This window comes from Spea bombifrons, chromosome 1, assembly GCF_027358695.1.
Source record: "Spea bombifrons isolate aSpeBom1 chromosome 1, aSpeBom1.2.pri, whole genome shotgun sequence".
Classification (NCBI taxonomy): domain Eukaryota; kingdom Metazoa; phylum Chordata; class Amphibia; order Anura; family Pelobatidae; genus Spea; species Spea bombifrons.
The window spans coordinates 153,573,591-153,713,399 of record NC_071087.1 but is presented as its reverse complement, the minus strand read 5'-3'; the positions used below and the strand labels follow the sequence as shown (position 1 = coordinate 153,713,399).

Genomic DNA, 139,809 nt, shown 5'->3' with positions numbered 1-139,809 from the left:
ATAAGAAATGCATTGCCAAATAACTTAAACCCCTTTACAGATAAGCTCTAAATAAATAGTCCGGCATCCTTCAGACAAGAGTGGAAATTAAGGCAGAGGTGTGTGTGGGGGGGGGGTCACATAAATGTCATAAATGTACATTGTATTAAGGTAGAACACAAATGCAGATTCCATAAAACAGTATTTGGAATTTTCTAGAATTCCCATAGGAAAAAAAAATGTAACCAAACATTATATACGTTTACGCCAACCCCCCCCCCAGACTACGGTAAACAGACTACCCTAAGCAATGCTCTCAAAGCTAAAGTACGGCTGTGCTTCTTTGATTTTCCCCACAATGATCTGAGAATGTATCCGTTGCAAGAAACGATTTACGGGAATCGCTCACAAATACTATTTACAGTTATCATATTCCGTGTGCTCATCAGAAACGTCAAACCACTCCAAAAAAGGCCACAAAAACCAGCTGACGCTTTCCACTAGAATACAGAGCCTGTGCAAAATATCAATTTAAAGGGAAAATATATTAAAAAAAAGGGACTGCGAATTCCAAACCGTGGCCAAAAAGTTACTTAAAGGGAAAAGCACAAGAAAAATTTGGGATCCAGACTTTTCAGAATTCAGTTTAATATTCTGGCTTTAACCCCTTGACTACCAGAGGGCCGTGCAGCTCACAGCGCTGAAATAAGAACATAACCTGAAGAATGACAAAGTCACACGTTGTTTAACGAGGGCGTCTTTACCTCCTGGAGGGTTCCATATGCTAGCGGTCTATACATATAACCCGCTATAGTTACATTTGAGGTTAGAGATAAAGCAAGGATTTGAGGCTGTGCTCTGGGGACGATCCCGATCAATGAAAACCGCCATCTACAGTGTATCAAAGCTACACTAAAACCTTTTCACTTGGCAAGGTCAAATGGATTCAATGAAATTAAATTTATTCCCCCGGTATATAAAACTTCATAAAAGACCGAATAATTGCAACATTATTAGGTTCCTTCCAGGTGAATAGGCCTGCCGGGTACTGCTGATCTGTAGTGTAAAAGACTGTGCAAACTGGACTAATTGGCATTATTCATTCATCAAACCGTACAAATACTGACATGTTAATACATTACATAATACCACATTTACCATGAAATCAATGGATTCAAAGGGAGATTGCAGAGTCCCATGTAGAAATCATTTTACAGCAACAAGGCTTTAACAGAAACTATTTATGCTGTATATATACATATATATATATATATATAACCATCAAGAAGGCATGTTCCCATCAATAACCAGTATAGAGTTAATTAACTACAGCCTGCCACCACTTTGCCGTTTTTACACAGTAACACCATTGTATAAATGACCACCCTGTATAAAAAGAAAACTGTAAAGCAAACATCTGCTGAAATAAAAAAAACAACGAAACACCACTTTTGGGTCGTTTAAAAAGTGGTTCTGAGAATTTGTCTCATCACCATAGCAACCAATGGAGTGTTTGTGCTGATCGGACCTTTGCACCTGAATTACTTGTTAATATAACTCACTATATATCCACAGACTTGCGTCTACAATGACTTCACGTGCCAGTCCATTAGTACTCATCAATATCCCGATATGACATTGGATCGGTAGGATGAACACTGAAGAAGCAAGACGGCTTTTAATTGGACACTCCGGCCAACGTGTGCCCCTTAATGTATACAATAGCTGTGGGGCCCCTAGAAACAAAGTGTTGCTTTTAAAAATGCAAAAAAAAAAAAAAAAAAAAAAAAAAGGTAAAAATAAATAAAAATGCACATATTCCACAAAGTATTAAAACAACATTGAAGTTTTCTACTTATACCGGTCTTGTAGCTTATTTTAGTACAAAGCCATTCACTGTGTACTACAATGCAGCCAGATAACATCTTGGGTCCTTTAGTGGAAGATTAAAAACAAAAAAGGCACAAACTTAATAAACTTCTGGAGACAGGCGCCAATGTAAAACAGAAACCTATTTAAAACATGCTACAGCAGAATATAGTAGGTAAAGGAAAGGCTTTATCACAGGGAATATGTTTATTACACCTGCTATAAACAATCTATCGGAAGATCATAGAACTGGTATTTGTTGCCATCATTATGGGCAAAATACAGCCAGCCATATTCACCTATTAAACGACAAGCCAATACACGGAGAAGCTGGAGCAAAGCAGTGGAAGAAACATATCTGTGCTGTCATATCCTTTACCCGATGAGAATTCTGGAGAAGAAATTCCGTTCTGAAGACACAAGAAAAATCTTCAGCCGCTGCACACCGTATCGGAGGACTTCTGGTTAGCTGCAGTACAGAAGATCAAATCCGTATGGCCGCTGATGGCTTTTCTTTACTGTGATTCTAGTGAAATGGAGAATACAGATGACTTCTGTCCATCTAACACACGTTTTTTTTTACACTGTGATAGAGATCGCCCGTAACTCGCTCTCCAGTTCAGAACCATAAAATAGTCAACGGACTCCTACATCGCTGGATGTGGCCACACAGAGTTTGCAAAGACGACACGCTTTCCTCTTCCACATCTTCAGCCAACGTTCAGCGTTGGTGACGCACGGAAGTTGGAAATTCTAGCATGTGTTGCTCCGAACGATGTCTGTTCCAGACATGCGGATTACCAATGGGATCAGGTTTTTGGGACTTTGTACAGCTGGGCACCCGGAAATCTTTGATGACCAGGGGCTCGTCTGCTCTTGTTGATACTCAACCAGGAGAAATGAAGGCACATTGCTGTCCTGAACTTGTGACAAATGTTCTTCGTAACATTAAAGACTGGGAGCCCAAGATGTCAGAGTTGTGCTTGACCCTCAGCCAGATTACTGCACACCAGCACAAAGAGAGAACTTGGTCTGATTTTTATCGCAAAACTTGCTGAAAACTTTGTACCCAAGGACTATGGATTCACAGACTATGCCAGTGTTTCCTTCACATGACGCCAACATCTCCGATAAAAAAAAAAGGAAAGGTATCCAGAAAATAACTTATCCTGAACTGGCATTCAAGGCATACCACCTACTATCCACCGAGATAAATAATGCTACCTGTTATGCTGAAAACCAATCCATATGAAATCTCTTCAATAGCTCCGCATTGTACTAGAAAGGCAAGACAAACGTCATATCCGCAAGGATCCAAGGGGTTTCTACAGAACACAGGTGAAATTGCCAGAATGCCCCACAATGAGCAAAAACTAACCCATTACTACTGATCTAATCAGGTAAAGCATCATCGCTGATGGAAGCCGGTCCATAACCTCATCCCCCAGGCGCATCACAGGAATGAGAGCAGAACTAGGCTTTCAGACCGTTCCATGTGCAGTAAATGTACAGCAAGTGTCACAAAGTATTGCTTTTCTTTGTTAGTTCAGGTCACACAAGTATCGCTTATGTGTGGTTTGCGGAACATTTAAAATTACAAATCAATTTGTTTGTAATAGCTTAATTGGTAATTTGATGGTTTTGGGTGTGGGGGGGGGTCCTTTAATAAAGTATTTTTGTGGATGTTTTGGGAAATATTAAAATGTCTCTTTACAGAAAACTGCAGAAGCAACGACCCTTTAAACACAAGCACGCAGTATCCTTCCCGTTTGGTGGGCAGATGCTTGGTTTCTACAGATTATAAGAGCTTCACTTTTTCTCAGCATCTAAAAAACGTGTCCTTTGTCAGCAGGTGCAAAGTTATGCACAACATACACTAAGCATAATATTAAGCCCCCTGCATGCAATAATGAGCAGCGCTTCCTCCACACAAAAGCACAGCGTATCTATGAGAATCTCTCTCCGTTAGCCTATTTACAGACTCCAGTGTTAACGGGCCAGACTGAGACCCACAGAGTTTGCTGTGGTTCCCAACTACAGTGAAAAACACAATCGAAGGACATTACACACCCCACCTTACTGTATTGTCACCTTACACTGGGAAGCAGGTACGTAAGGTACGGGGGGGTATTAGGCAGGGAGACTCTGTACAAACATAGGGACACCAGCCCCGTCACACACACTACAGGCTTCTGAAATCAATGCAACGCTGCATTTTCTTTCCCGCAGTTGTCAGACTTTAAAGGCGACATACGGTAATTGTATGTAAATCAGCTTCTGTTTAGCCCCTCCCATCCATTAGCATACAAGGCCCACAGAAGATTTCAGGTCTACATTCCCGTTTTATGTTGATCAGCTGTGCTGTAAAAGATATCGGCCCCGTTAGGTTGATAAAAGCCTAGAATAAGAGAGCGTAGTTTAACCTCCCACAAATAATTTAGAAAAAGGCGACAAACGCGTATGAAAATAAATAAAAATCAGCAAATGACAGCATTGTGCAACTAAAAGCAATCTATGCCGATTTCCATACTGTCCAGCTACAGCGACGTATTTCCAGTCATTAACAGGTAACACAAACACATGACATCTGTTGTAACAGTAGACGGAGTAGTGTTTGCACGCCACTTTATGTAGGCGTAGGTCCAACCCGGAAGATAAAGCACGTTTATGGCGGCTCTTTCAGCCTCAAAAAGTGCAAAGGCTGTTGAATGATTTTTGGTTTTGTTTCCTTCAGATGAAAACCATGTGGGTTTTTTGTTTGTTTTGTTTATCACGAGCTGGGATATATACAGCTGGGACATCTGTAGTTTTAGATGATCTGCGTTCCTGGCCAGACTTATACATCATCAAATATTCTGCTGTTTGACGTAGACATGGATAAATATCTTCCGCCCGGCTGGTACCTAAATAGATGAAAAATTAGCGAATGCGTTACACAGACAAAAGTGACTTTATCACAAAGAATCATGGCGTTTGAGTAAAGGAGCACACAGAAGAGAAATGAAAGAATGACTCGATGAAGGTGTATGGACATGAAATGAATCAACCAAAGCAAGAATTTACAGGCGAGACAATTTCACTAACTTTATAATAAATTAGGGATATTTCTTGTAAGTCCCAATAGTTGAACTATGTGTAAATGTTCAACTTGCAGGAGAAAGTTAAAAGTTGACCCTTCAGCGCACATAATGAACTCGATAAGTTGAGTCTTGTTTTAGTGCATAAACGCCACGTCAAGCATTGGTTTTATAGCCAGGGAGAGCTCGGTGGGCAGAGAGATCGGGCAACTTGGTTCTCTCTCCTAAGCGGTAGTAGTGTTGGTGAAAGATACCCTCATGACTCGAGTGTACAGCAAAGGAGGCAATGGAAAGCAAGAGTATCTGCAGAGTCCTACGATTACCCCCTCTCTAATAATATGCTCTTAACGCACCCTCTGCTGTTCATTATGTACGCTGGAGCAAACCATGTGCACATCAAGCAAAGACACTCTTCCTCTTTCACCAGCATCCCCTGTCCCATTTACTAAGGTTGACTTATTGCCAACCAATTCCTGACCCAATACCGTTGCCTGGTAGGGTCTTGCAGAGGTTTGAAGGCCAATACAAGGTTATCAATGAGAACCGTTCAGATATTAGTTACTGAATGCTAAACGCTGCAACTGTATTCATCAGCCAACATGCAAACCCATCCTCACCGACGCGACACTCACCGTCCTGATTCAGAGTCAAGCGGATCATCGGTAAACGTGTCTGCATTAAAATCCAACGGCTCTGCGTCTTGCAGCAGTTCTATCCGATCTTTTTCAGATCTGTTGTTTGCTCTTGTGTACTTTGATGCTGGAAGATATAAGATAAGCAGACGTTGGCCATCTGTTACATGACAAAGGTCTAATACATTGGTAAAAAAACACAACACGTCACACAGGTCCAAGAGAGCTCTAGAGAAAAATACAAGTGGACACGAAACTAAAGACATAAAGCACCAGATAGCCGTCTATTACAACACACATAAAAGCCTTTACGCCAACATTAACTGCCCTGTACTAATAGCTCATCAACTTTATTTCTCAAAACCTCCAAAGCATCTAATATCCTGTGGTCTGCAGTCCGTTATATCGGTATAAAGCACAAACGGACGCACCATACCCCTTGTGGTATCATTTAAACAACGTTTAGTGATTCAGTTCCACTTTTTTCAGTGTACGATCTCCTCTCCAGTACCAGTATGTCTTGTATGTCCATGTAATTATTAATTTGTATATATTGTCAATATACAACATATAGTCGTATATATTTTAATTTCGTATTCTCCCTTAGTGTAACAGTGCTATGCAATCTCCTGAAATTCTAAACAAAACGCAATAATAATATCGCTTAAGATTATATGAGCACTAGCCCATCATCTTGTAGAACATTCATATCAATTTCATGCATTTTCTGGCCCACTAACGCTCTACAAACAGAAGTCATAGTGTTGGACTTCATTGTAATCAGTTGCATCACGGACCCACATGAAACGCTTCAAATTATATAATATTAATTACATCTAGAAGTAGTCATTTCGGTGTAACTTGGCTCCTTTTGTTCGGCGTGCACATTCCGGTTCCGGCTCGTGTCTTCTCTGTTGTTCGAGTATCTCTCTTTCCATTCCTGCAAGCAGAAAAGAGATCAGACGGCTGCGATGACAAACGGGTGGGTAAAAGATCTAAGAGGCTTGCCGTCACAATAGCAAGGTCATACCATACATACAAACTTAATAAAGAGCGGTTTTAATATGTGACTGAAACAATATTTTGTCTAAATAATCAGAAGCTCTCATTGGTTTGTGGAATGTGCTGTGAGTTTGTTCCCTTTTGTGTATTTTGAGTCGTACATGTGAACAAGTATTGACAAGCTAAAAAGCCACAACAGTCCATGAGATACTTTACCCTTCGACGTGTTTCACCGTCTTCTAGTCTCTGACGTTTTCTTTTCTCTAAAATTCAAATAAACACCCCAAAAACTTGATTACTTAATATTACACAAACAGAACACAACATCTGCACATCGAAATAAGCTTTATTTCATTGGAGCCGCGTATTACTTTATCAAAACAAGTATTGCAGATCTGCATATAATATCTGTTTTTGTAAGGCACCTGTTGAATATCTTGGTACTCGATAAATAGCTATTTTTTAAAATATGTGACCACAAAAGCAGTTATTAAGACTGTGGAAATTGTTTAGCCCTAAGACTTCAGTCTGGGGCAAGAAAACCCAAATCATACCTCTTCTGATTAACTCCCTGCCTTCATCGGTGAGGTCTGAGGTCATGTCATTATCTCCTATAAACTGCTGAAAGCCGAGCAAGTTCAAGCAACGAGTCCCCAAGCTAAAAAATAAAAAAAAATAAGACAGGAGGTCAATGCAAAATCCCTCAACGGCCAGCAAATCTGGGAAGGTGCTCAGCAACATTCACTGAAATCCATGTAAGCGGCTAAAAACACGGCAGAAGTCAATGCGAATTTACAATGAAATCAGCCAACTTAAAAGCCAAAACTCTTGCGTTTTGTGTACAGACCAGACTATTCTCACATCAGGTAAACCATTTAATATTCTTTATGATCAGTAAGTGTTACTGTCTCTTATATGTCTGCCTGTAAGGATATTTACTGTTATAATGTTATTGCAGGGAGGTTTCTTGTCGGAGGTAATATCTTTTATTGGGCCAAAAGACAGTGACATAAGCAAATGGGACTTCTCGGGATGGAAAGAACCTTACCTGAAGTACGTAGCGATACAAAGGATAACAACCAGCATGGGATAGTAGATGTAAAACACATCAGCAATAAGAGGCAGGACTCTTAAAGAACCCATAATCTGGAAAACAGAGACAGGATTATAATACCATAGACAAAGGCATTTATAATAAAGCATTGCATATTTTAATAAAAGGAAGACCGCTTACAGAGGTATACGCAGTTGGCTCGGTGTTCTGGTGAGCAATCGACACATCCATGTGCGTCAGCCCCAAAAAATTCAAACACAAAGGAGGAGTCAGACGGCAGAACAGCCTGGTAGAAAGGAAAGGAAAAATGGAGCCAAAAAATAAATAAATAAGAAGATAAAACTGACCACAATCACAAAATTCTTCTCATTATTCCTAAGAGAATCGCTCGTTGCTCCCTGTATGTCAGATACAATAAACGAGTTTTAAACAAGCTGACAAAGACCACCAAAAGGGCTGAAAGTATAAATCTGTATGCAGACAGTGATTTGTGGAGCCTTCCAATAACGGATGTAGTTATCAGGACTGACTGAACAGCAGTACTCACAGCTTATGATTTATAAAAATACCAATTTTTTTTTTAACAGCATGTAGTTATTTTATTATTTTATTATATTTTAGTTATTTTATATTTACTTTCATAGAAACAGTAGCATTTAAAAACCCTTGGGGATTTCAGAAACAAAACCTGTGAATTTCACGTAACATGTAAAGGCACATTACCACCGCTGGTTCACTAAAACTACAGTATATACAGAGATATACTCAGAACGGCGTCACACAATGCATTCTACTTACATGCCGCTAAACAAAAGGCTGTATGCGTCCGTTTGATGGTGAGAAGCTAAATAGTAATAGTTGAATACCCGGATCCTGAAGACAGTCGAATAAACACAGATACTCAGAAAGAATATGGTGAGGAAGCAGGCCACCTGAAAACAAGTACATGGAGCATTAGTGTGACCATACAGTTGGTGTACCCCACTAAAGAGATGCGCAGACACAGCTTCAATACTACATCGCCAGAAGTGGATAACCTACGAGAAATGGTAACAAACCCATGTACCAAAACTAAACTCAATCCCTAAACACACAGACAGGACACAGCTTCCCTCAAATCCCACAGCATCATTCCCATTCTCTTTGCTCTACATGACCGTGACCCCTCCTAATGTGTACATACATACATACGCTGCCTCGTGTTACAATCACAATTACCTTTCACGTGTTAAGATCAAAATTAAAGGGTTAGGCATCTATCTACTTACTCTAATAACATACCAAATAATTTCAAGTGCGCTATTTAAATCTGTTAGCTACTATTATAGTAATAGTCATCATTCACCACTCCTTACCTCAATATAAATATAGTTGTACGTTCTCTCCGCCTGCTGTATAAAAACAGCAAAGAGAGACAGCACTGGTTTTGTGCTAAAGAAAGTGCACTCCGACCAGACAACCACAGCCGAGACGATGCCCAAGACGACGGCCAGGATCCGAGAACACCAGGGGTGGAGAAGGCACTCCCAATACCACTCTGTCGACAGATATGAAAAGTTATATTAATTACACCCTAACTGGCTTATCGTCCATTTATCAGCCAATGAAGAGGTCGTTTAGCACATCTATTTAAACAAAGTGCTTTGAATATGAAATACAATCAAATCTCAATGCAGGCCCCGGTATGTAGAAATATATATTATATACACACATACACTACATTAAAATATATATATACTATACTCACCCCCCCCCCCCATATCTATGGCATTACTCTGATGAGTATAATATCAACCTACTTCTAAAGTGTGTTGAAGTATTAGAAGAAAAAAAGATTTCTGCAAACAAAATTAATATTCAGAAAATATAATTAATAATTTTGTTATAGTACATTTCTCAAAAGTAAAACTGAACTTGTAGATTGTTTGCTACTGATCTTAGGAGAGGGATATGAACCATTTCCCCAGCTTCCTACATATTACATGTACCCAGAAAATATTTTTTGCGCCTGAGAAAGATTCTAAATGTGGCGCAGACACCACGGAAAGAAGTAGAACGTTCCAGCTGACTGCTCCATACGTAGCAAAGTGCATCCGAACTATTGAGTGAACACCGTGGCAGTCCGGGGGGTGCAGCTCGTACCGATAGTGGGGGTGTAGAAATGCCGGCTGAACCAGCTTTCTGACTCCTGAGGAGGGAACGTATGAACGAACTGTCTGGTGGCACTTGTCTCGTTCTTCGCAATGTCTTCCAGATAAAAGGCCTGTTCCAGAAGTATCCTCCACTGGACCTGTGTCCGACGATGCCTCTGAACGGCATAGATAACCTGTCAGCAGAAGAAAGACTTCCATAAACAAAACATTCTATATTAACAGGAAAAGCTTCCCAGTTCAAATATCACCCCGCATGCGTTATAATTTCCAGTGTGAGTTAGCGGCACGGACACATACCTGTTTGTGAAGTTTCACAAGCATCTTCTCACTTGGATAACTGACATCCCTTTCTTCAAAGTCTTCATAGTCATCCATATTCCTTCCCATTTTCTCTTGGTACTCGGTTGGGCACTAAAATACATATTATAATGAAGCTTTTCAATACCGACCACGCTGCAAGTAAAAGACAACGCATTGGGCCGTATTTATTAGACGTGCATTCGTATTCCCTTCGAACATGAAAACCAAGGCGGCAGCAAAACATACACGGAGACACACAATGCATCTTTGCGTTTGTCTTCGTCAATATCTCCAACTACAGTATCTCACAAAAGTGAATACACTGCTCACATTTTTGTAAATATTTAATTATATCTTTTCATGTGACAAGTTGTGAGTGTACAGCCTGTATAACAGTGTAAATTTGCTGTCCCCTCAAAAACCAATTGGTTGATGCTAGAGGAGGCCTCTGCAGGCGACCAATAGAGTCGCTCTTATGGACCTTTAACTCCTGGAGTAGGGAGAGGCGGAGTTTCACCATCAGGAGTTAAAGGTCCATATGAGCGACTCCACTGGTTGCCAGCAGGGGGCTCGTCTGCCATCAACCGATGTAGAGCAGCTGCACTTCATTGGTTAATGGCAGAGGAAGCCCCTGCTGGTGACCAATAGAGTTACTCGTACAGACCTTTAAAATCCTGGCGCCAAAAAAAAAATCAACACGAAGAACGTACAGGAATATTCGCCCGACCCCGGAACAGGTGAATAATCACAGAATACGAATAATATTTTTTTTCCCCATGAAGACAAACACAAAAGTCTAGTATTTATTATCAGCAGTTCTAGGGCAACGTTCCAAATGTGGAAGAATCGCTATGGCAACTTACAGAATATCCCACACGGTTACTTGACATTGGGCTATAGAATTCCGTTTTACAATTAACGACCATAGACTATCTGAAATGTATAACTGCCACAGGTGACCCCATCTATTCTGCCCATTTCTCTACCTGTATCAGACGTACCATCAGGCACTGGCAAGTAAAAAGAACCCCCAACACTGCATTTTCCTACCTTTTTCAAAATCGTGTCCACACACTTCCGTAACGGGTGATTATATTTAATGCTTTCATTTACTTTTCGAACTTCCTGCATAGTAAAAGAAACATATAGTACACTAAATTCAATAAACATTTTATGAGCAATGTTGACATTTCTTTAATAAATACATCTATCATGCTACTCCTTGTTTAATCATGAATTTATTTAAAATGTTTAAAATTGATACATATATTTAAAAAAACAAACAAAAAAGTGATCTTTTTGAAGTAAAACAATATTTATCAATGTATTATAGGTGCGTTATAAATGACAGCTGTTGAGCCGATTTGTCTATGTTATTAGGAACTGATCTCAGATCACAGAGGTCACTTAATCTTCAGGCACTCCTTATACCCGATTTCCTCATGTAAATACCCCCAATGTACAACATTGATTTCAGGGAAAATACCATTCTAACTGATGCATAACAAACACCGTATTTATCGGCGTATAAAACGCACCCTCATTGTAACAAGGAAATTTGAGTAAAAAAGTTTAAATAATAAAAAACCCAGACACACACACACTAATTTTATATATTGCCAATATTGCCAGTATTTGAAAGGCCCATCCAGACTCCCTACCTTTTGGGACCTAGCTTCCAGCGTTTTACTTTTTGTGCTGATGCCAGGGCTGGAGGGACATCATCACCCGGCTCCCGGCATCAGAGAGGGTGCGCGAGAGAGCCGTGCAGGGGAAGATTGTGCAGCTCTAGGATTTATCGCCGTATAACACGCAGGTAGGGTTTCAGCTTCAAATTTTCGTTAAAAAAGGGCGTGTTATACGCCGATAAATACGGTATCAACTTTAAACAAGTTTCGACACCCCCTTAAACCATCATAAAAACCCAAAGGGCTACAAGGTGCAAAATCACTGTTTTTACAAAACCATTTCTTAAAAACTTTACATTAACCTAAAGTTCCATCCTATAAAATTATAATAGGATAATACTACAGATGATTCTACAGCTTCCATAATCCGGAGTCAAAATTAGGGTTGAAGAAAAAAAAAAAAAAAAATTAATAAAAAACACATGGAATTTAGTTTTGACGGAGCTGGAAAAGTAGTCATCAGCTGTCCATGGGTATATGAAAAACATATTCCTCGATCGTATAGCTTTGCCCTATAAAAAGGTAAAACGGCCACAGGTGGCATCAGGTGCCAGTTTAACAACTATGACGGATAGAGATGCTTTAAATTTTTGGACTAAACCTCCCATCATACTCCCACCGTCAGGATTCTGGATGTTTACTGGTATAACTTGATTGGCAATAACCATGAAATGAAGCCCAATATTTCTTAAATGTTTCCAGTAAAACAAAGCCCGGGTGATTTGCTCATTTAGAAACCAAAGACCCGCCAGAAAAAAATGGTCAAGCTGGTCATGTGAGGATGACATGGAAGACACTAACACCTTTGTATTTTGATAACTTTTACCTCCATGACATCCTCCAAGTTTTCTTCTGCATCTGCTTTCTCGGTGGTTAATTTGGCCGCTTTGAAATACGTTTTCATCAGGAGGTAGCCTTTTTTTGCTCCATTCCAGTGAGAGCGAGGAATTTCCACTAAGCCATAACCCATCAACAGGACAAGGAGGAACAGACCCCAAGTGTTGGCTGCAGCAATCCCAATGGTTTGGAGTTGGTACCTAAAAAAGGAAACGCAACCGAATTAAGCGGAAGAAGAGACTCTCGAGATGCTACAGAATCTAGACAGGGAATAACTGATCAAACCAGAGAGCAAAGAGTGATTTAACCCCTTAATGACAAAGCCTGTACATGTACGGGCTCAAAATGCAGTTTTCAATGGGTTTAGGGACCGCCCATTGTCCTTAAGGGGTTAAGCGCACTGGCCTTTCAACCACAGATACTACCCCACTAAAGAAGACACCCAAGAAGAACAGCATTACAGCTCACATGAACAAAGAAAGTCAAAAGCGTAAATAAAAACTTAAAAATAGAGGATTACCACTCCAGGTGCAGCTTGGGGTTCACAGCGACGTAGATTAAAAGTGCTCCAAAAATCAGCAGGTATGTTCCGTAGTAAATAGCATTCTCAATAAGGGCCGTCTTAATTTTCCCTGTAATGGAGAAGCCACCAGATCGTGCATAGGACTGCATGAAGGGCAGGAGAATCCTGTGACAGGAGCAAACGGGTTAATTTCAGTAATCCGCATTCTGTATCAAGTGCTATTCAAAGAGAGAGAACGTTTACGATATTCCGACACTACAGTTGTAGCCGCTAAGGCAGAAATGCCTGTCGATTACTTTACACGTTCACAAGACTTTGCAGCTGCGCATGGTTTGCTTAATGGTCTTCATGTTGATGTGAAACTTCAAGTGTCAAGTGTGTTGTAAAAAAGGAAAATCAAACATGCAATAACGGAAATGAATACCGTGCGGGGAAAATAGTTAAGTATACATTACTAGCTGCAGCACCACTTACCAAGTGAGGAATTGGGACGTCCAATAGACCACACGCCAGAATATCGGCATGATGCCTTTGGGAATGTAGCTCCATGGTTTGTAACACTCCTGGGGTGGTGCGTTATCAGCACTCCTGTCAAAACAGGGACGGCACTTTAATTAACCCATTATACAGTGCTAAAGAATACGAGGACGCTTATAATAAATCATAAGGAGTGGTGTTCATTCTTTGGGAAGACTGCATATGCACTTACAATATATTATATCCATTTATATATCCATAACCTTCTGATTGTGTATTTATATTGGATGCAAAATATAGATAGACTAAGATGATCCATGCGGCAAATCAATAAGAGAATTTTTGGAGGAATGTAAATGTTGAGAAGACCAGAGGACCCAATAGCTCCTGTGTGCAAATTCTAGGCTTGCATGCAGTAGATCAAACACAGCTCTTTAAAGTGCAGCCATGGCAGATGTATTTCGAGTTTCACCGATCGGTGTGCATTAGAGCGAAATACCTCAGTGCGTTCTTATCGACCTGAGGCCGGGAAACATTGTCAACCGCGGCTACTGTGGTTGTGGCCGCAAACTGGCTTGTGTTGATGGTGACCGGTGAGAATGAATTTCTGGCGAGGCATCGATTGTAAATAGTCTAGAAAAGATAGGAGAACTTTCCATTACTTATGGGCTTCTGCAAAGAATGAAAAGAGCATTCAAATCATTAAGTATTATAAATTGTTAGTAGGAGGAGGAAAGAAACAAAAAACACAGTAGAGGGACTACTTTGGTGTGTATATACACACATTGCCAAAGGAGCCCAGGCCCGCAGGCGATAGTTGCCAATTTACAGCCAAAAAATGACTGTGGAGCCGAGTGGATTATTAATCACTTAAGAAAGTTGTAACCAGTGGGGATTGTGATCTGCAGACTATGATTTATCTGCTATATGAATTCAAAGCGGTTTTGAATTGCGATCGAACTTGGCTCTTAGATTTATTAAACGTCAGAATAGCTGCCATGTCTTATATCATGTTACACCGATTCAACATTTTAATAGGAGCTTAAAACGCTTCCTCTAAACTATGCAGATCTCACAATACACGATCTGATGTATAGAATTTAAATCCTTAAGATCCGGTATCTGCGGACAAATCAGTGTTATGGTACAGGTGTATTTACGCAGCCCTGGCTCACCTGCACTCCAAGAACAATACCTGTGAAGCGACAGCCGGATCCCCAGGTCAGGCTCCCCTGGGTCAATTCTATGCTAATTAAAGCTTTCAGGTTCTATATTCTCAGTCTTGGTGTTAAACTGGTTTTGGCTTAGTAGTGCCATGGTAACCATTAAAGGTTTTCAGACACTCCCTAGAGTGAGCTGTATAAACACTATATGTATGCCAATTTGCAGCATTAGCGGCCACGATGACAGGTGTTTTATTGTTCACTGCCTGGGACAGAAGAATATCTATTTTTGTTTGCTCATTTTTCCCATTTACTCCACAGCATACGTCTTATTACCGCTCCATGCTCTGTGCTCTACCCGATGCCAGGGAGGAGACATTACATCCCAAAACTGCTTAATTGGGAGATGGACAAAAAGCGAAGGAGCAATTGCGGGCTCCTGTCCAAATATAAAACCAGATCAAAGTAGGTTTTGCTATCAGTACCCTGCCCCTCAAATTGTCGCAGCAAATACTGTAGCTCACAGAGCCACATTCATGTTTTCCCTTATTCGCAAAAGAACTAATAATACGTAGTTACTCGGGCTGAGAGGCCATCAAGTTCAACCCTTCCATGGTTTGAACCCTGATCCCCTCCGGCTTCCTAGGAGCCATAACGCTGCTCCATTTTACCTAAAAGAACCTTATCTTATCTCACCTTTTTCTTTCTTCTCTTGTAGCCCTTCTGTTATATCCCAAGCTGTATGCTAGCCACCTTCTGAACCCGTGCAATAATGTGATGAAGTGTAAAGTTCAACCAACAGAGATACTTTATTTGAAGTTTGACATACATATTTACTCACTCCTAGAAAAAGTAGATTGACTCCTAAACTCTAGAAACGTGATCTCCCGAATCTACGATCTACTTCAATTCCTAATATAATGTTTGTGTACACGCAAGCTTCCGTGTTCCTTACCGTACTAACATCCAGCGGCAAGATAAAGACTATCAAGAAACAGAGGTACCAGGCTAGGAGAGTTGCGACTATCACGAGCCTGTGCTGTTTCTTAAAGTCTCCGTATCGGTGTAAAAGGAAGAGAGCCAGGAAAAAGACAAAGACGATCTCGATTCCGAGGGCGGCTCCACTCATTGTAACAGCGTCTTCACGGTCAGCGCCGAGGCTCACAGACCGCGATCAAAGCTGTGAAGACATAATGAGAGTACATCGATTAACTAAACTGTGTGCAACGTAAACCTTGTGAACGGTATCCAATGGGATTCCAACCCCCATCACCATAATACGGCGGAACCAGTTCTACTTTGGCCATCAGTGAAACGGGAGCGAGATATTATATCCTCAGACTCCGCATATTAGAAGGGAGCTTCCAGCGTACCTACTGGAACCATGCGCACTCACATATAGATTCAGAGACAAATGGACACCAAGTCATTGAGTCCCAGACGGTCAATAGGAAATGAACATTATCAAGACCGCGCTTTATAACATAACGGAGAATATTAATACAGGAGCCGGGGGGGGTCACAGTGATATATACCTGCAACGTGTAAGACTTTAAATAGTTATTCTTACTTATTATTCTGTACAGGGGAAAGCCACGTTAAATGAAGAAGTAGAACACTCTGCGCTCGCCTTGCCTCACTTAATAGAGTGAAATTGTGAGTACAGGAGCAAACGGACCAGGAGGGTGAATAAAGGTAAACACGTTTCACATCCCTGCTGGGAAAACTAACCTTGGACAAGCAAAGGTATTACATTCCCTTAAACAATAACTGGCGGGGATCAGTTGAACCACACGGAGAACTACAAAAGCTGACACGGAGTCAGAGTCATTTTGGCCAAGTACAGGGCACCGGCGAGAGATCAGACAGCAATCAACGCAATAAAGGATAAAACATTCGGCCGGTCGAGTCAGACGACATTTACAAACAAAGCTTTGGGTAGAGAGAAAGCTCAGGGAAAAGTCCCAAGTGACTGCTTTCATCGTATCAGCTGGCTGGCTGAGTGTTATTGGAGTTACCAGTAGCGCACTGATCATTTGCCTCTCCAGCTGCTCTGGACTGCGACGCTCTTTAGCCTTGTTGGACGACGTAAAATGCATTTGTTGCCATGGTAACCCCACTGTCTCAATATACACAAGAGATCGGATACGTTCTCTTCTCCGACGGCCTGCATAATGCAGACGTTTCACCAAAACGAATAGACCCGATGCAAATTTTTTTTTAAAAAAAGGGGTTTTTTTTTAAATAGCCAAGTCCCTGCAGGGGACCCAACCTCCCCTCTAACCTATTTTAGGATGATGCCCTGAACTGCAAAATAGTGACATAATTAAAGGGGCAGCAGTTAAAGTTCTCCCGAAGCCCCGGCTGCAGCGTTATGGACCGATCCCCCGTCCCTCACAAGTTATAGATCTGCGATCTCGCTGGAATTAAAAAGTCGTAAGAACTGAACCGTAAGCGCTCCCGTGCAATGGCTACATGCATGTAATCGGCATGTCTGCGCAGCAGCCTCACACAGTTTTATTGGAGGCTTTGGTGAAACTGGATTGTACTGGGCAATCACATAAAACAATTTAAATCTTTCATGGCCTCAGAGGTCTCTTCTTCAAACGGAACGTGCATACTACTGCACCTCTGCTACACGGACTGTTAATGTTCTCATTATCCTTGCAAAAAGGACACAAAGGGCCCCCAACACACCGAGCATCAAAGCTGCGCCTGCCCTACCGCCCCATGACACACAAAACAGGGAGGCAGCCACCGCACCGGCCGGGAAGGCAGCACCCGGAAGGCTCTGTGACCTCCCAGAGCCGTCACACGGACTTGTTTCTCACCCGCAAGCAAGAGTCCGGTCACCGAATGCGTCCCAGTAACATCCCGGGTTAAACCCCTCTTCTTACGCCCTCCTGCAGCCCCTTCTTCGCAGGAACCAGCGGCGCTAACTCATAACACTGACAAGACAAGAAACGAACCGTATACCGCGTCACATCCGCTTTACTTCCGCTTCATCAATGAGTTCCAAACACAAGAGACACATCACTGCACTGCAGCGCTGTCTCCATCTGCAACTTTAGTTGGAACATCAAAGACATTTCCTGAGCTTGCCTCGGAGCTGCACGGGAGCATGCACTCTCTTGTGGCTTAGAACTCTTCGAATCTGTATAACGATTCCCAATAAAAACTTCTTGTTAGCAGCTCGTGACCCGGATATGACCCTGACCAGCTGACAGGATGACGTCCCCACCGCCGCTTCCCGGTCATGAAGCTTCCCTTCATTATTGGCATTCTGCCCGAATAAAATAAATACATACACATGTTATTTTGCTTTACGCAGAAACATATGCTTTGAAGGCATATATGACCCCTTCTATAAGAATAACGTAATTTACCGGTTTATGTTTATATAATTGTTATTATGACTTTTAGGGCTGTAGAGCGCACTCAAACCCAGGAAGTATTTTGAGCTCCTAAAAAATTATTTTGAGATGTACGCGGAATTCTCGTTAAGTGAATCTTGAGGGCCCGGTATGTGTCTCCGGTATAAAACGGACCCGACGGAGCACATTTAACTAAGCCTGCGTTACAGGCGGGGAGCGCAGCTGTATAGTTCTAGAATGCAGACACTGCGCTGTACTTATAATAACGCGCGGTATACGCGTTTATCAGGCACACGGATCGTTGTGTGGGGGAGGGGGCGGGCAGATCCCTTAAAACCTCAAGCAAAGTGACGAGGAATTTAAAGTACACGCCGCACCGCGTTATCTAGAATTGGCGCATTCGCGCATGCGCCCGGCGCGCCCCTGTGACGTCACGAGCCTGGTACGTGCAGTTCCGGGCGCGGGAAGGTTCGTATCGAGATCGGATCCGGCGCTCTCGTCATGGAGAGGTAATGGGGACGGTTTAAAATAATGGAGTTGATTGGGGTGTCGCCGTTGTAACGGGCAAGAGACACCGAATAGGCGTTTCGTGCATTTTTTAGTGCTGTGACCGGGCACCTGCTCTGTATCGCATACTACTTAAAGTACTTATTATCGTTACTAAAATGCTTCCGTGATCGCGGGTTTCGTGTATTATTGGCTCGGTGCATGTGTGCAAATCTGTGTTTAAAGGTACGGGGGTAATATCACCAAACGTTACCGTCCAGCAGCGGAAAGTTACCTGTCCAGCAGCGTTTGGAGGGTGATTTCCAGCTGTAACTCTTATAAATATCCGATCACCGACCCTACGTGGGATTATTATATGTGGTATTTGGGTGCCACATCCTTTCCTTTGAAGCCCAAATTACTTATTTTTCTTTGCTTTATTCGGTTTAAGCGGTAACACGTTAGCGGAGGCCGTTACCCGTTAAAACGAGCTGCTTTGCAGATCGGAGTAAGCGTTTTGGAAATGCTCGGTTTACGGGCCGGTATGCATCTGGGTTTGCGGCAAAACCAGCGTATCCGTTAACGTGTTATCCCTTTACCGACGGTCTGTAATGAAAGGGCAAACTACGGTGGCCCGCTGGCTCTTTACAAATGGCAATAATGTTTTAGAAACCCAAATGGACATCAGATAAGAATCCGTCGGCCCGTCTAGTCTGCCTGTTTTTCCTCAGACTTTAATCGTTAGCTGGCCTTATGTCTGGTCCCAGCATGTTTACATTTCCTCTGCCACTGGTGCCACATCTGCTGGAAGTCTGTTCCACTTATCTACCATAAAACTTCCTTGTGTTGCTCCTAAGCGTCTGACTCTCTAGCTTTAGACTGTGGTGCGTGGGTTCTTGTTACCGTAAGAACTCTATTTATTCTGTGTCTATTTATATAAAAGCATTGCTCATCTTTTACTTTGTATTTCCATGCTCCGTAGGCGACATCTTCAGGAAATCCCTGCTTCTGCTAGGAACGTGCAGCAGCTTAAATGGTCTTGGGATTCAAAGAATAGTTCGGACCTGCTGTGTGGCATGGGAGTGAGTCCAATGGAGAAGGATCCCCAGGACACAGAAAACACCCCCCAGGATCTTATTGTAAAAGCAACTCCCCCACAGAAGAAGAGGAGACTAAAGGAGAGAGACGATGGATTCTTTATCGCGAGGCGTCCCAGAATCGCCCGGGCGTCTAACCCAGGTACGTCATACCGAATATACAATATCTGAAAGCGAGGTGTGACTGCTGCTCGTTCTAGCGGATCACGTCTGTATCTAGATACCATCGGCACCAAAGGGACCCTGCACACCCCTCATTGTAAGGATGACCATATGGAGTCATCACTGTAACCTTTCTCAGTATGATAGACTTAATATGAACTGGCTTTTAAGTCATACATACATTTGAGAACACCTCTGCTGATGCCGGTGACTACTTCTCTTGGTGACAGTCACGGTGCGCTTGAAGCAAAGACCCGGATCGGCCAACCCGGGGGTTTGCATGTGAAGTAGCCGTCTTACTAACAATAGCATTATGAAGGGCCGACTCGACTTTCAAAAATATTGTTGTAGGGCGACCATGCGTTCTCACCATGTCTCTGTGCTTTGTGCAGGCCAGCCCGGCTCTTCTTGTTAAAGTAGTTACCGCTTCATAATACAGACTGAAGTCTGAAATGTTCAGATCGCCAGCAAACTTCTGCTTCAGTAAATTACTCTAGACCTTGAAGCTTGCGTTTTCCCCATACTACCTGATGGCATCTACCTAAACTCCGAGCCCAACCGTATAATTGTACACCTCAAGCTGGGTTTCACAACAGTTACTCTTCCTCCCAATATATCTGAAAACACTCCTAATGAGGAAGAAATCACAACTGCTGATTACTCCCACCTAGTTTATCCCTGTCCTGTTAAGTTGCTGATTGCTGTTCATTGTGATGGAATAGATGATGCCCCCCACACACACAAGGATCCCCGCTTCCATTAGGTTAATTAACTCCAGAGCAATGGAAATGATTGCTTAAGAAAAGGCACAAACTAGGTAGGCTCGTGACTTTGTACTGAAGGCAGTGGTCAGTGACTCTTGGTTATGGTTTCTTTTAAAGGTATATCCTGGGATACGCTTCCAGACGAGCTTCTCTTGGGTATCTTCTCCTATCTGCACCTGACTGATCTGGTCAGAGTGTCTCGGGTTTGCAAGAGATGGAACCGGCTTTCGTAAGTATTCATGTCGCCTTTGGCTTCCATCTGCTGTTTGGTGACCTTCCTTGAACTTGATTTGTGAAACTTAATGCATTCAGCTCTGTGAGAGCTGCTTGGAGTCCCACACCGCTGGATCATGCTGAGTCTCCTTGAATAGAAATCTGTCTGTCCAGCTAAACGCTGCTGCAGACCCTGTGAGTTGCTGTGAATGCCACAATCACTCAGTTGACCTAACTCTGACCTGGGTTAGGTCACAGATCTTGTGTTAAATGAAATGCACCACTCAGTTAAATGCAATTTTTGTTTGGTCTGTAGAATCCCCCATATGTATTCCCCGCCCCCGTTGCTTACCACTGTGCTCACACTCCATATTCCCAGCACCAATGCTGTCTTGTCTTAAGAGTTGCTTTGGATCCAATGAGACCCCCAAGTGGGCGCACAGAAAACGCTCCTGATAAGGTCAATGTTTACTTCATGGAAATTACTTTAATATGCATTCTCTGACTGCAAGTCTGCATGAGACACAGAATTATCCCTTTCAATGGCTCATCCCTTCAGTTTGCATCTGCTCATTACCAAAAGCCTAAACGCTCCACCATAGAGTTCTAGGCTGAGACTGATCTTTCCGCTGATAATTTAAATGTTCCGTACGATTTAATGTTCCCTAAAAATCTAGGATGGCAGATTTTAAAATCTTTTACTTTCAATTAGTCATGTACTAAACACTGTCGCTGATCTCTCCCGCAGGTGTGACGAGTCTCTCTGGTACAGCCTGGATCTGTGTGGCAAGCATTTGGCAGACGGAGTCGTCGGAAAGCTGCTCTCCCTGGGTGTCGTGGTCTTTCGCTGTCCTAGATCCTGTATTGGAGAGCCGATGTTTACAGGCGTTAGGTATGATATTCCGTATGTGTGACTAGACTACACTCACAAAGAATGAGAATTGCTTCACTAGGAAACTTGTGTTATTTTATCAAGCAGTTCTCCCTTTTACACTTCTGGTAAAGGTCGTTACAGTTTAAGCTGAATTACTGTATTTTTGTATCATCGCAGCAGCCACCTTAACCTCCTTTTCTGGGGAGTTATTGCTTCCTTTCTGTTAAGTTACTTTGCTGCTAGTCTTTGCGAGGACCGGCTTAAGGTACTTACGGCATAAATACTGTAAGTTCAAGTTGCCAGACCCTCCGCTGGATAAAATTGAAGTACAAGCCTCACTTTTCTCTAGTTGATGTAGAACAGATGTATGCTCCGTATATTTGGGTCACGTGGTATAATGTTTAATTTATTATAACAATATGTAGGTTATCAGCCAAGTGCCTTTAGCTGATGTTGTTTGCCTGCTTTGTGTTATACAGACCGCTGAGACTGCAGCACGTAGACCTTTCCAACTGTACTGTGAGTAAAGACGCCCTGCTGAGTATCGTCTCGCGCTGCTACAGACTGCAGAACCTGTCCTTGGAAGGAATGGAGCTTTCTGATGACATCATGCGGTAAGCAGCAGCAGCATTGGGAAATAGTTCTGGTTTCTGTAATGGATCATTTCTTATGAAACTGTCACTTTCCAAGCACTTAGAATCCTGTCTCGGTATTATATATACATTATAGTGGATGTTTTCTTGAAGACAGAATGTTTTTGTGCCGTTACCTCCCTTCTTGTTAACGCTCTGCTGCTTCCCTTCCAGCTCCATTGCTCAGAACACAGACTTGATTCGGCTAAACATTGGGGGCTGCTCAGGCTTTTCTCCTGATTCACTCGTAGAAATGCTAAAGAACTGTTCTGGGTGAGACTCAGTCACGTCTTATATCGTTTTAATGCTTGTTACGCAACGTTCTTGGTTTCCGCCAAAGTAATGTTATATTTGTCTAAATTGTGTGTGCTCTGTGCATCCTTTCCATGCCATACCAAAGAATCGCATTATTAGGAAGCTAGTTGCCATCCCATAGATTGCGTGTTATATATTTGTAATTGATCATGTCCCCTGCATCGTCTTTGTCCTTAGGTTGTGTGAATTGAACCTGTCCTGGTGCGACTTCACAGCAGATCATGTAAAATGCGCAGTCAGTCGCTTTCCTAGCAGCATAACAGAACTCAATTTCAGCGGATACCGTCAGAACTTGGAGCTGTCCGGTAAGGATGTATTATATCGATAGCTCGGTAGCTCAGTTCCCTGCAAAAACACTGATTCAGAGCATTTCTCAATAGCCTGTATTGCGTGTAAAAGATCAATCCTCACGTTTAAGTTTTGAATGCATCTATAAAGGTTGAGATTAAGTGATTAAGCAAAACGGAATGAAACCAACAAAAAAAATAATTCTAACCAAAATCATGAATTGCAGATGTAGAAACTTTAGTGACGAGATGCCCTGAGCTTACAAGCTTGGACTTGAGGTAAGGATCGTTCATATTATCCCAATGGCTTTTTCTCCTTGTAGTATTACACGTATAACGCAGCCAACGTACGTTTCCTTCCACAAGAAAAAAACAGATTGTATTCCGTGCTGCTGATTTTGTGAATGTGACTTCTAAGTTTCGTGTCTTCTTCACACAGCGACAGCGTAATGCTGACTGCAGACTGCTTTGCGGTGCTTCGCCAGCTTCTTCACCTCCAGCACCTCGGCCTCAGCCGCTGCTATCAGATCTGCCCTGCGACTTTGCTGTAAGAACATCTTTGTCGTTGCTTTACGTACAATGGTTTGCTGATGTACAATGATTAGGTGGACTGTTCAAATGAATTGCGTGGAAGTGGATTTAAAGGGACATGTCGCACGTTAAATGCATACTGGAGTCCGTTTTGCATGGTTTTCTCTTTACTCCTCGCCGATGGGTGCTGGCGTTGTTTAGAGCCTTAGACTTCTTGCTCACGTAACTTCTCTCCCAACTGCCTCTGGGAAAGCAGGGAGTGTTCGTCGGTAAACATACTCAGTTGAACCCCCTAGTTGCCAGTGGAAGCAGCAGCCATGAGCGTGCATGTTATCGGGATACTGATGGTTTTTCTAGCATACGTGTGATCGGCGTCTACGTAGCTCAGTATGTGCAGGAAGGGTAATCCTTCCTGGGTTTAGGAGAGGAAGCTAATAGAAAATGACTTTTGTCTTTCCCAACTCCAGTAACTAAACAGTGCACCCTGTAACATGTATGCCAGCATGCATAAAAAAAAAACTTTCATTAGCACTTTGGCTTCATGGTGTTTAATTCATGTCCTAAGACTAAAAGGGCATAAAGGAGGAATACGCATTGTTTTGTGTTCTTTATGTATTAATCCTTCTGTTTTCTCTTTCAGAGAGATGGGGAAGGCGATGCCGCTGAAGACACTCAGCGTGTTCGGGATCGTCACAGACAGTTCCTTGCAGCTTCTTAAAGAATCCCTTCCTCACATTAAGATAAACTGCTCTTTCTTCAGCACCGTTGCCCGGCCCACCACAGGCCCCAACAAGAAGAACAAGGACATATGGGGTCTGAAATGCAAATTGACATTAAATTCTATAGACTCTTGAAGGGAAATATTTTATTTTACTCTACAACCAACACATCCAGAAACTTGAATTCTGCTAGCCAATTACCGAACATGTGATCATTGCACGTTCTCGTACCCCTCGAACACCGTGAAATAAGAAAGAAGTCCGTAGGAAAACATACACAAGTACTGTGTTTTATCAAGGATATTTATTGTGTCTTCCGCGTTGCTCCTCAAAAGACCCGAGTTACAAATCATTCACGTAGCGGTTGCCGTTCAGTTAATGCATTTCCGGTGATCCGTTGCCACGATCGCTGGAGTTGTCCGGTGCTCACTTTTTACTTATCTTGTGCTGCTGATCAAATGCAATGCAGCAATTCCCTTTTACAATTTATTGTGGCTCGGCAGCTGGTTTTTTTCTTTCTTTCATCCTTAAAATTAGAATTTTTTTTTCTTTTACATACAGAAATGCCTGCATCTAGGCCTGCTGAAAAGTTTTTCCACATGAGATCTTTGAGCTGAATATGAAGTCCAAGGGGCTGCTCACTGTTCCTCTACCACCCGACTATAGCCGACTATAACCTTTCCTAAAGGTTTAACAGCCTATCAGTGCCTGCTTTTGCATCACATGGCAATCAAGTGTTCCCAGCAAAAATGTCCTATAGTTCTTGTGATAATGTTAAGCGTGTGTGTGATGAATTGATTGTACCATCGTCTATACTATCAAGATTGAAACATTGCTTTCTGAAGACAGTGAAACAGATGAAGTAAAATTTCCTAGACGTAGATTCGATTATAAATAATATCGCTCGGGTGTTTAATGGAACAGATTCTGCACCCTTTATCTCTGCTGTTCTAAGCCTTCATTATGTGGCATTAAGTGACTTGGCCTGATTTTAGGTTAACTTTTTTTGTGTGTGTGGAAGGGTTCATTTGTATCAGTGGTAGAGCGATAACGCGTGTGCTGTGTGTGGGTCAGGGCCGCACTCTGTTCTCTGTTGGACCCTAGTTGGGATTTTGGTGGGGTCTCAGTAGAAAACGTTTCCGCAGGTTGCCCTAAACCACCCAAGGATTGCTCCGGATTGCTCGATAAGTATGACCCAGTGCTCACTTTCATGATTATTGATTAGAGGAAAACTTCTTGGCAGCATTTTCTTCCCTTTCACAGGAGGGAGAACGACGCAATTCAAGGCTAAGCTTTTGTGACTCGTAGACTCAGTTTATTCAATGTTAGAACTGTGAATATTTCTAGTCATTAACCCTTTAGTTTGAATTCCCTTTTCACTTGAACGTCTCCTGTCGCGGTTTTATTCCTATCCCGGTTCCTGGTGCATCTCAAATGCAGACTTGAGTCTTCATCTGAGTGGAGGATGAGGATGAAAACCAAAGTATTATGGAAAGAAAAACTTATGTCAGGAAAGGGAAACAATTAATAGGTCTGCTTTATTTTGTAAATTCTTGCCTTACATTCTTCTGAAACTGAGGACTACATATTGGTGATAAAACAGGTACAGCACGCAAAGGGGCCGGTACTATCCGTCCAGGACGTATTACGTGACGGATGTAGCCCCCTGAAAATCATACTTCTGGTTATTAAGCTGCGGTAATGTATCGCGGTGCTGGTAAAATACACTATTTGTATTTTCTGTAACCAATTTGTACAGCTGAAGAGCCAAGCTGTGGAGAATGGTCCTACCGGCGGCTGCTGCGGCTCGATTAGACGGGAACAGGTGATGCTTTTAGTGTTGGGTAGAGCCGTCATAAATGTAATCATGTAGCTATGATGCGCCATTTAATTTTGGAAGGTAACATTTCCTTTAAACCTTCTGTCTGTTTCAGAAAACTCATTAATTCAGTGTTTTGGCAACTATAAAGACATTCCTGTTGTATTTTAAGGGTTATTTTACATAAAAATGTTTTTCTTATTGTGTACTCATGGGCTTCTGTTGCACGTTTATTCAGAATTTACAAGGAGGGCAGATGCTTTTATGTGCTTATGCTAAATTACATATGATACACAGCACTGTATTTAAAACTCTAGGTCAAATATCTTTAAAACCGTTTTTTTACGGGACCTAACCTTTTCCACAACTGATCAAACGGACAACTTTTTGTTGCAAGGACTGAACATTCGTTCTCTCTCTCTAGTTCCTTAAAAGCAGGTCCGTGGCTAGAGTGTTCCTTCTCTATTCTATATTTTAATAAAAGTTACCATCACCGTTTTTAAAACAATTCATTTTGGAAAAGTGCCTATAGGTTGTGTTGTTCATCTGACAATCAGTGCCGTTATACGAGGGATATTTGGTTTAAATGTTTATATCCGGATCTGTGGAAGAAATCACAGTTTCTGCCGTCTGTCCCTTCTCCAAAGACAGCGAGATCCGAGATCACTCCATCTCAAACACTCAAGGTGAGTCTCAGCTGCATTTACTGGTTTATTTAGGGTAGAGAACCATAAGATGTAGGGTCAGATAAAAGCGACAGATCATACAAATCCTTACGAGGAATGGGTGACAATGCCGATGCAATTTACAGTCAACAGAGAATTAAGACAAGCTGTTCAAGCTCAAAAAACAGTTATGCTATGGCTTTAAAAAACCACACCGCAGCACGTGCTATAAACACATTTCATAGCTTTGGCTCTATTTGTGGTACGGATGAAACGCCAATTTACAGAGAACGCGGGGATTATATTATAGTTCACGTTATTGTGTTAAGTTCCCGTTCTTAAGGTAAGCAGACGCAGCAGGTTTTCAGTACGCCGGCACTTTCTTTATCTGCTGATGTTTCACTTGCTCTAAATAACCTCAATAAAGAAAGCCGTTGTTCCCCTGTAGAGTGGAACGCGCTGCTATTTCTTAACCGGTGGTTTCTACATAAGAGTGCACGTTCCCAGCGATTCACGACGATCCCAGTGGTGATCGATCCGTATCGGCAGTCCAGCAATCGCCGCCGGAGATAAATTAAGGTTGTACGAGGTCCTTGCAACGAGAAATTTCGTGTACAAAAGCTTACTTGTATTCTGTTAGGATTGACCTGTGTATTGAGAAAAACACATTTATCGTATCAGATATAAACTGATACACTGTAGGTCACGAGATTGGAGAAAACGAGAAATTTAGCCATTGACCAAAACCAGTATTTTATTTGACCCTAAATGGAAACTTTTTGTAAAAGAGCAGATGTTTTTTCTTCTTTAAAAAGCTCCAAATTATCAGAGAATTCAAAACATAATATATTTAACTATTCTCATGGCCCCGGGACGGAAACGGTTAAAAACAGGCCGGAAAAAAACATGTACAGCAAAAGTCATTTTTTTTCTGCCATATTTACCATTTAAAAAAAAAAATTTAGAAAAAAACAAATCCTAACCACCCCGCTGTTACAATCACAGTCCCGCTAGATGGAAAAGCAAAATTGAACACGTACAAGTATCTCGATAGAAAAAAGCGCTCGAAATTGGCTTTGAAGCAGAAATAGTCTAGTAATATATAATTTTCTTTTTACAAAATGTACACAGCAGTCCAGCGGTTGCTATTCACAGCAGGTCCTGCAGAAGTCTGCCTTGGGCTACAGGTCTCTGAATGTAACGTTCGATTTATTTTGTTTTAGAAGCAAAACACATCTTTCACAGTATAAAATTGTAGAATTGCGCTAATCGTTTGAGATTATGACATCATGTAACATTAAACCGACACAACCCATAGGAGTTCTTCCAGGTGGAGACAGCCGGCAGCTCGTTTGATTTCCAGACAGTCGCCGTTTTATTAGAAGAAAAAAAAAAACTAAAACCAGTAACAGCTGTGCATTCGCAAAGGATTCGGAGACTGCTTTGTAGGGATGAACGTCGTTTTAGTGATCAACATCCATGTTTTCTAAGTGCTTTTAGTGTCCTGAGATTGTTAATGAAAGCGTTATGTGGCAGCGCAGACGTTATTTCCCACAGCGGTAACACGCCATTCACGTCACGCAGTTCTTTTCTCAGAGCGTTCGCTCCGCACGCACTCTTCACTCGTTGAGTTGCACGGTGCAGAGGGCATCGTCGGGATCCATACTAATGGATACAATGGCACCGTCGTTGAACTCGAAGGAAGTGCCGCCATCCACGACCATGCACGCGTCCCAGCAGCGAGATCGCACGCAGACCCTGTGAACCAAGAGGAAAGCTGGATTACTTCCATCGATGGAGCGCAGTGCTTTAGGACAACAAACTACAATTATACATTGGCTGAGCATCATGGCAAGTGCATTTAACAGTAGATGTTAGCTGTGAATTACAACTACCATGATGCTCAGCCAGTCAGGTGTCAACTATGACTAGGCATCGTGGGAGTTTACATTCACAAATAATGCCCGTCACATCATCTGCTGTTAACTATAGTTCACATGAGGCTCAGTCAGACATACTGCTTACATGATACTGGCTGAGCATCATGGGAAGTGCAGTCAACAGTAAAGCTGCAGATGCTGGCTGTGAATTACAATTCCTATGATCCTCAGCCAGCCAGGTGTCCACCATAATGCTGACTGAGTATCAGGATCTGTGGCAGAAATCACAGTTTCTGCCGTCTGTCCCTTCTCCAAAGACAGCGAGATCCGAGATCACTCCATCTCAAACACTCAAGGTGAGCTTCAGCTGCATTTACTGGTTTATTTAGGGTACACACACACACACTATAAAAATGCATTCATCAACCATATTTACCCTTCGGTCTCATAACATAAGACCACCTTAGCATACCTGGGAATTCTCTGGGTTTGACCCAGAGATCTCCGGGTGAAGCACCACTTCTCCAGTTCAAGAACCGAATCCTCCAGGTCACGGGGTCTTGACACGCCCCACTCCCCCGCCCACTTTCCCTTTAAATAGGGGTGTTTCCCGCTGACATCAGCAGGACCTCCCACCGTCGCAAGGGAAGGCTCTGGTTAACATATACACACAATATATATATATATTATATATATATATATATATATTATATATATGCGAGACATGCATTTTTAACTACATAATATGTACTTATCTCTTTGAAGTAAATGCCGTGATTGAAATAGGATTTGAAAATAACAGCTGAACTGGCAGATTTTTTCATTCTTTAATATCAGCCCCCGCTGGCGATATATATATTACTACTATTAAATCATACCACTGAAAAAAAACATAATATATAAATATATATATATATTCCTTTTTTGGGAATGTGGGTAGGCGGTCCCGCTGATATCAGTGGGCGGTCCCTCCGATGTAACACAATGACCCATCCCATTCTCCCTTTTGTTTCGTCCCCAACGTAATGGGAGATTTTAGAGCTGTCCGAGTCTGGGGTTGAAGAACGCGCCTGGCTATTGTTCTCTATAGCGCTGTCATTCCCCCCCCAGGAGCTGGGCTGGACCAGATCGATAACTGGACGCTCCAATCTGTTCTGGCATCCCTCGGATCACTCAGATTACCAGCCATGGCTAAAGGTTTGAATGCACCTTCTCTGCAAACCTATCCTTTTCACTAGCATACCTCTACCCCTTCGGCTGTTCCACGGATCTACTACCATCCATAGGTTCACCATATGGGTAAATACAAATGTATGTAAATATATATGGGGGGTAAATGTTCCAACCCTCACCAGCCAAAGCATATAATAAAGAAAGCAATTACTTTTACTATCTCCTATATAAAACATCTTTATAAGTTGTTCTGTTTAATACAGGAAATTAATGCAAATATTTACCTTGCAATTATTATTATTATTATTATTTGTTGATTGATTTGCATAGCAGCATCATATTCCACAGCGCTGTACAATGGATAAACAAGCAGCACGCAACAAAACAATTTTGACAAAAGCCTTTCAAAAATGACAGTTATTTATTTCATAAACAACCAAAAAATGTTTTGCTCTTCCAAGTCCAATTAGTCTCATTCTAATATTAAAGTAATCAGAAAATATCCTGCTGGTATCTAATATCTAAGCTCTGCTCACAACACCAAGCTCCTACTATTGTGTCACAGAATCTTTGTGATGTTATAGTTGATACCAATATAAGCGCAAGTCAAACAAAGCTTTCCATCAGTAGAGCAGCAGGTGGTCAGGAGGTTTCTACAGATCTAGCTTTGGTGTCTTGATAGAAATATCAAGCGCGTTCTTCAGGAGGTTAACCATGGAGGAGACATACGATGAGGTATGAATAGTTTTGGCCAGATTTCATTTCTACACAAGGATTATTTCTATCAAGATATCAAAATGTGAAGTAAAAGATGTTTTATGTTCTATTTGCAGGCCAACTATTTCACAACACCTCCACAATTTGGTGTTAATGAGGAAGGCCTTTCTGTCCTTACCATCACTGATGATGGCCTTTCTATCACCACCTACACGGACGATGGCCTTTCCATCACAACCATTTCTTACTACGGTGTTTCCATCCTTGCCGTTAACATCTATGGTATTTCCATCACTACTATTACAAACGATGGAGTATCCGGAATTACCATAACCAACTACGGCGTTTCCATCACAACCATTACCGGCGATGGCTGTTCCATCATTACCATTGCTTGTGATGAAGAGAAAGAGGAAGAGGAGGAGGAAGAGGAGGACGACGATACTGGATATGACCCCACGCCTCCTACCAAGGAGGAGAGAGAGACACCCTGGGCTCATATGGTCAGTTCTTAGGTTCTGTTTAAATCATTTAATTATTTAATTTTATAATTTTAATTTCATATTTAGAATTCATGATTATTTTAAGAAAAAGATGATTTACTTTCTATCCGCAGGACAACAACCTCCCGACTCTGAACCCGTTTGGCTTTAATGAGGAGGACTTTTACATTTCAATGCCAGACGACACAGAGGAGGATGAAGAAGAGTTGGAGGAGGACAACAACCTCCCGACTCTGAACCCGTTTGGCTTTAATGAGGAGGACTTTTACATTCCAATGCCAGACGACACAGAGGAGAATGAAGAAGAGTTGGAGGAGGACAATAACCTCCTGACTCTGAACCCGTTTGGCTTTAATGAGGAGGACTTTTACATTTCAATGCCAGACGACACAGAGGAGGATGACGAGTTGGAAGAGGACAACAACCTCCCGACTCTGAACCCGTTTGGCTTTAATGAGGAGGACTTTTACATTTCAATGCCAGACGACACAGAGGAGGATGAAGAAGAGTTGGAGGAGGACAACAACCTCCCGACTCTGAACCCGTTTGGCTTTAATGAGGAGGACTTTTACATTTCAATGCCAGACGACACAGAGGAGGATGAAGAAGAGTTGGAGGAGGACAACAACCTCCCGACTCTGAACCCGTTTGGCTTTAATGAGGAGGACTTTTACATTCCAATGCCAGACGACACAGAGGAGGATGAAGAAGAGTTGGAGGAGGAGAACAACCTCCCGACTCCAAACCCATTTGGCTTTAATGAGGAGGAGTTTTACATCTTAATGCCAGACGACACAGAGGAGGAGGAGGACAACAACTTCCCGACTCCTAACCCATTTGGCTTTAAGGAGGACGACTTTTACATCTCAGAGCCAGATGACACAGAGGAGGAGAAAGAGTCGGAGGAGGACAACAATCTCCCATCTCCTAACCCAGAATATATTAGCATTATTTCTGATGGTGATGCAGAGGAGGAGGATGAGGAGGAAGAATTGGATGAGGAGGAAGAGTTGGAGAAAGACAAGAAAGAGGGGGAAGTGGAGGTGGAGAAGAAGAGGGAGGATGAGGAAAAAGAGAATGAGGAGGAACAGGAGGAGGATGAGGTGGAGAAGGAGGATGAGGAAGAAGAGGATGCTGGCAAACATGGGTGCTTTCCCTGCAAATGGAGACCCAAGAAAAGGTCAAGCCAAAAAACACCTGGCCGCCTGGGCAGACTCCTGTCATTATGGAAGAGGAGGATTATGAAGAAGGGCGTGCATGTGGATTAAGCGAACACAGTTGTTTGTTTGTAGAATAAGTTTTAGTATTTTAAAAATAAAAATGTTGCGTTGCATTAAACACACGATTCCGTCTTATATTATCTGTAAGAGTCAACAATAAACTCTCACCAGGTCCTTCCATCACCAGGACCAACCCTACAGAACACTCTACCTGCTCTGTCCGACAATTTCCTAAAAAAAACCTATTTTACAGCAAACAGAAACATGGAACCTGCTGGGAGACTGTCTGGGAGCCAGATCTCGCACTCCCTAATGTTAAGCCTACTAGAGGGAGATTGTGATCTCTCAACTAGTCCTGCAGACTGCAGCTGCTGATCGAGTGGCTGTGCGCCCCCTCGCAGCTGCGCCCGAGGCGAGTGCCTCACTCACCTCACCCTTCCTAAGGCCCTGCTAACATACATTCTGTTCGTAGACAGAAAGTAAAATGTTTCCTTCTATAATGTTTGCACCACCGCAAATGAGCCAACGTTTTACTAATCAGACATTTAAAGGTTTAAAGGTTGAAACATCTGGATTAGGACACTTACTTGGAAGTAAAACCACGCTGACGGCTACTTGAAAATACTCGATTTGCAATCGGTTCTCTAATACTGAAAAACATCCTTGGCTCTTCTGGACTATATATTAAGGAATTGTTGTACTCATTAGTTACTGTAACAAAGAAACATAACATAGTTAATGTAAAGCAGCTTTCTACATAGCATCACTAAATTACTAAAAACAGGCTAAAAAATGAATGGTTAAATCAGTCTATTTAAATGGTTTCCACCCATGTCTCCCTGCCAACCCCCCCCCAATCCTCTCTAGTTTAACATTGCGGATACTCAACTCTATGAGAATGAAAAGCCGACTGTGTAGTGTGAGTTTTGACTAAACTCTGACAGAGAGAAATGTAATGTTTTAATATACCGTATAATGCCAGAGTGACATATAGGGGTATAAGGCATTTCTGGAGGCAAAGTGGCACATAGGGGGTCAAAAGGCATATCATGGGGCACAGTGGCATACAGGGGGTATAAGGCATTTCTGGGGCAGATGTGCATAACTGAGGGGGCAGGTTGGAAAATAGAAGGAAATAAAACCAAAATATTTTTCTCAATCATAGCTTTTATAAAAAAAAATTGTTTACATGAATTAACATTTACTGGTAAAACTTTTTTCCTATATGGTCGTCTTATATTCAGGCTCTCTTTTTTCCTAAATTAATATTCAGATTTGGGGGGTCGTCTTATAATCGAGCAAATACGGTACTACAAAAACCGCTGGACACACGTTTGCCATTAATATAAGTAAAGTTCTATGTACCCTGCCGCTGGGGCAATATTTGTACTCTTCTGTGGTCTGGGCAGCTTTACTCAATTAAGAGGGAGCTCAAGAGAAGAACCAATAACCACACATATGTAACAACACTTGCCTGCTGCGAACAGAATGTAAGCGGCTCACATACATAGTATAGATCCGCTGTGCAGGACCCAGATCTGCCGTTCGTTTAGATGAGATCCCATCAACCAGACGCAAAGCGCATTTGGCACTATTTCCAGTACAACAAAAGCTCAATGGTTTGCACAATAATCTAGCATACTCACTCCTTTCAATCACATCACTGTCTAGCTGGAAGTCCAAGTGCTGGTGGTTTTTAACTGAAGGAGAAAAAAAGGCAAAAAGATTGTCATGAGAAAACCAACATGTTGCATTGAACTTGGGAGATCAATAACATACTATGGACAGTAGAACACATAAGACCCCAATGACGTACGTGCCTTTAAAACTCTGCACCATAGCTTTTTATTAAAACAGCTTATCAAGAGGCTCTGTTTGCAAAAAAACAGATAAAAAAAGAGCAATATACTCCATACTAGGGCTGCAACTAACGATTATTTTAATAATCGATTAATCGGCCGATTATTTTTTCGATTAATCGATTAATCGGATAAAAAAAAACAATATGCAAATTTTTCGTTTATTTAAAAGAATTTAATGAACTGGATGTTAAAAAACAACTTAAAATTTACATTAACATTCTTATTTTGTTATGATGTAATAAAAAACAATATTTTCAAAGTACAAGAACCCAAACACAATATTTATGAAACAAAATAACCCCAAACATTCTGAAAAGAGGTGGACTATTACTGTTCAAGAAACTTTGCCCCAGCACTTTGCACTTTGCACCCAGCACTTTGCACCCAGCACTTTGCACCCAGCCCTGGCACTTTGCACCCAGCACTTTGCACCCAGCACTTTGCCCCAGCCCTGGCACTTTGCATCCAGCACTTTGCACCCAGCATTCAGCACTTTGCACCAGCACTTTGCACTTTGCACCCAGCCCTGGCACTTTGCACCCAGCACTTTGCACCCAGCCCTGGCACTTTGCACCCAGCACTGGCACTTTGCACCCAGCACTTTGCACTGTGCCCCTGCACCCAGTCTCTAACTCTGCCCTGCACCCAGCCCTGCCCCCACATTCTGCCCTGCCCCCACACTCACACTCTGCCCTGCACCCACTCTGCCCTGCACCCACACTCACACCCTGCCCTGCATCCCCACCCCCACTCTGCCCTGCACCCAGTCTCCCACTCTGCTCTGCACCCACACTCACACCCTGCATCCCCACCCCCACTCTGCCCTGCACCCAGTCTCCTGCCCTGCACCCCCCACCCCCACTCTGCCCTGCACCCCCACCCCCACTCTGCCCTGCACCCCCACCCCCACTCTGCCCTGCACCCACACTCACGAACCGCTCTGTGCGAATGGAGCCACTCGCACAGAGCGAACCGCTCTGTGCGAATGGAGCCACTCGCACAGAGCGAACCGCTCTGTGCGAATGGAGCCACTCGCACAGAGCGAACCGCTCTGTGCGAATGGAGCCACTCGCACAGAGCGAACCGCTCTGTGCGAGTGGCTCCATTCGCACAGAGCGATTCGCTCTGTGCGAGTGGCTCTGTGCGATCCGTGCACATAGACAGAAGAATACTTACCTCCGGAACGCGTCACATCCGTCACGTAGCTTGAAGAAGGCGGAGACTGCAGAGCGTGTAGCAGAAGCGGGGAACGCTCGCGGAGGTAAGTAAAAGGAGCCGAGTGCTCCAACAACGAATTGATCACTCGATTAATCGATAACGGAAATCGTTATCGATGATTTCCGTTATCGATTATTATCGATTTTATCGATTCGTTGTTTCAGCTCTACTCCATACAGAGCAAAAAACACCCACACGGTGAAAAGCACAGAGGGATCATAAACCTGGTAACCTCATCAGGATTCTAGAACGTGATTTACTAAAGATTCAGGGCCCGGGCACCTAAACACAGTGTGATTTAAAGCAACAGTATACTCAAAGCTTCCCACTTACCGATCTTAAGAACATCTTCAACAGACTGGGGTGCGATTTTATTTATGTTGTAGGACCTACAGAAAACACACAAATGAACTACTATATCAACTCCAACAGAAAAAAAAATCTCCGCTTAATCCTCTGCTTATATTATACACACAAATGAATCATTTTGATTTGATGTGAAGCGGTGGAAAATAAATCAGATTCACAGCACCATATATGCTTTCACTGTGTAACCAAACTGGCCAGACGATGCTGATAAACATACCAAAGCAGATATTTGGATCACACTAAAAGTTTGGAGACTAAAATAGAAGTCAGGGGCCGTGAACTGCAGGAGCTCCTAAGAATAAACAGACAACGGATTTAAACGTGTTTGTTATGCTTATCAAACCCTCTTTGTGCCCATCTTTTGTCCCGGCATTTGACTACCTTTGTGAATAAGCATCTCATATTCCGTTTACTATACTGTAAGCTCTCCGGAGAGGGTACCTCATTCGCTTATCGATCTAATTCATACAAGATACCTACAGATCGCAGTACTTATAAGACTGCACCTAATGTACCCCCCCTTTTATTATACTATAAAGCCAGAAGTAAATCTACTAGTGCTTAATAAAATTACATACATTGAATGGATGTGCCAAGACAATTTATAATAAATATAATAATATAATAATCATAAGGCCATAAAGTATTCTGACAACTTAAATACAAGGGGCTCCATACAATACGAGAACTGGCAGCATACAAACTCTTCATTAACCATGCACAGTGTTTCCTAAAAAGAATGCATTCCTTAGGGTGTTTTCTGTATTTTCTTCAGGTTTTGGCCTAATTTTTGTAAGTTGATTGCGTTAAAGAAAGACGGAAGGGAAGACTCACTGAAATCAAGGCTACGTCGCTTACTGTGATTAACATTGTCCTCGGAAATCAATTCAGAGAGGGTAACAAGGCTGGGAACCGCTATCTCATAAATAATAATAATGCCTCTTATTTCTTGACACCGGCACCAGATTATAGCCAAATATTTAGAAAGAAAAATAAAGATAAAAGCAACAAGTATTGTAATCATTTTTTCCTGGACTTTTTCTCAGATTCCCTCACTGCATTAAGTCTACATGTATTCATCTATAAGTTTCCTGATGTGTCAATATGAAGACAGAAAAATAAATTGCCTCTTTAAATCAAATGTTTAAAGCCCATTGACATGCCTTCACACAAACGCAATACTATCAAGTGACGAGCCACATCAATGAGCATGCGCTACAGGTGCCGGCCTGCGAATTGGACCACGTTGCTTCTGTACAACAAAGAGATGGAAGAGAAAAATTACCATGCTTTTGATCCGGTCCCTGTGCAGACATTCAGCCCTGAACTCTTCTGCTTTTCCCAAGGACCATCATCCACAGAGATCTCGTAGTAGGAGGCCCTATGAAGCGAGAAGGTAAAACGTGGTTTGCAGGATTTATAGTTCACCCTGAATAAGACAGAACATAAGTGTAGATCAGCGGTGCAAGCCTCACAGTGCCCTATACCGACACTGTATTACAATTAGTGTTACAAGCTATGTCCAGACATAGGAAGCCATGCTGGAGAGGTTACAGAGCAGTGCTTTCCGGCTACAGGTAGACCGAGAAAGCACATTATTAATAGTCAGAAATCATCTCGGATCCTGTATTCTCAACTCTAAACACAGGGTCTCAAGAAGGCTGTAAAGCCCAGGACACCCAAAGCACAATCAACAGCTCCAGTTTAATGTCTAAATGGGTTGGATCCTGAGCCATCTGAACTGGAGATCATGTAATGCAGGGGTGTCCAACCTGCGGCCCTCCAGCTGCTGCAGGACTACATCTCCCATACGCCTCAGCCAGGTCCTTGGTTGAAAGAGCTCTATGGGAGATATAGTCCTGCAACAGCTGGAGGGCCGCAGGTTGGACACCCCTGATGTAATGTATACTATAGTGGGGAAAAATGGATCCAGGAAGGTAATATGAAATATATTCAAAGATAATAATAAAAGTTATCTTCTGGTTTCTTTAAGGATTGAACAGCATGTATACAGCCATCAACCAAACATCAGGATAACAGAACTTGCCTTTAAGATTAGAAAGGATTCAGTAACCAACAATATAAAAATTGGTAAAAGTATCACTATAAGTTAGGAAGGAGCCTGAAAAAGGTACGGAGGCATAAAGAATGCAGGAACAGTTTAACTATTTTTCTTGATCCATACATTGCGCTATCAAACAAAGGACTAAAGTAAATGTGTAAGCTCCTGAGGCTGCATGTGCTTTGGTCAATCAGTCCGATGTCCAGGGAAACTCACACCGTACCCTCTCGATGGCAAGAATCAGCCACAATGTTTTGGAAGCTCGGTGATCATTTATCCACCGCATTCACGTGGGCTTTGAACATTGAATACACAACAAATGTACACACTGGATTTTATGCAACCTGGCACACAAAATCAACAGGCCGTATTACACAAGGCGTTGTGCAATACGTTCACACTTTGTTGAACTTGTTCTTTTAAAGTCAAGCTCTTTAGGACAATAACAGGCAAAATGCCAGAAAAATAACAGTTTCCATTAATTGAGAAACAAAGACATGTAAATGTACCTCGAGGATAATGATTCCCCAATAAAAACTTCATTCAGGGCTCTGACTGGCAAAAGCTGCGGCCCAGAAACCGTTGCAGAAGCTATAAATGAATGACATGAAACAGCGGGAGATTAAGTGACGAAAAAGCAGACAAGCAGAACAAACATTTCTATAACGGTCCCTTTCAACACCAGAACGGTCATTAACCCCTTTTTCTTAACCACTTTCATTTGACATACAATTTACAAAAGCTAATCGAAAAACCTATTAAATAGATTCTAATATTTAGTTTTACCGTTAAAGGACAAAAAAAAATGCCCCTTACTTTTGAAGCTATTTTTTTTCTTATATTTGTACTTTGGGGGCAAGAAAGGGTTATCGTTAATGTATACCGTATTTGCTCGATTATAAGACGAGGTTTTTTCCAGAGCAAATGCTCTGAAAAATACCCCTCGTCTTATAATCGGAGTCGTCTTATAGTGAGACCTCAAATAGGTCTGACTATGAGACTAAGATCCAGATTCCCCGCAGCTGTCCGCCTCCCCAACTTATCGGTACTTCTGAGTCCCCGGTGCTTAGTCCGGTCTCTGACAGCCGGGGAAGGTCTGCGCGATGGATGCAGACAACCCCTGGCTGCAGTGGAAGTTGTGTACGCGAATCGCGTAGAGCTCTACACGCTGCCTGGACTAAGCACCGGGGACTCAGAAGCTCCGGTAAGTCTGGAGGAGGGAGGGAGTGTTAAATGGGGGGCATAAGGCATTTATGGAGGCAGAGTGCTCTGTGAAATGCCTTTTAACCCCCTTAATGCCACTCTGCCTCCTGAAATGCCTTATACCAGACAATTCAATGGTCTACTAAACATCAGGCTTGGCGCAGCAGTAAACATATATACATAAATAACTTATTCTAATAGCAAAGCTTTGGTACACATAGAGGCTATTTCCTTATGATGACATAACTCAGGGGATTCCTTTGTTTTTATACTAAGGAGGTGTAAGTATGTGTCAGAACATGAGGCCGCAAAACATGTATCCATAAAATGTGAAAATATATTTGGCAACTCAAAGCAGCTCTCAGTCTCAATCTCAAAGAGTCTATTTCACACTATATCTAATGTATCGGTTTGTCTTAGTCTGTCAATTCTAGTTTTGTCAGACCCCTTGAAGATACTGATTCTAAAAAACCCTGCGTACATTGTTGGCGCTATATAAATAAAAGGTAATAGCATTAGAGGTGAAGTATGCCATACACAGAGCCGTACTTTGTTCTTGCAGGCTGCTGCTGTTGCGCGCCTTGCTGTGCTGCTCCAAACTCAGCTGCTGGTCGTGCAAATCCACCGGCGTCAAGTTGATACCAGTCCCTTCGAGGTAGAGCCTAATCCTCTGCCGCCATTGCCACCTAACAAAAGCAGCGGACATATTTCTGTTCCATTTAACGAGAGCACATTGGCAAACAAGTAAAACAAATCCATCACACAATTGCTTCTACCAAAAGCAATTCAAATGTATGGCCCAACGACAAAGATATTTTGGACAACTACATAACCGTATTAAAAAGTGTAGCTCATCAGTGGAATTGTTTCATAGATGTGCGGTCTGCAGGGCAGGAACTGCGTTGCCAAAGCAGAGTATTACAGGTCCTAATGAGTTCCTGATCAGTTATAGAATATTGTGAACATAAACACACTTTGGCTCCAGATACATGTTACATTATACACAGGCCAGATGCATTTCTTTCATCCAGAGTCAAGGTGTGTTTTGTTAGCACTGCTGACCGGTCTCATTTCCCCCCTTAATCTCCCAATCGATTGTAAGCTTGTAAGGGCAGGGCCCTTTGCTCCTTCTGTAAGTCTTAACATGGGTTTATCTTTTGTTAATTGTCAAATTGTATGTTGTCAGGTTAAATGTTACTCCTACTCTCGTTTAATAGAGCTACAGTATCTGCCGGAGCGCTATAAATAAATGTAAAGTAATGAATCATACCTGAACTCACCACGATATAGTTTCTGCAGAGCTTCTGAGAAAGAGTGTGTGTACCGCACAGGCAGGCAAAGGTGTCCTTCAGACCTATCCAGACACAGAATATAAGCATGTCATTACAACACCGCAGACCAGAGTAATAAAGCAAAAGAAAAAAAAAAACACACGAAGGACAACAGATGTTATGGTTACCCGCTGCACCGGCACGTTACCATCACCCAAAGACTGCGTATTGGAGAAGGGACCATAATTTAGCATAAAGAGGCTCGAGCAGCGTGGTTCAGTAAGTGCGAAACACAAGGCCACATAATGCCCCGGTGATCCGTGATCCAACCTGCGGCCCTCCAGCTGCTGCAGGACTACATCTCCCATAATTCTCTTTGAGCTAAGGGGCTGGCTGAGGAGTATGGGAGATGTAGTCCTGCAGCAGCTGGAGGGCCACAGGTTGGACTGAAGAAAAGTATGCAGAACAAGGGCAGGTGTAGAAGCCACATCAGTAAGAGCTGCACATTTGTAAATAAATGTCGTATTCCTTAAGACAGTCCCATCCATGTTTAGTTATGAGATAAATAAAAACACTGCATGTTCAGCTGACAGATGCTCATACAGCTCACAGCACTGACAGACTATACTCAAATCACAACACCACAGTGCGTGCACACACCTACTGTACAACTCGCATGAATTCACAGGAGTGATACGCACTCAAACAACTCTCAGTACTCTGTGATTTCTCATCCCCCTAGCTTCTTGTGACAGAGGAGAGCCTCGCAGGTACCGTGGCTGCCCGTCAGCATGATGACGTTACAAAGCGCAGGGGCTGCAGAGCGAGCAGCGGTGTCAAAGTCTGCCCCCTCCAGCCCGCCGTGCCGTGTAGTGTAGTATGCATGAAACACAAACACCTCTTCGCTTCACAGGCAAGATTGTAGGGCAGTTTTTTTCGTTGCAAATGAAGCACGTGAACAGTTGGACCGCATGATATCGCTGGGCGAGATACTGAAGGGCTGCCAGGGGACATGAAACTGAAACACGCTTCATCCTCTTCGCTTATGTGTTCCATCTGACACTCACCTCTCTGGATCAGTGTTAACTCCAATCACTGGCTTGAACCTGTCCAGCACTTTACTTGCAGCCAGAAGCATCGTCCCGTCACCTAGAGGGAAAGCATCAGATTGAGGAAGGGGGAGAGAGGAGAGCGCGCCCCTTCTGCCAATCTCCAGCCAATGTAAGAATTTATACCGCTAATCCCAAAACTGGAGTCCGGGGCTTCGCATTATTTCAGGTTGGGTTCACTGTCTGGTCTTTAGGAGTAACAAATCTCCAAAGGGGCAGAAGACACTAGCTTTCAAACATTAGGACATAAGTTTGATGGTAGATGAGAACCATTTGCCCAAGATACTCTGCATGTTTCCCCCCCCCGATATGAAGACTCAGCACTTAATGAGTCCCTTGGTCTTGCCTTAGGTTCATATGTCTATCCGACACATGGTTAAATTCTTGCACTGGCCTCTACCACTTCTGCTGAGAGGCTATTCCACTTACTTACCACTCTAAAATCCTACAACCAGGATAAAAATCAAGTGTGATTTACATCCAAATCTCTCTGACCAGAAATGAGCAGTAAACAGAAGTCAGAGGAATAAAACAGACAAATACTGGGGGTGAAAGAGAAACAAACGACTCAATATACTAGTTTGCAAGCCCAGAAATGTTATTTTTAACATCTACAAAACGTTTCTGGGAAGATTTCCAAGATAAACTTCAATAACCTCTAAATAAATCTCAAATCTGCGTCACTGTCCCGGGGCATTTTCTCCATCTCTGATTTCCTAATTCCAAGTTTAACAATGATTGACATATAGCCCCAGTTTGCTTCTCACTAACACACATTTGTTGAAGCCTGTTGAGCACAGAACTTGTATGCAGAAGAAATATGGATAATAACATCGCCCTAGGTTAAAATTAAAAAGGAAAAATAAAACAAATTAAAAAGTAGGGAAAGTCTAAGGATAAAACGGGAAAGCAGAAAAAGAAAAAAAACAGATGACGGTAAGAAATGACAACTGCATAAATAGTGACAAAATGTTTGTTCAGATGCAAGAGAAGTGGGGACAGGTAGTAAGTATCTTACAATCAGGTCTCTCTGCTCATCTCCGCTGCCCCTATCCTCTGGAGCGCCTTCTCCTGGCCTATCAGTCTTTCCCATTCCCTCCAATCCTTCAAAGAATCCCTCAATCCCAGCGTGTGCCGTACTACATGCCAGCCAGGTGAAGATAATACGTGTAAAACTACCCAGGAGCTTACACTCCTACCTCCTGCCGACACCACGGCATCCGCCCATCGCACCGTCTCCTCGTCATAATCTCTCCTTTTCACAAGTCGCACATCAATCCCTTCATTCCTGTGAGAATAACAATGAGGTTAACAGGGTGCAGCTGCACCCATCCATATCCGTATTCATATTTAAAACAAATTATGGATCCGTAAAAGCTAAGAGCCGATGTGTAGACATATGCATTGGCTGGCACGTCACAAACAAATAACAAACCACCATCTACTCAAAGCAGTGGGATGAATGAGTTCTTTAATAGCACCGTTTTCTGCAAACATACGCCGAACACGGAAGAGAGGATATCCGCTACATTTATTTTGGAGTGGATCTTATGCTTTACGGTTTGGAGCCCCATTAAATATAAGAAGAGTATTACATAGGTGCCTATAGCGTAGCAGCCATCATATGCACATTAAGGGATGGCTGGAGGGTCCCTTTAAATCAGCATCACCAGACACTTACACTGAATGCATTAGAGGTTAAAAGCATAAAGCAAATTAAGTTACCCAAACACAACACACAAAGGGTAAAAGAACAAAGTCTTACTGCAGACCCTTCACAATACGCTCAACATTTTCCGAGTGGATACTGTGTCGATGTAGCAGACCGTTGTAGCTGGAACCCTTTAACGCAAGCTGAAAAAGAAAAGGACAAAGCGGAGCCTTAGAAATAGAGCATGTCAAATTACAGACACAACATTCTGAAGCGGAGTAAGGAGCAGCGCATGCGACTAACCAAGGCCATCGTCTACAGTGCAGGGCCTCGGCACAACGCGAGATAACTCCGACATTAACCCTTCACAGGGTCAGTAAATGCTACAACATGCACCAAAACGTGTAAGAAGCTCAAAAGCAAAGTAACAGCGCGTGGGCAGCTAATAAAACTGCGCAGGACACAAAGGCAGATCAGCTTAAACGCTGACAACACGAATGAGTTTGTTAGAGATCAAATTAGACCCCGATACGGACAATCAAAGTAAAAATGAGTGAAATGCAGTAGCTTTGTTGTCAGTAGGGAATGCAAAGCACTGTGTTCATGACAGGAAGCTAGACGCAGAGCTAGCACTCGTTCACAGGGTACGCGCCACGGTATCACGCACAGAAACAGATAAGAAGCACTCCTCGTGTCGTGCCAGAGCGTCTGGCACTCGGGTGAGCCGACTCCCTTTCGTCAAAACATTTAATCCTTCTAGATGTGTTTTAAAATGCAAAGCCAATTAAACAGCATTGTGCGTTTGTAGAACGGGGTGAAAGCAACGCCATTAATTCATTCAAATATTCCCTTTCAACGTCAGTCTATTTAACCATGATAGCCACTTTACTAATAATCATACGTTATTGGGAAGTGCACTTTTATTGCAGCGGCTGGCTCCAGAGGTACTGAACAGAATATAAGTCAAAGAAGCAACGTCCCCGACGCTTACTCCGTCCCAAAGCCAACAGAAGTAAGTTTCTTCTCCAACTAGGATGTCACTAATCCATCTGTTCGCGTGACGCCGCAGGACTACCTTCGCTTCACAAAGATTAGCGACTCTCACCTTCGCTCCAAAACCCATGATAGGCTTCGTGTTATCGAACGCATCGCATGGCAGCTCTGGGAAAGCCAACCGCATTGCGCAATAAATCAGCACACGGCTGGCAGATTACCCAACGCCCGACAAAAAAGAAGGATTCACCTCCATCCTTAACAAGGTTAACCCCTATGGTGCCTGAGGAACATCATCAAGTTGCCTAAGGATGAATAACATCTTATCTGCGTGAGAAGCACTCCTTTGGGAAGTAGACTTGTTTTCAGGAGGTAATTTTGAAGCAGACAATGAGTTCACTATAACCCTGTCTGTGCCGGCCTGGAGATAAGACACAGGAACTCCTCTGGTCGGATTGGTCATTCACGATGGAATTATTATTATTCAAACCACAGCACAAAGCAGGTACAGCTTCTGTGACGCGTGTAGAAGGATCGGCTCTGCATGTAATTACTTTCCAAGAGGTGGCTCAGTCCTCCGTAACCCGAAGTCCCGCTTCTCCAACCTACTAACCAGCCATAAAAGCTCTACGCGTCCAGAATGTCATCCTCTACATAGGGGGTCCCCGTACAGGTTAACCATTTCCTTTACCCACCAGACAGCACCACACTTAACAGAAGATTTTCACACCGAGACATGCCCGGGGTAAGGGGATCGATCGCTAAAACCGACGGCATTGGCTCTGTTACATGAACATCGAGGTGATGCCGAGTAACTGCATGTTTTTCCAGTACCAGCGGGGCTGACATTAAGATGGCTTAAAAACACAAAGTGCTTAATTTTACTGTACTGAGAGGGTGGTAAATAAGTGGAACGGCCTCCCATCAGAAGCCGTAGAGGCTGTTACAATGAGGGGATTCAAACATTCATAGGAAAGGCAGAAAACTAAGATGGGACCAACGACTAAGGTGCGAGTCTTTACCAGGAGAATTCGCCAAATTGTGTGTTTAATTAGAGCCAATTCTGTGATGCGGATGTCGGTAAGCACTCGACCGTTCAGCTCATCCCTGGTGAATTAACTCGGGGGGAGCACCTAAACTAAACAGGCCGACAGCAACGTTCCCGATCCCTGCTTCTTCCCCAATACACATTCCTGCCTTACCGATCATTTACTACACACAGATCTCTACAATGCCCACAATATTACATTTCCCCCCCCCGGGATATTGGCATACAGAAGGGGCAAATGAATGGCAGATCATTCATGGAGAAGCAAACAGAACCCCTCCAGCTGACCTGCTTCCCATCTTAGGAACACCGATGGGGGTTGTGTTAAAAAAATTAAAAAAAAAAAAAAGCGATCACGGTAAAAACATTGAAAAGTGATGTTATCACCACAGCAGCTGGTGGAAGATTCCTGCACACTGGAACTTTCTACTAGTTGCTATGGTTATAAGATCACTTTGCAAACTTTACACAGGAATTATTTTTTTTTAATACACAATTTAAGAATACGAGACATATTAAAGTTTTCTGGCCCTCGGGCTTGTAGTTTCATTTAGTGAAAATGACGGAGGGGCAGATTTAATAAATAAAAGCTCGCGTCCTACACCCTGGATGTCACCGGCCGCACTATATGGACCGGGGGGGGGGCACCTGTGGCTGCGTGTAATTGACGGACACACATGTTGCAGGCATGTCGTGCCGGTCTGACAGCTGCTCACGCCCCCCGGTACCGTGCAGTCACCCGCCCAGACCAGTTCGTGATCTTCCAGCCGCCACTCACCAGCTCCTTGAGCTCGTCCTCTGACAGCCCCGCGTACCGGTACCGCTGCAGCTCGAACTCGTACCTTGTGGTCTTGGTCACTACCGCCACCCTCTTGGGCCTGAATCCTCCAGAGCTGCCCGGCCCGGACGGTAGGGAGGAGACCAAGCGGAGGGACGCAGAGTGCGTTACCGCCCGAGGTGCCAGCCTCCTGGCACCAGCGGCGCAAGAAGCGCACATAAAGACTCGGCACGAGTTCATAACCAGGCCTGCAATGACCCAGTACCTCCAGCCGGCTTAGTGAGACGTTTCGGCCAGGTCTGGGTCACCGGAAAGGACCGGACACCTGCTCCTCACAGGCTGCAAATGCTTCCGGCCTGCGCGTGACGCCGCTGATGACACGTGGGCGTGGCTTAGCAAGAGGGCTCGCGCTGTAGGTGTGTCATGCAGTTGAAACTTTCAAACGTAAAGCCGCGAGATGGGCGTGGTCTGATTGCCGACGTTCTACTGAGAGGCGTGTCTCTCTGTGATTGTAGTGGTTTGGGGCGTGGCGTGTGATGGGGGCAGGCCTATTGTACACTGGATTAAATGTCTTTGGATGGAGAGCACGGGAGCACACCCGCTTCAAACCTCACAAGTGTCTCTGTTCCAGAGGGACAGTCCCTCTTCGGTTCTGAAATCTTTCCTCCCCCGATGTCCCTCTTCTCTGTGAGCTCATAATATTTCCCTGGTGTGAGTATATCAGTGATCTGTATGGAAAGTGTAGGAAATATGTTTGTAAATAAAGTTAAACAAAATACATGAGTCTCCTAAATGTCTTAGTTACATAAATAGTGTTTATCTGGGGCTCCGGAATGGACGGTGTGAAGCGCACGGTGATGTACAAGGATCCTGGCAAAGGGTGGCAAAGGCATGCATGGGATCTCTAGCGCACAGGGCTGTCAGACACGTGTTGCAAGTCCCCCGTTTTGCTTCCCCGTTTTGCCCCCACAGAGGCAACCGAAGTGGGGAGAGTGTGATAATGCCCGTTCCAATTAGACGAAGCCTTGTTCTTGGATGTGGGTGACGCCGACTGGAAGGAGTTAATCCGGAGTGGGGACTCCCTGTGTGATCCACAACCTCATCAGAGCCGAGAGACAGCATTTCAGGGCTCTTTGCTGCCGCTGCAAGACGGCTGACCAAGGAGGCCATTCCCGGAGGCCTCGCCCCAAGGTCTCTAGTGGGTACCAGGGGGCTGCGCGGATACAGACGCTGCGGAGGAGAGAGCTGTCCCCCAACTTCTGCCCTGTGTTACCCCTCTGTACTTTACAGACGTTTTTAAGACACATACGGAGTGCGCCATTAAGATGCTTGGCGCCTAACGTGCTGTGTGCCAGGATCTGCCGCCCCTTTTCCCCGGGTCTGTGTCAAACTATTTCACGAGCTGGAAGTATCATCGTTCTCCGTGATTACTGTATAACGTTGGAGTTTGTATACTGTGCGTTTATTCACTACTGCACGTCAATATTATGTTTCATGGAAAATGCTTTTCATTTAACGTCAGAATGTTTGATTTAAAGAAAAATAAAATCAATATAAAAACTAACAATAAATAGGTCAAAAGGCCACATAGAAATTCTTGGTAATGCCCCATCCTGTTAGAATAGGGATGACAATCGGTTCTGGCCGTTTGTGGCTAGTGGCCGATAATTGATGCACGCAGCCATTTTTGCGGTGCGCAGCCATGTGTATCTAGCCGTAAATCCACTAAAAGATGGGATCTGCCGCAGAAGCAGGAATTAAGGTACGGGGAGGCCCGCTGTGCATGTTCATGGAGGGCCGGTGCCTTCTATAATGGCAAATATAAAAGAGTGCCGAATAAAAACCTAATAGTGTATTGTGTGAGCAGCCACCGTCTCACAACTCCTTCGGAAGAGCCAAATCAAGGGCGACACACAGAAAAGGAAATAAAGAAATAAAATACCGCATTTGCTCGATTATAAGACGATATAGGGGGTTAAACGGCATATCATGGGACAGAGTGGCATATAGGGAGGTATAAGGCATTTCAGGAAGCAGAGTGATATATAGAGGGTTAAAAGGCATTTCTAGAGGCAGAGTGGCATATAGGGGGTTAAAAGGCATTTCTAGAGACAGTGGCATATAGCGGGTTAAAAGGCATATCATGGGGCACTCTGCCTCCGGAAAAGCCTTATGCCCCCCATATAACACTCGACAGCCCCCCCCGACTTACCCATGCTTCCGACTCCCTTGTGTCTAGTGGGGGTAGCAGGTGGAGGCCAACGTTAGTTCCGGCTCCATGATTGAAGCACTGGCGGAAGTGCCAACAGCGCTGCAGGAAATTCTCGTCTCTGGCAGCCGGGGAAGGTACGCTCGTAGACAACTTCTGCTGCTGCCAGCACTTTCACCGGCGCTCGGTGATAGAAGCCCCGGTGGAAGTGCCGGCAGCAGCTGAGGTTCCCAGACAGGAGGCTCCAGGTCCCCTGCTGCGCTGCGGGGGGATCTGGATCTTGGTATTGTAGTCAGACCTCTATTTGAGGTCTGATTATAAGACGACCTCGATTACAAGACGAGGGGTATTTTTCAGAGCATTTTTCATGAACACTTCTCTCTATACATCGCGCTTACAGAAATGTTTGTATGAAGCAGGTTCTTCATGTCACATTCCAGGTGCCAGAAACAGAAAACGGCCCAATAGTGAAGTAAAATACATTGGAAAAGGTAATACGCGTTCCCAGAAGACTCCCGCCAGCCAAGTATGGCTTCCATAGCAGTTCACTCCGTCACGCTGCTTTTGAGTGTCCAGACTAGAGCCGCTGCGGCTCCCGCTCTACACGTTTCACTTGCACCGAAGCTTCTTCAGGACAATAGTGGGGTGTGGGGGGACGGGCAGATGGATATGCCCCCCAATATTCTGCACAACTGAAGCCAAGGCACAGTGGCAGTTATTTGATGCCATATGCACATACCTGGGAACTCTCCAGGGTTTTGCCCCGGAGACTCCGCGTGAAGCTCCGCTTCTCTGGCTCACCTCAGAGAATCTCCGGGTTGTGAGCTCTAACCACAGCCTACGTCAGACGACCACCCCTGGACTTTATTTGAGGAATTATTTAACAGCGGCCTTTAAGCTTTATTAGTCATCCAGCTTCTCATTCACAAAGCGTTCGTGTTTTTGAACGAGGGAAGAAAGGCTGGGTAATGAAGGAACATTTGGGAACGTTTCAAGGACAAGTATCCCTTCCACCAACTCCTGCTAAGCGTGGCTTCCGGCCTCGGAGGCGGTGATGACCGTCTTCTCTTCTCAATACACAATGAACTGAAATATTCACCAGCTGTGGTATTGAGAGGCCTCGGTGAGTGTAGATGGCTCTGATCGCTAGAGCTTCCCGTCTATAGCTCACTTTTGGAACTCGTCGATTGCGTCCTTTGTGTGTGAAGGAAAATACGGTAAGTGGAGGTTCTATGACGTTATGTCGGAGGCTGTGTGAGATCTATTTATTTGTTTGTTTGTAATCAAGGTGTCCTGAGGCACGGTGGCCATAACCTTCTCAGGCTTGGCTGCCTGGAGCTACCCTCTTTCTCCGGCTTTGGGGTATTTTTAGAAAATAGGCCGGGGTTGACTCAGAAGTACGTAGGGGGTGACCACGTAGAAACGCGTAGGACCTAAGTAAGGTGGGAGATATGTGGGGGTGTGGCAGATAATGACATTCTTAGGATGATATGATGCAAGCAAATACCGTTTTAGGGTATAACCAAGTAATTAATTCCGAGGAAGTTTAGGTAATTTCCTAACTGATGGTTTGTGGTCTTTTTAATGGTTTGGTATTAACAATTGTTCTGGTTAGACTCCATTAACTGCATCTATACCAACACCCTATTCCCACCAGGGAAGCTGCTTCTCCAACCCTGCCCTGCATCCAACGTATCTTATTGGTAGCTCCTAATGCTGCCTTATTGACCATTATGCTGCGGCTTCTCCATGTTGCCTATTCCTGCCCTCTCTACATACCCAGGGTTGCCCCCTCCCCCAGAGCTCTCCCTTTCCTTAGGATGCAGGAAGGGTTCGTATCTGAGTTAAGGAGTTGGAACCAGACCACAAAGGTCTTGAAAGGGGTAAGAAATGGGTGAGGGCTCAAACATCACTTCCCCGACAGAATATGAACGTGCTGACCCAGCGGCCCTATTTTATTCCTCATTTTCCCACCTTCTGCGTCCTACTCTGTTAATTCTTCTCTTTTCCATCCTGTTTGTGTCTCTTATTATCTCATTTGCTCTTATAAATTAGTTGATTTGAAATGCATAGAGGTGCACGGCTATCTGCCCTAAGGGATGGGCTCTGTGCATAGGGGTGCGCCCTCAGGCAAACACACAGTAACATACGGCATTTGCTCAATTATGAGCTGACCCTGATTATAAGACAACCCCCCCAAATTTGCATATTAATTTAGAAAAAAAGAAAAAGCCTGAATATAAGACGACCCTATAGGAAAAAAGTTTTACTAGTAAATATTAATTCACATGTGAACAATTTTTTTCATATTTAACCCCTTAATGACAAAGCCCATACATGTACGGGTTCAAAATGCATTGTTTTCAATGGGATTAGGGACCGCCCATTGTCCTTAAAGGGTTAATAATAAACTATGCATTTTTTGTTTTTATTTCCTTTTAGATGTCAACCGGCAGCAACAGAGTTTGAGGATCCAGGTCCCCTGTAGCGCTGCGGGGGATCTGGATCTTGGTCTTATAGTCAGTCCTCTATTTGAGAATATAAGACGAGAGGTATTTTTTTAGAGCATTTGTTCTGAAAAAAAACCTTGTCTTATAATCAAGCAAATACGGTATTTATACATACTAACATACTTACACACACTAACACTAAAACTTACATGCACAGTAACATACTTACACACGCAGCAATAAAAACCGTAACATACTTACACACACTAACACTAAAACTTACATGCACAGTAACATACTTACACACGCAGCAATAAAAACAGTAACATACTAACATACTTACACACACTAACACGCTTACACATACATACTTACACACACGCTAACCTACTTACTTCAACACACAAACCACTTACTCACACACCCCTCGCCCCCTGCTTTCCTACCTTTTTGTCCGCTGGCTGATGAGAGCTTTTCTCTTCCCTCACGGTCTTCACGCGCTGTCTAGATCCGAGCTCCGGGAAATGACTTCATATCCCAGCACTCAGACTCAGTGGGGACAGGGGGAGCGGAACTCTCTGCTCCAGCGGTATACATGGCCCGGGGTGGGAAGGGTTCCCCTAGATAGAGGGCTCCCCACAATCAGGGGGCTCCGTTACGGCAGTGCATCAGATTCTTATCTAGCCCTTTACAAGCTAGAAGTGCTGGTCAGAGTAATATTCTTTATCAAGAGAGTAAATAAAACTAATAAGGATGCACAAGGCTGTGTGAACTGTAAATACCGACACTTTTTCTTTTCTCTGTTTGCACATATTTGAGGTTGTTGGCTCCTCATCAGTCTGGTTGCAGCTTGCTGTCCAAGGGTTAATGGGGAGGAGGTTTAATTGCACCTCCCCCAACACATTAATAAGGTTTTGGTAGCAGTATAAACTGCTTTGTGTGCCCACTATGTAGGAGGTGAGAGTAGGTTCTCACCCTATTGAGAGTGGGCCTTGACGTGGCGGGTGAGCTTAATTATGCTTTGGCCAATTCATATAACCAAAAACTCTCATCTATATTATGATTATATATTTGTTGCCAACTTTATTAGGGTAAGAAGCGCAGACGGTTTTTGTTTTTTGTAAATATAGATTATTAATAGGAAAATTGGTGTTTTAGTGTAAACAGAATAAATTCACTTTAATACGCATGCAGTACATTTACCGTTAAATAAATTCTCAGTTGTATATTACACTACCATATAATAACCTTTAATAAAATAGAAATATATATATGTATACATATTATATATAGAGGAATTTCCAAAAAAATACACATCTGATTAAATACAAATAGTTTAAAAAGTTGCACACGTTAACCCCCAAAGGCCCAAATTCGGACAAGAAAATCAGCCAATAAAGTATCTAATAAACTTAATTAAACTTCAATATTAAAAAAAAATATAAATTATCACAACTCATGAACAAGTAAATCAGATTCTAGCCATCAATATGATGAACAATTATTGCTTATGGTTATGTACCTTTTCCGAACTCATATAAACACATGCAATGGCTTCTTAGATCGAGTGGCTTGGGGCGGAATACTGCTGGCTTTATGTGTCTCGGGCACTTTTAATTCAATAAGTCACAGGGAATATTGTTTCAGGATTTTTTGGCTGAAATAACTTTTTTTTTATAAATGAATGAATGCGTGGCTCGGGATCCATCGGGGAAGAAGTAAAGTGCATTCAGAGTCATTCTCTTTGAGGTATAAAGGTATCCATCGTAGATAACTCATCGCAGACTTTCTATTCTGTCCTTACAGAGCAGTCTTTTGCGTGTTGAGAGTCCTCTGCGGAACACGTAGGGTGCGGCGATGGGAAGCAGAAGCCCCAGGGGTCCTCGCGTGGTTTATCCAGACCCTTTTTAGGAAGGTATTTGGACAATTGTCTCTTTGAAGAACAGATGCTGATCATTGTAGGTCTTAAAGAGCACAGGCGTCTCTCGTCTACGGACTCCTACTTCTTCTTTATTCGAAATCCAATTAAAAAGTGATGGCGGGTTGCTCGGTTCCGCGCAGGTCATCAGGTCACCTACCGCTGCGTGGACCTGTCACTACGCAGCACGTCCGGAACCGGCTTAACGCGTGAGCTGATTGTCAGGAATAGAGGACGGGCTGTCTGCGGATCCACTGGTGGTGGTCTGAAACACGTCAAACAGGCGGTTATTAGTATCAGCGTATTTGTGGCATTAAATGATGATCTGCTTAATGATGTTTAAGTGTGGTTCTTAATTAATCCTTTCGGACTGTGCCTGTGATATGCAAGCTATCTACACTATTATCTGACTTTATTTTTGGGCAAATAAAGCTTAAGAGATCTGTCATCGAAGTTCTAACCACATAAAAACACACATTTTATGAAGCTTTTCTATTTTCAATGCCTGCTTGGACATCACATGACACTGAAGCAGTCCTTGAAAATTTTATTTGATGTCCATTACTGTTCAAAAGTTTAAGCCATTTACAAATTTTGAAAGAAAAGCAAATTTTGTCCATTGAAATAACATGAAATTGATCTGAAATCCAGCTCAGACAGTCTAAATGTTGTAAATTATTATTGCAGCTGGAAATATCTACATTCAGAGGCCCTTTATCACTCCCATCACTCCTGTGCTCCAACTGCCCTTTATCACTCCCATCACTCCTGTGTTCCAATGGTCCTTTATCACTCCCATCACTCCTGTGTTCCAATGGCCCTTTATCACTCCCATCACACCTGTGTTCCAATGGCCCTTTATCACTCCCATCGCTCCTGTGTTCCAATGGCCCTTTATCACTCCCATCACTCCTGTGTTCCAATGGCCCTTTATCACTCCCATCACTCCTGTGCTCCAACTGCCCTTTATCACTCCCATCACTCCTGTGCTCCAACTGCCCTTTATCACTCCCATCACTCCTGTGTTCCAATGGCCCTTTATCACTCCCATCACTCCTGTGTTCCAATGGCCCTTTATCACTCCCATCACTCCTGTGTTCCAATGGCCCTTTATCACTCCCATCACTCCTGTGTTCCAATGGCTCGTTGTGTTTGCTGATCCAAGTTTAAGTTTAAAGGGCCAATTGATGGTTAGAAAACCCTTTTTGCAATTATGTTACAGCCAGAAATGTCGATGAAAACAGCAAAGTGACCCCAAACTCTTGAATGGTAGTGTATATTTTTATAGTGTACATTTTTAAATACAGTTTGTTCAGATGATGTTGTTCACCATACCAGAGATGTTGCTGGGAAACATAGTCATTTCATCTTCGTCTTCATCTTCGCTGTCACTGTTCGGCTGGTATACATTTGTATCAGCCTCTGATTCTGTTGATCGCAGCTGCTGCTCTCTATCTCTGTAGCTGCGCAAAGCGACAAGTCGGTGGTGGATGGCGGCGTGCAGACGTCCTGCATCCTTCACGCTGGCCTGAAAAAAACACAATGTTCACGTCACCAAGGCCCAGCGCCATTTTGCCATTCGGCTTCTATTTGGCCGCTGATGATATACAGCAAGCAAATAATTAAATGTGTTTTGTCCTACAGACCATTACTACCGGGTCAAGACTTCCACTCCAGTGTTTGGGGTGGCGATACCATATTAGCAGATTAAGCAGATACGTAGGACCCATACTGGCCTAAGGGGGACCACAGAGATTATGGGAGAGGAGATCATGAGCAGGGCAAACACCCACTTCTTCACTTTTCCCAGGGTGATCCAGAGAAATAGAGAGATCAAAAGACAGCTCATCGTCTACTGTGCACAGTGAACATAAACAGCAGAAATGTGCAGACTGGCGAGGACATCAAACTCTCCCCACCTGTATCAGGAACACCTTTATGCTGTTGTCCATCAGGTCGGTGGCGGTGATACGCAGGCTCTTCCTGTTGGCTCGCTCTAACTTCATCTGGTCGAAGATCATACTGTTGAAGATGAGTTTCAGGCTGCCGTAATTTCGCATCACTGCAATCAAACATAATACCGGCGTTGGTAAAGGTTCCATTTCTAACCTACAGCTTTTGTGCTCTACTGGACTGTTTGGGATCATTTAATATTAATTAAGTTAAATAGAATGAGTAAAAATGATCTACAAAGGGCAGGTTACTTGGGGACAGTGGTGATGATGAGGATGCTACTCAATAAAGAACCCCACACTCTTTCCCTAAGCCAACTTTGCAGGTCCTTTGGTAGAACATTGAGCACGTCCATGTTTCATGCCTTGTAAGTCTGGAATTTGTGTTTTTTTTTGGGGTGGGGGGTGTTTAGAGGCATATTGTCTTCTCCTTATTATATGACTTTTTATATGAAAAATTCACATCATTTTAGCTCATTTAACCTGTAGACCACCTGTATCTTTGGAATACGCAAGCTTGTGTTGGTTTAAAATGTGCCTAGAATTTGGAACGAGATCTAAATTATGTGCACAGTCCTTAAATGTACTCTAACAAAAGCACACGTACCTATCTACACCAATATTATCACCAATATTAGCTGGGGGCATGGACAGTTTCCATATTTATATTTATAATGGCTGTGTTTGCATTGATGGTAAGGGTCTGTGTGTGTGTGTGTGCGTGTGTGTGTGTGTGTGTACACCCATACAAAGACAGATTTAGAATATATTGAAGTGCAGAACTGGGATTTGGGAAAGTTAAAGGTTCTCTTTAATATTTTTCTTCCTATGATCCAAAAAAACCCTGAAACACATAGACAGTGTCCTGGACCAATATAAAAGTGTTTTTTTTTGTACAGAGCAGGGTGTTGGGTTACCTAACCATGGTTAAAATGTTTTCTGTGAAAGCTTTGCTGGACATCTTGTTATGGTTTGTTGGTTTATCCGAGAGTTCCAGAACCAGAAGAAAACCCAGAACGTTGGTACTTGGACGGAGCTTGGACCTACTATTACCTTCTGGTTTAGAGGCCGGTTTGCTCACCTCCTTATTTTTATTTTGCCATGTTAGCAAATAAAAAAAAAATGCCTTTTACCTCTCCCTTGGGCCGCTAACTGGCAGGTGTTTCTGGTGCCACTGGCCCACACTTTCCCACCATTCTGAGGCGAAATCTGGTACAGCATGTCACTGAGAGGAAAAAGTTGACACAGCATTTAAAGCAGTAGTTACGATAAGAGAGGCTTTTTGGGGAGCCCCATATTCAGGTTTAATTTGTGTGCTTGTGGCTTTATTGGATTTTAGGACTGTGCATCTGTAATTTGTGCGCTCCATGGATTTCTGAGTGTTGCCTGTTGCCTCTTTGATTGATTTTTTTAAGGGTCTAATGGAATGGGGTCTTAATGAGCTCTCCTGTCCTTGCTCTGCTTAGTTCTCCCAATGCTAGTTGCTGGTCACCAAAAACCTTGTTCCAAAACATGTCTGCTAATCTATGGTGCAGAACCCAATCGTAATGTGATTGTGATGGATTTATGCATGAGGACTAAATGGAACTGGGTCCCTTGTAAACTCTATCACACGGCTCTTAAATACATTTTGGGTCAGTATAAAAATGAATGGCCATCAGTGTGGTTGTTGGATCTGTGCTCTACCTATTCGGGATCTGAACATCCCATTGTCGTTGTAGCCCATGTCATTGAGTCGAAGGTATCCCCTGCCACGTTCGGTCCATGTTTGGGTGGCTATATTTAGCACGAAAAGCTTGCAGATCATCTAGAGAAGAATAAAATGACGTTTGATTCCACAATGTCAGACCAGAACAAGCCACAGCTAAGTAATCATGGTAATACTAAAGCCCCGTTACTGGATTCTCGAGTAATCTTTCTATGTACTACAGCATTCCACACTCCATATCTACACATTGATATTACAGAACCCTCTGCTACGGGATAAGTGGGGATCTGTCCTCACGGAGAATACATTGTAGCCTCCAGGTGACATGTGACAAGCAGTCTAAAAATATTGGTAACAGAATACTGAAAGCATGCAGGCAGAGGTCTCATTCAGTGCGCATTGTATACCGAAGGGCTGCACTATTTCTCTTAATACATGACCCCACGAGGTTCTAAAAGTAAATGACTCTCTGCTTCAATGTTATGGTACTGACCTGCAACACATTGCGCTCGGATTCTTCCCCTGTTATGATCTCCACCTGGTCCAACTCATACTTTACGCTGGGTCTGGATGAATACGCTGCAGCAGATTCCACAAGGCTTCTGCTGTTATCAGGACAAGGTTCTGGATGGCAGAAAGCAACAGCCATATTTAAAAAAAAACTAGGGTAAATCTGCATAAATTATCATAAATGAACAGTAGAAAATAATTTACAAGTGGCTGTAAAGAATTACTACCTGCTTGTAGTTCCCATACTTGCACCACTAGGTGGCGATGTAGATAACAGGTATTTATGCTATGGGAGTATCTACAAGGTTTAGGTGCCTTGCGTCTCCTCCCCTGGGTGTTTATAGAAATAAATCTTACTCTGATAAGGACAACTCCTGAGAGATAGGTGTAGTCGCGAGGAGGTGTCTTCCCACTTGCTCTGGAACGCACTCAGCTCAGGTCTCTGCGCACTCTGGAAGTACAGATAACAAAATGTTACACGCCATTAAAATACATAACTGCACTCTCAATCATTTAAAAATATATCTTTTTAGCTATGGGCATAACTAGAAACCACCGGGCCCTGGTGCGAAAAATTGGCTCAGGCCCCGCAACTTCAACAGCTGGTCTGTGCCGTCCTTGCCCCTTGACCCCCTTCCATATACATACAACATATTTAACACACACAAATTACACACACTTACTCATATTCACTAACACACCCTGTATCTCACCCCATTTACACAATTACATATCCATGCTCATATACACAGAATTACACATCCATGCTCACACACACATACACACACACACAAGTACACATCCATGCTCACACACACACATCCATGCTCACACACACACAATTACACATCCATCCTCACACACACCTACGAGTACACATCCATGCTCACACACACACAATTACACATCCCTGCTCACACACACACAAGTACACATCCATGCTCACACAGACAAGTACACATCCATGCTCACACACACATGCACACATCCATGCGTACACATCATGCTTGAAAAGGCCCTTTCTAAACTATTTTAGCTACGCCAGTGTTTTTAGCATGTGGCTGTTAAAGCTTTGTGGTTAATGGCTCCAAAATTACCCTAAAAGGGGAAGTCACACATTTTTTTTGTGTTTGTTTTGTTTTCTGTGCCATATTTCCCTTGTCAAAAGGGTAACTAGTACTGTGAGCAGGCTTTTGTCTCTTGAAGCAGTAGAGTGGGACACTTATATAAAGTTTTGCATGAGTGTCCTTTAATTCCTGTTTTTCCCTTTACCCGACTACAGAGACTAAGGGGTGTAGTAGCTTCGCTGACGTCAGGAGAGCTGAACGTGAAGCCCAAGTCGCAAATATTGTTATTTTTGCAACAATTTGTGGCTTGTGTAAGACCAATTGCGGTTTAAACATTTAGAGCGTGTGTTACATGAGACACAATCGGTGCAGTGTTCTGATCCCCAAGAGGCTTCCACTAGCTTCACAAATAACACAGGATCATGGGTAGGGGAGTACTCAAGGTACTTAACTCCAGCCGAGTTCACTATACAGTATACACCATTACATATGATTATTAAGCATGGAAATTGACAAATCCCATTAAACTTTAGCAAATAAAGGTCTTGTGGGGAAAAAAAACAGTTTAATAATTCCAGTGTGTTTTGTGAAAGTTCTCTCACCATGACTCTCTTCTCTATGTCCACTCCAAAGACAAAATCACACGTGTTTCTGTCCGACAACTGTGCAAATGGCTGACTTCTGTGAAATAAAAACAGCACATGGCCGTGATCAACAAAACTTCAATGTCCGGCACGTCACGTTCTAACGTTTTATTGTGTAGCCGAGATCCCCTGTCTGTGCTCTTCTTCTCATGGTAGCCTCTTCAACAAGGTGTGTGAGATGAGATCACGCAGGCAACTCAAGGAAATCGTTGGGCAAGTTACGCAAAGACAATGATATTCTTCCACCGATATATCAGCGGCTACACCTGAGAGACTGCCTAAAAGGAACTAGGTCACCAACCAGGTGGAACAACCTTAAAATTACCCCCGGGTGTGATTACGAAAGGGCATTATCTGGATTTCCATATTCCCAGTATCCTCATTGGTCCTTTAATGGTGCAATCAAACTTTTCTCTATGGACAGTCTGCTTGCTTAAAAGCTGTCAGATAGCGTTCTACTGGCGCTATATATTTGCATAAACCTGATTCCCACACTTAGCAATACATCAGACTCTTAGGTTATTCATCTCAGTTGTGAAACACAGCTTGTAAAAAGATTCATTAATTCGTCTGGACCTTATGACACATCATACATTTCGCGCCATGAGATCATTTCTTACCTGTTCTTTATGTCCAAAATACACGTAGGCCCGATACCATTTTTTGATTTGCTGGCATTTTCTGTTGCCATATTGCATTTCTCCAGCTAAAAGTAAATCAAAGTAAAATCACATAATGCCGCAACAAAGCTAAGAGCTTAATACAATACATAATAAAATGCACAAGTGACTACATTACAGACAACATCTCAAAAATGCTGCCAGGGCAAAAAAAAGGTTGCATGGTGGTAAAGGATTGGCAGACCTAAAAGCCTTCTACGAAAACCTAGACTTAAACAGCAAAAGGCAAAAAAATATTTTTCTCTGATCATTAGAATCAGTTTTACTTTATATTCTTCCAATAAACTGTAGGCCTGGAGACCAACTTTATAGCCCGTCGTGTGGGCAGCAAACACCACACTAAGCTGACATTTTGTGGCTATGCTAATTAAGTCCTGCTTATGTAAATGAAGTCATTTCTTCTACAGAGACCTCTCTGGGTGATTAAGACTGAGATGTTCCATTGTTTACTACACGGCAATGTGATGAGAAGTTTGGGAACATAGCATGTCTATAAACTGGTCAAAGACAGAGAGACAGAACACATACATTTAAAAAACATACTATGTGGAAACAAACTATATTATTAAACGCTGATTTTTCAGTGATACTAAAAAAAACAAAATGCTGAGAGCTCCCTTTTCATTTTCTTGTGAGAAATCTCTAACTTTCGGGCCCATCAGAACAGATGCAGTTTTCCTGGCCCGTCTTCCGTTTCCATGTCGTCGGCGGTTAATTATATACCTTGTGTTTGGCTTGGTCTGACGTTAACTCGTTTCCAGCCATGTCTGGTTTCTCATTCTGACAAAGGGAGACTTTTGGGGGCTGCAGTGTTGCTGGTTTAATCACATTCCAGGGTTGCAAAGACTCTGTGAACAATCAGTGGTCAATTAATTGTCATGACCATGGAGATGTTAGCGGGGACTTTGTCTTAAAGCTAACATAAAGAGGTCAGAAAATTGTCTTTAGAGGGTGATTCTGTAGTATTATTATTATTTATTGTTTTATATGGTGCCATCATATTCTGCCACGCTTTACAATGGATGTTCCGCCACACAAGGGTGACAAACCGGTAATTTAAAGCAGACACAGCTATTTTATAAAATAATAATAATTATATATATATATATATTATAACTCTATATTATAAAATATTTTATATTTTTTATATTTAATTATATTTAATTATGCAATTTTAGACAGATCTAAAGTTGAATGTATAATAAAAAATAAACCCCTATACGTTTTGTCTGCTCATACCTGGACTGGTTGTGCTTTTCTTCTGATGTTCTTGCAGAAGAGATGAAGGCATGAACACATTGTTCTTTAATGCTGCAATGGCAAAAAAAATATGTCAATATAAAATAAATCAGGTTCTTATTAGAACTGTCCAACAACAGTGGACAGTTTCTGGTCCTCAAGGATGTCCAAAGTGGGTACCACGCATGAATCTACATCCCTGGGTCGATTATACAGAAACCACAGTTGAATCGGTCTCTATTCTAAGTCTATAATATGCTATGCTACATATTTTTACATCTGTTATAAATGTTTCCTATATTACCCCAAACGTCATTATTTAAAACACTGAGGTGCTCATATATAGTAGCTAAGCAAGAAAAACTAGACTTGGGCGCCGGCGGACGGTTTGTGTTCGTCAGTCTTCTGCTGGGACGAAATTCGTCCAACATTTTCGGTTTCCGAAATCCCATTTGTCCATTTAGGTTGCCACGGAAACAAGCAATAAACGTGTAGAAAAAGTTGAATTAAAACGGCTAGCTTCTCCTCCTCTTAGTGTAGTTAAAATGGCGGCCGTGGCGACAAAGGAATGAGGATTTCCGTATTGCGCACATTCATCCAATAGCATTGGTTTGTTTGTTATTCGGAGGAATGGACGAAAAGGTAAAATTGTTCTTCCGAAGGTTAAATGATTTCAACGCAACACAGAAACTCTTAAGAAGCGTCTTCAGTTTCTATGACATCACTGGTTGTCGGTGTCCTGGCCGGCGGCAAGGTCAGGAGACGTGGAATGTCAGACATGACTGATAAAGACAATGCTGTCAGTCACAATCTAACTGCCCTGCCTCAGGCGCCCCGCTCCATCGTGCTGGGATACCGCCAGAAAACATGCTGGTATTATTTAAACTCGCCTGCTCACCTGGTTGCGATGGTGGAAATGCAGGCTGCATAGTGAAGGAGCAGGAACGCACACGCTTCTCCGAAACGCCATTACCTACAAGTACAAAGGATACAATATAGCCGGCTGCCAGATTTCCAACATACATCAAGTTTGTCAATTTAGCTATTTTAAAAAAAAAAACTATTATCCGAAGACAGCATCTAGCTGAGCATGATGGGAAATGGCGTTCAGCAAATGGCCGGAGCGATGTAGGCTGTTAATACCTTAGTACAGCAGAATATCTATATACTTCATTATTTTTAACTGACATCCAGTCCTATGGAAGACGCCAATATTTACCAAACGATCCTTTTCGTAATAATTGAAATGAATACAATTAACGTATAAAGCTTGCGGTGTTACCTTTGTGGGGTGGAGAGTAGGACGGCTGGAAGGTGAATGAAGAGGATCGTACTCTTTTCTCGGGATACATGCAGATACCTGGCGTACAGAACATTGACGTAACATTTAGAACGCTCATATCATATAATACAAGTTCTCTTCTTTACAACAAGCACCAGGTGGTAGAGGGCCCCCTACATCAATCTATGCGGGGTTTCTTTGCTACTATAACCTTATGGGAGGTAGGGAGTCAGGGCCGGAGTGGGGAGGACTAGGCGACCACAGCACTTTAAGGCCAGCGGCCCCCGAATTACGTAAGTGCAGCACTACAGCCCCTGCTGCTGGAGCTAGGAAAGTATGGGGCGATGTCGGCCCGCAGCCCAACAGGCACTTGCCAGATGCGCTAGATGGCAAGTCTGGGTCTGAAGGTAATATTGCTATCTCTGGTGGTCCAGTAGGAGTTAATGGGAGATCTGCCCCTTCACAGCTTTTAGCATAACTTTATTCATTAACTCAAAGTACCTGTAGCTTTTCCCTAAATCAGTGTAACTGACTTTTAAAAGTTGGAAGCTGAGACTGGTGGCACCCTGTGGCAGAACCAGAATAATCTAAGAATGTTTTTTCTGTTTTGAAAGGATTCTCTTTTTCTGCCCCTTACCCTTACAAAGCCTGTCCGAGCCAATCTAAGTCTAAAAGCCACGTTACATATTAACATTTCAATTTATGACAGTTTGCGGTAGAATAACACTCTACTCACCATACTCAGCATTCAGGACCAGATCTGATGCGTGTCTCTACAGGAGAACACAGAACAGAAACAGGATGATTGACCGCTAGACATTTTCGGAATACATACGGTTACTGCCATGAATAATACTTCATTTTTTAGGTTTATGTAAAGCAAGTTTGCTTCACTTTGCTTGTCTAGTGGGTTCACTCCAGGCACAATGGGCAAAAGCCAACAGCGCCCAATACTCACCAGCCCGCCACCCCGGAGGCAGATCGGGTGCTGTGGTGTGTGTGGCCGCTGGCTCAATATGCCCGGCTACGTGAGCATAAATACGTGATGCTCGCCCGCTCATATACCGGTGGGGGCTGCACATTAAAATGCACCACTTAGGATCTAGCTTTCCCATTAGGTATTCCATTACCAGAGATAAGATGTTCTCCATTTAAGGAATCTAGCCCATTAACTTTTGGCGAGGTAGGGCCAGCATAGCCCTTGGTGCAAAAGACATTCCTTGTGATACTTGAGCCTCCGTTCTAGAATGTCATAGTGGAAATTCACATCTGAACACCGGACACCGGCTCCGCCAATCATAATGGTATCAACAAACTATTTGGACACCACAACTGACGGCAAACTTAATGGAATCCTAAAACACGGGATCAGCTAATTAGATGTGATCAGCGACAATTAACAAATAAGTGTCTTTCCGTAAAAATCTATATACCTTAAACGGCCGTTCTTTCTTTTCCAGCATCAATAATGGGTGTGGAAGCATTAATTTATCTGCAAAGAAAGGATAAAAGACACATTTTAATGATTTGTTATACATTTTACACCAAATTCGTGTTACTAATAAATACTGTTTACAAAAAATAACATATCTGAATTGAACATGCTGTGCTAGATACACCAACAGGTCTGTCTTTGTCTATCTAACTATACATTTTTTACAATCACTTCATATGGTTCCATGTGCGAGAAATCAAGCAGTTTTAAACCAAGCAGTTTGGGTTATTCTGATTTTACGTAGTAATATGTAATACTTCTAGATTGTAAGCTTGCGAGCCGATTCCTCTTTAATGTTTCTGTTCTCGTTTTGCCAGACCCTTTGAATGCATAAATTGTTGGCGCTATATAAAAAATATTATATATATATATATATATATTATATATAAATTATATTAATAATAATAATAAACACATCATTCGCAAGGCTCTTTTAACCCCTTAAGGACAATAGGCCGTCCCTAAACCCATTGAAAACAATGCATTTTGAGCATAGTTAACTGAACGTAGTTACAGTTAAAAGGGTTCACCGAAGATACTATTTCAGCATGTTCTTCCATGTACACAGGAGAAATTATATGTTCATCAGTATGACATCACTGATAAAGACTGACATCATGGAAAGATGGTCCATTAAATAAACTTTAAACCAGCTCTGGATAGGACCCAATTCATTATTAAATATCAGCATTTCCATGATGTTCAGCCCCCACATTGTGAATGCGATGGGAGTTGCATCCAGCAGCATCTGGACTGCTAATGGCTGCCCATCTCTATTTACCGCTATGTGTTTTTCTACCTATGGGCTGAGCATGGTGGGAGTTGTAATCCACGGCTGGCAAAGTTTTCCACCAGCAGCCTACTATTGACGCGAGTCGTGTAAACGGTTTCATTTTGTCACTTTTGTCCCCGGTCGTTCCGTGAATCCAGACTGAGAGAGGCGGCACAGGCTGGGGTGGGTGCGTATGGTAAACACATACTGGATCAGACCGGGCTGGGCTGGTTTTCTCTGTTTTTGGCAAATAACAGACTCTGGATAGAGGCCGCACTGTAACTGGCTGGGTGTACTAGGATTTTCGGTGACAGCAGGGAGTGACAGCCTGCTCGCAGGGAGTGATAGTCTGCGCATAGGCGGCTGCCAAGTTCTCCTGGCCTTTTGGACCGCGGGACAGTTTGCCAACTCTCCAACTCTGTTACACAATTATACAACACTAATCCTTCCATTAACTCCTTCTGTATGATCTGACTCCAGGCCGTAAATGCTCACGTTTAACCCTTAGTGCGCTAGCTGGATAAGCAAAACGTATCCTCTGGCCTTCAAACAAGCAAAAAAAATGCAGTTGTTAGTATATTTACATCATTACGGTTAATGTTATTATCAGTGATAATTACACTATGCTCAACATAAACTACATTATTCTGGATTGCGTTGGAATGCTAGTTACTGTCACCGGGCAATGAATGGGTTAATTTGCGCGTATTTAGACTCCTCTGTGCAAATGCTGTGTGTTAGTTTTTCCTTCTACAAATCTATAGATCTGTTTTTTTTTTTTTATCACCTAGAAACGTGGACTAAAACGTTTCATTTTCACGCGCTGTTTTTTCACCGCATTTTTAGCGCTCCTTGTCTAGCAAATTGCCAATTATTAACTCCCCGTTTAAAAAAAATGAAGGTTTAGCTGGGTCACTGAGTTACGCTTAATAATGAAGGTTTATGTCGGTTCCTTATGGAAAGCTTTGAAACCTAAAATTACCTCCGTTGGTCGTAGGAGGCGAGAATAGAATCCCACGCTAATAACAAAGCAAGACAATTAAAGAGGTCATCCGATAAAAAATAAAAGGAAAAATCTGATTTTTTTTTGTTTTTTTCTAATTTATCATTCAGAAATCTTGTTTTTTCCATTAATTAGAGGCCAGCACCAGGCGATATATTGATGTCTGATGTAATCCTGAACAGTTTGGCCGGTGTACAGAACCTGTGCTAGATCTCAAACTTACACCCAGCCTTGTTTAAAAGCAGACCTTCAGTATGTTACAATTACATTTTTTATTTATGATCAATTGGATTTTTTACGCTTAAGAATGTGATACGCTGGTGCCCAAGCTGCTGTGAATCATGACTCCCAGAACTCTTGGCCGGTCAACATACTCTCTTAGCATTCATTCATCTACCACGCCTAAGTCTTACGCAAAGATTTAGATGAAGGTCTTCTGATGAATAACAGTAACAACACAGCTATCGCTTGATCATCGAGTAATAACACGAAGAACTACTGAATACTCTTATCTTTATTCTATTTATCTAACAGTAGTGTGTCTCAGCTCAATAAACAGGCCTTCTGCCAGTGCCCGGCTTCTAAAAACATTGTTTCAACTGCGGCAAAAATCAAGCCACAGAAAGCGAAAGAATTAGCAATGTTACCAGTTCTTCGCTGTGCTTAAAAAAAAAACAGGGGCAGAAACATTTAAGAGAGAATAATGTGGCAATTGTTCCATTTGTTCACTGAAATAACGGAATCCTAGGATGTGATCGGTGGTCGCTAGCCAAAAAATGCAATCAAATACCGGAGGAAATGCTGCATGAGAATGAGAATGTTTGGCTTCATCAAATCTTCCAGGGGTTTGTTCACATAATCACAAGTCTACGCTCTAAAACCTCAGTTAGTGTGAGTATATACTCAAAAATATTCAAAAGCACAGACTAAATCTTGTATAATTAAGAGAGGGAGGCAGTTTGCGTGGTTCCCTATAAATCGCCATGACATCATAGCCTGCAAGCCCGGACATCACTGATGACTTTTGTTGAAGCACTTAGTCCGTAAGCTCTTTGTCCACGGCTTCAGAGACGACCATAGCAGTTTAGACCTCCCCTGGCCATGGCTGTCACCATTTTACATGGAAAAAGTCCATACATATAAAGCCAATACTGGAGAAATTCTAGAAAAAAGTGCCAAAAGTTTTTGGCGACTGCTTCATACTTAAAAGTCTATCCCAGAACTTTAGCTTTTCCTAAATAAATACGGCTCTGCATACCTTAAGAAGGTATGGAAAAGGGGGGACAACACACCTGGGTGGGAAACACTGGTGTTCGCGGATTTGGGTCCCACAGAGGGACTTTTTCTCCAAAAGACAGACTTCCAAGGGTTGAGAGGAATTCAGGTATTCACAGTGTGTACGAATAAATGCTTAAATTAAGAGAGAAGAGTTTCCATAAACCCTGAACTCTTCATATGAAGTCCAGTTGGGTCTCAAGATTGTTTTCTTATTAACGTTAAAACAACTCGAAGAAAAAAGAAGTACGGTGTATGTTTTTGTGAAAAGAAGTTATATTGTGAAACAGAAGATATTTTCAAGTCAGCCTCTACTGTCTCTACTGTCATTATTTTTGGATATAACCTCATGCAAATGTTATATTCCTGTAGTATAAGTGCCACTAAACCACTGACATGCGGCCAAATGAGATGAGCCAAAAGAACATAGTGTCTTTCACATTATGCGAGGAGACTATTCCCTGCCCAAAAGAGTCACAGAGGCTTCCAGATTTATCGGGGGGTACAATGCTCCATTTACTTAACTTCTTTCCTTTTTTTCACCGCATCTCAGGGCCTGCAATACTTTACAGCTTAGCCTCACCTATTCAATTAATATCAATGCTGTCTCTTAACCTTCACCAACTCATGTAAGACACAGTCTCCTAGTCCAGGAATACCGCAGATAAGCCCTCAGCATGTTACTGGGCCTGGAATACACAATGCATTGGGGACAACAAATCCCATTAAAACTAGATAAAGATGCCACCAGGTCCTAGCCAAAGTACCAAATTAGGACCCATGTGTTTTTTTTACCAGTAGATTTATTCCCAATACAGAGGCCGTAGTCAGAAGGTACAATATAGGAAATCTTGTTGTTGGTCCCGGACAGGCACCCAACTGGACCTGGTTCCTTAGGCAGAAGTTTGAGGAAAGTCCACTTGTGACTATCATCCTGATGTTACCGCCAAAGGCTAGGGAGAGACGTTAATCCAGGGTCCAGACTTTTATCAACAGTAAGCTGTTTACCTCTGATAAATACGAACTCTACCAGGTTACTACCAAGCTACTCTGGAACCACGAACCTCAACTGAACTTGGCAGGTTCTTTGTGGGGATCAGCAAAGGCAGAATCTGTCACGTTGTCTTCAGCTTTGGCTAACAAACTATTATTTAGGCTCGGTTAAGGGAGAAGGCTTCCATACGTGTGCTATATCATATAAGCATGCATGGAATCCGGCAGAATGACAAGCTGTATGGGGTACACGAATACGTATGGGCTTTACAGGGCTGTTATGAAGGACACTGAAGTAGCCGATGGTCAGGTCAAAGTTAAGACAGAGACAGACCATCAGGCTAGTAGAACCAATAACTGATGTTGAAGCTGGTTTAGAAATAGACTTATTCGTTATAACAGCTAACTTAAGTTGTACATCATACTTGAGAGAACTAAATCTGGTTTGGAATAAAAGTAAAATGTGTTCAATTCTAATGTTAGTCTAAGCTTTCAGGACCTTAGAGGTCTCTTCTTCAGCCAATCTCAAGAAGAGACCTCCAAGATGATGTGACTTGAAGGGACATTTACGCAGCGCATGTGGTCTAAGTTTCCTACTGGAGTGACTGTGTTACAAAAAAATAATTAAAGTATTGGCGTTGAACTTCCTCAAGAATTTCACTTCTCATTATTGTGCAATGTCACTTGTGTGATTGTATGGTAATTAGATACGCCATCAAAGTGTGGCTGGAATGTCAATACTGATCTCTAACAATATGGCAAGCAAATTGTAGTTCAAGAAGAAATGTGTTTTTAAATCAGGATTTAAACCGAAAGGTTTGTGACATGACCACGCACCCTCATATGTAAATGAACTGTTACCGTACTGCTGAGTTATACACTGATCAATAACATTCAGAGCACTGACAGGTGAAGGGAATTACGCTGATAATCTTGTTATCATGGCGCCTGTCACTGGGGGGGGGTATTTGGTACTCAAAACGGATGTGTTAGAAGCAGGAAAAATGGCCAAGCATAAGGATCTGAGCGGCTTTGACAAGGGCCAAATTGTGATGTCCTCTGCCGAAAGCAGCTACAATCGGCAGGTGAGCATAAGAACTGGACCACGGAGCAATGGAAGAAGATGACCTGCTCTGATGAGTCACTCTTTTGTTTACATGACGTGGATGGCCAGGTACGTGGCTTACCTGGAGAACACATGTCACCAGGATGCAGTGTGATGCTTTGGGCAATGTTCTGCTGGGAAAAAAGGGGGACCTCCACAATATTAGGCAGGTGGTCATAATGTTATGGCTGATCGGTGTATATTAGATATTCTAGTGACAGACTAAGGGGTAACGTGGAGTCTTAGTTTGTATATGTAAATGGTGGACATCATTAAATGATGAAGATACCCCTGAATCTCCTGCCCAGAACAGCTCTTAATCAGTATGGATCTTTGCCAGGAGGATCTCAGACCTTAGCCTAATGCACTCTCTTATTAAAGTGACCCCAAATAAATAACTGATTACGAAGCTGACCATTTAGTTAGTGGAGGACAAGTCCCAAGAGCTCCTCACACATTACAACAGTGCATTTTATTGATTGCTATAGATGTTTTCTTTTTTTGGCTTCTACATTAAAAAAAAACTACGATTGATGGTTTGGCTTCTACATTCCACACATTTACCCTCCTCGGACGGAAGCAATGGGTACACTTTCAGTTGACATTGTTTTTCTTTCGCTATTCTTTACTTCTGCAAGTCATTGAAGATCTCCTACAGGAAAGTAGATCACGTGCTGCACAGCAGAAATACTTAACCTTTTCAGTACCAAACCGGTATGGACTGCCACGGTGACTGATCCGCTTTGGAATCAAACACCAAAAGACAAGCAAATTAAAAAAAAAGTAAACACAAAAAATAAGCTCCAATATCCGACAGGGCTGTGCAGTGTAAGTACCCCGAGCCTGTGCCCTGCAGAGTGTTTTTTTTACCCTTTGTTTACCCTGGCACCTCTCCTGTCTGGCAGAACACTGCAGCAATGGGGTGGATGGGACATTCTGCCAACAAAAAAAGCAAGAATACAGCGCATTCCCATCTAAGGCATCAATTTGGGGGATTCTGTCGCACTATAAGGCCATATATTGCTAAAGTAACCCAAGGAGAGTCCTATTTAAGTTTTCATGGCTATATTGCTTGCAAAGGGTTAAAAATGCAAAGCGGTCCCATTGATTCAGCTCCTTGGTAAGCAACACAGCCATGAAAAATGAGATAGGACTCTCCGAACTTGGGGTACTGTGACGTAGTGGCCGGTTACGCAATATAAGGCCGTACAATGCGACGGAATCCCCGGTATTTATGCCTTAGATACGAGGTGTTTTGTGAATGGCATTCCCTGGGTATGCGCTGAATTCTTGCTTTGTTTTGTGTATTTATTGGTCATTGTAATGCTTTATTGGGCCTTAAAAAAGATCTTGACATGACTGCCCTGCTTCTAGGTCAGCATAATACATAATTAAGGAAAATGCTAAATTAATTGTTACTGGACCCATAAAACCTCAGTAAGATAGCGGCACTTTACGAATGAACTAAACGAAGCCCTGATGGGGGATTTTATTATCTTTTATATCGACAAGTCATCTTATTTGACTTATAGGTCTTTTATTAAATATAAATTAAAATTATAATTAAAACTATTTCTGGGCTTGCAGCACCTTGCCGTGGAATCCCCTTTCAGCTATGGTAACCTATAGACCAATTTTTCCATGTTTATATAGCGGCATCATATTCCACGGCGCTGTACCACGGGATGTGGGATGGATGAATGTGCAGAAAGTTTATACATCCCCTATAGCACTTTATAGGTGGTGGTCGTATGGCCGATACGGTAATCGTAACCTGAGAGCGTGAAGCAGAATGCCTTAACCGCTGCTAATCTCTGAACGCCATCACACTGCTTTGAACTGGGAAACACCGGTTTTAGGTTCAATATCGGCTTTGTGTGATGTGACCGGTCACACTTAGCCTTTAAACGTGGATAGGTAATCGCTGACACTTCCGCTGCTACACAGACTGCAACCCCTATCATGCTCAGACAGCAACAGAATCACAAACTGGCTCCAGACTGACTTCATGAACTAGAATCAATGACCTTCTGCCAACAGCATGCAACATTTGCTCATCAAAAATCTCATTATCATTGTTTTAGACATTTAAGTTATGGGAGATCTGGGAAACAAACGGAGGCTTTTATGTAAAAATATACGTTTCCTTGATACAGTCGCACATAATTCAGATGCCTTAAATGTTTCGTTTTGTTGCAAAATGTCTTGTCTTTACGGAGACATTCCAAAAGGATTAAAAACCATCTACATAAAAAACAGTACAGTCATATAAACTGGTTTATTAAAGCTGCTGTCCCAGTTACTCTGCTAAATGTAACCCTTGACCAAATCTAGTATTACATACATCGTTCCTAACCCTACTGAAGAATAAGTCTTTAATCATTTAAAATGTTGCGTCATTTAAACCTTAATAGTAATTCACAAATATCATGTGACAGAAAAGCAGACATTGATAGGTTGTTGCCATAGGCAGTGAAAAAAGCTTCTTTAAAGCGTCTGTGTTGTTTTTAAGTGTTTACGCCTTCAGAATAAAATGACAGGTCGGGGAAGGTTTATTTGATTAGCAATTAATTTATCTAAGTCACGGATCTTTAATTTTAAACTGGTTTGTTTTAGGCTGAGTTACCGAGTCTCACTACTCCACGGCTTTTCTTAGAATGTTTTTTCATGGTAATATATAGCATGTGACTCAGTGTTGTCATATATTTTTTTTATTAGATTTAATTACTGAAATCCCAGGATTCTGGCAGCAATACAGATCTTGGGGAGCGGAGTATAAACACTTCAGAGACCGGCTGCTTCTAGGTGTCCTGTTCTGGCGGACCCCACAGCAGATTCTGTAGTTTCTAGATATGTTCTAGAGTGTAAGCTCATGGGTCTGAGAGTCTGCCGATTCTAGTTTTGTCAGACCCCTTGAATATCTGTACTGTTAGGAGTTCTGCGTAAATTGTTGGTGCTATATAAATAAAAGACAATAATGGTATTAATAAATGTCCTTTATTATTAATGAACAGACACAGATGGACACACACTACAGCGCCTGTGTGATGTTATGTAGCTCAGCTTTGGGGGTCCTCTGTCTCGCATCTGGATGAAGCCTGGCTAAGGCTATGCGTTTGGCATCTCATCTGGAGACAGTTTCTATTTAATGAATTGCGTTTAACCCCTTAATGACAAAGCCCCTACATGTACAGGCTCAAAATGCATTGTTTTCAATGGGTTTAGGGACCGCCCATTGTCCTTAAGGGGTTAAAAGGCGCGGAAGCAGGGAGAGAATTTAAACTATTCGAATGGTATTGTACTGATTATTGAGGAAGCCCCCAATGCAGACATGTTTCATTTAGAAAAAAACTCCCTACAGCTTGTGCATGTTGCTTGTTACTGATTCCTTTTCAGTCCTGATCTCCGTTCTCCTCAACAACAATCAGAAACGTAACAACTGGGGAGAGATAACTTAACGGGGAGGAATAACTATTCACATCCCAGGAACAAGAGGTTAAGACAGCTGCTCTCATAGTATACATCAATAATTTATTTTAGCCCACTCAAGACAATTAGATTGGTTGGCAATGAAATTTAAAATGCAGGATTTGGGGAAAAGGAGCAAATTCCCGGTAGTGATCGATAAAATAATAATTCGGCAACCTCTGGTATTCCAGCTGCCAAGTGCTTGAAGTCTCATGATGCTCCAACAGCAAGGGATTGTGGGAATTGCAGTCCAAAGAAGCTGCTGTTCCAGAGGCTTCCCTTTTTTTCGGATAATAAATAACACGATGTCATTAGTCCTGGCTACTGACATCCTACCTCCCCCAAACCAACCATGACTTCCAATGGATGATAAATTATTGTCAACACAACGGCTACGAGGGGCAGGTCGAGGGGCAGGTCGTTGTGTCTGCAGTACGTTTATAGCAGTATGTATGAAACTGGCCCTTTATTATCGCTAATATTTATTGATTTATATTATCCAGCCCTTTCTGCCTCACAATAATCACTCATTGCTAAAGGCATTAAAAAGGCTAATATTTCACATGGTTGGGTCTAGCGGCACAATAAAGTGTCACAATAATGCAACAAAGGCCATAAAGCCATGTAATGTCTCTCTTTATTGCATGATTCAATTTTATTATATAGACACAGCTGCAGATCAAATGCTATTTCATATAAAAATGGGGGCTATCCAACCCATCGGGCTATAATAATCAGTGAATAAAATACGGCTCATTTCATCTGCACACAATATAATAATTTGTTCGATAGCTGCATAAAGTTAATTGAGCATATCATAATATTTATCATTAGTTCACAAAACACCAACTTATACTGCAGCCTGTGTATTGTTCTTTTAATGCTATATATATATATACATATATTATTTGCATTTAGTAAAACACATACATACAAAGGACAAATGTAGCAAAAGTTTAAAGTTAAAATAAGCTAATGTTCTGTGTTAAATATTGTACAGCGCCGTGGAACATGAATGCACTATATAAAACAATAATACTACATGATAATAATAATAATAATAATAATACAAGCGTCACATGACTCTCATATCTCCAATGTTTAGAATGATACTACATTATATTCATTTATATAGCGCCGGCAGATTCTGTAGCGTTGTTTCGATAGGGGACAGTAAAAATGATGATTTACAATTGACCTGAACATTAGCACACGTTGGACATATGGGTACGGAAGGAAAAGAGGGCCCTGCTCATGTGAGCTTCATTAATTATTATTATTATTATTATTATTATTAGCTATATAGTGTCAACTATTCGCACGGCTCTTCTTATAGTCCATACATTCCATACATTCAAAGGGTCTGACAAAACTAGAACTTGGCAGACTAAGAGGAGCCGATAAGTTCACATGAAAGTTTACAATCTATTTCAAATATTCTCAACTAGACTTTTAAATTCCTGCATGCTTTTATGGAATATTTTAGCACGCAGCAATGCATTAAGAGTTTATCTTGAAAATCCAGTTTACTGCACGCTGCGTTCCATTGCTGGAGATAAATTTAGCTCAGTTTTTTTAACCCATTTTTACAATGATCGGATTTCGGAAGTTCTTTCACCTCAGGTAAAATAATGCGACGTCTATGGACCGGGACCACAGAAGCGTTAGATAAACGTATGTGTAAATGCTTATCGAGGACTCACCTTTGCAGGGGTCTTGCTGGCACTCGGAGCAGCTCTGCCCAGGACCTCCGGAGGGCTTGGAAGGTACATGGCGAGTGTTGCCTTTGTCACCTTCTCTGTTTGATGCGGTGATACACATACTGGCTTTCTTCCTATCACTTGTTGCTTTATGGAAGGATGGAGAACTTGCCTCTGAATCTCCACACAAAGGTTCTATCTGAGCGGAGAAAACGTTCACTTTGAATATTGAAGTCTGCTGATTTCTCATAACTAGACCTTCACGCAATGTACTAAGAGCTGCAGCTGCCTGTGTACACCGAAGAGTAATAAAATCAGGCGGATTCTGTCCCAGATCACGCAGCAGCAGAGCAGATCTGCTTTATGATTCATTCCCCTGCTAAAAGAATTAGGAATTCACCCTTTCCGAGGCGAGGAGCGATCAGCAGATGAAATGAAAGGGTGCTGGGAGGCGGATAAATGGAGTTACTGTATATGGGAGCTCTGGCTGGGATCTAAACTGGGACTTTACTGGTGTGGGGTGGGGTTATGCAGATGAGCTGGGTGCCTCCCCCCTGAGATTCCCAATGGCTGGGCTTTGCAGAGTGTTTGCATAGCTGTCTCTTTAGAAGCAGATGAGGGTGTCTCATGTTGCACAGAGGAGAGATTTCGCAATCATCAGGGTTTTGTTCTTTACAGCCTTAGCTAGGGCTCAGCCGGCCCGTACCGGTAGCGGCCAGGACAACACTTACTGTCACAATATTTGTTTGTGACTGAAATGAGTCATTTAGTAAATATTCTTTATCACAAGCTCAGCTTTTTTTTTTTTTTTTTTACTGCGCTTTAAAACAATAGATTGTAAGCTCACAAGATCAGGGCTCTTTTGTCTCTCTGTGGGGCCGTAGGTGCGGTTGACGGATGGATCGACGCTGACGCACAATGTATCGTTACGCTCATGTAGCCAGCGGCTGGTCATAATAATAATAATATGCATTCAGCCAACTGAAAATAACTCAGCTAAATGTAGAAAATAAGTAAAAGGGGAAGTCTAGAAAAGTAGAATTAATATATGTTCTATTCTCTTATCGGAAAGTAGCCTTAAGGCAACTGCGGTAAATTCCGGAATTTTCAAGAGCCCTGACACCGCAAACCTTGTGTGCCCCAGGGATTGGGCCTATTAGTAACAAGGGGGTTATATATATGAAAAAAGGTCTTAGTGCATGGTTTAGAATGTGGTCTTATCACCATAGTAACCGTTAGAATTTACCTGCTGATGGGAGCATTCCGTCGGTTGCTATAGCGATAGGACCACGTTGCAAACTAGAATTTGATGGCAAACAAGAATCTGCCCGTCTAGTCCGCCCATTTTCCCTGATGTAAAGACTTTAATCAGTCGTTGGTCTTGTTTTAGATTCAGGAGCTGTATGTCTATCCCATGCATGTTTAAATTCCCTCACTGTATCAGCCTCTACCGCTTCTGATGGGAAGTTGTTCCATTTATCTACTACCCTCTCAGTAAAGTAAAAGTTTCTCACATTATATCTAAACCCCCAACCCTCTGGTTTTAGATTATGACCTCTTGTTCTAACATTTCTCCTCCTTAGAAATAAGCTTCTCTCCTGCACTTTGTTCGGTCCCTCTAAGTATTTTAATGTTTCTGTTACATCTCCCCTCCCTCTTCTTTCCTCCAAGCCGGACATATTGAGATCCCTCAATCTTTCCTGATCATTTTTATCCTGCAATCCACTTTTTATTTTTGTAGCTCTTTTCTGAACTATCTCCAATGTGTCGATGTCCCTCTGTAGATTGGGGTCTCCAGAACTGCCCCCCAATATTCTAGGTGAGGCCTGACCAGAGATCTGTAAAGCGGCAGAACCTCCTCCCTGTTCCCGCTACTAACGCCTCTCGCTATACATCCCAGCACCCTGCCTGCTTTCTTCCGTTGCTTTATTGCATTGCTGCTCACTTTAACGTCCTCAGAAATAATGACTCCTAAGTCTCTCTCTTCTGTTGACGCTGACAGAACAGCATCTCCAAGGCTACATTCTGCCTTGGGTTGTTTACGACGTTGTATCATCTGCAGGAAGACATAACTTCCCTTACCTGGCTGACTGCGCTCCATACTCACCTAATCTGCCTGAGTGCGGCTGCCGGCTGGATATACCGCAGACTGCGTGAGCGTTAAAACATATACGTAGCTGGTGTCATCTGGTAGCTGCTGGCCTTGAAGTGTCAGGTGCCATCATGTCATCCCCAGCCTGACCCCGACTACAAATAATAATATTAATAATTATAAGAGGTTGGCTAGAATTTTGACCCTACCAAGATTTTTGAAAGCCCCAAAACAAACCCCACAAACCCCACCTATTACCCCCTCTAGGCAAAGAAATCATTATCACTGCAGGAAACATGAATGTCAAAAATAAACGGAATGGACTTATGGACATATTTTATGAGGATCCTGCTCTAATGGTTTCTTATGAAATGAAGGACTGTATTTTCCTTTAGCATATTTCCTCCATTTGCTGCAACCCAACGTCCCCAGAGATCTCGATTTGAACAGCCACCCAGCAGAAGCGGTAGAGGTTGAAGAAACATGCATGGGATCGGTATAAGGCTGTCCTGAGCCTAAGAAGAGTCCAAGGACTGGTTAAGATCTGAGTCTTTACATCAGGAAAAATGGGAAGAATGGGCCGAATGGTTCACATCTGATGTCAAATTTTATGTTTCTATCCCCCTGCTGAGGCTTTGAATGCCATCCTTTTTAGCATCATGCATGCGCAGTATATATTCTCCGGTGTCCCAGACGCGGAAGAATAAAATAGCGAATGGAGGATTACAGTCCCGAATCCCACCGAGCTCTACATCTGTCACAGGGGATCAGAGGGATACATTTTCAAAATCGGGACTGTCCTGCGCAAAGCAGGATATTTGGGGGGTATGTGTGCATATGAGATAGATGTGAACTATAGGCTAGTTAGGTTTAAAGGACCCTATATGTTATATTCTCTCAGACAAAACCCAGGAAGCACAAATCATAGAGAACAAGCAAGAATATTGGCGGTCTAATAAAGAAAAAGTTTAATCTTACATTTCCCTTTCATTCATTATTATTTATTGGATCGGTGACAGGTGTCTTAGTTACAGCCACTAGAACGACTTGGTCTTAATATCTCGCTAATGAAGGAATACCATGCATTCCTCTGGGGGATATAATTCCTACGTATCAGTAACCAAGCCGCTATCATATTGACACAGCAAACAAACAAACAAGATAAAGAGCATGGCTTGGATACATTCTTGAAAGTCATTGTATCCACCCAGTACAAGGCTCGCAGCTCTCCGGTATCTGGTGACCTATAATAAATGGTGACCCTACACTAGATGTCATTCTGCTGTGGACGGCACCGTGGGGTCAGCTGTCCATAGGCAACGGTGTAGCTGAGGTGGACAAGGTCAGTTCAGTGTTTCTCCCCAGCCTCTCTTATTGTTATAGATTTTCTGGGGCTTCGTGTATGTGGGGTGGTCTAGTGGAAGAGAGCAGATCTAAGCAGTAGAACAGCCATCCCCTGCCCCGTCATGTGCTTCCATGAGGTTGTGAATGAGGGTACATTCATTCACAAATGCTCCTTGGATCAGACAAGAAAGCAACAACTGAGATATTTCTGCTGTGGGAGGAAGAGATCTCTCGGTGAAACGATCTCCCACGATGACAGACCTCAAAGGAGACGTGTATATGGTTCACATCTGGCAACATCTGTTGTTCAGCCACGCAGGCCCAGATCAGGACAACAAACCGGTCCGTTTTAAGTACACCGGCCCCATGTCATGTTTTAAGCAATCAGTAACCTAGAGGGTACCGTAGTTGCTTGATTATAAGATGACCCCCCAACATTTGAATATGAATTTAGGAAAAAAAAAAAGGCCCGAATATAAGACTACCCTATAGTAAAATAGTTTTCTTAGTAAATATTAATTCACATGTTAACTATTTTTCATATTTAAAAAAACTATGATGAGAAAAATGCATTTTTGTTTTTATTTCCTTCTATTTGCCAATCTGACCCCAGTTATGCACATCTGCCCCCCAGTTATGCACATCTGCCCCCCGTTATGCCACTCTGCCCCAAATACGCTGTTTACCCTACTAAATGCCACTCTGCCCCCCTGATTTGCCAATCTGTCCCTCAAGACTCCCACCATTAGGTCACGTCACGCTGGCGCTCTGTCATAGAAGGCCCAGCAGAAATGCAGTCAGCAGTGGAGGTTGTCTGCGCGCATCACACAGACGCCCACCAGCTTCCAGAGAGGAAGATCCAGGTCCCCTGCAGCGCTGCGGGGGATCTGGATCTTAGTCTTATAGTCAGACCTCTTTTTGAGGTCAGATTATAAAATGACCTCTAATATAAGATGAGGGGTATTTTTCAGAGCATTTGCTCTCAAAAAAACCTTGTCTTATATTCGAGCAAATACAATATTTGTCGAGATTGCCCTATAACGAGGGTGTATAGGACTTGCGCATGAATTAAGGATTGCCTTAGAATGGCACGCAATAGGCACTCAGTGGCAAGATAAAAAAAAAACACTTAAATTGTGAGATGTCATATTATCCTCAACGTGATGGTACGCAGGAAACACCCCAGGGATGGTCTTGCCGACAACCAGTCTCACCCTCCGAACCCCAACAACCAGCCTAACCCTTTTGCCATGGGGTTATTAATCACTGCGCCGTAGTTATATTTGCATTGTAACTCCTATCACCAGCAGCCACCCACTGATGAGAGTTTCAGTCCATAAACTGGATGATGACGCGGGTCAAACCCAGTGCAAAAGGCATGACGGCTTTAACACGTGTTTATTTTTATACAAATGCCCAAGATTTTTTACGTTGATGGTAAAGTGTAAAAGTTGCCTACAAGCGGTAAAGATGCCGTCTCTCTCTTTTGAACATATTTATTAAACATCGAGACAATTGGCTGCCGAGGTCATGAAGACGTATCTGTACACATATAAAGCCAGCAAAGTCGTTTTAAGGCAAATATCATTTTTTATGGGAATTCTTGGCATATGGAAATTTAAGAAAACTACTGCAGATAAGCTTTTTTTATGCATAAACATGCAAAATAATATCCTTTGTACTGTAGCATGTTTTTAAAGGTGCAGTTCCACTTAGACAAATTGTTCATTGCTTTCTAGTCTGTTAAGCAAAAAAGACTTAGCAGGTCATTCATTTTATTCTTTAATCTTAAGTTTGATCTCTAAAAAAAATAACACAATCTATTAAGGAGTTCTTTAAAGTTCTTTACCGACAAACATCAGCACCCGCCTTTGTACCACATGACAATTAAGTGTTGGGAAATTGGAATGGTTCGGGCAACTAGAAATACAATTAAAATCCACAGAAAAGGTGGAAAATCGCCTGAAAAGAAATAAAGTCAATAATACATCATTCAGAAGGATAACCAGTCCGAAGCTTAATTTTGTATAGTTAAGACTGATATTTTGTTTCTAATCTTGGAGTATTTTTAAGCTATTAACAGGGCCAAATAAAACAAAATGTCACCCGCCACTCCGAGCCGATTCACAGTTTGGGGGGAAGCTCATATGATAGCGTCATATTGAAGAACTTTCATTTTTCATGTCTGTGAGTGCGATCTACTGAGTTACTAAATTTATGGTGTTTATTATATTTAAATAATTTCATTTTGTCCCTTTCTTGTAGTTTTTGGACTGTGGGGGTGGTAATGAGGTAGGTATAGAATTTTAAGGAAAAATCTTTTAAATGATTTGAACACTTTGCTATACGGTGACACTCATCCTGGACCTCTGGGTAGACAATGGCCTGTTTGACAATGACCTTTTCCGTGTCATCTCCTGCATGAGCTTATATTCCTAGCCCTTTAAACCGGCAGACACTGGAATCTGTATTTATATACCAACAGCTAAGCATGTTATGCTGGTGTAAGCATGTCAATAGTTTTGCAACTCCGCGTAATCCTTTTTGTTTCTGCATTATGGGAAAGGCATCTGACTTTATTATAACAATGTATTCTAACGCTCCTTAGAGGAAGTGTATAAAAAAAAAACCTTCCGTAAAACATCTGAAGAAGTTCTCACAAATATAAGGGTTGCACGTACGATAAGCCATGGCCAGAAGACACAGGTAAATCAAGTAATAGCAGTGAAAATAGGCAGTGTTTCTTGGAAATTAGGATCAGCTGTCTGGTAGGGTGTTGACAACTTACAGGAATACATCATTGTCCCATCAGAATGTCATCGCGGTCACCAGGACCATGGCTCATGAGGTCTATCCAAAATTGGGACAATAAAAAGTGCTACATTCAGGGCAACCAGCAGAAACGTGACATAGAACATGTGTCTTTGGAAAGGGTGCATATGTGATTAATGAGCGATATGTGTACTTTCAATGCTGGTCTCCTGGAGGTCTCCGTCTTCCTGGGAGGAGGGGGCAGGGTTTGAGTTGGGGAGGCATCACCAGTCTTGTTTTACTGGACCAGTTCCAGGGATGGCCGGGGTAAATGTCTGTAGTGGTGAAACTGGGGAAGGAGGGGGGGGACTGATTTATACAAGATTAAACTAAAACAATGGCGGTCACTCCCTGCTTGCGGATCCTGGCTGTCTGCCGGAGATAATCCCTCAGCCAGTGATGGGATGATACTGCTGGGGGTAGCCACAGAAGTCTTTACAAACCCAGGGCCCATGGTCAATAGGGAGGAGGCTGGCTGTCAGGCCTCTCCAGTGGCCCCAGTGATTTAGGGTTCCGCCACAATAACCATACAATCGGATCCTATAATTGTTTGGTTTGTAACCACATAAACTTTGTAAAATACAGCTTAGGGTACCATTTGTCCATGGGGCCAATTGGGGAATTACTTTATGTGTGATTTTAGCATAATTGTTGAACTACAATGTATATTATGGAGTCACCCGCGAACATGTGTGTTGTACTCTGTATTTAGGAATATTGAAGTATACTCTCCTGCAGCCCCTAAAAGCCTGAAGTAGGTCAAACCTAACACAAGCCATGCTATACATAAAATGTACGGTATGCAAACAGAGAAATGTGATTGGTTACAAAGTGGAGCAGTTCTGTTACTATATATATATATATATATACCGCACGGCAGCTTGTTGTGTTACGTAATGAACCGTCTTAAAGTGACGTTATGATCTATGTTTAGGTGGCCGGGACTGGGTGAAGAATAGCTTGTCTCGCTAACTACAGCTGCTGCACTCGTGCTGCTAATATTAAGTGACCTAGACTCTATATTGAGGACACTTATTAAAGGAACCGTTAAATTAATTCATAGTTAAAGCCTCCCCCGGTCTCTGTGTGCCGAGGAGCTGGGCAGTAGGACACAAGAACCCTGTCCCATAGAGCATGCAATCTAGATAAGCAACGGAAGAGCTAGAATCAGAAGGGAGAGGAGCTAGCGAGCTCTGAGAGTGTAATCAATCATTTTACATGAACTCGGTAACGGTGTCCATCCGAAGTGCAAAGGGGATTCCAGACATGGACATCCGTGCTGTTTCGTGCCTAGACACCACTGACAAGGCCCATGAAAGCCAAAAAATCTGTCTGAGGTTCTTGGGTTCCTTGTGCAGGGGAAATTTGCGTGTTTGTGTTCTGGTTTTTGACTGCCCTTGTGGACAGGATCTGTCACTTTTCCTAAACGCTATATTTTACAGTTCAATAAACGCCACGGAGGCAGCCATGTCAATCTGCTGACCAGAGAGCGAAACATGTATTACTTAGAAACTCGTCTTCTCTCCCGGCAGATGCTGCCATGCTCGTTGCAGAAGAAGCACTACAGGAACATGTACATGTGATGGTATCTATATGAGGGCATGTTTCAGCGCTCCCCGTTCTTATTGGGTTTATTTTACAGGAATGCTCGACTTTAAACTCACTAACTTTACCCCGATGAGCTTCACCTGCGAGAAGGGCTGAGCTGACCCTGACTGATGGTTAAAGAGGTGATATTTCTTGAAAGTTTGATGTAACCATGACCTTCTTTAGAGATGTATGTAACATTTAAGAGCTCGGTAGCCGTACTGTCCTGCATTAGGAGTAGGTACAGAGTAGGTATAGATAATACACCTGAGCAGGCAAAGATTACTTAGTGAAACTATGCCTGAAGAAGTGACCTACATAGTCTCAAAAGCTTGCAATCCAAGATGTATGTTTGTGTTATTCAGCTGATGCCGCTGCCCTGTTACTGCGAATCATTATTGCGTCACAGCATTTGTTAAGGTTTGATATTAATGCTCATTATATTTCCCAAAGTACAGCATTCTTTCTTTGTCACATTTCTCTTTAGTTCTCCTATCGCTCCGAATACCTACCAGGAACCTTTTAGGATCCGGCTAACCGAAGGCCCCCTTGCGGGATACGGCCAGGACTACCCGCAGGCATTCACACCCCTATGTAAGGTGGAAATGGGCAGTGAGTGGGGAGTGTGGCTAATGTGCCCCTGGAGGATTTGGCTGCCGACCTGGAGAACCGGCTCTTCTCCCGGAGCGTCTGGGAAAAACCCGGAGAGTTCCCTGGTATGATGATTACCTCAAATCCAAATAAAACACATTTATTCATTTAGAAAATGCATTTTTTTTTATTTGGCATATGAAAATGTGTGAAATATACTATGTGGCCCTCATTCTGAAAAATTTGGAGGCCCCTGAACTAAGGTAACAGACATTCTAAAAAAAATCACACATTCTCCTTAAGAATTTCCCAAATCTTCCCCAAAGGAATTTCTAGCTCACCAAGAATGACCTCCTTTCTTAGCAGATATTTGCAGGCACAACGATGAATGGAGTGTAACATTTTGTGGATAAAATAGGTATTGTATCAGATTAGCAGTCCATGTTGTTGACTGTACATTTAAAGAGACAGTTACTGCTCCAAACAGCCTTACCAACCATTAATGCATATCCAAGTACCTAGTTCTTTAATATACATTTTTTTCTTTATAATTAATAATAATAAAAATACCTTTAATAAAATAAAAAATGTTGCTGCTCCAAAGCTGCAGAGGAAGTCTTCTCCATAACTCTCACCAGTTTTGGTCGGTAGAAGCAGCTGACTATTGCATATATATACCCCCTGGAAATCTTGAACGAACACCTTACACTTGTGCTGGGCCGAGCAGGCGATGCCTACAGCCAAATACATCTGCTCCAAGCGATAGGGGCTTTGGGCAGAAACTCTGAATTTGAATGGAAAACCCCCAAAACCCAACAAATCTAAGATAATATTCAGTAATCATATGCATTACAGTTCACCTGGAGCGTACCTTTATAAATGCCCTTTAAACGTTAGCGGTTTTAGTCTATACTTTATGCCAGTGTGGCTATTATAGGCGCGGGACACGTCTGTAGCTATCAGCAGCCGTAGAGTTAAATTACAACGACCTTTGGTTAGAATAACCCCATCAATCAGCTCGCTTCTCATCACTCTGTCTGTGACCAGTTCAGACGAGTTCCGTGTTATCAGCCAGTAATTCTCCACTGTGCTTTGTCTAATATGCATGTTCCGAATATATTCCTCGTTTGACCCAATATCAGGCGGGCAGAACAGGCTGCCGGATACTAGCCGGGAAATACTAATAAAACCCCGGGGTGGAACGAGATCGGGTGGGGCCCTGGAGCAACACTGTTACCCCTCCAATACAATTATTATTTATAACAATAATACATTATATATGTGAATCTTGTTTAAAGAGAAAGTACGGAAACCAAAGGCAAAGCTAAAACACTGACATATACAGCAAGATTTTATATAAGAGTTAGTTATAAAAGCCAACTGAATTTCCAATTCATAAGAAAAAAATGATGACATACAAAGTGTAATTCATATACACGCAGTGACATACGCTGGCTGATTCATAACTGGAGACAGATATACCCTAATTCCCTCTAGATCGTAAGCTCTTTGACCAGGGCCCTCCTCACCCGTTGTTTCTGTATATCATCTTGCTATGTTATATACTAATTGTTATGTCCTGTCTACACTTTGTACAGCGCTGTGGAATCTGATGGCGCTTTATAAAACAATAAATAATAATACCAATCAGGTTCAGACTGGCCATCTGGCCCACCAGCCAAATGCCGACAGGGCCAATATGAAAATGTAACATGTGGATGCATGTATCCAGCCAGCAACTGCAACAACATCATTTAGCAGCTGTTGGCCTCTTAGTCACCCCCCAGTCCTTAAATACTGAAGATACCTAAAACTGAGAAATTATACTTCAAAACAAACTTAACCATTAGAAAGTGTAGAGTTTCAGGGCTGGAAATTTGAATGCCAGGTTTATCGCAGGCTTGGATCCTGTGGAGGTAAAACGGGCACTTCCTTAACCAAATATCTCTAAAACTATTCCATTGATTGAAAAACAACACAAGCGGCAGGTAGCTGCAATAAGTTCAATTACTTTTGGCCGGCATGCCCGTAGTTTCCATGTGTGGGTCGTGAGGAAGAATGAGACTTCTGGATCTGGTGTGGTTTGCTGCATGCAGAAGACCACCTACTACGGTCCATCACGCTGGTCTTCTGACCAGAAATAACTGGTTCCTAATTCAATGCCTGAATTGTACTATTTAAATAGTACTTAGGGAATATTTATGTGACAGTTTTGCTTTCAAGTGACGTGACACCTGCTACGCGGATATTGTCTACTGTAAGATACCAGTACATTTCCATTCACCTTTTTTACACAATAGGTCACGTAAGGTCTTCGTGGATTGTATTGGGCGGTTCTTTGTAATGCAATGTGGAACTGCACAGTTTAGGCATGAATCTAAAGAACAAATACACAGGGCTGGATTTGAAGCCAGCATAAACACAGCATAAACACAGGATAAACCCCTTTTATAAAATTCCCCACCCAGTGACTGATTAACTATTCGAAGGTTGCGGTGAGCAGCTCTGTTCTCCTATGGTGCTTGTTTTATTTTAACTCCAGGTATAGACACTCAATGGACAAAAAATGCCCCATATGCATTTATGTGGGCCTCAATGTAGGTACTTACAGGGGTGCAACTAATATGCATTTACCCCTTTCACCAACTCTGGTGCCATGCAAGAGATGTGCTCTGCCAAACACAATGCCCGGCACATGATATATTTGCCACCAGTCAGCCTCAGCACCAGCAACATTGCAAGGGGAGTCTAAAAAGACCTCATGTGCGCATGTGCAGAAAGCACTCTCATTAATTTCTATGAAAGCACTTTCTTGGCACTGATTGACTGCTGTAAGTATCAAACCAAGGAGGACGCTGTGATCTACAGCTTCTCCCTAAAGTGAGTTATTGATTTCTTTGCATTTAAAAGAATGCATATTTGAAGGACTTATCCTATACTTTAATATACAATCTTTTTTGGTAATTTCTCTTTGGCATTTCTGTAATTTGGATGTACACATTAAGACTAGAATCATGCCAAAAACTGTGAATTTTGCCTGCAGGGAGATCTGTTTTCTTATGGTAACTCGGTGTATGTGTGTGGGGTCAATCAATAGAAAATAATATTTTCATTCCACAACAAAATTCATGTATGCCCCTAACATTGCAGAAGTGTTGACACATACAGTATACACAACCATGAGCACTTCATGTCCTTCCCAGCCATTAATGTACACTGTAAGACCAAAAGTATGTCATAGCCATTGCTAATAGATGTATAAAATCAATGAAATCGGCAGCCATCTCCAAGGCCAAACATCGGCAGTGGAATGGGTCATACTAAAGACCACTATATAAAACCTACTTTAATAAAGTAAATAAACATAATTTGTAAACACAGCTAAAGCTACTAGCCCATGCTTGCTTACTAAGTAAACAAAGAGAGACGTTCCATGTTCCAAACCTCGGGACGCATACATGGTGAATTTAATGAACATAATGCAATTTTCTGTCCATCAAACACTGCTGTGTTATTTCTTAAAAACAGCTAATCATGTGTTTGTCATAAGGTGGAATGGAATTCTATAGAAAGAGATTTGTTTGGTGTCTTGAATAAACATCTACGTGAACCCTGTCCTCTACATATTACATAGCCATGAGCTAAATAGTCAGGGACAATTCAAGCTAGGGTCTTCTGCCATGGTCATAAGTGCAGGTGTGGGCAAACAGGGTCAGATATCAACTGAACTAAGGAACCAAAACAAAGAATTATGTCTACCGCCAAGGAAAACAAGGAGACTGAGGATGGAGGTCACCACTGGATGGGTTTGTATCGTTGTGAACTTTGTGTCTCTCTACATGTAGCAATTATGAGATTACTATACAGATTGTTGTTACATAACAGCTGCATCATTTCTTCTATGTGGGCCTCAATGTAGCTACCTACAGGGGTGCAACTAATTCCAACACTGGATGTGGTCCATGAGATCAGTGATAAACAATGTATCACACAACATGATAAAGTCATTGAAGCTTATGGTACACAAATAGCTCTGGCGCATCCTACTCTATGAAAGTAATAATAAAAACATAAAAGACATGGAAAAGATAGATGATAACAGAATTAAAGCAGCCATCCGTGATTGAATACATCACCACCTCTTATAAAATAATGATAAAAATATGAATAGAAAGATATCTGAGCAACACAAACAACATTGGTCACCAAACAGTTTTTCTCTTTCAGAACATCAACCACACATCCATTAATACATTTTACATTTCAGATAGATAACACTTATATTCTATGTTTTGGATTGTGTTTTTTTTTGTTTCTCTTAAAGGAAAATTTAGGTTTGGAACATTCTTACATATGTTGTCATACTTATGCAACAGACTGTTCAGACTCTTCTTTGAACATAATTCGGGTGGCCTCCTATTGTGGGGCACATTTGTTCAGTGTAATTAATCGATTCAATTAATGTAATACCCATGTTCTATATGTACTTTGATTGTTTTGATTTTAGTGACATGCAGCATGTACAATTCTTGTTATACAAAATGATAGTGATACAAATTGTAGCAATAGATACAATAACTGTGTTACTGTAACTTTAAGGCAGGTGGAACTGTATCAGGATTCTATGCTTGGGCTTTATGACATCATAGACTGGACACACTTATAGCACGGAACACTGGCTTCCAAGTCACTTTCTGCTAGTTTTGCTCGCAGTGTGCATTGTGGATTAGCTGCTGGTGTTCTCATTTTCACAGAATGAGTGACCCTGAAGAGAATCCCGTTTATCCATCATCTTCACTTGAAGATGAAGAAATCAAAACACCATCAGAAGAGGAAAAAGATGACAAATCTGAAGTTTCTTCAGTTACTTCTTACTACTCGGCTGAGGAAGATAATGAACTAATAATCCAGGCTTCTTCTTTTGTGCCATCAGCAGAGGAACCTTCTCCGGCTCTTCCTTTTGATTACTCCTCGGACGAGGAAGACAAGGAATTGCCTATCCAGGCTTCTTCTTTAGCACAATCAGCAGAGGAACCTTCTCTGGGTGTTCCTTTTGATAACCCCTCGGATGAGGAAGACAAGGAACTGCCTATCCAGGCTTCTTCTTTTGCACCATCAGAAGAAGATAATAGTTATGAACCTTCTCCACTTACTCCTTTTGATTACTCCTCGGATGAGGAAGACAAAGAATTGCCTTCTCCACTTACTCCTTTTGATTACTCCTCGGATGAGGAAGACAAGGAACTGCCTATCCAGGCTTCTTCTTTTGCACCATCAGAAGATAATAGTTATGAACCTTCTCCACTTACTCCTTTTGATTACTCCTCGGATGAGGAAGACAAGGAACTGCCTATCCAGGCTTCTTCTTTAGCACCATCAGAAGAAGATAATAGTTATGAACCTTCTCCGGTTACTCCTTTTGATTACTCCTCGGATGAGGAAGACAAGGAACTGCCTATCCAGGCTTCTTCTGAACCTTCTCCAGGAACTCCTTTTCATTACTCCTCGGATGAGGAAGAGAAGGAACTGCCCATTCAGGCTCCGTCCTATTTTGATTCATCAGAAGAAGAAAAGGATATTCAGGATTTTATGCCATTTACAAATCTTCATTACTGCTTAGATGACGATGAGGAGGATGAAGAATTAATCGTAGTGGTTGAGTCTAAGTACTTACGAAAGGAAAAGCTGGCTGATGAAAGACGTGAGGATGCGACATCCATAGAAAACCACGATGACGATACAAAGCAAACGAATGTGGGATTTTTCTCAAGAGCAAGGAACTTCTTTACCAACTTCAGAAGAAATTCTCAGTCAAAAAAAGACGGCAGAAAGAAAAGCTCACGAGAGGAAAATCTGGAGGATAAAAGATGTGAGGGTGTGTCATCCATAGAAAGTCATGAGGAAGACAGAAAGAAAAAGAAAGCTGGCATCTTCTCAAGGCCAAGGAAGTCTTATAACATCTCTGGAAGAAAATCCTCGCCAAAAAAAGATGACAGCAAGAAAAGATGGCTCTTCTGTGGCTGCCTGCGCAGCAGACCTGTCTGACTTTCCACCTAGTTCTATCACCTAATACGATCATCTTCAATTCCAGCTTCTTGCTTGTTTCCTGTCCGTGGTATGGATCAGAACATTTTATAGAAGTGGAGTCACCCAGGGAATGAGATGCAAGGCTTAATGGGACATCAACAACATTAGATCAAAAAGCCACCTCAATAAATTAACCCTTATCCACTCATACTCTATGTTTGCAGTATTATTTGTATAAGTAGTATGTAGGCAACAATTAAGCGTTAAAATAAATAGCTAAAAAAAATAAAAATAACAATTCTGGGCCTGCTGTGCGTTAATCCAGATATCAATGATTTTGTAGCAGCATCACTCGTTAAATGCTATGGAAGTCTATATTATTCCTTTCATAGACACTGATGTAGATATTGTCACTGATTCCATCTAGCATGAGGATCAATTAATCATTTTTGACTTTACTAGCTTTGCTCTGCAACGTAAATGCAACTCTTCTGGATGTCTTTCTAGTTAAGTGTGTAGTAGACAATGACACACCAGACACACCACACTTTTACATCCTTCAGTGGCACAGTTAGGATCCACTATGGTGATGACATGTCATTGTGTTTAAACTAGACACGTTACGTCACTAATAAAATCATTCCAGTCATACAAAACTATGATTTAATCTATGCTCCTTAAACAATTGTGTCACTGTAACTTTAAGGCAGGTGGAACTGTATCAGGATTCTATGCTTTGGCTTTATGACATCATAGACTGGACACACTTATAGCACGGAACACTGGCTTCCAAGTCACTTTCTGCTAGTTTTGCTCGCAGTGTGCATTGTGGATTAGCTGCTGGTGTTCTCATTTTCACAGAATGAGTGACCCTGAAGAGAATCCCGTTTATCCATCATCTTCACTTGAAGATGAAGAAATCAGTACACCATCAGAAGAGGAAAAAGATGACAAATCTGAAGTTTCTTCAGTTACTTCTTACTACTCGGCTGAGGAAGATAATGAACTAATAATCCAGGCTTCTTCTTTTGTGCCATCAGCAGAGGAACCTTCTCCGGCTCTTCCTTTTGATTACTCCTCGGACGAGGAAGACAAGGAATTGCCTATCCAGGCTTCTTCTTTAGCACAATCAGCAGAGGAACCTTCTCTGGGTGTTCCTTTTGATAACCCCTCGGATGAGGAAGACAAGGAACTGCCTATCCAGGCTTCTTCTTTTGCACCATCAGAAGAAGATAATAGTTATGAACCTTCTCCACTTACTCCTTTTGATTACTCCTCGGATGAGGAAGACAAGGAACTGCCTATCCAGGCTTCTTCTTTTGCACCATCAGAAGATAATAGTTATGAACCTTCTCCACTTACTCCTTTTGATTACTCCTCGGATGAGGAAGACAAGGAACTGCCTATCCAGGCTTCTTCTTTAGCACCATCAGAAGAAGATAATAGTTATGAACCTTCTCCGGTTACTCCTTTTGATTACTCCTCGGATGAGGAAGACAAGGAACTGCCTATCCAGGCTTCTTCTGAACCTTCTCCAGGAACTCCTTTTCATTACTCCTCGGATGAGGAAGAGAAGGAACTGCCCATTCAGGCTCCGTCCTATTTTGATTCATCAGAAGAAGAAAAGGATATTCAGGATTTTATGCCATTTACAAATCTTCATTACTGCTTAGATGACGATGAGGAGGATGAAGAATTAATCGTAGTGGTTGAGTCTAAGTACTTACGAAAGGAAAAGATGGCTGATGAAAGACGTGAGGATGCGACATCCATAGAAAACCACGATGACGATACAAAGCAAACGAATGTGGGATTTTTCTCAAGAGCAAGGAACTTCTTTACCAACTTCAGAAGAAATTCTCAGTCAAAAAAAGATGACAGAAAGAAAAGCTCACGAGAGGAAAATCTGGAGGATAAAAGATGTGAGGGTGTGTCATCCATAGAAAGTCATGAGGAAGACAGAAAGAAAAAGAAAGCTGGCATCTTCTCAAGGCCAAGGAAGTCTTATAACATCTCTGGAAGAAAATCCTCGCCAAAAAAAGATGACAGCAAGAAAAGATGGCTCTTCTGTGGCTGCCTGCGCAGCAGACCTGTCTGACTTTCCACCTAGTTCTATCACCTAATACGATCATCTTCAATTCCAGCTTCTTGCTTGTTTCCTGTCCGTGGTATGGATCAGAACATTTTATAGAAGTGGAGTCACCCAGGGAATGAGATGCAAGGCTTAATGGGACATCACCAACATAAGATCAAAAAGCCACCTCAATAAATTAACCCTTATCCACTCATACTCTATGTTTGCAGTATTATTTGTATAAGTAGTATGTAGGCAACAATTAAGCGTTAAAATAAATAGCTAAAAAAAATAAAAATAACAATTCTGGGCCTGCTGTGCGTTAATCCAGATATCAATGATTTTGTAGCAGCATCACTCGTTAAATGCTATGGAAGTCTATATTATTCCTTTCATAGACACTGATGTAGATATTGTCACTGATTCCATCTAGCATGAGGATCAATGAATCATTTTTGACTTTACTAGCTTTGCTCTGCAACGTAAATGCAACTCTTCTGGATGTCTTTCTAGTTAAGTGTGTAGTAGACAATGACACACCAGACACACTTTTACATCCTTCAGTGGCACAGTTAGGATCCACTATGGTGATGACATGTCATTGTGTTTAAACTAGACACGTTACGTCACTAATAAAATCATTCCAGTCATACAAAACTATGATTTAATCTATGCTCCTTAAACAATTGTGTCACTGTAACTTTAAGGCAGGTGGAACTGTATCAGGATTCTATGCTTTGGCTTTATGACATCATAGACTGGACACACTTATAGCACGGAACACTGGCTTCCAAGTCACTTTCTGCTAGTTTTGCTCGCAGTGTGCATTGTGGATTAGCTGCTGGTGTTCTCATTTTCACAGAATGAGTGACCCTGAAGAGAATCCCGTTTATCCATCATCTTCACTTGAAGATGAAGAAATCAGTACACCATCAGAAGAGGAAAAAGATGACAAATCTGAAGTTTCTTCAGTTACTTCTTACTACTCGGCTGAGGAAGATAATGAACTAATAATCCAGGCTTCTTCTTTTGTGCCATCAGCAGAGGAACCTTCTCCGGCTCTTCCTTTTGATTACTCCTCGGACGAGGAAGACAAGGAATTGCCTATCCAGGCTTCTTCTTTAGCACAATCAGCAGAGGAACCTTCTCTGGGTGTTCCTTTTGATAACCCCTCGGATGAGGAAGACAAGGAACTGCCTATCCAGGCTTCTTCTTTTGCACCATCAGAAGAAGATAATAGTTATGAACCTTCTCCACTTACTCCTTTTGATTACTCCTCGGATGAGGAAGACAAAGAATTGCCTTCTCCACTTACTCCTTATGATTACTCCTTGGATGAGGAAGACAAGGGACTGCCTATCCAGGCTTCTTCTTTTGCACCATCAGAAGATAATAGTTATGAACCTTCTCCACTTACTCCTTTTGATTACTCCTCGGATGAGGAAGACAAGGAACTGCCTATCCAGGCTTCTTCTTTAGCACCATCAGAAGAAGATAATAGTTATGAACCTTCTCCGGTTACTCCTTTTGATTACTCCTCGGATGAGGAAGACAAGGAACTGCCTATCCAGGCTTCTTCTGAACCTTCTCCAGGAACTCCTTTTCATTACTCCTCGGATGAGGAAGAGAAGGAACTGCCCATTCAGGCTCCGTCCTATTTTGATTCATCAGAAGAAGAAAAGGATATTCAGGATTTTATGCCATTTACAAATCTTCATTACTGCTTAGATGACGATGAGGAGGATGAAGAATTAATCGTAGTGGTTGAGTCTAAGTACTTACGAAAGGAAAAGCTGGCTGATGAAAGACGTGAGGATGCGACATCCATAGAAAACCACGATGACGATACAAAGCAAACGAATGTGGGATTTTTCTCAAGAGCAAGGAACTTCTTTACCAACTTCAGAAGAAATTCTCAGTCAAAAAAAGATGACAGAAAGAAAAGCTCACGAGAGGAAAATCTGGAGGATAAAAGATGTGAGGGTGTGTCATCCATAGAAAGTCATGAGGAAGACAGAAAGAAAAAGAAAGCTGGCATCTTCTCAAGGCCAAGGAAGTCTTATAACATCTCTGGAAGAAAATCCTCGCCAAAAAAAGATGACAGCAAGAAAAGATGGCTCTTCTGTGGCTGCCTGCGCAGCAGACCTGTCTGACTTTCCACCTAGTTCTATCACCTAATACGATCATCTTCAATTCCAGCTTCTTGCTTGTTTCCTGTCCGTGGTATGGATCAGAACATTTTATAGAAGTGGAGTCACCCAGGGAATGAGATGCAAGGCTTAATGGGACATCAACAACATTAGATCAAAAAGCCACCTCAATAAATTAACCCTTATCCACTCATACTCTATGTTTGCAGTATTATTTGTATAAGTAGTATGTAGGCAACAATTAAGCGTTAAAATAAATAGCTAAAAAAAATAAAAATAACAATTCTGGGCCTGCTGTGCGTTAATCCAGATATCAATGATTTTGTAGCAGCATCACTCGTTAAATGCTATGGAAGTCTATATTATTCCTTTCATAGACACTGATGTAGATATTGTCACTGATTCCATCTAGCATGAGGATCAATTAATCATTTTTGACTTTACTAGCTTTGCTCTGCAACGTAAATGCAACTCTTCTGGATGTCTTTCTAGTTAAGTGTGTAGTAGACAATGACACACCAGACACACCACACTTTTACATCCTTCAGTGGCACAGTTAGGATCCACTATGGTGATGACATGTCATTGTGTTTAAACTAGACACGTTACGTCACTAATAAAATCATTCCAGTCATACAAAACTATGATTTAATCTATGCTCCTTAAACAATTGTGTCACTGTAACTTTAAGGCAGGTGGAACTGTATCAGGATTCTATGCTTGGGCTTTATGACATCATAGACTGGACACACTTATAGCACGGAACACTGGCTTCCAAGTCACTTTCTGCTAGTTTTGCTCGCAGTGTGCATTGTGGATTAGCTGCTGGTGTTCTCATTTTCACAGAATGAGTGACCCTGAAGAGAATCCCGTTTATCCATCATCTTCACTTGAAGATGAAGAAATCAGTACACCATCAGAAGAGGAAAAAGATGACAAATCTGAAGTTTCTTCAGTTACTTCTTACTACTCGGCTGAGGAAGATAATGAACTAATAATCCAGGCTTCTTCTTTTGTGCCATCAGCAGAGGAACCTTCTCCGGCTCTTCCTTTTGATTACTCCTCGGACGAGGAAGACAAGGAATTGCCTATCCAGGCTTCTTCTTTAGCACAATCAGCAGAGGAACCTTCTCTGGGTGTTCCTTTTGATAACCCCTCGGATGAGGAAGACAAGGAACTGCCTATCCAGGCTTCTTCTTTTGCACCATCAGAAGAAGATAATAGTTATGAACCTTCTCCACTTACTCCTTTTGATTACTCCTCGGATGAGGAAGACAAGGAACTGCCTATCCAGGCTTCTTCTTTTGCACCATCAGAAGATAATAGTTATGAACCTTCTCCACTTACTCCTTTTGATTACTCCTCGGATGAGGAAGACAAGGAACTGCCTATCCAGGCTTCTTCTTTAGCACCATCAGAAGAAGATAATAGTTATGAACCTTCTCCGGTTACTCCTTTTGATTACTCCTCGGATGAGGAAGACAAGGAACTGCCTATCCAGGCTTCTTCTGAACCTTCTCCAGGAACTCCTTTTCATTACTCCTCGGATGAGGAAGAGAAGGAACTGCCCATTCAGGCTCCGTCCTATTTTGATTCATCAGAAGAAGAAAAGGATATTCAGGATTTTATGCCATTTACAAATCTTCATTACTGCTTAGATGACGATGAGGAGGATGAAGAATTAATCGTAGTGGTTGAGTCTAAGTACTTACGAAAGGAAAAGATGGCTGATGAAAGACGTGAGGATGCGACATCCATAGAAAACCACGATGACGATACAAAGCAAACGAATGTGGGATTTTTCTCAAGAGCAAGGAACTTCTTTACCAACTTCAGAAGAAATTCTCAGTCAAAAAAAGATGACAGAAAGAAAAGCTCACGAGAGGAAAATCTGGAGGATGAAAGATGTGAGGGTGTGTCATCCATAGAAAGTCATGAGGAAGACAGAAAGAAAAAGAAAGCTGGCATCTTCTCAAGGCCAAGGAAGTCTTATAACATCTCTGGAAGAAAATCCTCGCCAAAAAAAGATGACAGCAAGAAAAGATGGCTCTTCTGTGGCTGCCTGCGCAGCAGACCTGTCTGACTTTCCACCTAGTTCTATCACCTAATACGATCATCTTCAATTCCAGCTTCTTGCTTGTTTCCTGTCCGTGGTATGGATCAGAACATTTTATAGAAGTGGAGTCACCCAGGGAATGAGATGCAAGGCTTAATGGGACATCACCAACATAAGATCAAAAAGCCACCTCAATAAATTAACCCTTATCCACTCATACTCTATGTTTGCAGTATTATTTGTATAAGTAGTATGTAGGCAACAATTAAGCGTTAAAATAAATAGCTAAAAAAAATAAAAATAACAATTCTGGGCCTGCTGTGCGTTAATCCAGATATCAATGATTTTGTAGCAGCATCACTCGTTAAATGCTATGGAAGTCTATATTATTCCTTTCATAGACACTGATGTAGATATTGTCACTGATTCCATCTAGCATGAGGATCAATGAATCATTTTTGACTTTACTAGCTTTGCTCTGCAACGTAAATGCAACTCTTCTGGATGTCTTTCTAGTTAAGTGTGTAGTAGACAATGACACACCAGACACACCACACTTTTACATCCTTCAGTGGCACAGTTAGGATCCACTATGGTGATGACATGTCATTGTGTTTAAACTAGACACGTTACGTCACTAATAAAATCATTCCAGTCATACAAAACTATGATTTAATCTATGCTCCTTAAACAATTGTGTCACTGTAACTTTAAGGCAGGTGGAACTGTATCAGGATTCTATGCTTTGGCTTTATGACATCATAGACTGGACACACTTATAGCACGGAACACTGGCTTCCAAGTCACTTTCTGCTAGTTTTGCTCGCAGTGTGCATTGTGGATTAGCTGCTGGTGTTCTCATTTTCACAGAATGAGTGACCCTGAAGAGAATCCCGTTTATCCATCATCTTCACTTGAAGATGAAGAAATCAGTACACCATCAGAAGAGGAAAAAGATGACAAATCTGAAGTTTCTTCAGTTACTTCTTACTACTCGGCTGAGGAAGATAATGAACTAATAATCCAGGCTTCTTCTTTTGTGCCATCAGCAGAGGAACCTTCTCCGGCTCTTCCTTTTGATTACTCCTCGGACGAGGAAGACAAGGAATTGCCTATCCAGGCTTCTTCTTTAGCACAATCAGCAGAGGAACCTTCTCTGGGTGTTCCTTTTGATAACCCCTCGGATGAGGAAGACAAGGAACTGCCTATCCAGGCTTCTTCTTTTGCACCATCAGAAGAAGATAATAGTTATGAACCTTCTCCACTTACTCCTTTTGATTACTCCTCGGATGAGGAAGACAAAGAATTGCCTTCTCCACTTACTCCTTATGATTACTCCTTGGATGAGGAAGACAAGGAACTGCCTATCCAGGCTTCTTCTTTTGCACCATCAGAAGATAATAGTTATGAACCTTCTCCACTTACTCCTTTTGATTACTCCTCGGATGAGGAAGACAAGGAACTGCCTATCCAGGCTTCTTCTTTAGCACCATCAGAAGAAGATAATAGTTATGAACCTTCTCCGGTTACTCCTTTTGATTACTCCTCGGATGAGGAAGACAAGGAACTGCCTATCCAGGCTTCTTCTGAACCTTCTCCAGGAACTCCTTTTCATTACTCCTCGGATGAGGAAGAGAAGGAACTGCCCATTCAGGCTCCGTCCTATTTTGATTCATCAGAAGAAGAAAAGGATATTCAGGATTTTATGCCATTTACAAATCTTCATTACTGCTTAGATGACGATGAGGAGGATGAAGAATTAATCGTAGTGGTTGAGTCTAAGTACTTACGAAAGGAAAAGCTGGCTGATGAAAGACGTGAGGATGCGACATCCATAGAAAACCACGATGACGATACAAAGCAAACGAATGTGGGATTTTTCTCAAGAGCAAGGAACTTCTTTACCAACTTCAGAAGAAATTCTCAGTCAAAAAAAGATGACAGAAAGAAAAGCTCACAAGAGGAAAATCTGGAGGATAAAAGATGTGAGGGTGTGTCATCCATAGAAAGTCATGAGGAAGACAGAAAGAAAAAGAAAGCTGGCATCTTCTCAAGGCCAAGGAAGTCTTATAACATCTCTGGAAGAAAATCCTCGCCAAAAAAAGATGACAGCAAGAAAAGATGGCTCTTCTGTGGCTGCCTGCACAGCAGACCTGTCTGACTTTCCACCTAGTTCTATCACCTAATACGATCATCTTCAATTCCAGCTTCTTGCTTGTTTCCTGTCCGTGGTATGGATCAGAACATTTTATAGAAGTGGAGTCACCCAGGGAATGAGATGCAAGGCTTAATGGGACATCACCAACATAAGATCAAAAAGCCACCTCAATAAATTAACCCTTATCCACTCATACTCTATGTTTGCAGTATTATTTGTATAAGTAGTATGTAGGCAACAATTAAGCGTTAAAATAAATAGCTAAAAAAATAAAAATAACAATTCTGGGCCTGCTGTGCGTTAATCCAGATATCAATGATTTTGTAGCAGCATCACTCGTTAAATGCTACGGAAGTCTATATTATTCCTTTCATAGACACTGATGTAGATATTGTCACTGATTCCATCTAGCATGAGGATCAATTAATCATTTTTGACTTTACTAGCTTTGCTCTGCAACGTAAATGCAACTCTTCTGGATGTCTTTCTAGTTAAGTGTGTAGTTGACAATGACACACCAGACACACCACACTTTTACATCCTTCAGTGGCACAGTTAGGATCCACTATGGTGATGACATGTCATTGTGTTTAAACTAGACACGTTACGTCACTAATAAAATCATTCCAGTCATACAAAACTATGATTTAATCTATGCTCCTTAAACAATTGTGTCACTGTAACTTTAAGGCAGGTGGAACTGTATCAGGATTCTATGCTTGGGCTTTATGACATCATAGACTGGACACACTTATAGCACGGAACACTGGCTTCCAAGTCACTTTCTGCTAGTTTTGCTCGCAGTGTGCATTGTGGATTAGCTGCTGGTGTTCTCATTTTCACAGAATGAGTGACCCTGAAGAGAATCCCGTTTATCCATCATCTTCACTTGAAGATGAAGAAATCAGTACACCATCAGAAGAGGAAAAAGATGACAAATCTGAAGTTTCTTCAGTTACTTCTTACTACTCGGCTGAGGAAGATAATGAACTAATAATCCAGGCTTCTTCTTTTGTGCCATCAGCAGAGGAACCTTCTCCGGCTCTTCCTTTTGATTACTCCTCGGACGAGGAAGACAAGGAATTGCCTATCCAGGCTTCTTCTTTAGCACAATCAGCAGAGGAACCTTCTCTGGGTGTTCCTTTTGATAACCCCTCGGATGAGGAAGACAAGGAACTGCCTATCCAGGCTTCTTCTTTTGCACCATCAGAAGAAGATAATAGTTATGAACCTTCTCCACTTACTCCTTTTGATTACTCCTCGGATGAGGAAGACAAAGAATTGCCTTCTCCACTTACTCCTTTTGATTACTCCTCGGATGAGGAAGACAAGGAACTGCCTATCCAGGCTTCTTCTTTTGCACCATCAGAAGATAATAGTTATGAACCTTCTCCACTTACTCCTTTTGATTACTCCTCGGATGAGGAAGACAAGGAACTGCCTATCCAGGCTTCTTCTTTAGCACCATCAGAAGAAGATAATAGTTATGAACCTTCTCCGGTTACTCCTTTTGATTACTCCTCGGATGAGGAAGACAAGGAACTGCCTATCCAGGCTTCTTCTGAACCTTCTCCAGGAACTCCTTTTCATTACTCCTCGGATGAGGAAGAGAAGGAACTGCCCATTCAGGCTCCGTCCTATTTTGATTCATCAGAAGAAGAAAAGGATATTCAGGATTTTATGCCATTTACAAATCTTCATTACTGCTTAGATGACGATGAGGAGGATGAAGAATTAATCGTAGTGGTTGAGTCTAAGTACTTACGAAAGGAAAAGCTGGCTGATGAAAGACGTGAGGATGCGACATCCATAGAAAACCACGATGACGATACAAAGCAAACGAATGTGGGATTTTTCTCAAGAGCAAGGAACTTCTTTACCAACTTCAGAAGAAATTCTCAGTCAAAAAAAGATGACAGAAAGAAAAGCTCACGAGAGGAAAATCTGGAGGATGAAAGATGTGAGGGTGTGTCATCCATAGAAAGTCATGAGGAAGACAGAAAGAAAAAGAAAGCTGGCATCTTCTCAAGGCCAAGGAAGTCTTATAACATCTCTGGAAGAAAATCCTCGCCAAAAAAAGATGACAGCAAGAAAAGATGGCTCTTCTGTGGCTGCCTGCGCAGCAGACCTGTCTGACTTTCCACCTAGTTCTATCACCTAATACGATCATCTTCAATTCCAGCTTCTTGCTTGTTTCCTGTCCGTGGTATGGATCAGAACATTTTATAGAAGTGGAGTCACCCAGGGAATGAGATGCAAGGCTTAATGGGACATCACCAACATAAGATCAAAAAGCCACCTCAATAAATTAACCCTTATCCACTCATACTCTATGTTTGCAGTATTATTTGTATAAGTAGTATGTAGGCAACAATTAAGCGTTAAAATAAATAGCTAAAAGAATAAAAATAACAATTCTGGGCCTGCTGTGCGTTAATCCAGATATCAATGATTTTGTAGCAGCATCACTCGTTAAATGCTATGGAAGTCTATATTATTCCTTTCATAGACACTGATGTAGATATTGTCACTGATTCCATCTAGCATGAGGATCAATTAATCATTTTTGACTTTACTAGCTTTGCTCTGCAACGTAAATGCAACTCTTCTGGATGTCTTTCTAGTTAAGTGTGTAGTTGACAATGACACACCAGACACACCACACTTTTACATCCTTCAGTGGCACAGTTAGGATCCACTATGGTGATGACATGTCATTGTGTTTAAACTAGACACGTTACGTCACTAATAAAATCATTCCAGTCATACAAAACTATGATTTAATCTATGCTCCTTAAACAATTGTGTCACTGTAACTTTAAGGCAGGTGGAACTGTATCAGGATTCTATGCTTGGGCTTTATGACATCATAGACTGGACACACTTATAGCACGGAACACTGGCTTCCAAGTCACTTTCTGCTAGTTTTGCTCGCAGTGTGCATTGTGGATTAGCTGCTGGTGTTCTCATTTTCACAGAATGAGTGACCCTGAAGAGAATCCCGTTTATCCATCATCTTCACTTGAAGATGAAGAAATCAGTACACCATCAGAAGAGGAAAAAGATGACAAATCTGAAGTTTCTTCAGTTACTTCTTACTACTCGGCTGAGGAAGATAATGAACTAATAATCCAGGCTTCTTCTTTTGTGCCATCAGCAGAGGAACCTTCTCCGGCTCTTCCTTTTGATTACTCCTCGGACGAGGAAGACAAGGAATTGCCTATCCAGGCTTCTTCTTTAGCACAATCAGCAGAGGAACCTTCTCTGGGTGTTCCTTTTGATAACTCCTCGGATGAGGAAGACAAGGAACTGCCTATCCAGGCTTCTTCTTTTGCACCATCAGAAGAAGATAATAGATATGAACCTTCTCCACTTACTCCTTTTGATTACTCCTCGGATGAGGAAGACAAAGAATTGCCTTCTCCACTTACTCCTTTTGATTACTCCTCGGATGAGGAAGACAAGGAACTGCCTATCCAGGCTTCTTCTTTTGCACCATCAGAAGATAATAGTTATGAACCTTCTCCACTTACTCCTTTTGATTACTCCTCGGATGAGGAAGACAAGGAACTGCCTATCCAGGCTTCTTCTTTAGCACCATCAGAAGAAGATAATAGTTATGAACCTTCTCCGGTTACTCCTTTTGATTACTCCTCGGATGAGGAAGACAAGGAACTGCCTATCCAGGCTTCTTCTGAACCTTCTCCAGGAACTCCTTTTCATTACTCCTCGGATGAGGAAGAGAAGGAACTGCCCATTCAGGCTCCGTCCTATTTTGATTCATCAGAAGAAGAAAAGGATATTCAGGATTTTATGCCATTTACAAATCTTCATTACTGCTTAGATGACGATGAGGAGGATGAAGAATTAATCGTAGTGGTTGAGTCTAAGTACTTACGAAAGGAAAAGCTGGCTGATGAAAGACGTGAGGATGCGACATCCATAGAAAACCACGATGACGATACAAAGCAAACGAATGTGGGATTTTTCTCAAGAGCAAGGAACTTCTTTACCAACTTCAGAAGAAATTCTCAGTCAAAAAAAGATGACAGAAAGAAAAGCTCACGAGAGGAAAATCTGGAGGATGAAAGATGTGAGGGTGTGTCATCCATAGAAAGTCATGAGGAAGACAGAAAGAAAAAGAAAGCTGGCATCTTCTCAAGGCCAAGGAAGTCTTATAACATCTCTGGAAGAAAATCCTCGCCAAAAAAAGATGACAGCAAGAAAAGATGGCTCTTCTGTGGCTGCCTGCGCAGCAGACCTGTCTGACTTTCCACCTAGTTCTATCACCTAATACGATCATCTTCAATTCCAGCTTCTTGCTTGTTTCCTGTCCGTGGTATGGATCAGAACATTTTATAGAAGTGGAGTCACCCAGGGAATGAGATGCAAGGCTTAATGGGACATCACCAACATAAGATCAAAAAGCCACCTCAATAAATTAACCCTTATCCACTCATACTCTATGTTTGCAGTATTATTTGTATAAGTAGTATGTAGGCAACAATTAAGCGTTAAAATAAATAGCTAAAAGAATAAAAATAACAATTCTGGGCCTGCTGTGCGTTAATCCAGATATCAATGATTTTGTAGCAGCATCACTCGTTAAATGCTATGGAAGTCTATATTATTCCTTTCATAGACACTGATGTAGATATTGTCACTGATTCCATCTAGCATGAGGATCAATTAATCATTTTTGACTTTACTAGCTTTGCTCTGCAACGTAAATGCAACTCTTCTGGATGTCTTTCTAGTTAAGTGTGTAGTAGACAATGACACACCAGACACACCACACTTTTACATCCTTCAGTGGCACAGTTAGGATCCACTATGGTGATGACATGTCATTGTGTTTAAACTAGACACGTTACGTCACTAATAAAATCATTCCAGTCATACAAAACTATGATTTAATCTATGCTCCTTAAACAATTGTGTCACTGTAACTTTAAGGCAGGTGGAACTGTATCAGGATTCTATGCTTGGGCTTTATGACATCATAGACTGGACACACTTATAGCACGGAACACTGGCTTCCAAGTCACTTTCTGCTAGTTTTGCTCGCAGTGTGCATTGTGGATTAGCTGCTGGTGTTCTCATTTTCACAGAATGAGTGACCCTGAAGAGAATCCCGTTTATCCATCATCTTCACTTGAAGATGAAGAAATCAGTACACCATCAGAAGAGGAAAAAGATGACAAATCTGAAGTTTCTTCAGTTACTTCTTACTACTCGGCTGAGGAAGATAATGAACTAATAATCCAGGCTTCTTCTTTTGTGCCATCAGCAGAGGAACCTTCTCCGGCTCTTCCTTTTGATTACTCCTCGGACGAGGAAGACAAGGAATTGCCTATCCAGGCTTCTTCTTTAGCACAATCAGCAGAGGAACCTTCTCTGGGTGTTCCTTTTGATAACCCCTCGGATGAGGAAGACAAGGAACTGCCTATCCAGGCTTCTTCTTTTGCACCATCAGAAGAAGATAATAGTTATGAACCTTCTCCACTTACTCCTTTTGATTACTCCTCGGATGAGGAAGACAAAGAATTGCCTTCTCCACTTACTCCTTTTGATTACTCCTCGGATGAGGAAGACAAGGGACTGCCTATCCAGGCTTCTTCTTTTGCACCATCAGAAGATAATAGTTATGAACCTTCTCCACTTACTCCTTTTGATTACTCCTCGGATGAGGAAGACAAGGAACTGCCTATCCAGGCTTCTTCTTTAGCACCATCAGAAGAAGATAATAGTTATGAACCTTCTCCGGTTACTCCTTTTGATTACTCCTCGGATGAGGAAGACAAGGAACTGCCTATCCAGGCTTCTTCTGAACCTTCTCCAGGAACTCCTTTTCATTACTCCTCGGATGAGGAAGAGAAGGAACTGCCCATTCAGGCTCCGTCCTATTTTGATTCATCAGAAGAAGAAAAGGATATTCAGGATTTTATGCCATTTACAAATCTTCATTACTGCTTAGATGACGATGAGGAGGATGAAGAATTAATCGTAGTGGTTGAGTCTAAGTACTTACGAAAGGAAAAGCTGGCTGATGAAAGACGTGAGGATGCGACATCCATAGAAAACCACGATGACGATACAAAGCAAACGAATGTGGGATTTTTCTCAAGAGCAAGGAACTTCTTTACCAACTTCAGAAGAAATTCTCAGTCAAAAAAAGATGACAGAAAGAAAAGCTCACGAGAGGAAAATCTGGAGGATGAAAGATGTGAGGGTGTGTCATCCATAGAAAGTCATGAGGAAGACAGAAAGAAAAAGAAAGCTGGCATCTTCTCAAGGCCAAGGAAGTCTTATAACATCTCTGGAAGAAAATCCTCGCCAAAAAAAGATGACAGCAAGAAAAGATGGCTCTTCTGTGGCTGCCTGCGCAGCAGACCTGTCTGACTTTCCACCTAGTTCTATCACCTAATACGATCATCTTCAATTCCAGCTTCTTGCTTGTTTCCTGTCCGTGGTATGGATCAGAACATTTTATAGAAGTGGAGTCACCCAGGGAATGAGATGCAAGGCTTAATGGGACATCACCAACATAAGATCAAAAAGCCACCTCAATAAATTAACCCTTATCCACTCATACTCTATGTTTGCAGTATTATTTGTATAAGTAGTATGTAGGCAACAATTAAGCGTTAAAATAAATAGCTAAAAGAATAAAAATAACAATTCTGGGCCTGCTGTGCGTTAATCCAGATATCAATGATTTTGTAGCAGCATCACTCGTTAAATGCTATGGAAGTCTATATTATTCCTTTCATAGACACTGATGTAGATATTGTCACTGATTCCATCTAGCATGAGGATCAATTAATCATTTTTGACTTTACTAGCTTTGCTCTGCAACGTAAATGCAACTCTTCTGGATGTCTTTCTAGTTAAGTGTGTAGTTGACAATGACACACCAGACACACCACACTTTTACATCCTTCAGTGGCACAGTTAGGATCCACTATGGTGATGACATGTCATTGTGTTTAAACTAGACACGTTACGTCACTAATAAAATCATTCCAGTCATACAAAACTATGATTTAATCTATGCTCCTTAAACAATTGTGTCACTGTAACTTTAAGGCAGGTGGAACTGTATCAGGATTCTATGCTTGGGCTTTATGACATCATAGACTGGACACACTTATAGCACGGAACACTGGCTTCCAAGTCACTTTCTGCTAGTTTTGCTCGCAGTGTGCATTGTGGATTAGCTGCTGGTGTTCTCATTTTCACAGAATGAGTGACCCTGAAGAGAATCCCGTTTATCCATCATCTTCACTTGAAGATGAAGAAATCAGTACACCATCAGAAGAGGAAAAAGATGACAAATCTGAAGTTTCTTCAGTTACTTCTTACTACTCGGCTGAGGAAGATAATGAACTAATAATCCAGGCTTCTTCTTTTGTGCCATCAGCAGAGGAACCTTCTCCGGCTCTTCCTTTTGATTACTCCTCGGACGAGGAAGACAAGGAATTGCCTATCCAGGCTTCTTCTTTAGCACAATCAGCAGAGGAACCTTCTCTGGGTGTTCCTTTTGATAACCCCTCGGATGAGGAAGACAAGGAACTGCCTATCCAGGCTTCTTCTTTTGCACCATCAGAAGAAGATAATAGATATGAACCTTCTCCACTTACTCCTTTTGATTACTCCTCGGATGAGGAAGACAAAGAATTGCCTTCTCCACTTACTCCTTTTGATTACTCCTCGGATGAGGAAGACAAGGAACTGCCTATCCAGGCTTCTTCTTTTGCACCATCAGAAGATAATAGTTATGAACCTTCTCCACTTACTCCTTTTGATTACTCCTCGGATGAGGAAGACAAGGAACTGCCTATCCAGGCTTCTTCTTTAGCACCATCAGAAGAAGATAATAGTTATGAACCTTCTCCGGTTACTCCTTTTGATTACTCCTCGGATGAGGAAGACAAGGAACTGCCTATCCAGGCTTCTTCTGAACCTTCTCCAGGAACTCCTTTTCATTACTCCTCGGATGAGGAAGAGAAGGAACTGCCCATTCAGGCTCCGTCCTATTTTGATTCATCAGAAGAAGAAAAGGATATTCAGGATTTTATGCCATTTACAAATCTTCATTACTGCTTAGATGACGATGAGGAGGATGAAGAATTAATCGTAGTGGTTGAGTCTAAGTACTTACGAAAGGAAAAGCTGGCTGATGAAAGACGTGAGGATGCGACATCCATAGAAAACCACGATGACGATACAAAGCAAACGAATGTGGGATTTTTCTCAAGAGCAAGGAACTTCTTTACCAACTTCAGAAGAAATTCTCAGTCAAAAAAAGATGACAGAAAGAAAAGCTCACGAGAGGAAAATCTGGAGGATAAAAGATGTGAGGGTGTGTCATCCATAGAAAGTCATGAGGAAGACAGAAAGAAAAAGAAAGCTGGCATCTTCTCAAGGCCAAGGAAGTCTTATAACATCTCTGGAAGAAAATCCTCGCCAAAAAAAGATGACAGCAAGAAAAGATGGCTCTTCTGTGGCTGCCTGCGCAGCAGACCTGTCTGACTTTCCACCTAGTTCTATCACCTAATACGATCATCTTCAATTCCAGCTTCTTGCTTGTTTCCTGTCCGTGGTATGGATCAGAACATTTTATAGAAGTGGAGTCACCCAGGGAATGAGATGCAAGGCTTAATGGGACATCACCAACATAAGATCAAAAAGCCACCTCAATAAATTAACCCTTATCCACTCATACTCTATGTTTGCAGTATTATTTGTATAAGTAGTATGTAGGCAACAATTAAGCGTTAAAATAAATAGCTAAAAAAATAAAAATAACAATTCTGGGCCTGCTGTGCGTTAATCCAGATATCAATGATTTTGTAGCAGCATCACTCGTTAAATGCTATGGAAGTCTATATTATTTCTTTCATAGACACTGATGTAGATATTGTCACTGATTCCATCTAGCATGAGGATCAATTAATCATTTTTGACTTTACTAGCTTTGCTCTGCAACGTAAATGCAACTCTTCTGGATGTCTTTCTAGTTAAGTGTGTAGTTGACAATGACACACCAGACACACCACACTTTTACATCCTTCAGTGGCACAGTTAGGATCCACTATGGTGATGACATGTCATTGTGTTTAAACTAGACACGTTACGTCACTAATAAAATCATTCCAGTCATACAAAACTATGATTTAATCTATGCTCCTTAAACAATTGTGTCACTGTAACTTTAAGGCAGGTGGAACTGTATCAGGATTCTATGCTTGGGCTTTATGACATCATAGACTGGACACACTTATAGCACGGAACACTGGCTTCCAAGTCACTTTCTGCTAGTTTTGCTCGCAGTGTGCATTGTGGATTAGCTGCTGGTGTTCTCATTTTCACAGAATGAGTGACCCTGAAGAGAATCCCGTTTATCCATCATCTTCACTTGAAGATGAAGAAATCAGTACACCATCAGAAGAGGAAAAAGATGACAAATCTGAAGTTTCTTCAGTTACTTCTTACTACTCGGCTGAGGAAGATAATGAACTAATAATCCAGGCTTCTTCTTTTGTGCCATCAGCAGAGGAACCTTCTCCGGCTCTTCCTTTTGATTACTCCTCGGACGAGGAAGACAAGGAACTGCCTATCCAGGCTTCTTCTTTTGCACCATCAGAAGATAATAGTTATGAACCTTCTCCACTTACTCCTTTTGATTACTCCTCGGATGAGGAAGACAAGGAACTGCCTATCCAGGCTTCTTCTTTAGCACCATCAGAAGATAATAGTTATGAACCTTCTCCGGTTACTCCTTTTGATTACTCCTCGGATGAGGAAGACAAGGAACTGCCTATCCAGGCTTCTTCTGAACCTTCTCCAGGAACTCCTTTTCATTACTCCTCGGATGAGGAAGAGAAGGAACTGCCCATTCAGGCTCCGTCCTATTTTGATTCATCAGAAGAAGAAAAGGATATTCAGGATTTTATGCCATTTACAAATCTTCATTACTGCTTAGATGACGATGAGGAGGATGAAGAATTAATCGTAGTGGTTGAGTCTAAGTACTTACGAAAGGAAAAGATGGCTGATGAAAGACGTGAGGATGCGACATCCATAGAAAACCACGATGACGATACAAAGCAAACGAATGTGGGATTTTTCTCAAGAGCAAGGAACTTCTTTACCAACTTCAGAAGAAATTCTCAGTCAAAAAAAGATGACAGAAAGAAAAGCTCACGAGAGGAAAATCTGGAGGATAAAAGATGTGAGGGTGTGTCATCCATAGAAAGTCATGAGGAAGACAGAAAGAAAAAGAAAGCTGGCATCTTCTCAAGGCCAAGGAAGTCTTATAACATCTCTGGAAGAAAATCCTCGCCAAAAAAAGATGACAGCAAGAAAAGATGGCTCTTCTGTGGCTGCCTGCGCAGCAGACCTGTCTGACTTTCCACCTAGTTCTATCACCTAATACGATCATCTTCAATTCCAGCTTCTTGCTTGTTTCCTGTCCGTGGTATGGATCAGAACATTTTATAGAAGTGGAGTCACCCAGGGAATGAGATGCAAGGCTTAATGGGACATCACCAATATAAGATCAAAAAGCCACCTCAATAAATTAACCCTTATCCACTCATACTCTATGTTTGCAGTATTATTTGTATAAGTAGTATGTAGGCAACAATTAAGCGTTAAAATAAATAGCTAAAAAAATAAAAATAACAATTCTGGGCCTGCTGTGCGTTAATCCAGATATCAATGATTTTGTAGCAGCATCACTCGTTAAATGCTATGGAAGTCTATATTATTCCTTTCATAGACACTGATGTAGATATTGTCACTGATTCCATCTAGCATGAGGATCAATTAATCATTTTTGACTTTACTAGCTTTGCTCTGCAACGTAAATGCAACTCTTCTGGATGTCTTTCTAGTTAAGTGTGTAGTTGACAATGACACACCAGACACACCACACTTTTCCATCCTTCAGTGGCACAGTTAGGATCCACTATGGTGATGACATGTCATTGTGTTTAAACTAGACACGTTACGTCACTAATAAAATCATTCCAGTCATACAAAACTATGATTTAATCTATGCTCCTTAAACAATTGTGTCACTGTAACTTTAAGGCAGGTGGAACTGTATCAGGATTCTATGCTTGGGCTTTATGACATCATAGACTGGACACACTTATAGCACGGAACACTGGCTTCCAAGTCACTTTCTGCTAGTTTTGCTCGCAGTGTGCATTGTGGATTAGCTGCTGGTGTTCTCATTTTCACAGAATGAGTGACCCTGAAGAGAATCCCGTTTATCCATCATCTTCACTTGAAGATGAAGAAATCAGTACACCATCAGAAGAGGAAAAAGATGACAAATCTGAAGTTTCTTCAGTTACTTCTTACTACTCGGCTGAGGAAGATAATGAACTAATAATCCAGGCTTCTTCTTTTGTGCCATCAGCAGAGGAACCTTCTCCGGCTCTTCCTTTTGATTACTCCTCGGACGAGGAAGACAAGGAATTGCCTATCCAGGCTTCTTCTTTAGCACAATCAGCAGAGGAACCTTCTCTGGGTGTTCCTTTTGATAACCCCTCGGATGAGGAAGACAAGGAACTGCCTATCCAGGCTTCTTCTTTTGCACCATCAGAAGAAGATAATAGTTATGAACCTTCTCCACTTACTCCTTTTGATTACTCCTCGGATGAGGAAGACAAAGAATTGCCTTCTCCACTTACTCCTTTTGATTACTCCTCGGATGAGGAAGACAAGGAACTGCCTATCCAGGCTTCTTCTTTTGCACCATCAGAAGATAATAGTTATGAACCTTCTCCACTTACTCCTTTTGATTACTCCTCGGATGAGGAAGACAAGGAACTGCCTATCCAGGCTTCTTCTTTAGCACCATCAGAAGAAGATAATAGTTATGAACCTTCTCCGGTTACTCCTTTTGATTACTCCTCGGATGAGGAAGACAAGGAACTGCCTATCCAGGCTTCTTCTGAACCTTCTCCAGGAACTCCTTTTCATTACTCCTCGGATGAGGAAGAGAAGGAACTGCCCATTCAGGCTCCGTCCTATTTTGATTCATCAGAAGAAGAAAAGGATATTCAGGATTTTATGCCATTTACAAATCTTCATTACTGCTTAGATGACGATGAGGAGGATGAAGAATTAATCGTAGTGGTTGAGTCTAAGTACTTACGAAAGGAAAAGCTGGCTGATGAAAGACGTGAGGATGCGACATCCATAGAAAACCACGATGACGATACAAAGCAAACGAATGTGGGATTTTTCTCAAGAGCAAGGAACTTCTTTACCAACTTCAGAAGAAATTCTCAGTCAAAAAAAGATGACAGAAAGAAAAGCTCACGAGAGGAAAATCTGGAGGATAAAAGATGTGAGGGTGTGTCATCCATAGAAAGTCATGAGGAAGACAGAAAGAAAAAGAAAGCTGGCATCTTCTCAAGGCCAAGGAAGTCTTATAACATCTCTGGAAGAAAATCCTCGCCAAAAAAAGATGACAGCAAGAAAAGATGGCTCTTCTGTGGCTGCCTGCGCAGCAGACCTGTCTGACTTTCCACCTAGTTCTATCACCTAATACGATCATCTTCAATTCCAGCTTCTTGCTTGTTTCCTGTAAGTGGTATGGATCAGAACATTTTATAGAAGTGGAGTCACCCAGGGAATGAGATGCAAGGCTTAATGGGACATCACCAACATAAGATCAAAAAGCCACCTCAATAAATTAACCCTTATCCACTCATACTCTATGTTTGCAGTATTATTTGTATAAGTAGTATGTAGGCAACAATTAAGCGTTAAAATAAATAGCTAAAAGAATAAAAATAACAATTCTGGGCCTGCTGTGCGTTAATCCAGATATCAATGATTTTGTAGCAGCATCACTCGTTAAATGCTATGGAAGTCTATATTATTCCTTTCATAGACACTGATGTAGATATTGTCACTGATTCCATCTAGCATGAGGATCAATTAATCATTTTTGACTTTACTAGCTTTGCTCTGCAACGTAAATGCAACTCTTCTGGATGTCTTTCTAGTTAAGTGTGTAGTTGACAATGACACACCAGACACACCACACTTTTACATCCTTCAGTGGCACAGTTAGGATCCACTATGGTGATGACATGTCATTGTGTTTAAACTAGACACGTTACGTCACTAATAAAATCATTCCAGTCATACAAAACTATGATTTAATCTATGCTCCTTAAACAATTGTGTCACTGTAACTTTAAGGCAGGTGGAACTGTATCAGGATTCTATGCTTGGGCTTTATGACACCATAGACTGGACACACTTATAGCACGGAACACTGGCTTCCAAGTCACTTTCTGCTAGTTTTGCTCGCAGTGTGCATTGTGGATTAGCTGCTGGTGTTCTCATTTTCACAGAATGAGTGACCCTGAAGAGAATCCCGTTTATCCATCATCTTCACTTGAAGATGAAGAAATCAGTACACCATCAGAAGAGGAAAAAGATGACAAATCTGAAGTTTCTTCAGTTACTTCTTACTACTCGGCTGAGGAAGATAATGAACTAATAATCCAGGCTTCTTCTTTTGTGCCATCAGCAGAGGAACCTTCTCCGGCTCTTCCTTTTGATTACTCCTCGGACGAGGAAGACAAGGAATTGCCTATCCAGGCTTCTTCTTTAGCACAATCAGCAGAGGAACCTTCTCTGGGTGTTCCTTTTGATAACCCCTCGGATGAGGAAGACAAGGAACTGCCTATCCAGGCTTCTTCTTTTGCACCATCAGAAGAAGATAATAGATATGAACCTTCTCCACTTACTCCTTTTGATTACTCCTCGGATGAGGAAGACAAAGAATTGCCTTCTCCACTTACTCCTTTTGATTACTCCTCGGATGAGGAAGACAAGGAACTGCCTATCCAGGCTTCTTCTTTTGCACCATCAGAAGATAATAGTTATGAACCTTCTCCACTTACTCCTTTTGATTACTCCTCGGATGAGGAAGACAAGGAACTGCCTATCCAGGCTTCTTCTTTAGCACCATCAGAAGAAGATAATAGTTATGAACCTTCTCCGGTTACTCCTTTTGATTACTCCTCGGATGAGGAAGACAAGGAACTGCCTATCCAGGCTTCTTCTGAACCTTCTCCAGGAACTCCTTTTCATTACTCCTCGGATGAGGAAGAGAAGGAACTGCCCATTCAGGCTCCGTCCTATTTTGATTCATCAGAAGAAGAAAAGGATATTCAGGATTTTATGCCATTTACAAATCTTCATTACTGCTTAGATGACGATGAGGAGGATGAAGAATTAATCGTAGTGGTTGAGTCTAAGTACTTACGAAAGGAAAAGCTGGCTGATGAAAGACGTGAGGATGCGACATCCATAGAAAACCACGATGACGATACAAAGCAAACGAATGTGGGATTCTTCAAAAGAGCAAGGAACTTCTTTACCAACTTCAGAAGAAATTCTCAGTCAAAAAAAGATGACAGAAAGAAAAGCTCACGAGAGGAAAATCTGGAGGATGAAAGATGTGAGGGTGTGTCATCCATAGAAAGTCATGAGGAAGACAGAAAGAAAAAGAAAGCTGGCATCTTCTCAAGGCCAAGGAAGTCTTATAACATCTCTGGAAGAAAATCCTCGCCAAAAAAAGATGACAGCAAGAAAAGATGGCTCTTCTGTGGCTGCCTGCGCAGCAGACCTGTCTGACTTTCCACCTAGTTCTATCACCTAATACGATCATCTTCAATTCCAGCTTCTTGCTTGTTTCCTGTAAGTGGTATGGATCAGAACATTTTATAGAAGTGGAGTCACCCAGGGAATGAGATGCAAGGCTTAATGGGACATCACCAACATAAGATCAAAAAGCCACCTCAATAAATTAACCCTTATCCACTCATACTCTATGTTTGCAGTATTATTTGTATAAGTAGTATGTAGGCAACAATTAAGCGTTAAAATAAATAGCTAAAAGAATAAAAATAACAATTCTGGGCCTGCTGTGCGTTAATCCAGATATCAATGATTTTGTAGCAGCATCACTCGTTAAATGCTATGGAAGTCTATATTATTCCTTTCATAGACACTGATGTAGATATTGTCACTGATTCCATCTAGCATGAGGATCAATTAATCATTTTTGACTTTACTAGCTTTGCTCTGCAACGTAAATGCAACTCTTCTGGATGTCTTTCTAGTTAAGTGTGTAGTTGACAATGACACACCAGACACACCACACTTTTACATCCTTCAGTGGCACAGTTAGGATCCACTATGGTGATGACATGTCATTGTGTTTAAACTAGACACGTTACGTCACTAATAAAATCATTCCAGTCATACAAAACTATGATTTAATCTATGCTCCTTAAACAATTGTGTCACTGTAACTTTAAGGCAGGTGGAACTGTATCAGGATTCTATGCTTGGGCTTTATGACACCATAGACTGGACACACTTATAGCACGGAACACTGGCTTCCAAGTCACTTTCTGCTAGTTTTGCTCGCAGTGTGCATTGTGGATTAGCTGCTGGTGTTCTCATTTTCACAGAATGAGTGACCCTGAAGAGAATCCCGTTTATCCATCATCTTCACTTGAAGATGAAGAAATCAGTACACCATCAGAAGAGGAAAAAGATGACAAATCTGAAGTTTCTTCAGTTACTTCTTACTACTCGGCTGAGGAAGATAATGAACTAATAATCCAGGCTTCTTCTTTTGTGCCATCAGCAGAGGAACCTTCTCCGGCTCTTCCTTTTGATTACTCCTCGGACGAGGAAGACAAGGAATTGCCTATCCAGGCTTCTTCTTTAGCACAATCAGCAGAGGAACCTTCTCTGGGTGTTCCTTTTGATAACCCCTCGGATGAGGAAGACAAGGAACTGCCTATCCAGGCTTCTTCTTTTGCACCATCAGAAGAAGATAATAGATATGAACCTTCTCCACTTACTCCTTTTGATTACTCCTCGGATGAGGAAGACAAAGAATTGCCTTCTCCACTTACTCCTTTTGATTACTCCTCGGATGAGGAAGACAAGGAACTGCCTATCCAGGCTTCTTCTTTTGCACCATCAGAAGATAATAGTTATGAACCTTCTCCACTTACTCCTTTTGATTACTCCTCGGATGAGGAAGACAAGGAACTGCCTATCCAGGCTTCTTCTTTAGCACCATCAGAAGAAGATAATAGTTATGAACCTTCTCCGGTTACTCCTTTTGATTACTCCTCGGATGAGGAAGACAAGGAACTGCCTATCCAGGCTTCTTCTGAACCTTCTCCAGGAACTCCTTTTCATTACTCCTCGGATGAGGAAGAGAAGGAACTGCCCATTCAGGCTCCGTCCTATTTTGATTCATCAGAAGAAGAAAAGGATATTCAGGATTTTATGCCATTTACAAATCTTCATTACTGCTTAGATGACGATGAGGAGGATGAAGAATTAATCGTAGTGGTTGAGTCTAAGTACTTACGAAAGGAAAAGCTGGCTGATGAAAGACGTGAGGATGCGACATCCATAGAAAACCACGATGATGATACAAAGCAAACGAATGTGGGATTTTTCTCAAGAGCAAGGAACTTCTTTACCAACTTCAGAAGAAATTCTCAGTCAAAAAAAGATGACAGAAAGAAAAGCTCACGAGAGGAAAATCTGGAGGATGAAAGATGTGAGGGTGTGTCATCCATAGAAAGTCATGAGGAAGACAGAAAGAAAAAGAAAGCTGGCATCTTCTCAAGGCCAAGGAAGTCTTATAACATCTCTGGAAGAAAATCCTCGCCAAAAAAAGATGACAGCAAGAAAAGATGGCTCTTCTGTGGCTGCCTGCGCAGCAGACCTGTCTGACTTTCCACCTAGTTCTATCACCTAATACGATCATCTTCAATTCCAGCTTCTTGCTTGTTTCCTGTCCGTGGTATGGATCAGAACATTTTATAGAAGTGGAGTCACCCAGGGAATGAGATGCAAGGCTTAATGGGACATCACCAACATAAGATCAAAAAGCCACCTCAATAAATTAACCCTTATCCACTCATACTCTATGTTTGCAGTATTATTTGTATAAGTAGTATGTAGGCAACAATTAAGCGTTAAAATAAATAGCTAAAAGAATAAAAATAACAATTCTGGGCCTGCTGTGCGTTAATCCAGATATCAATGATTTTGTAGCAGCATCACTCGTTAAATGCTATGGAAGTCTATATTATTCCTTTCATAGACACTGATGTAGATATTGTCACTGATTCCATCTAGCATGAGGATCAATTAATCATTTTTGACTTTACTAGCTTTGCTCTGCAACGTAAATGCAACTCTTCTGGATGTCTTTCTAGTTAAGTGTGTAGTTGACAATGACACACCAGACACACCACACTTTTACATCCTTCAGTGGCACAGTTAGGATCCACTATGGTGATGACATGTCATTGTGTTTAAACTAGACACGTTACGTCACTAATAAAATCATTCCAGTCATACAAAACTATGATTTAATCTATGCTCCATAAACAGTTGCTTGGGTTTATTTTTACAATTACAATTGTGTCACTGTAACTTTAAGGCAGGTGGAACTGTATCAGGATTCTATGCTTGGGCTTTATGACATCATAGACTGGACACACTTATAGCACGGAACACTGGCTTCCAAGTCACTTTCTGCTAGTTTTGCTCGCAGTGTGCATTGTGGATTAGCTGCTGGTGTTCTCATTTTCACAGAATGAGTGACCCTGAAGAGAATCCCGTTTATCCATTATCTTCACTTGAAGATGAAGAAATCAGTACACCATCAGAAGAGGAAAAAGATGACAAATCTGAAGTTTCTTCAGTTACTTCTTCTCATTACTCCTCGGCTGAGGAAGATAATGAACTAATAATCCAGGCTTCTTCTTTTGTGCCATCAGCAGAGGAACCTTCTCCGGCTCTTCCTTTTGATAACTCCTCGGACGAGGAAGACAAGGAATTGCCTATCCAGGCTTCTTCTTTAGCACAATCAGCAGAGGAACCTTCTCTGGCTCTTCCTTTTGATAACTCCTCGGATGAGGAAGACAAGGAACTGCCTATCCAGGCTTCTTCTTTTGCACCATCAGAAGAAGATAATAGTTATGAACCTTCTCCACTTACTCCTTTTGATTACTCCTCGGATGAGGAAGACAAAGAATTGCCTATCCAGGCTTCTTCTTTTGCACCATCAGAAGAAGATAATAGTTACGAACCTTCTCCACTTACTCCATTTGATTACTCCTCGGATGAGGAAGACAAGGAATTGCCTATCCAGGCTTCTTCTTTTGCACCACCAGAAGAAGATAATAGTTATGAATCTTCTCTGGCTACTCCTTTTGATTACTCCTCGGATGAGGAAGACAAGGAACTGCCTATCCCGGATTCTTCTGAACCTTCTCCAGGAACTCCTTTTCATTACTCCTCGGATGAGGAAGAGAAGGAACTGCCCACTCAGGCTCCGTCCTATTTTGATTCATCAGAAGAAGAAAAGGATATTCAGGATTTTATGCCATTTACAAATCTTCATTACTGCTTAGATGACGATGAGGAGGATGAAGAATTAATCGTAGTGGTTGAATCTAAGTACTTACGAAAGGAAAAGCTGGATGATGAAAGACGTGAGGATGCGACATCCATAGAAAACCACGATGACGATACAAAGCAAACGAATGTGGGATTTTTCTCAAGAGCAAGGAACTTCTTTACCAACTTCAGAAGAAATTCTCAGTCAAAAAAAGATGGCAGAAAGAAAAGCTCACGAGAGGAAAATCTGGAGGATGAAAGATGTGAGGGTGTGTCATCCATAGAAAGTCATGAGGGAGAGATAAAGAAAAAGAAAGCTGGCATCTTCTCAAGGCCAAGGAAGTCTTATAACATCTCTGGAAGAAAATCCTCGCCAAAAAAAGATGACAGCAAGAAAAGATGGCTCTTCTGTGGCTGCCTGCGCAGCAGACCTGTCTGACTTTCCACCTAGTTCTATCACCTAATACGATCATCTTCAATTCCAGCTTCTTGCTTGTTTCCTGTCCGTGGTATGGATCAGAACAATTTATAGAAGTGGAGTCACCCAGGGAATGAGATGCAAGGCTTAATGGGACATCACCAACATAAGATCAAAAAGCCACCTCAATAAATTAACCCTTATCCACTCATACTCTATGTTTGTAGTATTATTTGTATAAGTAGTATGTAGGCAACAATTAAACGTTAAAATAAATAGCTAAAAAAATAAAAAAACAATTCTGGCCATCCTGTGCGTTAATCCAGATATCAATGATTTTGTAGCAGCATCACTCGTTAAATGCTATGGAAGTCTATATTATTCCTTTCATAGACACTGATGTAGATTTTGTCACTGATTCCATCTAGCATGAGGATCAATGAATCATTTTTGACATTACTAGCTTTGCTCTGCAACGTAAATGCAACTCTTCTGGATGTTTTTCTAGTTAAGTGTGTAGTTGACAATGACACACCAGACACACCACACTTTTACATCCTTCAGTGGCACAGTTAGGATCCACTATGGTGATGACATGTCATTGTGTTTAAACTAGACACGTTACGTCACTAATAAAATCATTCCAGTCATACAAAACTATGATTTAATCTATGCTCCATAAACAGTTGCTTGGGTTTATTTTTACAATTACAATTGTGTCACTGTAACTTTAAGGCAGGTGGAACTGTATCAGGATTCTATGCTTGGGCTTTATGACATCATAGACTGGACACACTTATAGCACGGAACACTGGCTTCCAAGTCACTTTCTGCTAGTTTTGCTCGCAGTGTGCATTGTGGATTAGCTGCTGGTGTTCTCATTTTCACAGAATGAGTGACCCTGAAGAGAATCCCGTTTATCCATCATCTTCACTTGAAGATGAAGAAATCAGTACACCATCAGAAGAGGAAAAAGATGACAAATCTGAAGTTTCCTCAGTTACTTCTTCTCATTACTCCTCGGCTGAGGAAGATAATGAACTAATAATCCTGGCTTCTTCTTTTGTGCCATCAGCAGAGGAACCTTCTCCGGCTCTTCCTTTTGATAACTCCTCGGACGAGGAAGACAAGGAATTGCCTATCCAGGCTTCTTCTTTAGCACAATCAGCAGAGGAACCTTCTCTGGCTCTTCCTTTTGATAACTCCTCGGATGAGGAAGACAAGGAACTGCCTATCCAGGCTTCTTCTTTTGCACCATCAGAAGAAGATAATAGTTATGAACCTTCTCCACTTACTCCTTTTGATTACTCCTCGGATGAGGAAGACAAAGAATTGCCTATCCAGGCTTCTTCTTTTGCACCATCAGAAGAAGATAATAGTTACGAACCTTCTCCACTTACTCCATTTGATTACTCCTCGGATGAGGAAGACAAGGAATTGCCTATCCAGGCTTCTTCTTTTGCACCATCAGAAGAAGATAATAGTTATGAATCTTCTCTGGCTACTCCTTTTGATTACTCCTCGGATGAGGAAGACAAGGAACTGCCTATCCCGGATTCTTCTGAACCTTCTCCAGGAACTCCTTTTCATTACTCCTCGGATGAGGAAGAGAAGGAACTGCCCACTCAGGCTCCGTCCTATTTTGATTCATCAGAAGAAGAAAAGGATATTCAGGATTTTATGCCATTTACAAATCTTCATTACTGCTTAGATGACGATGAGGAGGATGAAGAATTAATCGTAGTGGTTGAATCTAAGTACTTACGAAAGGAAAAGCTGGATGATGAAAGACGTGAGGATGCGACATCCATAGAAAACCACGATGACGATACAAAGCAAACGAATGTGGGATTCTTCAAAAGAGCAAGGAACTTCTTTACAAACTTCAGAAGAAATTCTCAGTCAAAAAAAGATGGCAGAAAGAAAAGCTCACGAGAGGAAAATCTGGAGGATGAAAGATGTGAGGGTGTGTCATCCATAGAAAGTCATGAGGAAGACAGAAAGAAAAAGAAAGCTGGCATCTTCTCAAGGCCAAGGAAGTCTTATAACATCTCTGGAAGAAAATCCTCGCCAAAAAAAGATGACAGCAAGAAAAGATGGCTCTTCTGTGGCTGCCTGCGCAGCAGACCTGTCTGACTTTCCACCTAGTTCTATCACCTAATACGATCATCTTCAATTCCAGCTTCTTGCTTGTTTCCTGTCCGTGGTATGGATCAGAACATTTTATAGAAGTGGAGTCACCCAGGGAATGAGATGCAAGGCTTAATGGGACATCAACAACATAAGACCAAAAAGCCACCTCAATAAATTAACCCTTATCCACTCATACTCTATGTTTGTAGTATTATTTGTATAAGTAGTATGTAGGCGACAATTAAGCGGTAAAATAAATAGCTAAAAAAATAAAATAACAATTCTGGCCATCCTGTGCGTTAAGCCAGATATCAATGATTTTGTAGCAGCATCACTCGTTAAATGCTATGGAAGTCTATATTATTCCTTTCATAGACACTGATGTAGATATTGTCACTGATTCCATCTAGCATGAGGATCAATGAATCATTTTTGACATTACTAGCTTTGCTCTGCAACGTAAATGTAACTCTTCTGGATGTTTTTCTAGTTAAGTGTGTAGTTGACAATGACACACCAGACACACCACACTTTTACATCCTTCAGTGGCACAGTTAGGATCCACTATGGTGATGACATGTCATTGTGTTTAAACTAGACACGTTACGTCACTAATAAAATCATTCCAGTCATACAAAACTATAATTTAATCTATGCTCCGTAAACAGTTGCTTGGGTTTATTTTTACAATTACAATTGTGTCACTGTAACTTTAAGGCAGGTGGAACTGTATCAGGATTCTATGCTTGGGCTTTATGACATCATAGACTGGACACACTTATAGCACGGAACACTGGCTTCCAAGTCACTTTCTGCTAGTTTTGCTCGCAGTGTGCATTGTGGATTAGCTGCTGGTGTTCTCATTTTCACAGAATGAGTGACCCTGAAGAGAATCCCGTTTATCCATCATCTTCACTTGAAGATGAAGAAATCAGTACACCATCAGAAGAGGAAAAAGATGACAAATCTGAAGTTTCTTCAGTTACTTCTTCTCATTACTCCTCGGCTGAGGAAGATAATGAACTGATAATCCAGGCTTCTCCTTTTGTGCCATCAGCAGAGGAACCTTCTCCGGCTCTTCCTTTTGATTACTCCTCGGACGAGGAAGACAAGGAATTGCCTATCCAGGCTTCTTCTTTAGCACAATCAGCAGAGGAACCTTCTCTGGCTCTTCCTTTTGATAACTCCTCGGATGAGGAAGACAAGGAATTGCCTATTCAGGCTTCTTCTTTTGCACCATCAGAAGATAATAGTTACGAACCTTCTCCACTTACTCCTTTTGATTACTCCTCGGATGAGGAAGACAAGGAACTGCCTATCCAGGCTTCTTCTTTTGCACCATCAGAAGAAGATAATAGTTACGAACCTTCTCCGGTTACTCCTTTTGATTACTCCTCGGATGAGGAAGACAAGGAAGTGCCTATCCAGGCTTCTTCTGAACCTTCTCCAGGAACTCCTTTTCATTACTCCTCGGATGAGGAAGAGAAGGAACTGCCCATTCAGGCTCCGTCCTATTTTGATTCATCAGAAGAAGAAAAGGATATTCAGGATTTTATGCCATTTACAAATCTTCATTACTGCTTAGATGATGATGAGGAGGATGAAGAATTAATCGTAGTGGTTGAGTCTAAGTACTTACGAAAGGAAAAGCTGGATGATGAAAGACGTGAGGATGCGACATCCATAGAAAACCACGATGACGATACAAAGCAAACGAATGTGGGATTCTTCAAAAGAGCAAGGAACTTCTTTACCAACTTCAGAAGAAATTCTCAGTCAAAAAAAGATGGCAGAAAGAAAAGCTCACGAGAGGAAAATCTGGAGGATGAAAGATGTGAGGGTGTGTCATCCATAGAAAGTCATGAGGAAGACAGAAAGAAAAAGAAAGCTGGCATCTTCTCAAGGCCAAGGAAGTCTTATAACATCTCTGGAAGAAAATCCTCGCCAAAAAAAGATGACAGCAAGAAAAGATGGCTCTTCTGTGGCTGCCTGCGCAGCAGACCTGTCTGACTTTGCACCTAGTTCTATCACCTAATACGATCATCTTCAATTCCAGCTTCTTGCTTGTTTCCTGTCCGTGGTATGGATCAGAACATTTTATAGAAGTGGAGTCATCCAGGGAATGAGATGCAAGGCTTAATGGGACATCACCAACATAAGATCAAAAAGCCACCTCAATAAATTAACCCTTATCCACTCATACTCTATGTTTGTAGTATTATTTGTATAAGTAGTATGTAGGCAACAATTAAGCGTTAAAATAAATAGATACAAAAATTAAACAATAACAATTCTGGGCCTGCTGTGCGTTAATCCAGATATCAATGATTTTGTAGCAGCATCACTCGTTAAATGCTATGGAAGTCTATATTATTCCTTTCATAGACACTGATGTAGATATTGTCACTGATTCCATCTAGCATGAGGATCAATTAATAATTTTTGACATTACTAGCTTTGCTCTGCAACGTAAATGCAACTCTTCTGGATGTTTTTCTAGTTAAGTGTGTAGTTGACAATGACACACCAGACACACCACACTTTTACATCCTTCAGTGGGACAGTTAGGATCCACTATGGTGATGACATGTCATTGTGTTTAAACTAGACACGTTACGTCACTAATAAACTCATTCCAGTCATACAAAACTATAATTTAATCTATGCTCCGTAAACAGTTGCTTGGGTTTATTTTTACAATTACAATTGTGTCACTGTAACTTTAAGTCAGGTGGAACTGTATCAGGACTCTATGCTTGGGCTTTATGACATCATAGACTGGACACACTTATAGCACGGAACACTGGCTTCCAAGTCACTTTCTGCTAGTTTTGCTTGCAGTGTGCATTGTGGATTAGCTGCTGGTGTTCTCATTTTCACAGAATGAGTGACCCTGAAGAGAATCCCGTTTATCCATCATCTTCACTTGAAGATGAAGAAATCAGTACACCATCAGAAGAGGAAAAAGATGACAAATCTGAAGTTTCTTCAGTTACTTCTTCTCATTACTCCTCGGCTGAGGAAGATAATGAACTGATAATCCAGGCTTCTTCTTTTGTGCCATCAGCAGAGGAACCTTCTCCGGCTCTTCCTTTTGATAACTCCTCGGACGAGGAAGACAAGGAATTGCCTATCCAGGCTTCTTCTTTAGCACAATCAGCAGAGGAACCTTCTCTGTCTTTTCCTTTTGATAACTCCTCGGATGAGGAAGACAAGGAACTGCCTATCCAGGCTTCTTCTTTTGCACCATCAGAAGAAGATAATAGTTATGAACCTTCTCCACTTACTCAATTTGATTACTCCTCGGATGAGGAAGACAAAGAATTGCCTATCCAGGCTTCTTCTTTTGCACCATCAGAAGAAGATAATAGTTATGAACCTTCTCCACTTACTCCTTTTGATTACTCCTCGGATGAGGAAGACAAGGAACTGCCTATCCAGGCTTCTTCTTTTGCACCATCAGAAGAAGATAATAGTTATGAATCTTCTCTGGCTACTCCTTTTGATTACTCCTCGGATGAGGAAGACAAGGAAGTGCCTATCCCGGATTCTTCTGAACCTTCTCCAGGAACTCCTTTTCATTACTCCTCGGATGAGGAAGAGAAGGAACTGCCCATTCAGGCTCCATCCTATTTTGATTCATCAGAAGAAGAAAAGGATATTCAGGATTTTATGCCATTAACAAATCTTCATTACTGCTTAGATGACGATGAGGAGGATGAAGAATTAATCGTAGTGGTTGAATCTAAGTACTTACGAAAGGAAAAGCTGGATGATGAAAGACGTAAGGATGCGACATCCATAGAAAACCACGATGACGATACAAAGCGAACGAATGTGGGATTTTTCAAAAGAGCAAGGAACTTCTTTACCAACTTCAGAAGAAATTCTCAGTCAAAAAAAGATGACAGAAACAAAAGCTCACGAGAGGAAAATCTGGAGGATGAAAGATGTGAGGGTGTGTCATCCATAGAAAGTCATGAGGAAGACAGAAAGAAAAAGAAAGCTGGCATCTTCTCAAGGCCAAGGAAGTCTTATAACATGTCTGGAAGAAAATCCTCGCCAAAAAAAGATGACAGCAAGAAAAGATGGCTCTTCTGTGGCTGCCTGCGCAGCAGACCTGTCTGACTTTCCACCTAGTTCTATCACCTAATACGATCATCTTCAATTCCAGCTTCTTGCTTGTTTCCTGTCCGTGGTATGGATCAGAACATTTTATAGAAGTGGAGTCACCCAGGGAATGAGATGCAAGGCTTAATGGGACATCACCAACATAAGACCAAAAAGCCACCTCAATAAATTAACCCTTATCCACTCATACTCTATGTTTGCAGTATTATTTGTATAAGTAGTATGTAGGCAACAATTAAGCGTTAAAATAAATAGCTAAAAAAATTAAATAATAACAATTCTGGGCCTGCTGTGCGTTAATCCAGATATCAATGATTTTGTAGCCGCATCACTCGTTAAATGCTATGGAAGTCTATATTATTCCTTTCATAGACACTGATGTAGATATTGTCACTGATTCCATCTAGCATGAGGATCAATTAATAATTTTTGACTTTACTAGCTTTGCTCTGCAACGTAAATGCAACTCTTCTGGATGTTTTTCTAGTTAAGTGTGTAGTTGACAATGACACACCAGACACACCACACTTTTCCATCCTTCAGTGGGACAGTTCATGGCGACGACATGTCATTGTGTTTAAACTGGACTCATTATGTCACCAATAAACGCATTCCAGTCATGCAAAACTATAATTTAATCTATGCTCTGTGAACAGTTGCTTGGGTTTATTTTTCTAAATAGGTTTTTTAGAGGAAGCAGCCTAAGACCGGCAAGCAGAAGGCAGAGTTAAGGTTGTAGATCCCTTAAAGCCTCAACGAACATTCAAGTTTTTCTTAAAAGAACTGAAGAACCTCTCAAGCATCCACGCAACCACCATAGTGGTCCTATCGCAAACACTAGACATGTCTCCTGAGCCACACTCTTTAGAAGGCAGTTGTTGCTCAAGATCAAGTGGGGTAGTTAAGATTAAGGAAAGGTTTAAATATGCGGTCTGCTATCCTGTATTTGCATATAAGAAGCAACCGCCCCAAGTGTCCTAAACAATTAAAAACTATTACGGTTCCACAGGAGTTTTTATAAGATGGTAATTTTAACCTGGGGTGATTTTTTTTTATATAGACCTTAGCGCTCCATATGTGCCAGCCAAGTACCGTATTTGCTCGATTATAAGACGACCCCGATTATAAGACGACCCCCCAAAATCAAAATATTAATTTAGGAAAAAAACAAAAAGCCTGAATATAAGACTACCCTATAGGGAAAAAGTTTTACCAGTAAATATTAATTAATGTAAATTATTTTCATGTTTAATAAAAGCTATGATTGAGAAAAATATATTTTTTAAATTTCCTTTTATTTGCCAACCTGCCCCCCCAGTTATGCCACTCTGCCCCCAGAAATGCTTTATACCCCCCTATTTGCCACTCTGCCCCATGATATGCCTTATACCCCTGTATGCCACTCTGGCATATAGGGGGTTAAAAGGCATATCATGGGGCTGAGTGGCATATAGGGGGGTATAAAGCATTTCTGGAGGTATATAGGCATATCATGGGGCTGAGTGGCATATAGGGGGTTAAAATGCATTTCTGGAGGTCCAGAAATGCATTTTAACCCCCTATATGCCACTCAGCCCCATGATATGCCTTTTAACCCAGCATGTACTGGCTGCCTTGGCTTGATAGGAGTGTGATTGCTGTTAGCAGTTTGATATATATATATATATATCAAACTGCTAACAGCAATCACACTCCTATCAAGCCAAGGCAGCCAGTACATGCTGGAACCTGGGGATGATAGCAGTGGGATTACAGCCTCCATATGCCATGCTACAACCCCCACCCCCCTTACACATCCATGCTATCACACACACACTCACACTCATTCACAAACATTTAAATACTCATTCATTCCCTTAATCACACACACTTCACACATACTCAAAAACCCTCCCCCACCCCCTCACCTGAACTGCAGATCTCCCACTCGCAGACTTCTGCAGGGGACCGGCTGTAGCAACTTCTCTGGCCCCGCCCTCAGAGGAGGGAGGGGGGAGATAGAGTTCTGTGAGGACGCTGCAAGCTTCCTGCCCTGCTTCTAACAGAAGAGACGCTGCTCGCGACCGGTAAGCAGCATGGCGCCAGCATTTTTTTGGGGTCTGATTAGAAGACGACCCCGATTATAAGACGAGGGGTATTTTTCAGAGCATTTGCTCTGGAAAAAACCTCGTCTTATAATCGAGCAAATACGGTAATATACAGCGAGACCCTCATTTTTGCACATCGTACTTGATGTTATTATACCTATAATGGACAAACAGGGTTAGTTATAATGAGCAATCATGAAACAAAGTATTAAAGGTGGAGCGGTTGCTGTAGCAAACAACGTTAGTCCCTGCTCATTGCACCACCGTGCATCAGAATGGCGTATTACGTTTTGTTGCTCAGTGAAACTCTGCAGAAACGGTGACTTTATTCAGAACGTCAGTTATTTTGGCTCTAAGCGTTTTCAGTTTGTACTGACAGGCCACCATCTTCACAAGATAAACCTGCCTCAGCTGGAAAGAGATGCCCTGTTTCGCTGTACTGACTTACCCCGGGGCATTTGTACCTGAGCAGTAATATTTATATTAACACAACGTACATTTTTTTCTCTTCTCAGACAAGCCTTCGATGTGCCAAACGAGGCATGCAAACCCTTCCAGGCATTCTCACAAAACCTAGTTAATGGAAGCAAAGCGTTAAAAGTAACAGTGAAAAGCGTGAAAACCACCTTTCGTGCCTCAAAAAAAAAATTTCATTACTCTACCAACAACAAATACTCAGATATTATTCTTTATAGATTAATAAAGAAACTGAAATAAGGGACCCGCACAAACGATCTAAAACCCACTATTTTTATTTCAATACTAATTGAATCTACTTGGAAAAAAAATATATACTTTTAAAAGAAAAACAACGGCATTCGTTGTCATGGCTGCATTACGCCAGGGAAGTGTAGCAGTTATGAATCACTTAGGCCCGCTCTGCTGCCTGGCCGCCCCGCCCCGTCTTGCAGAGCTCATCTCCTGCTCTGTGCAGCCCTGCAGGCGCCGTGCTACATATCACGTACTGGGACTGTGCCAAGTAAAGAAGAGGGGGAGGGATGCTAATCTTCCTGAAGGTTTTTGGCTCTTCTCAGGATCCCGCCTTGGGCGGCCCCGGGCTGCGCGATCCAGATGGAACCGGCAGCCGGGGAAATGCAAAGGCAGCCAATCAGGGGGCGGGGCTTAAGCATAGACTGTGTGTGTGAGAGAGAGAGAGCTGCACAGCTGGGAATTAACCATTGCCTGCCTGTGTATTATAACACTGAAGGATACACTGGGAAACCCTCTATCACCACATTTAAACATTTTAATAATCGTTTAAATTGGGAAAAACAAGCAATCTTTTTTTTTTTAAGTTTTACTTTTTTTTTTTTTTTTTTAGAAAAATGTATTTAATTCCTGCCTTCTCTAACCATAGCAAGAATTATATTTTTCGGACTACTATATGTCATATTGCAAGCGATTTATTCGATATATTATAATAACATTAATTTTGGCCATCATTTGAGCTGCAGAAAATATATATATTTACATAATATACAATATATATAATAATTATATAATTATGTATAATAATAACATGAAATAATTTATGTATGTATATATATATAGATATATACAGAATTTCTATATGATTATTATACAAAAATATAATATATAATATAGTGAAGAGAGCTGAAATGTTGACATAAACTTCATTTTTCATCATTAATGTGGAGTTGAGTGCCCCAGGTGCTCTTTTTGATTTATAACTATATATATATATATATATATATATATATATATATATTAATCAGTGTTTATGTATAGTATAAACAATATACAGTACACGATTTATTTTGTGTTTTACTCTTTTATTGTTTGAGCTGCTTCCTCTGCTATACAGAGGTAATGAAGCGTTGCTAATCTCTCATGTTGTGCAGGAATTTGGCAGCAATTGGCTAAAGAAACAGTAAAAAGATGACTCATTAATGTACAAAAACAGGGTGTGAAGACAAAGAACAATTCTCTGCATACTTTGTGAAGTATGCGGCTGAGATGCAAAACTTTCCATGCATAGTTTACAAAGTTATATAATGGATAGCTTCCTGCCATTAGCCTCCTGCCATTAGCCACCTTAAACCAGATCTAGAAGTTATTAACAAAAAGTATATTGTCAATGAATAATGCATGTTTTTATTCTTTATTTTCTATATTCATGGTAAAATAAAAATTGCTGTAATCACGTAAATGACTTGCGATCCTGGAATTTAAATCTTGAAATCTGATCATGTGATCTGACATTGAGCATAAGTAGTTTTTTTAGTTTAAATAAAAGCGACAACCCTGGTGCCGTTATTATAAGCCATATTAAACATAAAGCAAGCTTTTGGGCACCCATGGAATATTGCATGGCGTTTTAACATTTATATATATATACGTGTGTGTTATAAGGTGCTATGTGGCTTAGTAATCAATTTGAAAGAGAATAACTAAACTCCAAATATAAGTGAATAAAAGCACCACAAATAGAGACTCCACTACCCAGCCGCACACATATAAAATAACCGCAACAAAATCCGGCATTAATTACATTTTATTAAAAATGTCTCACATCAACTACAGCACTAAGACCAACATGTAGATATATATATGTAATTATATCTATAATTTACATAGAATTGAATAGAAGTCAAAAACACCTACAATTTAATAACCAGCAAACAGCAATATCAGAAAATTGCGAACATTACGGATATAAAATTTGGAAGAATAATTGTTTGAAGAAATTACGTGAACAAGTAATCCTTGAGATGAGGATATAAAGGCTGAATGGTCACCTATTAGATACACCATATCACCAAAAGTGTGTGGACACCTGACCATCACACCTATATGAGCTTTTGATATCCTATTTCAAAACCTTGGGCATTAATATGTAGTTGGTGCCACCTTTGTATTTATAACAGCTTCCACTCTTCTAGGGGGGGCTTTTTACAAGATTTTGGGGTGCTTCTGTGGGAATTTTAGCCCATCCATCCAATAGAGCGTTTGTCAGGTCAGACACTGATGTTGGATGGGAAGGCCTGGCTCCGTTGCTGTTCATTTCACAAACTGATAGTGTATGAAATCATGAATTAAAACAATATAAACAATTAAATATTTGTTTAAAATGTACATAGAGAGTACAAATGTTTCAATTAAAAATTATATGTACGTTAAGAAAAGGATATATATGGCTCAATCGAGTTTAGTCGCAGAGTAGACATGTGGAGAGCAAAAACATTGACGTTGCCAAGTTAGTCCAAACAGTTTCTGCTGTGGCATCAGGGAGCCTTGGAATCTGCTCCGTGATGTCTTTGGCTCTGATGAGCGTATTGCTCGGCCTAGGTGACCACAAGTCAGGTTTCACCCTCTCCAGTTGGTTTTCCTTTACAAACCTGTTAGCATCCAGATTAAACCGGGTGTCTCCAGTTGTAAGGGATAGAGCATGACCCACTTGAAATTGTAGGCAATTTAGTACCCTGCTGACTGTGCTTTGAATAGATTTATGAGAATTTTAAAGAACGGCCTAACCCAAGATTACTTCCCCACCTTGGATCGAGAGATGGGGTTTGAGCGTAGAGCCAATGCAAGCGTTTGCACCCTTCCAGTATGTTTCCCCATGACCTGATATTTGCATGGATATCTGTTAAAAAGTGTGGGATGCTGATTTCCACAATGGGGAAATTTAATTTTATATATGTGTTGCAACAATGAGCTCAAAGTGAAATAGGTTGTGAAAGGCCTACACAGAAGGTTATAATTTAGAGTTAATAACAATGTATCTGGAGCTGAAACTAACAAAGTGTTTAAGATCACAGATAGCACTGACCCCAGGTGTTGTTCAGTATTTACTTGTTTACAGTACCATTAGCGCTAATTATTCTTATTACAAGATTTAATCAATTTGCAATGATCTTGAAGGGTGGGAATTCCCCCGTTGTCGTGACTCAGGCGATGCCAAACTCTACTAGCACTGGGAGATTTACTTGGAGAACAGATTTAGGTTAATGTGAACAAAGACATTGTACCCATGGTAGGTTCAAAAGGATAGAAAAATACTATGACGTGTTTAGCCTTTCTACCGGTAAAGGTTTGCCTGTTATTATAGTTAACAGTTATAGTTGTTAAAAATAACTGTTAAAAGTTTAAAAAAATCTATATGTAGTCCCCATGTTTAGAGCAGGGTCCTCCTCATCTCTTTTCAAATTGGTATGTTACATACTACTTGTTATGTCCTGTCTACCCATTGTACAGCGCTATGGAATTTGATGGCGCTATATAAAACAATAAATAATAATAATTTTGGGTGGCTTTTATCACGCAGCAATTAACACTGGAGGATGTACTATTACATCCTGGTCCTTAAAGAGTCAGCATGGCTATATCCCTGCCAGTGTGCCAGAATTGAGTCTTTCTTATCCTAGAGGGAGTCAAAATGCATTGGGATCAAATGTGGAAGTTTGGGTATCTCCTTTCTGGTGACATCGTTGCTGACATCGCTGGGGGATCCCCTTAATCTGATGGAGACCCAAAGGGATCTGTGGAGACCCCAATTAGATGTCCTAGCAGGTGTCCCTGCTGCTGACCACATTTTTCACCAGAAGCTTTGAGTTTGAGCTTTTTTTTATTCACTAAGCTTAATGACCTGATTTAAAGCCATAAATAGCACAAACACACATTAGTCATCTTGGATGAAGTGCAATTCATATGTTGACAATGGGTTCTCTTACATTTTTAAATTAAACATTGACTTTTTAATCCTTGCCCTAGGTTTGAATTAATTGATGTTATCTGGTGAACTATACAAACAGCTGAGTAAATGTTCTTATCAAGCACAGAGACACTGCACATGAATCTTTGAGCAGCTGCGATGTGGTCAATACATTGCACTGCTTGTGTGTAATATATTAACAAATTGTAAGTTACCTGCTTTCAAGCTATGGCTTTCCAAATTCAAATAAATTCCCATGACCAGAATCAATGAGGTCTACATATTAAAAAAAAAAACCTGATTCTAGAAAACTTCTAGACAGTTTGAGAAGTAACCAATGGAACCAATCCAGATGATTGGACCATCACCAGCAGATTCCATCGTGCTGTTAGTGTAAATAGCATATTAACAGATGTTTCTCTTGCCTCTTCTTTCTTCGTCTGCTATTAGCTCAGTCGACCAGGCCTCCTGGTGTACTTCCGCAAAAAGCTGGAGGCACGACACGAACCACGTGGGCAGCTTTTCCCTGTTCCTCTAATCGGGGGAGAGGGTGTATGAGGAAGCTCTGATCTTTTGAGGAAATGCTATGTGAGGCCTGACACCAAGGAAGAAGATAGGTAGACACTGAGAAACAGAGTGTGAGGGAGCATGAGCGATTGAGTAAGAAAGTAACCCCCATGGGAGCATTATACAATGTATTATCCCCTGCATGGCTATGGCTGGCCCTAGAGTATGGATAGCTGTCGACCTATTCAGCCATATAAGTAGAACAGGTTCTGGTGCTATGTGTTAAGAAGGGACATTCCACGGCCTTCCACATTTGGAATTGGCCCCAAATGCTCATTTTTATAAATAGGGCCGACTGTGTACCAACTGGAGAGTTTGGCTGGTGCTACACGCATACACACTCCAGACGTTGAGCTTTAATCCACTGGTGCTGCTATGGGTGTACAGGTATCCATAAAAAAGGTGGCATGATGCCCCTTAGGACATAACTTTATGTTGTGATGTAATAGCCAGCAAATACTAAAAAGGACACTTTCCGTAGGGAAATCACAAGCCATTGAAGGCTTTATCCAGTCATAGATAATATGATTAGTATCTAAAATGTAGATATATTTTTTCTTCCATAAAACCTTCGATCATATAGTGAGTCTGCTGGCTTATTATAAAGGCATAAGAATGTAATGTTCTTTAGGCCAAGTGCAGGTAAATTAAGAGGGATAGGTGATAGAATCTTAACAGTTGATTAATAATACTAGTGGAAACCTCAGATGACTTATAATGGAGCGTTGTGTAATAATGGCAAATAAATAAGTCAGGGAAGGAATACCAATTAAAAGAATATCAATGTGATGTGTTTGTGCAAGAGCAACGTTACTTCCTTAGGCAGAGGTGTGATATGTAAGAAGTATTTCTAAATATATAAATATTAATTTAACAAAATAAAAGAAGGAAGCATTGTTTTCTTACATCAGATGTTGAATGACAAACAGGAACTGTCATTATCAGTGCTTGGTCATTGATAGATTTAAGAGCTATTTATTTCTACATATTTTTTTATAGGGGTTTAGTGTGAGGTTGCTGGTGGATTTGTGAATCGCAAAATGGTGGGGAGAAAACAAATAATAAAAAAATAATTAAAAAAAATAACTTTTATGTATATAGAATTGGTCTTGTAACAAGGGGAACTGGGAAGTTTCTGTGGTCTTTGGTAGGCTTTATTTCATCATATATGAATTATTTTTAAAAGATCAATAAAGATAAATATACACAAATATACAAAATGAATTAATGTACACATGAATGGGATATGCATAAAGATAGTCTGAATATGAGACAAGATCAAAGACTGAACGAGGTTTCAGGTTTTTACTTCAAGAAAAATAGGCAAACTAGATGGGTCATCTGCCGCGAAATGCTTTCTGTACAATAGAATAGAATGAAGTCATAAAACTATGTACGTTTCCTTCTCCGAGTGTACTTTCTTAACTTCCGTTGTGTATATGTTGTAATAATTATCTTTATTAGGCTTCCTGGTTTACAGACGAAAGCCTGAACACGTATTAAAAATATACCCCTAAACACATTGTAAAAGGTATAACCTTGTGAAGTGTATTTAGTGTATTGATGGTAAACAATGGTGACTTCTGAGCGAGAATGTACTTTAAACACAATTCTGCGCAAAGAGATCACTTCCTACCTCGCGTTACCAGCTGAGTTTTCCTGTAAGACGTTTCTGACATGGTGACCTGCTTGCCGTCGTCATTGGTTTTGGTTAGCTGAGGTCATGCTCTTTATCACTGTTACTTGCAAACTTTAAGGGTGTACATTTAGAATTATGACTGGGTGGTCCAGTATGGGCTCAGTGTCATGACCGGATAGTGGTTTTCTTCTAGTAGTCGGCCCACCAGATGTGAGTAGCAACCTTCCTCAGCCGAGCGTGGCTTGGCTCGGCCAATGGACTTGTTTGCTAGCCGGGCAGAGGTCTGGATTGGCCATGCACACTTTGAGCGCATTGAAACTCGGGTGAATAGATAAATAGATTGATACAGCAACACGTGTTTGTTGTGCCCCGGCCGACACAAGGTCTCACGACAGCGGCCAACGTCCTTTACTGCAGGGTTACGGCAGGCTATGTCAATTGGGTGTAAACTGGGCTGGTTGGGGCAATTAGAAATCTGCCTTGTAACAGGCCTGGTGAGCAGCTAGATAGATAGATATATAAAAGATAGACAGATAATAGATGGATGGCTAGATAGATAGATAAATAGATATATATGTAAACCAGTGTTAATGAATTGAAGTACCGTATATCCTTACAGTGCATTATCAATGCTTCCAAACTACCCGAAAACTCCAGACATTACTTAATAAGTGTGACCCTGAACGTTTTCACACAGATACAATTAGAGCCGTTGTAAACTCATTTTTGAAACCAAACAACCTTACAATCTACCTTTTCTTAGTCTATCTGACTACCTCTCTTCCCTCAGACTAACATTTAATAGTCAAGGAGGTAGTGAAGTACCATTTAGCCCTTTTAGTCTTATTATAAGTACTCCAAGGGGGAGAACACTGATTTGTCACACGCTTTCCGTTAACAGTTTGCATAGAATTTATTGAAATATTGCATTTCCTGATATTTTGTCAGGATTATTTGTTGAATGTGTCATTTGTTGAATTTGTTGAAGCTTTACTGTGTATATAAACTGTAAGTTGAGGTATCTGGATAAAGTGGCCGTTCTGGTTTGGGTTTAAATAAGTCTCCACTGCTCCATATTACTTTATGCTGTGGCCATACCATCGATACAATAACAGGGAACCAGTTCTGGTGCCTCGATTCAAGCATTGTTGGCCACCTGATTTCAAGAAGGTAAAGGTCCTATGTGGCACACACACCTAACAGTCTTGTCGATGGAGTAGACTAAGCTGGTCAGACTCAGGAGTAAAACAAGTCTTACTTGTCTGAGCCGGAGGCTTGCTTGGAGATAAACACCTGTGAAAAGAAGAGAGGTGTGTTTTATCTCCAAACATCTCCACACCTTCTGTAATTTTCCTACTATCCACTACTTTCATTAACAAGGGAACAGAAATAATTGGACCCAGCGCATAATTATAATCTATTCATTATAAATTAATAACATTCTGAAATTAATAACGATCATGCGCTTTCTTGAGTTGTATTATTGTATGTCGTCACAGGTTTGCACATCATTTATTGTTATAGCGTTTATCGGCACATAAGCTTTGGAGTCCTTAAAGGTCCCTTTGGGTTTTTCCTTGATATAGTTTAGTGGTGGAATTAAGTTGAACAAAACAGTAAATTAATAATAATAACTATTAGTCTGGCTTTTCTGTTCTTAATTACCATTTAATGTAGAGGTGTGTTTCTGGTAATTTTTAATATTTGGTATTATTTACATTTGCTTTACCTCTTTTTTATTTGAATTACATTAGACGAGGACACATGTAGTTCACATAATATCTGTTGAAAATTAATACTGAACTATTAATGTCCTTTTAACGTTCTCATTTTAAAATAAGCTGTTTTTGGCTATTTATTATTGTGATATAAGCACTTGCACAATATATACAAGCATTCTCTTTAGGGTTTTCCTAAGAATGATGCAAAATGCAAAACAAGAGACAATAAAATGTAGATCTTAAAAATATTTCACATAGAAGGATTAGAGATAAACATCAGATTTTTTGGGTTGAATATTTTCTCGTAGAACATAAAGAGTCTATTCAGTGACACAGGCTGGTATTGACGTTGCTCATTGGAGTAAAAACAGGTCACAGTTGGTTGCAACCAGAAGTCGAGGAAAATTATTCTGTACTATGTAAGGAATTCCAGGGCAAACAATGAAAATATTTTTTTTTTTTGCCAGGGGGCCGTGTCTAATCTAATATTGTTTACAACTGAAAGGGTTCATTATTATTGCTTTTGGGTTCAAAAGGTCTACGGTAATACCTGTGGATCAAGTATAATTCGCCAGTAGGTCCGTTTGCACCTTTAAAAGCTTAGCTGCCCACCTGCCAGTTGAGCATAAAGTTTGGTGGCATCTTGGCCTGCATAACAACATCATTGCGAGTGATGTGACGTATTTGTTGAGTGGCCTATGGAGTGTGCCCTACAAGTTAGACTAACTAACTAGGCTACTGCCTAAAGTATTGAGTGGCCAGCGGGCGCGACTACGAGGTTCGTATAATTTTAGTTGGCATGTTCATAGAGAAAAAAGAGAAAATAAGAGTTCATAAAGAAACACTTCTTCCGACCCTCAAAGTATAATAATATATTATATTATAATAATATAATATAATATTGTAAATTAGAACCCTCTGTTTACATTGTAGATTAGTGAAGTAGAGCACCCTCATGGATTGTCTCTACATACAACTGTTTCATGGCGAGAGTTTATAGAGTAAGGAAGATTATCATACAAAGAGAAAAATCATGGTTCATTGAACTGTAGCCATCATTTGCTCGATGATGTAAGCGTCGGGATTCAAGTCTGCTGTGGTGGGCTTAGTTTGCATTAAAGTTGAATAGAGAGAAGAAGACTCTGTTGTCTATAGCTCTTTCTACAAAGACCCAGCCTTTTTCATATGACAAGCCAGAGAGAGTCGTCACGGTTGTATGTATTAGTACTAACTAAGAAAAAATAATGTGTTTTTTTTAATGGAAAATCTGCTTTTTATACTCAGTATAGTATTACAATTAAATGGCAGCAGTTACCCTACACATTCTTGCATCAAACCGTTGACATTGAGAGTTGGAATTATGATAGACTGAAAGAATGAGGCATTTCCTGTTGTTTTATGTAAATTATCCGGGCGAGGGTGGAAAATACCTGTTTTTACTGTGGCAGCAACACGTGCCAACGAAGATGCCAAGGGAGGTTTTCGCAAAGATCCGTGACCTTGTGACCGCTCATTACATAATATCTCTGGTTATATAATGGGATTATGCCGATATACAGCATGCCTCCGTGATAACATAAACAGTTTAAATGCCATTCAATGACAACGCCGTGTAGCTGCTGCGCTAAAGAGGCAGTCGGGTTCACATTGGTGTTCAGGGATCAGTTCTGCGCAAGGTTCACTACTCCTGGACTAGGTTATGTACCTTGTTTGATTACTGTAACACTTCATGTACGATAGCATGACCTGTATGTCGAGTTTTCCTACAGTTTAGTTATAAACTAAGCATGCGTTATATACGTGACTGTGTATGGTAACGGAGATTTTATGGTACGTCACCTGAAAAAAAAATCAATGTTCCACTTTAAAGCGAGGAGCGTTCTAACTACACAATCGCACCAGTGACATTCTGTTCCAAATCTATAATTGACGTCCCCCGTGCTATACAATTATTCCATTAACGTATATATATATATATATATATAAAATACAAGTAAGCTCTGTGTGATTATTTTTCTACCGAATGCTTTGTGCAAAACATCTGTTTCTGTTAGAATTGTATACTTACATAAAATGTTAAACCCTGCAAGACGGTGACATCTTCTCACAAGGCGAATGTAGATTAGGAAAGAGAAGACCAGTTATACACATTATACTTTATTTAACCTATATCCATATCCACTCATTATTGAAGCAATGATTTAAAATTAGTTTTCCATGGTGTTTTTTTTAATGCATATTAACTGTTTTCTGGTCAGCTACAAAGAAGTTATCAAATATTTCTTAATGGATGCGAAAGGTCGTAAAGGATATAAGACATGTTTGGAAAGTAGAAAAAAAAAGAATGAATTCTGTATTCTTCTAGCTCTCGATTTCTTTAGAACCTATCAGGTTTCTTGGGATTTAAGTTGAGGAGCGTGGTTCAGGCAAGTCTCCCTAAAACTCTCTATATTTGGTTCTTTTTGACCTAAAAAAAACAACCTAGGAACCGCAAGACTATATTTGAGAATCATATTTGTGAAGCTCTTGTTAAGTCAACAGAACCTTACATTTTACCGGTCTGACCCGTGTCACGTCATCTGTTTAACTGTTTATCAGTGATTTTGAGAAATATTCATTTCCATGGTAACTTAACCCCTTCTTGGTGACCATTTACAAGAGCTGTTTGTAAAAGTAAAATGGCTTAAAGGAAAAATGTGAAATTTGACTTAGAAATGGCCAAGACTTTCTCCTGGGAAATGAGCAACATTAGGATATTATTCTGAAAATCTCCCGTGCCATTGATAACAACACCATCCTGAGTTGTTTAGCTTGTAGAGTGATGAGCGTAACCTTTTAATAATAATGATACAGTCTGACAATAAAAGTATCCTCCCTGGATATGAAGAAACTCAATTGGGCAACCATTACATCAAAGCAGATATTCATTAAAACTGAATATGTTTGACGCTTAGAAAAAGTACTTTGTTAAAAACAAGTAACGCTTGTAATTAGACTGTGCAAGATTTCCAATAATTAATAAAACATAACATTAATTATTCAGCAGAAAATCAAATAAACACAGTTCGCAAGTATATACCTGCCTTATACAGTCCGTGACATATACGCTTACACATAGGCCTGTACACCTAGTAACATTGTGTGTATGTATCATGTTTTATTTTTTGCCGACCAAGAGGATTTGCTATCCTGTTTTTTATTGCCAAACAATATACGGAATAACACAAAATCTCTGGAATCTACTCCCAATGAACCTTCAGCATTCACCTCCCTCCCGACATTCAAGAAACATCTCAAAACCCACTTCTTCAGAGAAGCCGCACCATCTTAGCTGCTAGAACTTCTTTATCATTGATACAACCACCACACTACCTCTCACCCTTTCTCTGTGCCTTATGTTTGTCACCCCATTCCCTCAAGATTGTAAGTCTCTCCACCTAATGTATCGGTTTGTCTCAGTCTGTCAATTCCCGTCTTGTCAGACCCCTTGAATTTATGTATTGTATTAAGCGCTGCGTAAACTGTTGGCGCTATATAAATAAAAGATAATAATAATAATAATAAAAGTACTACTTTTTTTGATTGTTGAGGGACGCTTTTATATTACTGCATTGTCCCGGATATAGTCTGTGCCCGATTATAGGCCTCGCTTCTAAAGTTTGATGTTAATTTAAAGAACATTTATATAAAAAAAATATTACCAAAAAGCTAAGAGTATTTTCTTACTCTCTCACTCAAGCAGTCTCTTTCATGCCCTTATTGTCTCTTAATGTCTCCCTACCTTATTGTCTGTCTGTTATGGGTTTGTTTTCCTGATGGAGTATTATAATATAATAGACTAGGTAACTAATATATAGTGGACAGGGTCGTAATTTATTTCTTCTCACTCTCTTTGTGGTAAAGCATAGATATACTGGGACTGTCCACCCGCAACCAAAAGGCTGAGGTCTTCCGTTTTTATTTTAACTATACTTTTCTCCTGTTTTCTCAATCAATGCAATGGCATACTGCGTTACTCACTAGTTAGTTACCCAAGTCTGTCTTATTATAGAGATACATATTGGTAGATACATACAGTAAAATGTATTATTAATTAATATATATATTCTTTATTTTTATACAAAAAAACAATAGAGAAACAAAAAATAATAATAAAAAAATCAAGGAACAAATGTCCTCTTAAATTTGTTACCTAATGACATAAATACAAATTGAGATTCAGCAGAAGCACCTTTAGCCACGTTCCTGCTGGGCCTCGGTGATACAAGCCATTAGGAAGTTACCGCTTCTAGTGTACTAATCAGTTTGTCCCACATGTGATTTTTGGCAAGACTAAATCCATTAGATCTTATGATGCCGACAACTTCATTAAATATGCAGAAAATCTCTGCACATTGAACAATAGTTCTCGTCCATAGAGCTATACATAGAGCTAACCTCATGGGTACTAAATACCTGTAAATATCTGTTTAAGACTCTATAGAAGATTTCCATCAGGCAATGAACCTTTCTAATGACACCTCTTACGGCTTTGAGCCATTCTTGCACTGGAATGCTTCTATTTAATTATTTTGACCATATGAGCCTTAATTGGATTCTCCCGTTTAGACATAGAGAGGCACTGAGCTACCACACTTACAGAGAACAGAGTAGGAAGAGAATCTATGCATTTTGTGCAATCCGATAACTAGCAAAGAAATACTTAATTATCAAGTCATTCAAAATTTCACTATTAGGGAGCCTAAAAGGTCTTAATATTCCCATTGATTAGCAAATATTTCATGCCAAATTACCTCCGTACTTTAATATTTAGATTCACAATGTTCATCAAAATTACCTGCAATGGCAGAAAACTAAAAACCTTATTTTTAATGTTTTTTTAATTTATTTTTTTTAATTACTCCAGGCTTCTAAGATGTGATCCATAACTTGAGATTTCATTATATTTTTCTCATTTATAATTTATCATTAGGCTTGTTAGCCAACCACAATAACGCAGAGAGATTCCTACAGCCCAGGATTTCTGACTCTATCTGGTACCAGCCCTGTACTCTTTTTAAGTGACCCCCTTGGTTGGACTTTTTTGACAGAATCTTTGAGCTGATCCAGGGTTTTTCCAGACCAAATAAATTTTGAGACAGCCTGTTGTGTCATTTTAAGCCATACTGTAGGTACTTTAATGGGAAAAATGTAAATCCATTTGAGTAAAATATGAGACCCAATGGACCTAACCAAGAAATATCAACTTAAGCCCAGTCCTTCAAAAATAATTGTATAGTTTATCTGGGGTAAAAAAATAGTTTTCACTATTCTGTTAGGGTTAGCAGTAATTGTAATTCTTAATATTAAGTTTTTAATTCTCCCATACTTGTCCTAAAAGCGTAAATATGCTGATTATCCCTAATATTAGCTTCTAATGGTTTGATCGATGAGATATACAGCATTGGTGATAGAGGACACCCTTGTCTCGCACCATTGGTTATATTAAACCATTCCTCATCTATTCCTGGGGCTAATGTTTTGGGAGAGGGTACTGTATGAGGTGCTATTATAACATCATAAATCCCTTCTCTGCTCTCATTCTCCTGAAAAAAATAAGTCAGTGACACCTGACAAAAGGTCTCTGTTTTCTTTTTTGAACAATATTCTATCATTCATATCCCAGTTGGATGTTTGCGATTTTCTTATTATCCAAAAAAAAAAAATCCATTATTATTGCATTATGATTGGACCATGTGATTTCCTGGATTAGAACTTTGTTAATTATAGAAATATTTCCCAGAAACAAATCAATTCTTGAGAATGATTTTAAGAAACAGGTTTAGTCTCTCTCAATGCGCCAGTTTTTTTAAGGATTTGTTCAAATTGAGCTTCCTGTATCTTAATATGTTTATTTTTTTAACACCTTCCTTTAGAGACATTTTATCTTATTGGGGATTTACTATCCGGTTATCGTCACCTGCTACCTTTGTTGTATTTTATCAATCCTAAACTAAGAAATGCATGATTGGAATGTCATTTTAAAACAAAAAATAACTTTTAATCAGTGCTGCCCTAAAATATATTCAACCAACAAGTTTTTCCCCCAGTCATTTTATCAATCTTATAAAAAAATGATTAGAAGAACCCTTTGGGGCATAGATATTAACCAGAGCAAAGATATCTATTTGAAATTCACAGATTAGTATAATTTAATGTCTTTACTTATTAGAATAGCTAGCTCTCATTTTTCCCCTTTCAAGTGATGCACAGAAAATAAGATTATCCAATTCCGTCCCGTGTGTTTCTTGCTAGAAACATGTTTGTGGCTGTTCTTTTTTAATATAGTCAAACACTATGGATCTCTTGATATTTAACCATTCATGAAAGAGTTTATGCTCCAACAATCTCATCTCATAACAATAAACATACAAAAAGTCCAACAGATCATCAGCATATAAATAAAAGTTATAAAAAACTGACAGGAAAATACCAGACCCAAGTCTCCGTATGAAAATGCCCAGAACACGGTTCATTTGCCCCGTGTTCTGCTAAGAAAGGATAGATAAAATAGCCCATGGAGAAGGGATAAAAAAAAAAAAACCGAAAAGAAAAAAATTAATACTTTGGTGCCTTTAAGAATCAAACATTCTTCTCTTCTAATTAAATCTTTTATTATCTCCCCGAAATTGGAGTCAAACAATATCATAGCTCCTGAAGTCCAAATCTATCTCTTATTTTAAACTATAACAACTCAAATCTATTAACGAGTATATTAAATACACAACATAGCGTTTTTCAAATCTAAATGTTTTCCTTTGCTTATATTTCTTCAATGCGCCATCTTAAATCGTTAAATGTATTATTCATTGCAGTCAGTAATGAAGCCACTTGATGGAGCTGGCCATAAAGTCAAATATGTAAGTGCAAAGTGTTACACGATGCACAACCACTGCTAACCATTATACAGCGCTGCAGAATATGACGGTGCTATATAAATCAATGATTAACATTGTGAGCGGAGTGATGAAAGCATGTTATGCGCAAAAACAGCTTTACTGCAAACGTTTTCATAGGGTGGAAAGTGGCCTATTCCTCTGATTTTAGAAAAAAAGTGCAGTAAAGGATTGTCCTAGGAATTAAAAATGAAAGCATAGTCCGTATGCATTGTTGCAGCGGAATCAGTTTGTCGTCTATAGGTAGTTAGTTTACTGACGTGTACCCTACAAGCTCAGATTGTGTGCACCATTATCTGAACCCCAGGGTTTCCTAAGACCCCAAGGAGTTTGATTTTAATTCCTCGCAGGAGGTGTTTTTGAGACATGATAAGATAATAATCGGAGATACCTTTAGCAAGAAGGGCAGAATAACACATTACAGACTCTTATCACTTCGAAAGAATGCACAATGTAAACACCAAGAATCCCTCGGAGTGATTGTTTTCAGTTAACTGGAAGATCTTCAAGTGTAGTGGAAATTTCCACTCAATGCTTCATGTGAATAGAATTTGATGGCAACAAAGAACTGTGGTTGGTTTCATCTTAGATTCAAGATTGTTTTATGTCATTTAACTATAATTTCTCCTCCTTTTAAATAAACTTCACTCCTGTACTTTGTTGAATCCCTTTATGTATTTAAATGTTTCTTCATGTAGTATGTTTTAGATTGCAAGCATCAGTAATTTTCGGCCACTGTTCATTTGTCTATTATTGCATGGACATCCCAAGGGAAGCTTCTGACATCACACAAGGTTCCCATTAAGTCAGAAGAGAGTTTGCGTAGGATAGTATTTTGAAGACTTCCTGAAACTCATGGAGATGACACATATTGTGTATTTATTTCGCCGACAAAAATAATACTA

At 41.2% G+C, this 139,809-nt stretch overlaps 4 protein-coding genes across 9 annotated transcripts; 1 reads left to right on the top strand and 3 right to left on the bottom strand.

The window, feature by feature from the left end:
* Nucleotides 1-4,341: 4,341 nt before the first annotated feature.
* Nucleotides 4,342-17,642, bottom strand: LMBRD2 (LMBR1 domain containing 2). Of its 2 annotated transcripts, none has more exons than XM_053448126.1 (18): nucleotides 17,586-17,642; nucleotides 15,710-15,934; nucleotides 14,091-14,224; nucleotides 13,589-13,702; nucleotides 13,112-13,279; nucleotides 12,581-12,791; nucleotides 11,117-11,191; nucleotides 10,064-10,177; nucleotides 9,756-9,939; nucleotides 8,969-9,150; nucleotides 8,412-8,545; nucleotides 7,794-7,899; nucleotides 7,608-7,705; nucleotides 7,114-7,217; nucleotides 6,776-6,822; nucleotides 6,392-6,497; nucleotides 5,558-5,684; nucleotides 4,342-4,751 (listed from the first exon to the last, which is right to left on the bottom strand). In XM_053448126.1, the coding sequence occupies exons 2-18, from the start codon at nucleotides 15,881-15,883 to the stop codon at nucleotides 4,685-4,687; spliced, it is 2,145 nt and encodes a 714-aa protein (XP_053304101.1). In that variant the 5' UTR covers nucleotides 15,884-15,934; nucleotides 17,586-17,642; the 3' UTR covers nucleotides 4,342-4,684. The 2 variants fall into 2 exon arrangements, with proteins under 2 accessions (XP_053304101.1, XP_053304103.1); XM_053448128.1 differs by having other exon boundaries at nucleotides 13,589-13,699.
* An 821-nt stretch (nucleotides 17,643-18,463) lies between these two features.
* SKP2 (S-phase kinase associated protein 2) lies at nucleotides 18,464-24,344 on the top strand. 2 transcript variants are annotated; one of them, XM_053457957.1, is made up of 10 exons: nucleotides 18,464-18,596; nucleotides 19,597-19,853; nucleotides 20,755-20,866; nucleotides 21,599-21,742; nucleotides 22,204-22,338; nucleotides 22,531-22,629; nucleotides 22,849-22,976; nucleotides 23,186-23,237; nucleotides 23,398-23,505; nucleotides 24,130-24,344. In XM_053457957.1, exons 1-10 carry the CDS (start codon nucleotides 18,535-18,537, stop codon nucleotides 24,341-24,343), a joined length of 1,311 nt encoding a protein of 436 aa, XP_053313932.1. In that variant the 5' UTR covers nucleotides 18,464-18,534; the 3' UTR covers nucleotide 24,344. The 2 variants fall into 2 exon arrangements, with proteins under 2 accessions (XP_053313932.1, XP_053313933.1); XM_053457958.1 differs by having other exon boundaries at nucleotides 18,465-18,637.
* A 3,454-nt stretch (nucleotides 24,345-27,798) lies between these two features.
* NADK2 (NAD kinase 2, mitochondrial) lies at nucleotides 27,799-46,194 on the bottom strand. Of its 3 annotated transcripts, none has more exons than XM_053448123.1 (12): nucleotides 45,750-46,194; nucleotides 43,045-43,133; nucleotides 42,479-42,567; nucleotides 41,238-41,319; nucleotides 40,170-40,253; nucleotides 39,449-39,585; nucleotides 38,206-38,287; nucleotides 36,920-37,063; nucleotides 35,599-35,654; nucleotides 33,832-33,885; nucleotides 32,773-32,896; nucleotides 27,799-28,450 (listed from the first exon to the last, which is right to left on the bottom strand). In XM_053448123.1, the coding sequence occupies exons 1-12, from the start codon at nucleotides 45,987-45,989 to the stop codon at nucleotides 28,312-28,314; spliced, it is 1,320 nt and encodes a 439-aa protein (XP_053304098.1). In that variant the 5' UTR covers nucleotides 45,990-46,194; the 3' UTR covers nucleotides 27,799-28,311. The 3 variants fall into 3 exon arrangements, with proteins under 3 accessions (XP_053304098.1, XP_053304099.1, XP_053304100.1); XM_053448124.1 differs by having other exon boundaries at nucleotides 36,920-37,015; XM_053448125.1 differs by having other exon boundaries at nucleotides 45,814-45,933.
* Nucleotides 46,195-52,500: 6,306 nt separating this feature from the next.
* RANBP3L (RAN binding protein 3 like) lies at nucleotides 52,501-73,722 on the bottom strand. 2 transcript variants are annotated; one of them, XM_053448121.1, is made up of 15 exons: nucleotides 73,223-73,717; nucleotides 62,842-62,900; nucleotides 62,145-62,181; nucleotides 61,409-61,486; nucleotides 61,025-61,099; nucleotides 60,127-60,198; nucleotides 59,611-59,735; nucleotides 58,828-58,913; nucleotides 58,166-58,244; nucleotides 56,854-56,947; nucleotides 56,480-56,610; nucleotides 55,965-56,085; nucleotides 54,246-54,388; nucleotides 53,662-53,854; nucleotides 52,501-52,591 (listed from the first exon to the last, which is right to left on the bottom strand). In XM_053448121.1, exons 1-15 carry the CDS (start codon nucleotides 73,467-73,469, stop codon nucleotides 52,548-52,550), a joined length of 1,584 nt encoding a protein of 527 aa, XP_053304096.1. In that variant the 5' UTR covers nucleotides 73,470-73,717; the 3' UTR covers nucleotides 52,501-52,547. The 2 variants fall into 2 exon arrangements, with proteins under 2 accessions (XP_053304096.1, XP_053304097.1); XM_053448122.1 differs by lacking the exons at nucleotides 52,501-52,591; nucleotides 53,662-53,854 and adding an exon at nucleotides 55,412-55,503 and having other exon boundaries at nucleotides 54,250-54,388; nucleotides 73,223-73,722.
* Between the last annotated feature and the right edge of the window lie 66,087 nt (nucleotides 73,723-139,809).

Excerpts from the sequence above, each read along its gene's own strand:
- NADK2 (XM_053448123.1), bottom strand. The coding sequence starts at position 45,989 with ATGAACTCGTGCCGAGTCTTTATGTGCGCTTCTTGCGCCGCTGGTGCC. Across the intron at positions 39,586-40,169 it reads CTATATCGTGGTGAGTTCAG|GTGGCAATGGCGGCAGAGGA; the intron begins GTATGATTCATT and ends TGCTTTTGTTAG. Across the intron at positions 38,288-39,448 it reads CAGCAGCCTGCAAGAACAAA|CTTCTGCAACGGTTTCTGGG; the intron begins GTACGGCTCTGT and ends ATTCATTTATAG.
- RANBP3L (XM_053448121.1), bottom strand. The coding sequence starts at position 73,469 with ATGAGAAATCAGCAGACTTCAATATTCAAAGTGAACGTTTTCTCCGCT. Across the intron at positions 62,182-62,841 it reads AGAAAGAACGGCCGTTTAAG|AGACACGCATCAGATCTGGT; the intron begins GTATATAGATTT and ends GTTCTCCTGTAG. Across the intron at positions 54,389-55,964 it reads GATGTTCAGATCCCGAATAG|TGATGCGAAATTACGGCAGC; the intron begins GTAGAGCACAGA and ends GTTTGATTGCAG.
- LMBRD2 (XM_053448126.1), bottom strand. The coding sequence starts at position 15,883 with ATGAGTGGAGCCGCCCTCGGAATCGAGATCGTCTTTGTCTTTTTCCTG. Across the intron at positions 12,792-13,111 it reads CCCAAGCTGCACCTGGAGTG|GTACCAACTCCAAACCATTG; the intron begins GTAATCCTCTAT and ends TTCCTTTTTTAG. Across the intron at positions 7,706-7,793 it reads AGCCAACTGCGTATACCTCT|ATTATGGGTTCTTTAAGAGT; the intron begins GTAAGCGGTCTT and ends TCTGTTTTCCAG.
- SKP2 (XM_053457957.1), top strand. The coding sequence starts at position 18,535 with ATGCGCCCGGCGCGCCCCTGTGACGTCACGAGCCTGGTACGTGCAGTT. Across the intron at positions 22,339-22,530 it reads CTTTCTGATGACATCATGCG|CTCCATTGCTCAGAACACAG; the intron begins GTAAGCAGCAGC and ends CTTCCCTTCCAG. Across the intron at positions 23,506-24,129 it reads ATCTGCCCTGCGACTTTGCT|AGAGATGGGGAAGGCGATGC; the intron begins GTAAGAACATCT and ends TTTCTCTTTCAG.